The 142,448-nt window shown below is 44.6% G+C and overlaps 7 protein-coding genes and 4 long non-coding RNA genes across 11 annotated transcripts in view; 10 read left to right on the top strand and 1 right to left on the bottom strand.

The window, feature by feature from the left end:
- Positions 1 to 9,628: 9,628 nt before the first annotated feature.
- Positions 9,629 to 10,948, bottom strand: LOC117051646 (interferon-inducible GTPase 5-like). Its single transcript, XM_033158220.1, has one exon. It carries the CDS (start codon positions 10,930 to 10,932, stop codon positions 9,700 to 9,702), a length of 1,233 nt encoding a protein of 410 aa, XP_033014111.1. The 5' UTR covers positions 10,933 to 10,948; the 3' UTR covers positions 9,629 to 9,699.
- A 4,914-nt stretch (positions 10,949 to 15,862) lies between these two features.
- LOC117052019 (uncharacterized protein K02A2.6-like) lies at positions 15,863 to 20,284 on the top strand. The gene is made up of 3 exons (XM_033158746.1): positions 15,863 to 16,606; positions 17,047 to 17,690; positions 18,277 to 20,284. The coding sequence occupies exons 1-3, from the start codon at positions 15,863 to 15,865 to the stop codon at positions 20,282 to 20,284; spliced, it is 3,396 nt and encodes a 1,131-aa protein (XP_033014637.1).
- A 13,028-nt stretch (positions 20,285 to 33,312) lies between these two features.
- Positions 33,313 to 34,892, top strand: LOC117051665. Its single transcript, XR_004427203.1, has 2 exons — positions 33,313 to 33,423; positions 34,778 to 34,892. It is a non-coding gene; the product is annotated as an uncharacterized LOC117051665 (long non-coding RNA).
- A 3,496-nt stretch (positions 34,893 to 38,388) lies between these two features.
- On the top strand, positions 38,389 to 39,696 carry LOC117051664. The gene is made up of 2 exons (XR_004427202.1): positions 38,389 to 38,539; positions 39,364 to 39,696. It is a non-coding gene; the product is annotated as an uncharacterized LOC117051664 (long non-coding RNA).
- A 4,529-nt stretch (positions 39,697 to 44,225) lies between these two features.
- On the top strand, positions 44,226 to 48,474 carry LOC117051663. The gene is made up of 3 exons (XR_004427201.1): positions 44,226 to 44,271; positions 47,006 to 47,106; positions 48,352 to 48,474. It is a non-coding gene; the product is annotated as an uncharacterized LOC117051663 (long non-coding RNA).
- An 8,454-nt stretch (positions 48,475 to 56,928) lies between these two features.
- Positions 56,929 to 60,306, top strand: LOC117051652 (interferon-inducible GTPase 5-like). The gene is given in 5 exon segments (XM_033158228.1): positions 56,929 to 57,087; positions 59,209 to 59,453; positions 59,456 to 59,562; positions 59,564 to 59,734; positions 59,736 to 60,306. Coding segments are annotated over 4 exon segments (681 nt in total). The 5' UTR covers positions 56,929 to 57,087; positions 59,209 to 59,225; the 3' UTR covers positions 59,911 to 60,306.
- LOC117052021 lies at positions 59,998 to 87,757 on the top strand. The gene is made up of 10 exons (XM_033158747.1): positions 59,998 to 60,132; positions 65,357 to 65,546; positions 66,663 to 66,779; positions 67,660 to 67,815; positions 68,851 to 68,988; positions 69,875 to 70,081; positions 82,980 to 83,096; positions 84,837 to 85,061; positions 86,117 to 86,254; positions 87,405 to 87,757. The coding sequence occupies exons 1-10, from the start codon at positions 59,998 to 60,000 to the stop codon at positions 87,611 to 87,613; spliced, it is 1,632 nt and encodes a 543-aa protein (XP_033014638.1). The 3' UTR covers positions 87,614 to 87,757.
- A 1,595-nt stretch (positions 87,758 to 89,352) lies between these two features.
- On the top strand, positions 89,353 to 102,062 carry LOC117051662. Its single transcript, XR_004427200.1, has 3 exons — positions 89,353 to 89,407; positions 92,368 to 92,483; positions 101,914 to 102,062. It is a non-coding gene; the product is annotated as an uncharacterized LOC117051662 (long non-coding RNA).
- A 1,297-nt stretch (positions 102,063 to 103,359) lies between these two features.
- On the top strand, positions 103,360 to 106,809 carry LOC117052022 (protein RoBo-1-like). Its single transcript, XM_033158748.1, is given in 4 exon segments — positions 103,360 to 103,471; positions 105,738 to 105,755; positions 105,758 to 106,000; positions 106,520 to 106,809. Coding segments are annotated over 4 exon segments (576 nt in total). The 3' UTR covers positions 106,723 to 106,809.
- Positions 106,810 to 107,834: 1,025 nt separating this feature from the next.
- Positions 107,835 to 114,008, top strand: LOC117052023 (phospholipase A2 inhibitor and Ly6/PLAUR domain-containing protein-like). Its single transcript, XM_033158749.1, has 5 exons — positions 107,835 to 108,009; positions 109,385 to 109,501; positions 110,295 to 110,447; positions 112,825 to 112,962; positions 113,980 to 114,008. The coding sequence occupies exons 1-5, from the start codon at positions 107,961 to 107,963 to the stop codon at positions 114,006 to 114,008; spliced, it is 486 nt and encodes a 161-aa protein (XP_033014640.1). The 5' UTR covers positions 107,835 to 107,960.
- A 7,452-nt stretch (positions 114,009 to 121,460) lies between these two features.
- The window catches only part of LOC117052024 (phospholipase A2 inhibitor subunit gamma B-like), a 22,657-nt gene continuing 1,669 nt past the window's right edge, over positions 121,461 to 142,448 (top strand). The window contains exons 1-6 of the mRNA XM_033158751.1: positions 121,461 to 121,568; positions 122,977 to 123,093; positions 125,651 to 125,803; positions 127,647 to 127,772; positions 129,340 to 129,529; positions 141,939 to 142,126. Of these exons, the coding sequence (XP_033014642.1) occupies positions 121,472 to 121,568; positions 122,977 to 123,093; positions 125,651 to 125,803; positions 127,647 to 127,772; positions 129,340 to 129,529; positions 141,939 to 142,126 (871 nt within the window). The 5' untranslated portion in view covers positions 121,461 to 121,471. The remainder of the gene's footprint in view (positions 121,569 to 122,976; positions 123,094 to 125,650; positions 125,804 to 127,646; positions 127,773 to 129,339; positions 129,530 to 141,938; positions 142,127 to 142,448) is intronic.

Consider the following 142,448-nt stretch of genomic DNA (forward strand, 5'->3'; position numbering starts at 1 on the left):
AAGGAAATAAACAACTATCTGACTTTTAGAAGATATCTGAATGCAGCCCTGTTTAGGGAAGTTTTTAATGTTTGATGTTTTATTGTATTTTTAATATTTTATTGGAAGCTGCCCAGATGGGTGGGGTATAAATAATAAATTATTATTACTACTACATCTGATGTACTGCAGATGCAGGTCTGGTTGTGCAAGCATGGGCATCACATGCCCTGGATCAGCTGAATTTTCCTCATAGCACTGCTCTGCACCCCCAGCCTGCCATTTACATCCCAGCCTATGGATTTTATCCAACATACTCATGCTCAGAACACACCAGTTGAAATGAATGCAGCTGATTAATTGGAAGGTTAAAAAAAATGGAGGTTTCTACGGTACTTTGCAAATATTCTACACTGCAGTAGTAGGAAGTGCAGACAACTCAGGTGCTGCTGAGACTGACACAGAGGCAACAATAGCAGAGGTGAAGGATTTCCCACATGGGGTGCTTCCACAGGTGATCTTTTGGGACTTCCCAGAAATGGCAGCATCCCTGCTGGCAAACGGCCAGGAATGCGGCTTCCGCTATTTGTTGTGATCTTCTCTCATCCTCACTGGTTACCTTCACTCTCTTTTTTACTGTTAGTAGTGTGGCGATCATTTTTTTGACATTTTTTTTTTTGCAATTTCAAAAATGATAGAATGATCTCGATACGAATCCAAGGCAGACCTTTTAACATCTCAGTAATCCAAGTTTATGCACCAACTACCAGTGCTGAAGAAACTGAAATTGATCAATTCTATGAAGACTTACAACACCTTATAGAAATGACACCAAAGAAGGATGTTCTTCTCATTATAGGGGATTGGAATGCTAAAGTAGGGAGTCAAGAGATAAAAGGAACAACTGGCAAGTTTGGCCTTGGAGTTCAAAATGAAGCAGGGCAAAGCCTAATAGAGTTCTGTCAAGAGAACAAGCTGGTCATCACAAACACTCTTTTCCAACAACACAAGAGACGACTCTACACATGGACATCACCAGATGGGCAACATCGAAATCAGATTGATTATATTATCTGCAGCCAAAGATGGAGAAGCTCTATACACTCAGCAAAAACAAGACCTGGAGCTGACTGTGGCTCAGATCACCAGCTTCTTATAGCAAAATTCCAGCTTAAACTGAAGAAAGTAGGAAAAACCACTGGGCCAGTAAGATACAATCTAAATAAAATTCCTTATGAATACACAGTTGAAGTGAAGAACAGGTTTAAGGATTTAGATTTGGTGGATAGAGTGCCTGAAGAACTATGGATGGAGGCTCGAAACATTATACAGGAGACAGCAACGAAAACCATCCCAATGAAAAAGAAATGCAAGAAAGCATAGTGGCTGTCCAATGAGGCCTTACAAATAGCGGGGGAGAGAAGGCAAGCAAAATGCGAGGGAGATCGTGAAAGATACAGGAAATTGAATCCAGATTTCCAAAGAATAGCAAGGAGAGACAAGACGGCCTTTCTAAACGAGCAATGCAAAGAAATAGAGGAAAATAACAGAATGGGAAAAACTAGAGACTTGTTCAAGAAAATTGGAGATATGAAAGGAACATTTCGTACAAAGATTACCACAATTAAGGACAAAAGTGGAAAGGACCTAACAGAAGCAGAAGAGGTGGCAAGAATACACAGAGGAATTATACCAGAAAGATATGGAGGTCTCATACACCCCAGGTAATGTGGTTGCTGACCTTGAGCCAGACATCCTGGAGAGTGAAGTCAAATGGGCCTTAGAAAGCCTCGCTAACAACAAGGCCAGTGGAAGTGATGATATTCCAGCTGAACTATTTAAAATTTTAAAAGATGATGCTGTTAAGGTGCTACACTCAATATGCCCGCAAGTTTGGAAAACTCAGCAGTGGCCAGAGGATTGGAGAAGATCAGTCTACATCCCAATCCCAAAGAAGGGCAATGCCAAAGAATGCTCCAACTACCGCACAATTGCACTTATTTCACACGCTAGCAAGGTTATGCTTAAAATTCTACAAGGCAGGCTTAAGCAGTATGTGGACCGAGAACTCCCAGAAGTGCAAGCTGGATTTCGAAGGGGCAGAGGAACCAGAGACCAAATTGCAAACATGCACTGGATTATGGAGAAAGCTAGAGAGTTCCAGAAAAAACATCTACTTCTGCTTCATTGACTACGCAAAAGCATTTGACTGTGTCGACCACAGCAAACTATGGCAAGTTCTTAAAGAAATGGGAGTGCCGGATCACCTCATTTGTCTCCTGAGAAATCTCTATGTGGGATAAGAAGATACAGTTAGAACTGGATATGGAACAACTAATTGGTTCAAAATTGGGAAAGGAGTACGACAAGGCTGTATATTGTCCCCCTGCTTATTTAACTTATATGCAGAATTCATCATGCGAAAGGCTGGACTGGATGAATCCCAAACCGGAATTAAGATTGCCGGAAAAAATATCAACAACCTCAGATATGCTGATGATACAACCTTGATGGCAGAAAGTGAGGAGGAATTAAAGAACCTTTTAATGAAGGTGAAAGAGGAGAGCGCAAAATATGGTCTGAAGCTCAACATCAAAAAAACTAAGATCATGGCCACTGGTCCCATCACTTCCTGGCAAATAGAAGGGGAAGAAATGGAGGCAGTGAGAGATTTCACTTTCTTGGGTTCCATGATCACTGCAGATGGTGACAGCAGTCACGAAATTAGAAGACGCCTGCTTCTTGGGAGAAAAGCAATGACAAACCTAGACAGCATCTTAAAAAGCAGAGACATCACTTTGCCGACAAAGGTCCGTATAGTTAAAGCTATGGTTTCCCCAGTAGTAATGTACGGAAGTGAGAGCTGGACCATAAAGAAGGCTGATCGCCGAAGAATTGATGCTTTTGAATTATGGTGCTGGAGGAGACTCTTGAGAGTCCCATGGACTGCAAGAAGATCAAACCTATCCATTCTCAAAGAAATCAGCCCTGAGTGCTCACTAGAAGGACAGATCCTGAAGTTGAGGCTCCAGTACTTTGGCCACCTCATGAGAAGAGAAGACTCCCTAGAAAAGACCCTGATGTTGGGAAAGATGGAGGGCACAAGGAGAAGGGGACGACAGAGGATGAGATGGTTGGACAGTGTTCTCGAAGCTACTAACATGAGTTTGGCCAAACTGCGGGAGGCAGTGAAGGATAGGCGTGCCTGGCGTGCTCTGGTCCACGGGGTCACGAAGAGTCGGACACGACTGAACGACTGAACAACAACACCAAGTGTGGCGATCGGGAAGGGAGAGGGTATAAAACGAAGATACAGTGGTACCTCTGCTTGCGAACAGGATCTAGGTGTCTTAGTAGACCACAATATGAGTCAACAATGTGATGCTGCAGCAAAAGAAGCAAATGCTATTCTAGGCTGCATCAACAGAAGTCTAGTCTCTAGATCAAGTACCACTCTACTCTGCCTTGGTCAGACCACACTTGGAATACTGTGTCCAGTTCTGGGCACCACAAGGAGAACATTGACATGCTGGAACTTGTGCAGAGGAGGGCAACCAAGATCAAAGGTCTGGAAAGCAAGCCTTATGAGGAGCATTTGAAGGAGCTGGGTATGTTTAGCCTGGAAAAGAGGAGACTATGAGGAGATATAACAGACATCTTCAAATATTTGAACAGTTTTCACATGGAAGATGGAACAAGCTTGTTTTCTCCTGCTCTGGAGGATAGGACACAAAACAATGGCTTCAAGTTACATGAAAGGAGATTCTGATGAAATATCAGGAATAACTTTTCTCACAGCAAGAGCCCTTCAACAGTGCAACAGACTCCCTTGGGAGGTTTTGCACTCTCCTTCCTTGGAAGTTTGTAATCAGAGGTTGGATGGCCATCTGTCATGGATGCTTTAGTTGAGATTCCTGCATTTAGTTGAGATTCCTCCTAGATGACCCCTGAGGTCCCTTCCATTTTTACAATTATAAGATTTTATGAAAGGTCCTTACAACATAATGCAATTTAGTCCCATATAATTAAACAATTATAAATAAATGAGTCCCCCCCACCCTGAGAATAATGCACTCAGATAAACTGGTTTGTGCAGATATTTTTGGGTAAGATACTTTGGTCATAACAACAGGCTAAAAAGGTAAAGGTAAAGGTAAAGGGACCCCTGACCATTAGGTCCAGTTGTGTCCGACTCTGGGGTTGTGGCGCTCATCTCGCCTTACTGGCCGAGGGAACCGGTGTACAGCCAGGGCTGGCGCGTCCATTAAGGCAAACTAGGCAATTGCCTAGGGCGCCAAAATGGAGGGGGCGCTGGCCAGCCTGCGCTTGCTTTAAAAGAGGAGCCCACAGAAGGCAGGCGCGCAAGCCCTGCAGCCTCTCCGGGGGCTGAGCCGGGCTCGCGCCTGCTTTGCCTACCTGCCTTCCGCAGTGGCGGAGGAAGCCGGGGGCATTGAGAGCAGCTGCCCCCTTTACCATCCCCTTCCATTCTGGAGGTGGGGTGACACACTTGGTGCCCCCCTGCGACTCCCCAGACTGAGCCCCGCGCCACCCGTTGCAAAAAGCCTCATTGGCGCGGCAGCGGCTGGCTTGCTCGCTCGCTCTGCTGGCGATTTGCTTATTCCTGCCTTCTGGAAAGAAGAAGCGCACTAGTGGGCAAGCCAGCCGCCATTGCACCAAGGCGAGGCTGGCCTTGTGAGGCTTTTTACTGGCTGGGAGGCTGGAGGTGAGAAGCCAGCGTCCCCTCCTGCGGGGAGGGGAGCGAGGCTCTTTCTAGACAGGGCGGGCGCAGCAGCAGCAGCAGGAGAAGAAGGAGGGAGGAGTTGGCAGAGAAAGAGCCCGCGAAGCATGCGCCGGGGTCTGCAAAAGAGAGGGACAGAGAGAGGGGGGGGAAGGTGAATGCAGATGGCTGCTCCACCAGTCCTCTCCTCCACAGCCTCGGCCACTCTCCCTCTGCTCGCTGTCCCCCATCGCTCCCGTCCCACCAACCATCCGCACGCTGACACTCCGTTCTGGCCACCGTCCCTTCCATTGTCCGCTCCCCGAGGCCCCTGCCATCCTCACTCCTTCTTCCTCACCATCCATGTACGCTTCTCCACTCTCCTCTCCTTCCTTCCCCCCATCCTCTCATAATGACCGGCATTGCCACTGCATCCCTCTGCCATTATCACTCTCTTTCTGTCACTCTCACTCCATCCCTTCCATCCTTACACACAGCCTTCCTTCCCTCCTTCTACCCCCATCTCTCTTCCCCCGCTCTCCTGCCCTCTGCATCCCCTTCTCTTTTTCAGTTCCCTCCATAGCCTTCTGCCACCATCGTTTTTCGACCCCTGTGGACCACCACTGCAGTCCTTCACTGCAGGCTTCATGCCATCACCCCGGCGCTCCATTATCATCTCCAAGTGCCTGTTCATGCAGATCTGCCATCATTATCTCCAAGTCCCAGGATACCCATTCATCTCTGGCCTCCCTCACCTCTTTTCTGCCCTCCATTCATTCTCATCCTTCATTCATTTCTTCTCTGTCACAGCCTCACATCCTTCCCTCCTTCTACCCATTTCCATTCTTCTGCTGACTTTGTCTTCCTCATCAACCCTCTTCCTCTTCTCCTTTCTTCCTTCTTCATGGTCTCCTCTCCTTCCCCACTTCTATGTGATGCCACAACTCCCTTCTCTACCCTCTTATCGCTATCCTTCTTTCCCTGGGAACTTCTGCCTTCCCCCCCTTCATCCTCTGCTTAGCCTAGGGTGACTTCACACACACTTTTTTCCTTCTCCCTCATTGCACAGAAAGCAGGCAGTGCCTAGTTTGCCCCTTTACCACATTAAGTTTGGAAGCAGTTCTGCAATCTCCACACTCAAAGTGTAATGGTGGCAAAATAGATGCTCGCCAGAGCTTCACGTGTAGAAAAATGTCACTTCTTCTCATTCAGGGGCCTCTTCTGTCCCTTCTCCCCCTTTCACCACGAAAACTACCCACCCAACCTTAGCATCCTGCTCACTTTTATATCGACTCGTTCCACCCCTCTACCACCCTTCCTTCCTTCCCTCTCTTTCTTCTCTCACTTGCCTCCTGCCCCATCTTCCCAGGACTCCCCTCTTTTTGCTTCTCCTTCACTTTGCCCCCTTTCTTCAATGTTCCCTTCCTCTCAAACGGAGATTCAATCCACTGCTTCTGCACTGTCCTTCCATTGCCATTGACCGCTTCCCAATTCATCTCTCCCTCTCTTGGCCGCCAGCCAGTTTTCCTTTTCCACTGACCCCTCCTTCCTTGCCATCTCCTCCAGGTCCCACTTCCCCCACTTCCCACTCCCAGCCCTCTCCCCATACTGCTGGGCTCCGAGTCTTCCCACCCTTGCGTTTACACTAACCATGAACCAATTCCTTTTTCTCTTCCAGGTAGCAACCTCTCTGCCCCATGGCTCCCCACTCTTGCCCCACCTGACTCTGGTTCTCTCTCAGCCCCTCCTCCTATCTTCCGCCAGATCCTTCCTCCCGGCTTCCCTTGCTGACTTCACTACAGACTCTAATGGTGATCTTTCTGAAGCTGAGGGGCTGGGTAGCCTCTGTGCTCTCCTCCACCTTTAGGATCCCTTCATTCCAGAGACTTCAACATGGAATGTAAGTCCTTTGCAGTTCGCTCTCAGCTGTCCAGATAGCCAAAGTCAAAACATTGCCAACAGAGCACTAAAGAGCCGAGGATTAAAAATGCCAATGGAGGATTACATTTTTAAGAGAGACCTTTATTCCAGGTAAGGTAGCCCCCCATTTTTTAGATTCTTGTGTTGCTCTGCAGGCAGTGCTCCCGACTGCCTCTCATTTTCAGGTTTATCAGTGGTCTGTAAGGCCTAGCACCAGAAAGGCCAGGATAAAGCTGGAAAGTTCTTTTTAAAAATGTATAAGCAAAAATTCACAAAACTCCCACCCACGAGAATATCAAATAAGTATTGATTATGGAGGAAAGTTAACCCACTTAACTTCCTCTGCAAAGAGCCCCTGGATTTAAGTAGGCTTAATCCAATTTGGAGGATCTCCTATGCCTGCAAAATTATCCACTTTGGCCAAAGGGGGATTATTTGATTCCTCATTATAATGAATGGGGAACACAGAGCTTCATTTGATTGGAGTTGTTTGGAACCCAAAACACAGATATAAGCAGAGAGAGTACAGAGTAACTCAGAAATATATTGGATTAATGCAAACCATGTGAGTCTGAATGTGTCTATTTGTCAATAAAAACTATATTACTTTGTATGTTTATTTGTGTTGGCAGCCAGTGGGGGGACATTTCAGCCTCCAAGGGCATTGCTGTAAGACTTTATAGAAAAGTTGCATTTTGAGGATGGCTAAACAGGAAGGAAGAGAAGTGTTACTTACTCATTCCACAAATAAAAGCTGGTGTTGCTGACCCCAACTTGATGCATAGCTATCTCTTAGCGTAGCTGCTAGTAGTTGTCAGAGTAACCACCTCCAACAACTCGAAAAACTTGGATTTTTATCTCAGCAGCTGGTAAAATCATGTATGGACTATAGCAATCTCAAAAACAATTGGCTAGTGCTTGGAATGAAGAAGTTTAATGTTCACTGAATTAATTTGAAAAATATCTGAACTACATGTGAAAGTAGTTCCCATAATTGCTGGCTAAACTGAACATGATTAAGTTGATGTTGGGGCAGAACTTTGAATGAGTTCTGGCTCGCCTGCAAGTTCATTGTCACTTTTTTAATGCTATAGAGTAGACTCTTTAGGCCTTTCATCTTAAAGATCATAAATGTTGGAGGAGAGAAAGTTGACTGTGTGTGTGCTTTTATGTTTTTGTACTCTTCTTAAGTGTACATTTATGCAAAAAAAATTGCCAAGGATAATTTGGATGAACTTAAAGTGAACTGAATATAAAGAGAACTAGTTTGTTTCACAAAGGTATGAACATGAATGGGAATTAGTTTTTTTAATGATATGGACAGAGACCTGATTTGAAGTCTTCTTTGCTCTGATGTTGTCGTCTCTGGTTTCTTCATTTTCTCAAAAACCAAGAAACAAAAAAAAGGAAAATAAAAAGCACAAATCCTTCCAAAACAAATCAAAGAAAGAATAAGAAGCACAAAGAGAGAAAAGCTGGAGTTGTTTGTGGCAGGAGGACACCCTAAACTCCCTCTACTCCAACTATGTTGAAGATGAACCAGTCCTTCTCTGTTTCATAGCATCCTAAGATTCAAGGTGATTTGTGGGTATGTGTATGCTTATTTCCAGAGGGAAAAAACCTGCCCCAAAGGCTCAGGCTTCCCCTACCCACCCACCCAGCATGTGAAGTGAATAAAAGATTAATAATCACAACAAGGAGGCTGAGAGAAAATAGGCTTGTGGTTCAGGTTAGGACCCCTAAATTTAGACTGTTGCCTATAGGTTTCCCATGCCTGTATTAATTGATTTTTTAAAAACAAAAATTAGAACAGTTGGGGAAATAATTGCAGCAGTGAGAATTAAAAAAACAACCCAATTTCTTAAAATGTTAATATTTATTATTTTATTGAGGTTATTAATGTAAATACATAAGGGAAAAGGAAAGAATAGCAATCAAAGGAGGAAGAGAATACATAAAAACATTTTTTAAAGGCAGCAATAACAGAATAACCATAAAAAATACTAAAGGTTACAAAATTGTACAGTATATTTTTGAATGGATAAGCATGTTTTGCAGGATCCCACCCTAGAATATATCTGTGTTACATCTTGTTTAATTTGAAATGCTTCAGATTTTGATATCTCCTCAGTAAGATCAGTAACTTTTTGATCCAGGGCTGTAATTTTAAGATTCACCTTTGTTAAATTATCCTTCAGACATTAATTCTGAGTCACAATTTACTTAAGTGTATCAGCAATAGAACTCTCTGAAGCCATGTGTCTCTCTTCTTTTCTCCATTCTTTATGTTTTGCTGCGGCAAATTTGCTGCATGTCGGAGGGGGAGACACCCATCGCTTTAACACTGACAGGTAGGAGATAAGAAACTTCTTAACTGGACAAATATCACCCAGACAGGCTATTGATTTTTTTTAAAAAAATGATATTTATTAAAATTTTCCAAAAACCACAACAAATACATACAAAAAAGAAAAAAGAACAAAACTACAAAACAAAACATTCTACAAAAAATAAAAACAAAAACAAGCTATTATTAAAGATCTCAACTTTCTTCACATCTTTAAGTGGACTTCCTCCTGTTTCCCCTTATTGCGTCCCTTACAAAATATTTTACGTAACTTCCCAATTTAAATCAATCACATATTTTAAAAAATAACCATAAACAAAAAACATTTTCTAAAGCTATTTCTAGATTCTATACTCTCCTAAAATTCACATTATTTAATTCAACTTATATAAATGACAGCCTATCCTTTTTCTTCAAATAAAAATCTAATTTTAAATCTTACAATACTTTTAAAAATACAATTTAAATTTCAGACAGGCTACTGATTAAGCGTTGTTAAAATAGGGCTGCCATATGTCTGGGATTCATCTGTTGGGAGTAGCATCCAGGCAGAATTTTTGGAAATTTTTGAAAATTCAGCTGAGCTGAAGAGTGATAAAGGGAGCACGCTAGGATGCCATGTTGCAAGACCAGAAGTTGAACTTGTGAACAAAGCATTCGGTTGATGCTGTTGGAGAAAGTTGAGATAATGCATGTTGTACCTGGATGTCTCTTCCCAGGTAGATGTATTGGCTGTTTACTTGCGTCTCTTAGGCTCAGCAGCCTTTGCCTGAACTTTCTCTGCATCTTTCACAGCGTTTTCCAGGAAATTCTTCAGCATGTAGAATGTGGTAGCAAAAGAACTGCCCCCACCATAGAGAGCCCCCAGCAGGGGTATGAAATCCAGAACCAGCTCTACTGCTGTGATTGTTCCCCACACTGGTGACCTCTTCAAGAAATCCATGATGAATTCTGTCGTGATCTTACCAGTGCTTGGGGTATGTTCAATAACAGATTTCAACTCCTCAACATCTTTCCCCACTCGGTTTGCTAGTATATTGAGGGAATTTTCATCCAAACAAAAAACTTTGCAGATATCCCTCATTGTCGAAACCACAATGCCAACGTCAAAACCAAGCGAAAGGAATGGGACAGGAATCAACCCAACACTACAACTCACCATTGCTTTTTTCCATATCAGGCTCTCCATAGCAGCCTTTTTCTTTTTAAGGCTATCTTTTGTTAAAATTGGAAGACACAAAATTAAAACATCTCTCTTGATTTCATCCTGTTCCTTTTCAAAGGTCTCTTGAAGCAGGGGGAAATCATACTTGCTCAAATCCCACCTCGATATCAGAAAGACCCTTGGAGAAGACACACCTAACGCCTTCAAATTATTATAGCTATCTTTCCGTATAGTTTCAAGAGTTTCCTTCTCAGACTGCATCATCTCATGGGTGTCCCCCACATCAATGCCTTTTGACCGCCTGTCATTATCTATATCGATATCCACTTTGCTGCGCACATAGTAGAATTTCTTATTATTTTCCTGGATCTCAAGAGCCAATTTGGTGTCATCTTCAGTGAAGCGTCCCGAGGAGACGATGATGAAAAAATCATAATTGCTGAAATTGACCTTCGTTAGGTATTCCTTTGCACTAAATTTAGTTGTTCCAATTCCTGGTAGATCCCAAATTTTGAAATTGGGGAATGTGGGGTGTGAATATTCTTGTGGTACCATTGTTGTTTCTGTCACCCCCGTCAGAGCTGCACCCTCCCCACGATCTTTCATTCCTCGCAGGGCATTGACAAAAGATGATTTCCCAGCACCTGATCTTCCTGTGATGGCAATTGCCAAGGTGATGTTATTTAATAAATTTGACTGCTGTTGAGCTTCAGCTGAAACAGCTTCGAAATTTTTTTGATCCAAAGCAGATTTCACTTCAGCAAGGTCTTTTCTTAAGGTTTCTATTGTTACGGCAGGATCCATGACAGTGATTTCTCGTGGCTCACTTTATCTGAGAAAGAAAAGGAAACTGTAATAGTTAAATGATAGCTTTCCACACACTTTTATGGACATCTTTACAATCTGTGGTTTATATGGGAAAAACAATTTACATAGGGCATGTCTCTACTAGTGGGTTGTTTGAGCAGCAGTTGGTAGTATTTTAATAAAGTGAAGAATTGTGCCTGTTGTCAATCTCTCAAAAATCTATACTGTATGTGCATATAATAAATATATAAATATATTCACACATAACCCTTAAAACATGTTTATGTGAGATGTCAATCTTTTTTGAACTCAGATTGTTCATTCTTCTGTAGATGTGTCTAAAGGAAGCATTTACACCGCACTAAAGATTCCATTTTTTGGCTAAAACTTTGGATAAAACACTTCATAAATAAATATGCCAATGCACTGTGCATATCCCTAGTATATTCTGCCCAAGTCTTGCCCTGCCACTTTTACAAAAGTCAGAAATAAAATGAAGAATAATTTTAGAAATGTCACCAAGGGGGAGGTGAAAAAGGGACTCAGAGGGTCGAAATAAGTGACGCAGAAATATTCTTAAAGGGCAGTACTGCGGAAAATATCCACATTGGGATCTTGTCAACTAACTTTTACTCAGTGATGACTCAATGAAATTTATAACCATACCTAAGATCCATTAATTTTAATAGGTCTACTCTGAGTAAATGTTAGTTGAAGACAACCCATTATCAGCAACATTATCTTGTTCCGAAAGCTATATAAATATAATGAGTAAATAAATAAATGAAATACAGCTAAAGGGGAAAAAGAGCACAAAACCCTTTTTAGACTTAAAGACATTCTGAGGACCTAACTGCATGTTACATTAAGTGTGGGGTGTTATCAGTGGAGTTTTGTTTGTTTATTTGTTTTAATTGATACAGGGAGGTGATTTGAAGCAGGACTAAAGTGCATGGAGAAGGGATGTTTCATATTTGGTACCACAGTCATGGAAGGACATGGAAAGCCCTGAAAGGGCAACTTGGGAAAGTCACAGAATCATAGAACTGTAGAGTTGGAAGGGACCCTGAGGATCATCTAGTCCAGGCATGTCTAAAGTCCACTGCGGGGGCCTGCCGGTTGATTTAATCTGGCACCTGTGGCTGTATATGTCCTGGGTTAAAATCCTAAAAAAAGCTCAGCAATTTCAATCCTAAAAGCTTCAATTGCAAAAAGTTCAACAACTTTGGGGTAAGATTGTAAAAAAGCTCAACAACTTAAGACCTAAAGAAAAGAAAAGAAAAGAAAAGCTCAAAACTCACGCATGTTCACTTCATCAAATCTGGACCACTTTGAAAAAAGTTTGAGCACACCTGATTTAGTCCAATGCAGGAATATGCAGCTGGTCCATACAGGGATTGAACTTGCAACCTTGGCGTTATCAGCACCAGGGGTGTTCTTAGCCCCTTGGCTGCCGGGGGCAGGAAGCCAAGAGACACCCCTGGGGGGCGGGGCGTGCGTGCGTCATGACGTCATGACGCATGCGACGCCCCGCCCCCGGGGGTGCCGGGCGAGGGCACTGCAAAAAACTCCTGAAGAAGCCTCCGCCTGGCGGCAGCACCCCTTCTTCCCGCGGCTGCTCATGCCTGCGGGAGCAGCCGCTGCAAGAAGGGGTGCCGGGCGGCGGATTCAGGAGTCTTTGCGCGCTGCAAAGACTCCTGAAGAAGCCTCCGCCCGGCGGCAGCTCCCCTTCTTGCCGTGGCTGCTCGTGCCTGCGGGAGCAGCCGCTGCAAGAAGGGGTGCTGGGCGGCGGATTCAGGAGTCTTTGCGGGCCGCAAAGACTCCTAAATCTGCCGCCCGGGCTCCCTTGGCGCAGCGCAAGTCGGGGCAGGGAGAGGGACGGGCCACCTCGCTGGCCCGCCCCTTGCTTCCATGCCGAGCTGCGCCGCTGCAAGGGGGGGCTATTTTTGGCGCTGCTGGGGCAGAGCCACAGGGGCGGCCAGCGAGGGGGGGTGACACCCCCTCCTCGCTGGCCGCCCCTGCGGCTCCCCCCGGCAGTGCCGAAAACAACCTTAAAATTTTTTTTTTTTTAAAAATAAATAAATAAGCCCAGTGGGCGGGGCTGGCCCCCCGATGTGTCACCCCAACAGGGGCGCTGCCCGGGGCCCCCCGCCCCCTCCGCCCCCCCTGGGGGGGGTTTGTGGGGGTCTCTTATAGTAGCACGAGCTCTGCTTGCTCCCTGGTGATGGCATGTTATTTATTCCCTTTGCCGCGGGAAAGAAGGGCAGCCTTCTCCAACATCATTGCTAATAATGATATTATTGTTTATGATATGATATATCATATCATATCATATCATATCATATCACATCACATCACAATAGCTATAATGTAACGGTTAATATAATAACAATAAAAGGTTAAAAGGTAACAGGTAAAAAAAGAACAACAAAAAGGTAAAAGGTAAACAATTGTTTCTGCCACCCCCACCAAGCAAGGAGCTCAGAGTCTCCTTTAACGCAAACAAGCTAAAAAAGAAACGGAAATCCTTCTAGACCGAGGAGAAAAGTTCAACTCCTTACCTGCTGGCAGACCGATAATTTGCAGCCAAGCTCAGTCCTCTCCTCGGGGGTTTTGCTTCAAGGTTTCTCGCGCTTTTCTCCGTCCTGCTCTCTCTCTCTGTTTCTCCCTTTTATACCCTCTCCCTCCTAATTGTCATACTACTAAAAGCAAAAAAAGAAAGCGAAGGTAACCAGCGCGAGGATGAGATAAGATCGCAACATGCCACCCACGTCCCATGTGCAGAGATACTTTGTTCTAAAGGGAGCCCTTTCAACACTAACTTGTCTACTGAGGGCCTCCTGCACATCAATTGTCATGTGACCCATTTGCATTGCAGAAAAGTCTGAGAATGGAAAAGCATCATACCGGTAAGTCATATTATATAGGTTCACATGGAGTGCTGCTCAGACCTGTCAGGTTTCACTGTCAATGTCTATAAACTGGAAATGTGCATAAATTCACAGATAAGAAGAAGAAGAAGAAGAAGAAGAAGAAGAAGAAGAAGAAGAAGAAGAAGAAGAAGAGTTTGGATTTGATATCCCGTTTTCCACTACCCGAAGGAGTCTCAAAGCGGCTAACATTCTCCTTTCCCTTCCTCCCCCACAACAAACACTCTGTGAGGTGAGTGGGGCTGAGAGACTTCAGAGAAGTGTGACTAGCCCAAGGTCACCCAGCAGATGCATGTGGAGGAGTGCAGACACAAACCCGGTTCCCCCAGATTACGAGTCTGCCGCTCTTAACCACTACACCACAGATAGGCTGTGCCTTGTAGCTGTGCACTGAAGATCAGCTGTGATGACCGTGTATCACTGGTTTTGATCTTGGGATGACATACATACTTCTGATGTTATTGTTCAGTCGTTCAGTCGTGTCCGACTCTTCGTGACCCCATGGACCAGAGCACGCCAGGCACGCCAGGCATACTTCTGATGGGAGACCCCAAACAGATTGAAAACTCCTATGCAGTTTAAAATCACCAAGGTACTTTTGAGCTTATCTCCAACAAAAGCCTAATAAACTGGTTGTTGTTGTTGTTCAGTCGTTCAGTCGTGTCCGACTCTTCGTGACCCCATGGACCAGAGTACGCCAGGCACGCCTATCCTTCACTGCCTCTCGCAGTTTGGCCAAACTCATGTTAGTAGCTTCAAGAACACTGTCCAACCATCTCATCCTCTGTCGTCCCCTTCTCCTTGTGCCCTCCATCTTTCCCAACATCAGGGTCTTTTCTAGGGATTCTTCTCTTCTCATGAGGTGGCCAAACTGGTACAGCCACGTATTTCTTACTATATGCTCTGCTGCTGATTATTTGCAACCTTTTATCCTGCAAAACCTTGAAAGGGGAAAGTAGTAGCTTTGGGTTTTTATTATACTGGAGCAGAAATTACATCCTGTTTAAAAGTTTTCCTCTCCCCCTCCCCTGCCCAGCACACAGCTCTGCTCAAACAGATGCTTTCTGAGAAAACGAAAGCTAAATGGGATCGCTGTACGTCCTCCTTCTTGTAAATCATTTATTGGACTGTGCTGGGTCATGACAGAGAGCCAACGCTAGCAGTGTGAGGTTCACAGGGCCGTCTTAAGCATAACTGGCACCATGGTGCAAAGATCCCTCCGGCGTCCCCTCCCTTTCCCAGAATTTAGAACTCAGGGCCCAAATCGCAGACCACTTCTGTTATGTATGGGAACCAATAGGAGCTGTTCAACCACCTTACAGGGTCCGCCTCCTTGTGTGACCTAGCCAATTACAGAAGAGCTAGGAGGGCGAACACTCCTATTAGAAACAAGCTAACTAAGGACTCTTTTCTCTGAACACAGTTTTAGGCAGGAGCGAGTCAGTCTGGCTCGGGCAGGCTCACACGCAGCATGGGTTGTTCTTGAGTTCTAGTTCTGTTGTTAATAATAAAGGACATTTGGAACCAACGCTGACTCTGACTCTTATCCTAGCTCAGTACCTAACACTGGCGACGAAGGTGGGATGCTGGCCCACCCGGTTTTGAGGCCTGAGTTGTAGGCCTGGATTTGAGGCCTAAGTTGGTACTGCAGCACTGGCCTGCCGCACACAGTGAGCCTGAGTTGGAGGCCTGGATTTGAGGCCTGAGTTGGCACTGCAGCACCGGCCTGCCACTCATAGTGAGTGCGACATCCAGTCACGCTGGACTCTGTGGAGAACTCCGGTGGTGAATAAGGGGCAGCCGTGCCTTCGCAATCAACCGCCACCACACAAGCGATAGCTCAAGGTACGAAAATGGCTGCTGGGCAGACTAGGCCACCACCAGACTTTGACTTGAGCCACCCCGAGCAATGGCCACAATGGCTCCGCCGAATAAAGAGCTATGTTCGGCTTCAAGGGTTTACTAGGGTAATTGATAAAGTAGATGTACTTCTCACCATGCTGGGAAGTTCCGCCATCACCTTACTGGAAGGTTTGATGGCACCTAAGGATATTGAGGACTGCTCCTTTGATGAGCTAATGAAGGCAATGACAGGGCACCTTGCACCCCAGCCGACAAAGAACCATCGCCGTTATGATTTTGCCCACAGAGAGCAACAAGCACAAGAGTCAGTGAGTGAGTATATTGCTGCTCTCCGGGAAATTGCGATGTATTGCCAATTCACTAACCTGGAGGAACGTCTGTTGGAAAGGTTCATCATTGGTGTGCGAGACAGCCATCTCCGCCGCAAGCTGCTGGCGAAAGATGACATCATGATGGCCACAGCCATGAACATGGCAACGGCTTTTGAGAAGGATAATGCCCACGAAAAGGCCCCAATTTCCCGAACAGAAGGGGGCATCCATCATGTCCGGCAAGACCGGTCATCTTCTGGCGATTCCCCCCATGAGGATGTCCACCGAACCCTAGGCCAACCTGACCGCAACCACCGCAACCGCCGCTCCCAAGCTGTGTGCACGTCATCAAACCAGCATCAGTCCAACCCACGCAGCACCTGTGCCAGTTGTGGAGAGAACAATGATCGTAAGACATGCAGATTCCGTGACGTCACGTGTCGAGGCTGTGGTAAAGCCGGACACATCATACGTGTCTGCTGTTCCAAGAACACAGGAATACGACCCAGACAGCGTGTTCACGAGGCCCTTGAAGAAGAGGAGTTGCAGTCAATCTCTTCAGCCAGGGTATATCAATTTTCATCCCCGGGATCTAATAAGCTTAAGCCATATTGCACGGAAATCCGTGCAATATGGAGCTGGATACTGGCTCATCGTATTCCATAATATCGGATAAGACATTTAGAGAGCTTTTTCCAAATGGGCCCCCCCCTCTCCGACCGGCCACCGTGGTGTTACGAGACTTCCAGAGAAAGATAATTCAGCTAAGGGGCATGGGCACTTTCAAGGTCCATTTTAAGAATCACATTAAGAAATTGGACCTCATCATAACTAAGGGTCCTTTTTCCAGCCTTTTGGGTTTGGCGTGGTTTGGCCCGTTAGGCTTAAGCGTGTCAGGACTAAATCAAATTTCACCTGGGACAGGATTTGAGTCAATCTGCCAGGAGTTTCCATTAGTTTTTGATGGAACCGTAGGCCTTTACAAGGGACCCCCGATTTTCCTACAGATCAATCCCACGGTGCAACCCATCAGGGTCAAGGCTCGTAGAGTTCTGTTTGCGCTCAAACCCAAAATTGAGGAGGAATTGGATCGTTTAGTGGCACAAGGGGTTTTAGAGCCGGTTACATCAGGCTCATGGGAAACCCCAATTGTCACCCCGGTTAAACCTGATGGCTCTGTCCGCATTTGTGGTGATTACAAATGCACCCTGAACTGGGCCCTGCAGGACCATGCATACCCGGTTCCAGTAGTGAGCCATGTATTGGCAAATCTGGCTGGGGCCAAGGTCTTCGGAAAGCTGGACTTGGCACAAGCGTACCAGCAGCTCCCCGTGGATGAGGCCACAGCTGACGCCCAAACAATAGTTACCCATAAGGGCGCCTTCAGGGTTAAACGCCTGCAGTTTGGGATTAGTGTGGCTCCAGGATTATTCCAGAGTCTCATGGACCATCTTCTTAAAGGCATCCCTGGAGTCACGCCATTATTCGACGATGTGCTGATTGCTGCGTCGTCGAGGGAGGACTTCGCCGCCAGCTTAAGGACAGTGCTAAGAACTGGGCTACGGACATTTCGCCTCTTTGAAAACATTGGAACCCCCCCTCCACTTCTAGAGAAATGCAAGACGGACAGATGCAAATTTAGATTCACAAAGTACAGTGAGGCAGAAATCCCCAAGCCAACCCAGCTGGACACTGCCAAAACCTGTACTCAGGGAAATCAATACCTGAAAATTCAAATATCTCCAGAAAAGGCAGAAAATGACACCACATTTAAAAACGGGCAGTGCCTGATGGCCAACTTAGAGTTAATTCAGAAATCTCAAGACGCATTAATTGATAAACTCTCGGCTATAAGGAAATGCATATTACTTGCATTTCCACCTGCCCCTATGGAATACAATTATGCCAACTGTAAAATAAAACCTCTAACCAACGAAGAATGGATTGCATGCCAATATTTGACACCAGAAGAAATGGGCCCGCCAGCACCCCCGTTAACACCTAAACTGATAACGCATAAAGCTGAAATTGCACTTCCAATGTCTGGAAATGGCGCAATTTTTGTAGACAAATTCGGCACCCTAGAGGCTATCCAAGAGGAAGTCTGATGGACGGACTCAATGGGTGGAGGTTGTGATGGACAAAGTAGGCACCTCAATCCAGTCCTTCCTTCAGGTGATGTTTCTTCTCCTTACCATACTTCACCCACTCCACCTGAACTCACCACGTTGGAGAAGGACAGTGCTACAACGCTTCCAGGCGGCAGGACTTCAGGTCAAACAGAAAAAGTGCCTATTGGGAGTGAACAGCGTGGACTTCTTGGGGTTCCGAGTGGATGCAGACGGCCTCCATCCAACCGAGGACAAGGTGCATGCCATTTGCGATGCCCCAGCCCCTAAGAACAAGGCAGAATTGCAAGCCTTTTTGGGACTCCTCAATTTCTACCATGCGTTCCTGCCACACAAGGCGGCAGTGGCCGAGCCCTTGCACCAGCTTTTGGACAAAAAAGCACCTTGGGTCTGGGGTCCACGGCAGGCAAAATCTTTCCAAAGGGTCAAAGAATTGCTTATCTCTAATTCGGTGCTGATGCACTTTGATGAAAATCTCCCAGTTGTGTTGGCATGTGACGCTTCCCCGTACGGGGTGGGTGCGGTTCTGGGCCACCAACTATCAGATGGGAGAGAAGTCCCAGTGGCGTACTTCTCCCAAACCCTCACACCAGCAGAACACAATTATTCCCAGATTGACAAGGAGGGTCTGGCAGTGGTTAAAGGAGTAAAAAATTTTCATGATTTCCTTTATGGCCGGCCCTTCACTACCGTGACTGACCATAAGCCTCTCTTGGGACTCCTCGCCCCTGATCGCCAGACGCCTCAGATGCTCTCCCCTCGGGTTCTGCGTTGGTCCATTTTCTTGGCCGGCTACCAATATTCCTTACAGCACCGACCCGGAAAAGCCATGGGGCACGCAGATGCTCTCAGCCGCTTACCACTGCCTGAGAACGGCCCAGATCCTGCTCCAGCTCACCAGATATTGCAACTGGAGGAATTACCTGACCAACCCCTACATGTGAAAGACGTGGCTGCTGCAACAGCGAAAGACAGGTTGTTGGCCCGTGTTGCAGAGTGGGTGGGAAGGGGTTGGCCTGGAAAGCCTGGACCGGAATTCTCAAGCTTCACAGCTCGCAAAGATGAGTTGTCGACACACAGGGGGTGTATATTGTGGGGTAGCCAAGTCATAGTTCCCCCCTCATTTAGGAGAAAGGTCCTAGAAGGTTTGCACGTGTCCCATCCGGGAATAGTCCGGATGAAGGCACTGGCCCGAAGCTACGTCTGGTGGCCGGGCATAGACACCGAGATTGAAGGGTGGGTTAAACATTGTGAACCCTGCCAAGTGTTGCGGCCGGATCCCCCCAAGGCACCAGTTCAGTCCTGGGAATCCACACAGTTCCCATGGTCCAGGGTGCACATAGATTTTGCTGGGCCCTTCCAGGGCCAACTGTTCCTCATCGTGGTGGATTCCCATTCCAAGTGGCTTGAGGTGACACCAACCTCAACCACGTCCAGTAGGGCGGCTATAAACTCACTCAGGAAGTTATTTGCCACACATGGCTTGCCTGACACACTGGTGAGTGACAATGGAACAGCTTTCACTTCGGCAGAATTCCAAGAGTTTGTGTCTAAGAACAGAATCCGCCATGTCAGGTCAGCTCCCTTTCATCCAGCCACTAATGGCCAAGCAGAACGCATGGTTCGCACAACTAAAGATGCGCTCAGGCGTATAATACAGGGAGACTGGACCCTCCGTTTATCAGAGTTTTTGCTGGCTCAACACATCACCCCAAGTGCAACAACTGGCCGTAGCCCAGCTGAGTTGCTTATGGGAAGGAGGCTCACTACTCTCCTGGATCGCATACATCCTGACAGGGCCTTAGAGCAGCGACCATCCACCGTGGAGTGGAAGGCACCTAGGGGGTTTGCCCCAGGGGATCCTGTATATGTCCGGAACTATGGGCTAGGACAAGGTTGGGTACCAGGCACCATTGATCGTTGTACAGGCCCGGTTTCCTATGAGGTGGGGCGGAACCACAGGGTAGTGCAACAGACACAGCTGGCGACTTGGCAACTGGAACAAGTGGGGAAACGGAGGGTGCGCCGCCAACCGAGATACCTCAACAGAGTGATCTTGGGCCGGTGTCCACAGCAGCCCCGCAACCGGCAACACCTGCAGAGCCGCCTCCGTTGATCGCACCAATTAGCAAACAGGGACTTGGAAATGTTCCCCAGACGCAGGTGCAGACCCAGGAACCGCGACGGTCCCAACGAGAACGTAAATCACCAACACACCTTAAAGATTTTATTTGTTCATAATGTTTGGAATTTGGGGGGAGGGGTGTTATGTATGGGAACCAATAGGAGCTGTTCAACCACCATACAGGGTCCGCCTCCTTGTGTGACCTAGCCAATTACAGAAGAGCTAGGAGGGCGAACACTCCTATTAGAAACAAGCTAACTAAGGACTCTTTTCTCTGAACACAGTTTTAGGCGGGAGCGAGTCAGTCTGGCTCGGGCAGGCTCACACGCAGCATGGGTTGTTCTTGAGTTCTAGTTCTGTTGTTAATAATAAAGGACATTTGGAACCAACGCTGACTCTGCCTCTTATCCTAGCTCAGTACTTAACAACTTCATAGCCCCGGGAGCTGCCGCCCACAAAAGATGCCGCTGATGTGGTGGACGTAGCATGGCTGGCCAGACCGCTGGGACCCCGTGCTCGCTTGCAAGGCTTCGGGGCGCCTCCTCCTCCTCCACTGCCTGACAATGACATCCCACTGCCAGCTCTCTCACTGCTGCCCAGTGGCCCGAGGAGCAGGAGGCAGTTGCCACGCACCGCGGGGAGCGGAACTTATTGCACCCAAGCCTCGCGTTTCACCCGGGAGTGACATTGCGCTTCAGGCACCTGCAGGCCCTGCACTGCCCGAGAAGGCACCATGGCACTTGTGTCTGCCCACTGCCTCTCCCTCAGGCTGCTGCCCTACAGCTGAGCGGGAGGTGGCGGGCAGACTCCCTGCAGGTTCCGCACCACTTGAAAAAGCAACGCGGGCCTGCAGGTTGATGGAGTGGAACACGGCTCAGGCACCGAGATTCTGGTGCGCCCTGGCCTGTTCTGCCCTGAGGGCACCGTGCCCCAGCCCCCATGTGCATGGAGCCCAAGTGGCTAGCTACACCTCTGGGGGCGGTGGCAGGAGCGGAGGAAGGGGGTCGATGGGAGCGCCCCGCCCCGGTCAGCGTGATCCCGGTGGGTTCCATCGTGGCTGCCCCCCCGCTCCGCACTGGGCACCCTGCCTCCGCAGGCTGCACACCCCTCCTCACAGTCGAGAAGCGGCTCCCTGTCCGCTGAAGCCTGCACCGCCTCTGCAGAGTGCTTGTGGGAGCAGCACAATCAGCAGCGCCAATGCACCTGCCTGCAGAGGGAGGCAGGCTGAGGAGGGTAGGAAGGAAAGGCAGGGCGCGGCTGGCGGCTTGCTGGAGCGCCCCTGAGAGCAACGAGCCACTAAAGCCTTAGGGAAAGACAGCTTTGGAGGCTCACACTGCATCAAAACTCAGGAGAAATATGATGATATGATACAAAGACTTTAAACAAATTGCATAATTTATAAATAAAAGCACCACTGACTCAACAGATTTATTTCATCGCTTCCATTCCTGTGCATCTAGAATTGACCTCTTCTGCATTCATCCAGCCTCGTCCTGCCTACCTGGTCTGCAAGGGATGCAGAAGAATCATAGAATCAGAGTTGGAAGAGACCACAAGGTCCATCCAGTCCAACCCCCTGCCAAGCAGGAAACACCATCAAAGCATTCCTGACAGATGGCTTTATTCTATAAAGAGTCGTGTTTTCTTGTGCACCCCCCCCCCAAATATTATTTACTACAGCTCAAAAGCACCAATCAATCTTAATCTGCTTGATTATTGGATGTTTTAGATCCCTTCAGTTTTGGGCCTTAGATTTCACCTGATAGTGAATCACAACCTAACTGACAGGGGCTTCTGTTTTGACCAGAGCAGCAGCACTGCACGAAGGTTCTTTTGCCCGCCCCCTACACTGTTTTCCTGATCTAAGCTGCATCCTCACCAAGCACTATTAGCACCACTGGGGGGCGGGGTGGTATGTAATGCCTACTGTTTTTTCTCAGTGATGCTTACAGGAACATCTAGCAGTAATTATGGTTGGTTGGCTGGCTGGTATGGCTTAAAATTCAGGTAACCTTGTCATTTTTGTGCAATATTATGGGTTGGCCCCATCCATGCATTATCTTTGCTTTTGGGAATTATTGGCTCTGGCTCCACCTACTGATGACCTCCTTGCCTTCCACCCTACCAATGGGCACCAGCCACCATTGATACCCCTGCAGAGTCCACTCCACTTGGAAAACAGAGTCAGAGATCAGGGTTCTCACCTAGCCATTTTCCTTTACATGCTCCTTTGCTGTGTGCTGGTAACTCTCCACTCACCCTAAAATGTTGGGAGAATTCGATCTCTTAAGCCCTATCTGGATTCTGCAGGGCCCAGGCCTGTGGCCCTCCAGATGTTAATAGAATGGACTCCAACTCCCTCCCACCCCAGCCAGCATGGTCAGTAGTCAATGGGAGTTGTAGTCCAGCAACTTCTGAGAAGACCACAGGTTTCCCACTCCTGGTTTACCACTAGAGAGAGAAGTAGGTCTTGGATTTCACCGAAGCACAATATTCCCTAAAGAGCTTGAAATCCTTCCAGTCATCGAGGGTCTGGCTGGCAAACTGCAGAGCGTGGCTACCCACACTGGCCCGCTGGTCTCTCTCCCGCACGTCCGGATAGCTGCTACTCCAAGATGCCTGGAGAAGTTTCCAGGGCTGGGGAAGCGTCGGGACACGGGACCGGTCTGTTCCGCTTTTCCGACAGGCAGCTCACAAAGCCCATCGCCCTGCCCCCCTTCCCATCAATTTCCTAATTAGCGACGCCTTTCTGTGTAGCAAGCCCAGGGCCGTCTCAGGCACATCTGCCGCCGTGGCGCGGCGATCCTTCCGGCGACATGTGTCCGGGGCGTCCGGGGGAGAGCGTGGGCAGCACAAGCACCCAGCCGCCCGTGGGGGCAGGGGGAGGCCACCCGTGGGGCCGCGCGGCTCCCCCCCACTCGCTGCGCTGGAAGATGGGGCTGGGTGGCCGGCTCGTAGCCCGCTGGGAAGCAGCATAGGCGGCAGCGGCTGTGCCGCCGGTGCGCGAGTGCTTGCCTGCCCACCCGCCTGTGGGGACGGATTGGGAGGGGGGCGCCCAGTATGCTGGTCCCCCTGGGGGTGCCGGCGCCCTGGCGCACCGCGCCACCAGCCCCAATGGACGAGACGGCCCTGAGCAAGCCGTTTCATATTAATGTAGCCAGGGGCGTAGCAAGGGAGGGGCGGAGGGGGTGGGGGGCCCGTGCAGCACCCCTGCTGGGGGTGACACATCGGGGGGCAGCCCTGCCTCCTGGGCTTTTTTTTTACTGTAAATTTTTTTTAAATTCTTTTTAGGCTATTTTTGGCACTGCCGAGGTGGAGCCTGAGACACTGAGATCCAGCGTTGAGGGCCTTCTGGCGGTTCCCTCACTGCGAGAAGCAAAGCTACAGGGAACCAGGCAGAGGGCGTTCTCGGTAGTGGCGCCCGCCCTGTGGAACTCCCTCCCTTCAGATGTCAAAGAGATAGACAACTACCAGACATTTAGAGGACATCTGAAGGCAGCCCCGTTTAGGGATGCTTCTAATGTGTGATATTTTAATGTATTTGATTTTTGTTGGAAGCCGCCCAGAGTGGCTGGGGAAATCCAGCCAGATGGGCAGGGTACAAATAATAATAATAATAATAATAATAATAATAATAATAATAATAATAATAATAATTGAAAGAAATTTTCCTTGTTTTGAGAATTGCTTCTTCATCTTTCCAGCCAAACCTGAAACTAAGGGTCCTCCAGATGTTGTTAGATTACAACTCCTATCAGCCTCAGACATCATGGCCAGAGATCTGGGAGTGAGGAAGCAAGCAGCCATGAATTATCAACAATGGAACATTTAGTCTTAAATACATTGCTGTGCCAATCTATTGTTTGTTAATCATAATACTCAGCCTGTTAACAACTGAAGCTGGGCTCAAATACACCATCCATGTTTAAAATGCAGGTTCCATCAAGTATCTTTGCAAGCATTGAATGAAGAACATCCCAGGTTCTGTTCCTTCCATTCCAGTTGCAGTGATGCTTTTAAAAAAGGCAACACAGTGCATAATTAATGTTTAAATCACCAAACAAGTCAGTGCACTAATGCATGGGTCAAATTGTGGATGCATTGCTAATTGACACAGAAACCCTGCTTAGTGAGGATAGATAAATGAAAGTTTATGCCATTCTTTCACCAATATTTCTTATAATCTACACTTTCATAAAGAATATATATTAGGGTGGTATACATCATATAAGAATAAAATCTGCAAAAAGCATCTATAGATCCAGTTACAGGTGGGTAGCTGTGTTGGTCTGCCATAGTCAAAACAAAATCGAAAATTCTTTCCAGTAGCACCTTAGAGACCAACTGAGTTTGTTCCTGGTATGAGCTTTCGTGTGCATGCACACTTCGATTCGTATCTGAAGAAGTGTGCATGCACACGAAAGCTCATACCAGGAACAAACTCAGTTGGTCTCTAAGGTGCTACTGGAAAGAAGCATCTATAGAAACATCCATAAAACACCAATAAATACTAATCAGTGAAGAAGAGAAGATGCATATGGCAAATGCCTATCTAAACAGTATAGTTTTCAAAATATGCCTGAAAGAACGACTGTCCTGCAGAGAAGGAAGAGGTGGTGTGTTGTGCTGGACCAGAGACTTACTGCATCGATATGGTCATGTCTTCGATTGAAGTTTTTATTACCTTACATGACCACCACATGAGATAAAATGTACCTTCTTTTTCTTTACATTTCCAGCAGGTATTTGTACTTGTTCTATACATTTTTGCTAACTGAAGGGGGAAAAGAAATTACAGTCACTCTTTACCCGAGTCTACTGATCTGCTGCTCAAATAATTATTTGACTCAATCCAACATTTGGGAGTCCTAAACTGCTTGCGGGAAAGATGGCCTAAGAATGTGGTCCTGTGATAAGTGCAATTTATATAGCGCTTGGCAGGGATGCTTCCAAAAACTGTGATGGGAAAAATTCTAAACCCATTTGGAGTCTGTGTGTGTCTACCACTGATAAGTATAAAAATCCATGTAGACAGGAGCCTCAGTTAAATGGCTACATGAATAAAATGAGGCTTGCTTCTGCTGCCCTCATGGTAAATTCACGATTACTTGGAAATAAGCACAATTTTCTTTTTGAACACAATAATATATTTAAAAGTAACAATAAGAAAATGAGCAGCTGTAACCATGTGACTGGCCAGTACATCCCTGAATATAAAACATTTAAAAAAGAAAACAACAAGAAGAGAATACTATGGTGATCCATCACCAGCCCCTCTGCCACCCTCTCTATTGTCACTGGTGGAGACGGGGGCTTGGCCGTGGAGTCCTGAATGTCACCTGGAAGTGCTTTTAAAAAAGCAAAAGCAAACTGATATGGAATCATAGAGGACTTAAAAATGGAAAAACGAGAAACAGAAAAAAATCCGAAACCAACAGATTCACCCATCCCTATTCTAGGGCATTTTTTCTGATGGGGGGGGGGGGGAAATCCCGTGGTGGTTGCTACAAAAACAGAGAAATCCGATATGCTTCTGAAGAATGAAAGCGCTATGAGACATCCTGGTGCAATCTACACACATATTAAAAAGACACTGTGAAAATGCTTTAAAAAACACACACATTGATTTTGCCATTGCTCACTGTCGTCATCTAGTGTCATATTTGTATGTTGCACTTTGCAACACACTTAAAACATTTTTGTTTGCAGCTGTATAGCTGAGTCGTTCCCTGATGCAAGCCTGGGCACAGACATAGCCAACAAAATCTTGCTCCTAATTTTTTAAGTGTGTGTGTGTGGGGGGGGTGTTGTTGCATTCATATAAGAGGAAATGAAGCATGTACTGTTTTCTTAAGAAAGCTTCATCCACCAACCCCCTCCCTTCCTTCATGTATGTTAGACTAGTAGTCCGGTCAATATACAAAATGACCTGGGCAAAATTGCAACATAAACGCTATTAATGGCATTTTAATGAGAATTGGGTGTAGAATAACATATTAAAAATTAGACAAAATTAAATGACAGGAACACTGTGAAATCGTGATTTCAAAATGGCCGACCTGCTGTATCAATTGTATTGTATTTCGATTAGTTTTCTAAACTTGATTGTGTATATCCTATGTTTTTTAACTGTTGTTACCAAACGTCAGGGAAAATAATACAAAGTTGTCATTGATCTAGTTATTAGGCTACATAATTTCTGTATTTAAATGTTTGCTAAAAACAACAAAGTGAAAGCAATGGTACATTGAAACAAGGTCACAATAAGGCGCTTGAACCAGAACTTTTATTATGTATTACAAATAACGAAAGCAGACATCAGTCATCCATATCATCTTCTGTATCAGAACAATGTTCAATCAACAACACATTTTCACAACCAATGGTCTGCCACTGACCACAAGCTGTTGAACATGGAAAACTATTTTTTTTTGCATGTGCAACGGAATGTACAACAACCAGTGGTGCAGTTACAGTGGATAACTTTCAAAAGACTTTCAGGTGCAGGGGCCATGTCTGACACCACAGGGTGAAGCTGGTTGTCCTCCTTTATCATCCAACCCCAGTCATTAGGTCGTAAACCCTCTTTGTGGCATGACCATTCCATTATCTGGTAATATGATCGAAAACTATGGAATTTTGTTGCAGATTTAGTTGGTGGTAGACGTTCTGGTGCAATGAAAGAGTTTGCTGATGTTACTTTGTCCACTAGTATGCGATGTCATAATGTTCCACTGGAAGGACAGATCCTGAAGCTGAGGCTCTAGTACTTTGGCCACCTCATGAGAAGAGAAGACTCCCTGGAAAAGACTCTGACGTTGGAAAAGATGGAGGGCACAAGGAGAAGGGGATGACAGAGGATGAGATGGTTGGACAGTGTTCTCAAAGCTACCAACATGAGTCTGACCAAACTGCGGGAGGCAGTGGAGGATAGGGGTGCCTGGCGTGCTCTGGTCCATGGGGTTACGAAGAGTCGGACATGACTGAACGACTGAACAACAACAAATGTCATCCTACGTTTCATGCTTCTTCCATTTAAGGCAATGCAGCAGCGGACCACCATCTAACACGAATTAGTCATATAGAGGAGGGTGAAAGGTTGTTTTCTGCTGCTCCAGAGAAGCGGACACGGGGCAATGGATTCAAACTACAAGAAAGAAGATTCCACCTAAACATTAGGAAGAACTTCCTGACAGTAAGAGCTGTTCGACAGTGGAATTTGCTGCCAAGGAGTGTGGTGGAGTCTCCTTCTTTGGAGGTCTTTAAGCAGAGGCTTGACAGCCATCTGTCAAGAATGCTTTGATGGTGTTTCCTGCTTGGCAGGGGGTTGGACTGGATGGCCCTTGTGGTCTCTTCCAACTCTATGATTCTATGATTCTATGAATTGATCACTTCTTGGAACGTATTCGGTACTACAACTATTCTGTTTCTGCATCACATATTTTTTGATAACATGTACTATCTGTGGCTTGTCAGCCTTCCTGGGTATAGAGCATGATTTGAACAATCAAGTTGGGTATGAGCACAATTCATACTGCAGCACTTCTTCAAAATTTAGTTCACCTGTGTTAACAATGTCCAATAGCCTTTGAAACAGCAATGCTGGGTCAATAGTTCTTTCTGTTGTAATTTGTCCAGGGAAACGGGAACAACGAGCATGCTCCCTGCTGGCCCAAACACGCCCGGCCGAACTGCCGGTCAAACTTCAAAGCCCTGGAACAGCAGCAGAAACCAGAGACCTTGCTTCAGAAAGCCAGGCACTCTTTCTGTCCATTTAGCAGCAGAAGATGCACCACAGAGGCTGGCATGAGCATTATAGTTAAGCATTTATTAGGCGAACATGAGGACAAAAGAAAGCACACGTGCAGTCACCTCCATGTTCGGAAAAACGAAAGAGAAAGTACAGACTGAGCAACGGAAGTTCCCAGCAGCACACTGGAACACTATACAGACATGTGACAAGCTCCCATCCTCAGTCTGTTATTAAGGTGGAATGGGAATTACAACACTTTCATCATCTCCAGGAATTTTCAGTGCAGCAGAGAACGCTAATGTTTTAACTTTGTCAGAACGCTTACATTTATATGCAAAAACTTCTTGGTCAATAAGTTTAGCTACAATGACCATACCAACTTCTTGCAATTCATGCACATTAACATTTGCCAAATCTGCAGTTACACCTGTTACAATATTACTCAGACTTGACTCGGGTGTTAATGGCGAGAATGCTTGCAACTTGCTCAATACCAGTTGTGAATCACTTTTGTCTCTAATCAGCCTTGCACTAGATAGTTCCTTGTGTTGTTCACTTGATGAATATGACACATTGGTAAACTTCTGCATAGCTAGATTATACCCTGACGATACAGGCAATGATAAAGACCAAACTGCTCTCTGAATGCCAGTCAATCCACTTCCTCTGGTCAAACCCCCTGTAGTTTTAAGAGAGCGCATCAGACATTGTTCAGTTACTAAGTCAGAACCCAATCCTGCCCAGTACCGTTCACTTCTGCGTATCACATGAAATCCTTTTTCAAACGTTGCAGAAACAGTGGCATTTGTTGTTGGCAACAGAATTATATTCTGCAAATATAGGTATGCTGATTTCAAGTAATTATGGTGACCCGCAGCTGCGAAAATGGGTAGACACTGATGTATGGCATCAATATGCATTTTCCATGAACCAGTTCTATCTGTTGTGATGAGTTTTCTAGCAAGATCAACCATATTTTGATACTTAAGCCATAGTTTACTTGTTGCTGAGTTTGCTTTCAGTTTGCTCTTCTTTGCATCCAATGCACAGCTTATGTGTATCATAGTCTGTGAAGAATCCACTTCTTCTATAGTTTTATTACAGGACACTAGTGAATCATACAGTGCAAAGCTTCTTTTAAGACCTGGGGGAATTCTGAATGATCTTCAATTATCTGCGACATTATTTCAGCACTTAAGCATGAATCGAGAATCAAATGTCCACGAAAAGCTCTTGATACTGATTTCCCATTTAACATATGCACTACTGTCTTTTCCCCATAAATCTCTTCGAGGATTTCTTTAAGGCCCGATCCTGCCATGAGTGTACCAATGGCCCCAAGAAGATTCATGAGAGTATGAAAGGAACCAAGCAATAGAATGATGTCCTTGAGAGCACTACCATCACATGATGAATGAACTATTTGTGATGCTTTCCAAAAGAGTGGCTGATCAAATGTTATGATAGTTGGTATATTGTGCTTAAGAGCTAAATCTTGTAGGTATGTTAAGGTAGAAAGGATGCAAGTCATTTCAGTGGGCTTCATATCAATGATAGGTAGGAAAAGTACTGATGATTTCTCAACTTTCTGGTTGTTTTGGTTATTATGTATTAAGTGCATCATTCCAGACCAGCCAGGCATTGGTTGTTCAAAGTTCCTTGACAGTTTCCACAGCAGATCTACTTTGACATTTGTGGGATAGATATCAGGCAATATTTTAAACTTAATGCCTCTGAGAGTACTGGATGCAAATCGATATTCATGAATGTTGATAGATGCAGCAGCTTTTAAGTCACAGCTCAATATATTCTTTCTTGGAATACAACGAGAAAAGGTTTTTGCTGGGGTTATTGCTGCTATCATCCCCATACCATGGAATGTGTTCTCACCAACAGTGTAAGAATATTGTGATCAATATTGTCGGCAGCTAGAAGAACGTGACTGTTTTCAACATTTTCTAATATATCAACAATTAAAAAACATAGGATACACACAATTAAGTTTAGAAAACTAATCGAAATACAATACAATTGATACAGCAGGTCGGCCATTTTGAAATCACGATTTCACAGTGTTCCTGACATTTAATTTTGTCTAATTTTTAATATGTTATTCTACACCCAATTCTCATAAAAATGCCACTAAAAGCGTTAATGTTGCAATTTTGCCCAGGTTCCAGCTTTTTTTTCTGTAGATTGACCGGACTATAGGAGCAACCTTGCCGAAGGTCTGTGTTAAAAGCCCTACTATGTCTTACATTACAGAGGACAGTTCTCTATTCTGAAGCACATTAGAGGACAGTCCTGTGTTTCAAAGCTTCCTCTATTATTTCAGAGCTGTTCATCTGCCCTTGGCCAACTCTTGTTTAAAGATAAGAAACCATGAAAAAGAAAGAAAGAAAGAAAGAAAGAAAGAAAGAAAGAAAGAAAGAAAGAAAGAGAGGAGCTTTGGATTTGCCCGACCATTAGCAGCACCTTCTCAGCAGGAATTGAGAAGGAACTGAACTCCCCCAGAGCCTTCCCTGCTATAGCAAGGCAGCTCTTTCCAAAACTTGCCAACAGGACGTTGCAAATCGCCATGGGCAAATTTCGGGCAGGTGGGTTCCCTCTATTTAATTAGGGGTCAATGCATAACCATCTGCCCCAGAAGCTAATACAGAGAATTGGAAGTTGGTTATGGCGACTTGTGAAAACACTGCTGAATGCAAAAGCGAGAGGCAAAAAGTGGGCCGCTCAATTCCTTCCTCATTTGTGAGGAAAAGAGGGGTGGGGTGGGGGTGGGGCTGCAGGCTCGTAAGTACAGGCCCTAAGGTGAGCCTGGAGGTCACTAGGTTGCTGCCCCATTTCTGGGTATAAGCGGATGAAGCCTGGAAGTCAGGCCTTCTTCTGCTCCGCCTGCTTGATGTATCTCCTGCCCCTCTCCAGCCCACACAGCAATGAGGCCCTGCTTAAAGGCTTCTTAGGCCCCAGGCGCATTTACATGGGAGTAAAAGGAGGAGGAAGCTGGCAGCCAGGGCAACGGCCCCAGCAAGGAGGGTCCGAGACGTGTAAGCTGGGAAAGGTAGATGTATTCAGTAGCAGGGCAGGATCACGCCTCCTTCACCTGAACTGGGTCTGAGAAAGCCCTTTGAAAAGTCAGGCCCACCCCTGCTCCACGAGTGGCGCATGCCGGCGGCCGAATCCTTTTGCTAACCGGCCAGAGGTTGCAGAGGGGTTTTGTGCAGGGTACATGTATTAGAGAAGGGAATGGAAAGCCAGTTTTGAAGGAGGCATCACTGCTCCCTCTTGCAACTCCCGGCAGGGCACGTAATAAAAAAAGACATAAATAAAATAAAATAAACGGCGGTTCTTCCTCAGAAGGCCCTACAACAGTAGTCGGTCAAGGGAAGAACCATCACCTCTTGGACCACGAAGGTGGCGGCCACCCAACGGTCATCTGCCTAACTGCAAATTTTGGAATGGCCACCTATTCATAATCCATGTTATGGTCGTTCTCATCAGTTCAAGCTAGCTTTGTGTTTTTGTTGCAATTTATTTTATAACCCTGGAAAAGGGAGGGCGGTGTTGACCAAAGCATGACTATCTTGGGTTCCGCTACTGACCAGATTGTCAATACTGTATGGCTTTTCTTCCATAGATTAGACCACTTTTAACTGAAACTCCTCTTTGCAGGTTATCACAGTGAATTTCCTGTGGGATTGTTTACCTTTGCTCTTTTGGTGTTTGTTTGTTTACGCCACTGCTTTGAGTGCCACTGCCACACTTCAAGCCACAAAATTTGCTTCCTTTCTCCTAGGCTTCACACCGTGTGCTTCCCATCAACATGAAGTTCCTCTTGGGACTTTTCCTTTTCTCTATACTTCTAACTACAGGTAAGCTCACTATGGGATGGGTGCCATTGAGTAGCTCAGGACAACTGAAATTCTGCACATGCCCTGGAACCAGTAGGGGCCAGCAGGGCAGGGTGGGGCTGCATTGCACTCCTGGCTTTCCAATGCCACAATTTGCTGCTGGTTACCGAGAGGGAGAGAGGCAAAGCAGTGGGGAGGTTGCCATGGCACAAGTGCAATATTGGGAATATCAGATTGGCTTTGCTGCTGTTCCGGCAGCGTGCTGACTCCCTGCCACCCAGGAACTAGCAACAACATTGGGAACAACGGCATTGGGAACAAGGAAGAACAACACAGCCCCTGTCTCCACGACCAACTGCTGTTGCCTTGAACTGTATGTTTGTTTTGGCTTTGCGGAAAAGGAGTATTATTACATTTGGACCAATGCAGCCATTCAGATCCAAGTAGGGAGAACTGCTTTCACATTGTTCATAAAATGAGAACATGCATGATCAAAGAACAATGACAAGAGAATACTCTTTGCATAAAAATTGTGTATGTTAATTTATATGTGTAGTTAATTTATATGTATTAATAATTTTTGATCTGGCAATATATCGCAAATCATAGAATCGCAGAGCTCGAAGGTACCCAAGGGTCATCTAGTCCAACCCCCTGCAATGCAGGAATCTCAGCTCAAGCATCCATGACAGATGGCCATCCATCTGTCATGATGTGTATGTGTGTGCTATGCAAAAATTACATTGTGGGGAAAACCGTGAGGCCAACCAATGCTACTCTCGATTCCTGCTAGTTCAGCTCTCCCGTGTCTCCTGCAGTGGGCAATGAATCACAAGAGCGGGTACCAGCAAAAATCACGGTAAAACTGTGAAGCTAGCCAGTGCCTCTACATAGCTCCATCCTTATTTTAGACATCATGAAATATGTTTAGCTAGATCACAATGTTAAAAACCGGATATAGCCCAGCCCTAATATAGTTTACTAGCACTTGTGTATCAGAGATACACTTGGACATATTTGGGCAATATCTGTTGAAATCTGAAGACCATAATGGTATTTCCAATGGGGGGGAGTGACATTAAAGGGCTCTGAAGAGTTCATTACCTTGCAAAGACCTCATAAAAAAATAAATGACTGAAAACTAAAAGAAGGCATGTTCATTTGTTTAACTCATACTTTACACTGGTCAGAGATTGGGTTGCTTGAATATACAAGGTTCCCCCCCCCCAAGTATGGGGTACATGTGGCCCTGTTGGCAGCCACAAAATCCTGTTCGTTAAAACACAGGTGGTTTTCTGTTAGAGCACTGCATTAGCAATTCATTTGGAATTGACACCCTCTTCCGGAGTTGATAACTTTGAACTCTGCGCATGCCATACACCACATGAAAGCCCTTCTGTTCCCTCCCTCAGGTGCCTCTATAGAGTGTGAGATTTGCAAGGGAGTCAGCAACTGCACAGGCGTGAGGGAGATTTGTCCTGAAGAATTCGAAGCCTGTTCCAGCTCTCTGCTTGAAAGCAGTAAAGGTGGATGAGAGGGATCATAAGTCAACCAGGCCATACAGTGAATGGGCCACATTTTGTGCAAAATATGTGAATGTGTGGTGCCACCTAATAATGAGTGAGATCAATTCTCCATTTTGCCCAGTACCGTCCACTCTGAATTTATCCCAGGTCTCCAGCAGAGACCTGTTCTTTTTGCCAGCTGGGGGAATTACATCTTTTAACCAGAGAACACATCCGAGGCCCTCTGTGCAGAACTTGGTCTCTGCTACTACCAATAGCCCCATGGAGAGAGCTGGTAGGTTCCTGGGAATCAAAGCTATAATTTGTGTGTGTGTGTAGGTGGGTGGGTGGGGGTCGATTATACTTAAGGCCTAGATTAAACCTCCAGTGTGTCTTAATATTGGACTGCTACAAAGCTGTCTATGTGAGGCGGCCCTTGAAGATGATTCAGAAACTTCAACGGATTCAAAATACAATGGCTATGTTACTGGATGGGGTTCTATTTAGAGCTCTTATCACCTTTGTTTAAATAACAACTGCACTGGTTATCATCTTGCTTCTAGGCCCAAGTCAAGATGTTCAAAATATTGGTGTATAAACAATTTAGACCCATGATATCTGAAAGTCTGCCTCTATTCCTGCAGTTCCTTATGGGTGTTAAAATTAGCAGAGGTGCCTCCCTTGGCAGTTCCACGACCCACAGAAGTGCAGGAAAAGGGAGCCTGGGACCGGGCTTTCTCTGTGGCAGTCCCTAAAACAGAGCTTTCCAGACTTTTTATGTTGGTGACACACTTTTTAGACATGCATCATTTCGCGACACAGTAATTCAGTTTTACTAGCAAACCAGAGGTTAAACTAACCCCTTTCCAGCCCCGGGAGGAGAGCAGGGACCGTTCGCGACACACATACACACAGCAGCTGACACACCAGTTTGGGAAGCTCTGCCCTAAAATGTGGAACTCTCCCTCCCCACAGAGGTGCACTTGAAACTTTCTTTCTACAGTTTTGTTTTGTGGGACCCATTTCTTCCATTTAATTTAGACGAGGCACCCCCAAACTCAGCCCTCCAGCTGTTTTGGGACTACAGCTCCCATCATCCCTAGCTAACAGGACCAGTGGTCAGGGATGATGGGAATTGTAGTCCAAAACAGCTGGAGGGCCGAGTTTGGGGGTGCCTGATTTAGACTGATCCTTTTTGCTTGAGGCCAGCTTACTTTAAAACAAATAATAATTCTGTCATCGTATTGTTGTAATTAAATAGTTGTGACATGGTCCCTTCCCTCCATGCATGCCCGAGTACATAGCACACTATGATAGAGCAGGTAACACCTCTCACCTTCTAAATGTACCCTCTCTTTTCTTCTTTTTTGTGTAGTTAAGGATGTATTCATGGCAAAGGGATGTGCAAACCCTGAAATCTGCCTTTTTGGTGTGATCACTATGACTGATGGCAACAGGAGCCACATAAGGCAGGTTGCCACCTGTTGCGAGGAGTATGCCTGCAATCCAGCCCCTCCAATACGTAGGTCTCTGTTTTTGTTTAACTTGTCTCCTTTTTCTATCTGTCTGCATGAGGTGGCCATGCCGTGCGGTCTCGGTTTCTAACAGATGAATGGCTAACAATTAATCAATGTAATCTTGACCCATAGATTATACTTTAAGCTCTTATTAATTGGCTGTATTTGTCAGGATTAGGGTCCTGACACCCCCAGGTCTTTCCTGGTATGCATGCCTAGTCCCTCAGACTTCAGGGCATATAAAGAGCTCAGCAGAGTAACTCAGCAGTGTGTTGGCAGCAAATGAATCACATGAACAGCTCACTCCATGAGCAAATATGCTTTACCAAAGCATTTCAATAAGCATAGCGGTTACAAGCCCTCAGCCAGATGGCTGGCTGCATGCATAGCTTAAAAAAACAGTTACAGAGAGAAGGCAGTGAACTTGCATAGCTTGAAAACGAAAGAAAGACTGACTGGCTCTCACACCTGCATACAGCTATACAAGGAGGGCTCAGACAGCCTGGAACATTCCGGCAAATAATAAATACTAATGAGAAAGGACTGCTGAGTCACTACAGTACATGGGCAACAAACAACATCTCTGGAAATTTGACAGGATCTGTGTTACAAACACAGATTATTTTCCAGGGTTGGGACGATATTTTCAGTGACCCACCGAGAGGTAGATGATTCGGCGGGCAGTTCTGAGCAGCGTGATGTACCCGCATCCTGTAGGGCAGCCTTCTCCAAAAGTTGTGGCTTCGAGAAGCTTTGGATTGCAACTCCTATCGACTCCAGCCAGCATGGTCAGTGGTGAGAAATGATGGGAGTTGTGTTCCAGTGTGGTGTAGTGGTTAAGAGCGGTAGACTCGTTATCTGGGGAACCGGGTTCGCGTCTCCACTCCTCCACATGCAGCTGCTGGGTGACCTTGGGCTAGTCACACTTCTCTGAAGTCTCTCAGCCCCACTCACCTCACAGAGTGTTTGTTGTGGGGGAGGAAGGGAAAGGAGAATGTTAGCCGCTTTGAGACTCCTTCGGGTAGTGAAAAGCGGGATATCAAATCCAAACTCTTCTTCCAAAACTTCTGGAGGGCACAAGCTGCAGTAGGGTTTGACCTTCTGTGCCTAGGAGGCAAGAGCCCTTGGGGCTACATTGGCTCCCAGTATGTTTCCGAGCACAATTCAAAGTGTGGGTGCTGACCTTTAAAGCCCTAAACGGCCTGGCTCCCAGTATGTTTCCGAGCACAATTCAAAGTGTGGGTGCTGACCTTTAAAGCCCTAAACGGCCTTGGCCCAGTATACCTGAAGGCCCAGTCTCCACCCCCATCGTCCATCCCGGACACTGAGGTCCAGCTCCAAGAGTCTTCTGGTGGTTCCCTCACTGCAAGAATTGTGGTTACAGGGAACCAGGCAGAGGGCCTTCTTGGTAGTGGCGCCTGCCCTGTGGAACGCCCTCCCATCAGATGTCAAGGAAATAAACAACTATCTGACTTTTAGAAACAAAATAAAAATAAATTCCTTCCAGTACCACCTCAGAGACAAACTAAGTTTGTTATTGGTATGAGCTTTCGTGTGCATGCACACTTCTTCAGATGCACACAAAAGCTCATACCAATAACAAACTTAGTTGGTCTCTAAGGTGCTACTGGAAGGAAAAAATAATAATTTGTTTTGACTACGTCAGACCAACACAACTACCTACCTATGACTTTTAGAAGACACCGGAAGGCAGTGTTTAATATTTTAATATCTGATGTTTTATTCTGTTTTTAATCTGTTGGGAGCCGCCCGGAGTGGCTAGGGAAATTCAGCGGAATGGGCGGGGTAATAATAATAATAATAATAATCTCAAGTCTTTCTTGCGGTGTGTGGTAGGAGCTGCAGTTGCTCCACGTGGGATAAATTGTGACTTGCCACCAGGTGTCCTTTTGTTGCGTTGGGCAAAAGGCCCTTCTTCTGAGCTACGCCCAGAAAACTCAGAGACTAGAGGAGCTAGGAGTCCATTTTGTTTTCTTTATTGCAAAGCAATAAGGGTTACAGTCGAATCATTTCGCAAGCCTGCAACCGCGCCCAAAGGTCTGGGCAGGGGTATTTATAACATTTCAAACAAAGGATTTCAAATTAACCAATCATATTTCATTACATCATTTCAGTTTAGTACGCATGTACATTACCTAATCTAATACGCATGCGCGATAAGCATTGTTAACTAAACCTTGATTCTCAGAGATTGTTACATTTTCGTTAAGTTTGCGTGCATGGGAATCTGTGTTAGGCCTTTGTTCTATGTATCAGCTTATGTTCTAGCTTATGAATGTGATTGACGTATTTGCTGTCCTTCTTTCTCTGTAGGGAAGGTCTCATGCCAAATCATCTGTTTCCTTAAAGCAACAGGTTACCATAACATTTCGATTATAGCATATTCAATGATTTATTGGGGTTCACATTATCATATTCATTTTGGCCCTTTGGGCCACTGCTACACTTTGATTGGAATTAAAACTCTCCAGTTGTTGTTCTGCTGATGCTCGCTCCAGCTCCAGACACTGCCGAGATCTTTAATTTGTATCTGTTTTTATTTCTTGAAATTTATACAATGCTTGATCATGGAAAACCCCCCACAATTTACAAAAAAGACACCTCAATAAAATTATCAATAAGAAAAATTAACAACAATAATTTAAGGCTTTCAAAAAGTTAAGGTAACAATAGAATGTGTTAAGGAAAATGTGCCTTTAAATGTGTATTTAAATACCTCAAGAATGCAATTTGTTTTGTAGGTTTTTGTTTTTCAAAAAATAAGTGTCAATCACATTATAAGGTGCCCGCAGCTTAGGATCTGTTTACTTACTCTACCACAACCTTACGCAAACTGGGAGTGGTGGCAGGGGGAGGGGAATAAATATATGAAGAGCAGGGGAACCCACTATTCCCTGTTCTTCATTTATTTATTCCTACCACCATCACCTGCACACCCAGTGGGTTTTCCTTGCTTAGCAAGTTCTGAGAAGGTCACAGGAGAGCCCTGGAAAGCTCCCAGAGCCCTTGCACATCCTTCAGCCCTCCGCCTCGTAGAGGCAATGGGGCGGTTCCAGGGGTTCCTAACTTTGCTGAATTTTGTATTGGTCTAGGGCAGTGGTTCCCAACCCTTTTTTGGCCATGCCCCACCTAAGCATCTCTAAAATCCCGATGTCCCCCCACCCCCATGGCATATAATTCTTATTATTCAAAAAGTGAACTCCTGTTCACTTGAAGGAAGCTAAAAGGCCATTAACTTGGTCTAACTCATTATCGAATTGCCCCTCTTGAAAATCAAATTGCTCCCCTGTGGGGCGTGTGCCCCACGTTGGGAACCACGGATCCAGGGGGTGCAAATTAGTCTACTTTGCTTAAAAATGTGGCGCAAACAAAACTCTGCTTCATCCGTAGTGGAGGGGGGTCTTTTTTAAGGAGAACTGCGCTTACACAAGCTCCCTTTAACCTCTCAAACTCCTTTTGCTTTTCAGTTCCAGAACGGAATACCAGAGCCAATGGGAAGATTTGCCCAGGCTGCTCGTCTGACAAAGGCGACTGTTCTGCAGCGGTCACAGAATGTATTGGATCTGAAACTTACTGTGTTAGTTATGTCACACTTACAGGTATTTCTGATTCTGTTGCTACGGCCCTTTTGAGCTTTTGCTACTCCTGCTGTGAAATGCCTTTTAGCAGCACTGTTGGATAGTAGCTTGGGCCAAGTTGGATTTGATGTGAACAGCATGAACAGCTTTCTTGATGCATACATAGCAATCACAGAAATGCTTAGCACCTATGATTAAGGCAGGAAGGATCCCTGGGAGGTTAGCATGGTCTGCTATCCTCCCATCCTAGTAGTGATTTCAGCCAGGAAGGATGAGCCCACTTGTTAGTGACATTAGCCAATAAGAATTGCAGTGAAGGGTCTTTGCTGGGCAGCTAACTTCTCCTTCAATGATTTTGGCACAGCAGCGGTGTGTGTGTGTGTGTGTGTGTGTGTGTGTGAGAGAGAGAGAGAGAGAGAGAGAGCAGACAGAAGGAGAGGTGTGGTGTTTGGCAAGGTGTTCTTGGAGGAAGAAGGGGAACAAAGGGGAGAACTTGGGAGCCATGGCGAACTGCTGCTTTGAACCCAAGCTCATTGAAGTTACAAGAGGGTCAATGAGGGACACTCCTGGGGCCTCATGTTCTGCACTCCCTTAATAGAAGGCTTTAGGTGTAAATATGTGTAAAATAAACCATATTTTTAAAAAGACACTAGTCCCCACTACTGTGCCTTGATTCTCAACAGAAACATGACCCTGGGAAAGCGCCTGGAACCCCTAGAGTCTCACGCAGACGCTTGGTGGATATTGGAGTGGCATGTAACACTATATATCATGGTTAGATGCATTTTTCGGTGTGATCAGTTACTGGATCTTCTGACCACTCATCTTTTTGTTTTTCTGCACAGAGAAGAATGTCGTAATCAGCTCCAGGAAGGGCTGCACTCGTGAAGGCATCTGCACCCAGTTAAAAACATTTGACGGAGGGATTTTTCATGATGTTAATCGTGTTAAAAATGTTCAGTGTTCCCCAGCCATGGCAGCCTCCACTTCTTCTTCTCCTCCTCCTCCTCTCTTCCTTCCCCTCCCATTCGGGTTCCTTCTCCTGGCTCTCCTGCTGACGAAGCTTCTCTTGAAATGAGCTTCTTGCACCATTTCACTGCTGAAGAAAGATGCCTCTTGTTTTTGAGTTTCAGAGGGATTTGCCTTCCTCTATGCTTTATTGAGTGAAATAAATAAAAGTTTTTTGGGGGATGAGTCAGCACCATTTTCCTGTTCTATTGACCCACTGATCAGATTGCCCAGGGATCAGAGGTGAAATAACTATTTGCCTGCTTTCAACATCTGGAGGCATTGGGCGCAGCCCTGACCTTCTTGAGGGAAGGGTGGGCTCAGAAAGTGCTGACTGAATAGATTCAATGTTTTGCTGAGAGAGAAGATGAATGAACGCTGGAATAGAAACAATGTTTAGTTTTTGTCTGTTTCTGTTGATCAAATTCTTCAGAGGTCAAATTCTTCATGCCGTACCCAACTGCACCCCACACAGTCGGGAGACCTGCTTTCCTGTGCAACCCCAGCTTAGGTAAAGAATTTTCCATCCCTTGTGGCTATCTGTAGTTTGTCAGCAGTTGCTGAAGTATCCATGCACTAGACTAGGGGAATCTAGCAGAAAGGGGGTTGACCCTCTGCCTAGCTACAGCTTTTAATGTTGTGAACAGCTATGTGATCTTTGGATGAAAGGCGGTATATAAATTTAATAAGTAATAGTTAAGTAATAGATGATGTCACCACCTAGGAACAACTTTGTTTGGAGTTAAGTTAGTGGTAATAAAGCACGTGAACAAGTCAGACCTGTCTCAGCTCTCTTAATAATATGGCTCCCATGATAGCTTGAGCTAACAGCTGTGCTAGTAAATGAAGAGGGGCATTTTACTGCATTCTGGCAAGTTTGGGGAGGCTGGAAGGTGTAAAAGAGAAACCTTCACTTCTCTGCCTCTCAGTGTTTAGGTAAGAGAAATAATAATAGGTAATCTCTGCCAACCCATCCGAAACTTGGACCGTGTACACCTTACCCACTTTGATAATCTTCTCGAGCAGTAATCTTGTTTGATGTGCTTCTATCTGATTAGAAAATGAATGCTTGAGATGGAATTTTATTCCAAGTAGGCTTGCTAAGATGTATAAGACTGAATTAGATAAGTGCTGGGGATGCAAAGAGATTGATGGAACCTTCTTTCATATGTGGTGGACTTGTAAAAGGGTAAAAGAATATTGGGAAATGACCCATAATGAATTGAAAAAAATGTTCAGAAGTACCTTCTAAAAAAGCCCAGAGTTCATTCTGTTGGAGATAATTCAGACTGAAATTCCCAGGTGTCAAAAAAGGTTATTTATGTATGTCACTGCTGCAGCCCGTGTTATGTTAGCCAAAAAATGGAAAACGAGCGAGGTCCCAACCAAAGAAACATGGCAACTTAAGTTGACAGAATATGCACAGCTTGCAGACTTAACATATACAGGTAGAATAAGAGAACAAGAAGAACATACATTTAGAGAAGACTGGAAAATGTTTATTGAATATATGGGAAATAACTGTACAGCTGAAAACGATGGCAGCATTAAGATAAATTCAACAGTGTAAATAAGTTTTGATGGATGTAATAATGGAATACTGAATGGTATAGTTTTTGTAAAATATGCAGGGATTTATGATATGCAAAATGAACCATAGAAAGAGAAGAAAGGAAGTAATTGATATCTTAAGGATGTAAAAATGAGAAAAAAGAAAATGAATGCTTGGAGGGTCAGGTAAATTAATAAATGGAAATGATATTTGTACACCGTAGGGATGTTTCTGAAAATGTCCTTACCATGGCCAATTTTGCACTCACCGAGGGTGTACCACTAATAGGTGGTACACAAATCAATTTTCACAAATTTGTGGAGGATAAGGCATTCAATGGGGGTGGGGGAGGTTGGGCAATGGGGAGGGGACCATCTGTTCAAACCACCTGGGGAACTGTAGCTCTGTCAGGGGAGTTTGCGGCCACCCCTAACAACTCCTAGCACCCTTAAACTATAGTTTGTTGTTGTTCAGTCGTTCAGTCGTGTCCGACTCTTCGTGACCCCATGGACCAGAGCACGCCAGGCACGCCTATCCTTCACTGCCTCTCGCAGTTTGGCCAAACTCATGTTAGTAGCTTCGAGAACACTGTCCAACCATCTCATCCTCTGTCGTCCCCTTCTCCTTGTGCTCTCCATCTTTCCCAACATCAGGGTCTTTTCTAGGGATTCTTCTCTTCTCATGAGGTGGCCAAAGTACTGGAGCCTCAACTTCAGGATCTGTCCTTCTAGTGAGTACTCGGGGCTGATTTCTTTGAGAATGGATAGGTTTGATATTCTTGCAGTCCATGGGACTCTCAAGAGTCTCCTCCAGCACCATAATTCAAAAGCATCAATTCTACGGCGATCAGCCTTCTTTATGGTCCAGCTCTCACTTCCGTACATTACTACTGGGAAAACCATAGCTTTAACTATACGGACCTTTGTCGGCAAGGTGATGTCTTTGCTTTTTAAGATGCTGTCTAGGTTTGTCATTGCTTTTCTCCCAAGAAGCAGGCGTCTTCTAATTTCGTGACTGCTGTCACCATCTGCAGTGATCATGGAACCCAAGAAAGTGAAATCCCTCACTGCCTCCATTTCTTCACCTTCTATTTGCCAGGAGGTGATGGTACCAGTGGCCATGATCTTAGTTTTTTTGATGTTGAGCTTCAGACCATATTTTGCGCTCTCTTCTTTCACCCTCATTAAAAGGTTCTTTAATTCTTCCTCACTTTCTGCCATCAAGGTAGTATCATCAGCATATCTGAGGTTGTTGATATTTTTTCCGGCAATCTTAATTCCGGTTGGGGATTCATCCAGTCCAGCCTTTCGCATGATGAATTCTGCATATAAGTTAAATAAGCAGGGAGACAATATACAGCCTTGTCGTACTCCTTTCCCAATTTTGAACCAATCAGTTGTTCCATATCCAGTTCTAACTGTAGCTTCTTGCCCACATAGAGATTTCTCAGGAGACAAATGAGGTGATCCGGCACTCCCATTTCTTTAAGAAAACTATAGTTACCAGGATATGAAAATGATATATTGATGGTATCTAACACCGAGTAAATTGGCAAAAAAAATGTATACAGTGGTATATCGCAAGACGAATGCCTCGCGCAACGAAAAACTCACTAGATGAAAGGGTTTTGTGATTTTTTAGGTGACTCGCAAGATGAATTTTTCTATGGTCGTGCTTCACAAGACGAAAATTTCAATGCATTCCTATGGGAAACCGTGCTTCGCAAGATGAAAATTTCACAATACGAAATGACTCACGGAACGAATTAATTTCGTCTTGCAAGGCACCACTGTAAATTAAATCAAATAAGTGTTGGAAATGTAAAGAGAAATAAGTGGTCTTGTAGTAAGGTTAAAGCTTACTGGAAAATGATATATAATGAATCGAAAGCGATGTTTAAAATAACGTTTGTAAAACAGCCAGAAGATTTTCTTTTGGGGGTTACAGGGACAGAACTACCTAAGCTGTATAGAAACGTATTCATGTATGCTACTACAGCGATGAGAATGTTACTCGCCCCAAAATGGAGAGAAGCAGAAGTCCCAGCAAAGGAAGAATGGGTCCAAAAACGTATGCAGAATATGCAGAAATGGCAAAACTTACCGGAAGAAGTAAGAAATCAAGATAACAAACATTTTATAAAAGAATGGGAATGGCTTATTGAATGTTTACAGATAAATTATAAACAGGTAAGAACATTGGCAGGATTGTTGCAATAACCTACAGTTTCATAGAAGTATATATTCAAAGTGGTTGAATAAATGAGCAAATTACGTTAACTTGGATATGCAGAAGATATTAAAAATAAATTTAAGGTGCCACAGAAAGTGGGGGAAGGAAGTTCCAGCGGGGCCAGATTTAGGTTTGATGAGGCCCTAAGCTACTGAAGGTAATGGGGCCCTTTATATGACCAGCTTTCCTTTGCCAACAACAAATTATCACTGTTTTTTGTGCTGAATATATGCTATATGGTAATTTATGGACCTAATATTTATATAAAGCCATTTGCACATAACAAAATATGTATTTTATCAAAGTAATTTATATAGAAATGAGCAAACCAGTGATATTTTAGAGAGCAGGCTAGCAGGCGGGGCCCATGATCAGGGATGGCCAACTCCCAAGAGACTGCGATCTACTCACAGAGTTAAAAACTGGAAGTGATCTACCCCCTTTTTGGGGGTCAGGTCAAAGGAAGGATAAAGGCCCATTCTTGGGGGGTTTGGGTCAAAGTTGTTGAGTTTTTTCAGGGAGGAGGTAAAATTTCTTTAGGGGAGCCACAGTTCAGTTTCTTTGGGGGGAGCCAATGATCTACCAGTGATCTACCACAGACGTCCAGTGATCTACTGGTAGATCACAACCTACATGTTGGACATGCTTGACTTACATCATGAGCCCACACAACACAAAACACTGTTGCTGTATGTAGGTTTTATTTTATTTGTTTTTTTAGTCTTCTATTTTGGAAATGTACATCCAGTTTTTTTCCTCCTTTAATCCCCCCCCCCCCCGAGTGTGGGGCCTTAAGCTATAACTTGTTTAGCTTATACAGAAATCCAGCACTGGTTCCCAGGATCCTTTGGCCGGGGTGGGTAGGGAGCCATGACAGTTCCATAGCGGTTCTGTAGCGCTTTGCATTTATTACAGTGGGTCCAAAAACAGGCGCTCGGCGGCTGGGAGTCTGTTTGGAGAGGTTTGTTAACCCAGAGGCCAAAAAGAAGAGGCCCCACCCCCAATTTTGTAGGGGGAAGAAGAAGCTGGGGTGGGGAGAGGGCTGGGCGGCGGCGACAAAGGCTCTTAGCCTGGATAGGACTAGGCCTCAGCCTGCATTCCTGCTCTGATCCACTTTGAAGGTTTTTATTTTCCCCCAAGTGGTAGGTATACACCTTACAAAACAAAACAATGAATGAATTCAAGGCCTGCCAGTTTAACAACAACAACAACAACAATACTGTAAATGACTTATTCCCCCACCCACCCAAACGGGGTTGCCCCAGTCCCTAAGCCCCACGTTGAGGGACATGGATAGAGATATCATCAGACTCCAGCAGGGCAAAGGCCTGCCGTAGGATTGCCTAACAATTGGGAATTTAATAGGCTGCGGGTTAGCTTGCGTGGGGCTGTAGCTTTACAAGGAAGGACCTAGCCATATTCTCCTCCCTCCTGCCCTCTGTGTTATGTATCTTGGTGTTTGCCTATTATGGCCACCAGCTTGGCAGTTTTAAAAGAAGATAAATATTAATTGGCAGAGGCGAAGGTATTGTTGGCAACTCTTTGGTGCAATATTAGCTGCCGGTTTCTAATTGCCACAGTATCAGTGGTCACTAGGAACGATGGTTCAGAGGTTCTCTGGGTGGAAGTTGTTGGGGAACAGAAGTGAAACAGAAAATGGCTCTTATGGATGTTTCTGTCTGTCTGTCTGTCTGTCTATCTATCTATCTATCTATCTATCTATCTATCTATCTATCTATCTATCTCCTGATTGTGTAAAGGCATCTGTTTGGGCCACAGTGGGAAGTTGGATGATGATGATTATTATCAGTGCTTATCAGTCAAAATGGGGGACTCCCATTTTGACTCAAGAAAATCATGATTTTATAGTTCAAATTGGGGGGAAATAAATACAGTAAATGGACAAAAGCACAAAGATTTACAAAATGTTTAGGGGTATGCATCGTCCCCCAAGGAAAAAGCACTGATGATGATGATGATTATTAACCATCCATAGATCTCGGTGATTTGCAACAGAAAAAAATACAATACCCCCCCCCCCCCAAATGCAGAATAAAAGTAAGAACCAAAACAAACCAATAACCCCCGCTCCCTCCTTTTTGGCTTACTTACTTACTTTATTTATTTATTTGGAGCATTCATACCTTGCCCTTCAGCCACGTGCAATCAATTAAAAACAGGACAGACTTTTACAGTCTTAAAAAAATGTGTTACATGAGGGAAAAGAGGTAGAGAGGGAAGGGTGTCTGTGTGGAATCGAACGCATGCAGCAGTTCTTAAACAGTTGCTCTCGTAATAACCAGATGACATAATTGGTTGGGTTAGGTTTGGTCTAATTTTGCCAGTCTCTTGTGGGAAATTTGCAGCTCAGTGGCAAAGCATCTGCTTTGCGTGCAGAGGGTCCCAGGTTCAAATCCAAATTTATTTGCTCCTTGAGTGGGGTAGACAGAGGCCAGTGCCTGATACTCCTCTGGAACAGGTGACTGTGAGGGGTGGGGTGAGTGTCTCCTGCCAAGGAGAGTCAAAAGTCTGACTGGCTTGCAGTGCCAGCTCCAGATTTTTGTAGGCTCTACCAATCCTCCAGCATGGCTGGGGAGTTTCCTGTAATGTGTTTCAGATATTTTGGGAGCATGAGATGAGCATTTGAGAAGCCTCTTAGGATTCTTTGCACAGCAGAAAGAGGTAAGTCTCTTGTTTAGGAGTACAGTGGTACATTGGTTCTCAAACTTAATCCATTCCAAAACCAAAGCGTTCCCAAACCAAAGTACGCTTTCCCATAGAAAGTAATGCAAAACGGATTAATCCGTTCCAGACTTTTAAAAACAACCCCTAAAAGTGTGCATGCACACAAAAGCTCATACCAAGAACAAACTTGGTCTCTAAGGTGCTACAGGAAGGATTTTTTATTTTTTATTTTGTTTTGACTATGGCAGACCAACACGGTAACTGTCCCTAAAACAGCAATTTAACATGAATTTTACTATCTAACGAGACCATTGATCCATAAAATGAAAGCAACCGTGTACTGTACTATAAAATAAATAAGACAGTAATGTAGATGATAAAAATTAAAATTAAATGATAGTCATTGTTTGGAAGGGGGGACTTTTATCCATTTCCACAGTCACACAATCAATCAATCAATCAATCAATCAATCAGTAGCTGAACTGGGTTCCACACAGTCACTAAAACAAATTAATCGAAAAAGCCTCAAAAACAAAACGGAAAAAATAGAAAAAAAGTGTGTGTGGGGGGGAGAGCGCCAAACGTAATCCATTCTGGAAGTTGGTTTGACTTCTGAAATGTTCAAAAACCAAGGCCCAGCTTCTGATTGGTGAAGGTGCCCCAGAAACAATAGCCAACAGCTGCATCGGACGTTCGGCTTCTGAAAAGCGTTTGAAAACTGGAACACTTACTTCCGGGTTTTTGGCATTTGAGTACCAAGGCATTTGAGAATCGAGGTACCACTGTACAGCTGGACTGTGTCTTCAGGAAGACAGAGAGCTTGCAAAAACCAGACCTCAACTGCTCGCTCAACTGTCAACATGACTCTTCGGGCAAAGGATAGGGCACTTCTACCTGGAACTCAGGTTTTTAGCTTGTGCTAATGAATTTCCTGCTTGGCAACAAGTCTTAACTTTTGCTTAAATCTTGCTTAAATTTTGCTTAAATCTTGCTGCCCTGAATGTTTTAGCAGATACTTTGAGTCACAACATTTGCTTCATTGAAGGAGCTTTTGAACCATCGCCATGCAGGCTCTTCTGGGAATTTTCTTCTTCTCTCTGCTAACTACAGGTAAGGGGCAGCTGGAAGCTCCTCATGGTATCAGGGTGGGAGATTTATTTCATTATGAAATCTGTGTTCTTCAACCTAGAGGCCCTGGACTGCAACAATCATAATCCCGGGCCATCGACTGTAAAACACTGAATTACATCCAAGCTGGTATGACTTGGTGTCTATTCATTTATATGACTATCCAGTTGGGATGGCTGAATTTCTCTCTCAGCTCATCATTTTTCCAATTTAAATTTTGTTCTCCATATTTCTGCATGAGTTTCAGATTATTGTTTTTTAAATCCTCGGGAAAATTAATCAGCATCTTCAAAAAAAGCCTCAAAAACGCAAAATAAATAGCAAAAAAGCACCAAACTAAAAATTAAAAAAAAATCAGCTCCTCCTCCTCCTTTACTGCCACCGCTGGAGCCAATCACCCCATTGCCACTTTTGGAGAGAGATGCAGACAGAAGCTACAGATCCATTCTAGCCTTTTTATTCTGCCTCTGTCTGCTTCCCTTGGTCGCTGGTTTTTTAAAACATTAGGGGGTGCTTGGGTACACCTGGCAGACACCCAACACATGCTTATGGTAAGATGCAATGTCATGGGCAAGGCTAAAAGTACGGTCCCAATCCTATCTGCTGTCTACAAACCTAACTGCTGTATACAAGAGCAATGCATGAACAGGGTCTGTGTCTGTCCTCTGATCCCAAAGAAATGCAGGAGGGCAAAAATGTATTTAATGTAAATATGCCCCTTTATTTGGCATACGGGTTCGTTTTTTAAAATAAGTAAGGAGTATATGAAGTGCACAGAGCCCTGTTTATAGTTACAAGGTTTTGGAGACCCTGTTTTGTTGTGGGTATATTCTGCAACAATGTCATTAACACAATAGCAGTGTATTACTGGTAGATATGCTCTGCTTTAGTTTGTTCTGGAGAGCTTCGCCAATGCTATTGCATTATTGTTGTAGAGCAGTTTTTTTTTGGGGGGGGGGTATACCCTGATTGGAAATGATGCAATGTGACCGCCCAAAAACGTTTGCAGGCTTAAACAGCACTGAAATGTGTATGACTGCCTTAGTATCACCATTGAGTACAAGTCATCTAAAATATGCAGTAAAAAGGATGCCGGGAAGAGTTCTGAGTTAAATACAAAAACAAAAATAGAGGGGCAGCCATATCAACCCTCTACTTTGGCTGACAGCTTTGAATTCTACCCACCCTGTATCATTCATGCAATTGTCTTCTCTTCCCTTTCTCCAGGTGCCTCTTTGGACTGCGAAATTTGCCGTGGACAAACATTCTGCACTGGCAATAAGGAAACTTGCCCTTCTGATGATGATGTGTGTTACATGACTTTGGCAGAACGCCCAAAAGGTGGACCATAGGAATGAATAGACAGCAGTTTTGCGCAAAACTCATGAATCCACTGGCAGCGTTGGTCCTTCCTAACCTGGAGGACTGCTCACATCCTCAAATGAGAGAGAGAATCTCTTGCCTTCTGTGTGCAGGACATTAGCCCTGCTACTGAGCAACTGTCTCATCCTTCTGTGTGAAGTGTGGAGAAAGCAAGTAGGGTCATGGCCTTCAAAGCCATATGTTGGGTTTTACCCTCGTTCTCAGAAAGCCAGCCCAATCCTTAGCTCAGGGAGTATTGGCTGAGCCTCTACTGCCAAAAAGGAATAGTGTCTCTTCTCATTATATAACTCATTGTGCCTCCATTTTCTTGTCTATAAATGAGTGTTGGGGTGGGGACTCAATATTTCAAGCCTTATTGAATAGCATACTGCATACTAAGTGTCAGGGTACACCAGGATGTTGCTCATGAGTAACTACAGAGTCCTCTTACACTAAAGACTACTTTATTGTGCATAACTATGTACAGTGCAGAGCTAACTAAAACATGACCGCTCAGTCACTTGCAGAATCCGGAAGTGCCCCTCTCCTGTTTCCCGCCCAGCACCAAAGCCTCGGCACCCTAAAATGATGTCTTCTGGGTCTCCTGACCCCCCGATGCTGTGCTGGTGCCGGAAGCTGCAACTCCCCCTCCGATCGCCTCTGGCTGGTGGTGCTGGGTCTCTGCCCAGCATCCCTGACCCTCTGCTCCTCCTCCTCTGGAGAGAGCTCTGGCGATGGGCTTTGAGAGGAGTCAGAAGACAGAAGTGACTGGGGCTCCCTGTACCTGAGCAAGACCTCCTCATGAGGAGGTCCCCTACCCCGATCCTCCTCACTAGGAGGATCTCCTTCCCCGCTCTCCCCGTGAAGAGTACTCCCGCCTGGGCTCTCCTCACAAGAAGGACCTCCCCCCGGGCTCCTCGTGAGGAGAAGGCAAATCCCTGACACTAAGGAAGGGTGAGATTCTCACACTTAATCTCCTTTGGGGCTCTGGGATTTACCCCGCCCAATTTTGTTCTTTACCTCAGTCTGGTTTTCACTTTCTGCCCAGTTCTGTCATGCCACCCTTGAAGTGAAAAAGGTTAGCTTGTGTATGCTTTGTGCATCTTCATCGCCTGTCGTGCATGCCCATTTGACCCATAACCCATGATTCTGCAGGCGTCCCCTTACACCTTCTGAATATACCTTCCTTTCTTCTTTTCTGCAGATAACGCCACAGTTACAAAAGTAGTGAAGGGCTGCCTTTCTCCTGACCTCTGCAAAAATTCGTACGAGATCCATCTTGGACAGAATAAACACATCAGGGAAAGCACTGTCTGCTGCTCGAAGGTGGATTGTTCGCCAGATTCCCCTGAATGTAGGTATTATTTTACAGGCAACTCCCAATTTACACAGGGGTTACGTTCCGAGGCTCCACGCATTTATGCAAAGTCGAGTATATTTGAAACACCATTGGAAAAGCCTCCAAATACCCTCAAAACCTCTGGAAACCCTTTAAAACAAGCAGCACTTACCAATGCCAAACTCTACAACATTCACTCCCTCCAAACCTCCAACTCTCCACAGGCCTCAATGGTCAGTCAAGGGCTCCTGGGATTGCACTTTCAAAGGCTTGTTGGGTTGCTAGGCTCTGTTTTTGTGCCTTTGTGGTGTAGTGGTTAAGAGCAGTAGACTCCTAATCTGGTGAACCGGGTTCGCATCTCCGCTCCTCCACATGCAGCTGCTGTGTGACCTTGGGCTAGTCACACTTCTTTGAAGTCTCTCAGCCCCACTCACCTCACAGAGTGTTTGTTGTGGGGGAAGAAAGGAAATGAGAATGTTAGCCGCTTTGAGAGTCCTTTGGGTAGTGATAAAGCGGGATATCAAGTCCAAACTCTTCTTCTTCTTCTTTTGCCCTTTCTGGGCTCTTTTAAGGAGGTTTTTGCCATTTTTAAAGTATGGGTTTGGCACCATGCATGTTTGTGCAGTTGTGTGCCAATTGGGCACATGCCAATTGGTCATTTGCCTGTGCTCGGTAGCGGGTGACAGAGCAGGGTGGGGCAGTGCTGCATACACTAGAGGGGTGGGCTGAGCCCACTCCTGGTGGCCTGCCCCCATGCACCCTCGCAATTTGCAGTTGAGCGAGTGGGCAGGATCAGTTTCCCAGGCAGCAAGCTCAGCCTGGAAGCTTCCTTGGCTGCCAGGAAAACCATCCCTGGGGCTTCCCTGTTGAATCTCAGTGGACTAGTAGCGTATGCAACCTGCTGTTTTCTGCCCTGAGAGAACTTTGCTGCAAATGGATCCTAGGTATGTTTGTTCCTAAAGCAAACCTTTCCATAGAGCTCAGGTCATTTTCCTGGCATTTTGCCCAGACCAGAAGTCTGACAAGGAGTGTGACTGGCAAAAGATGGATGTGTGGAGAACAATGGACGTGTCCTTCAGGCACATGAAGGAATTCAGCAAGGCAGGTGTGGAGGCCTCCTTGGTCCTGAATGAGCAAGTGTGACCCTGAAGGAGTCACTTTGGACTCACAGCTGTCCATGGAGGTGCAGGTGAATTCTGTGTCCAGGGCAGCTGTCTCCCAGCTCCATCTGGTACGCCGGCTGAGACCCTACCTGCCCGCAGACTTTCTGGCCAGAGTGGTGCATGCTCTAGTTACGGTATGTCCTGCTTGGACTACTGCAATGCGCTCTACGTGGGGCTACCTTTGAAGGTGACCTGGAAACTACAATTAATCCAGAATGCGGCAGCTAGACTGGTGACTGGGAGTGGCCGCCAAGACCATATAACACCATTTCTGAAAGACCTACATTGGCTCCCAGAACATTTCCAAGCACAATTCAAAGTGTTGGTGCTGATCTTTAAAGCTCTAAACAGCCTCGGCCCAGTATACCTGAAGGAGCGTCTCCACCCCCATCATTCATCCCGGCCAGCTCCAAGGGCCTTCTGGCGGTTCCCTCACTGTGAGAAGTGAAGCTACAGGGAACTAGGCAGAGGGCCTTCTTGGTAATGACACCTACCCTGTGGAACACCCTCCCATCAGATGTCAAGGAAACAAACAACTATCTGACTTTTAGAAGACATCTGAAGGCAGCCCTGTTTAGGGAAGTTTTTAATGTTTGATGTTTTATCGTATTTTTAATATTCTGTTGGGAGCTGCCTGGAGTGGCTGGGGAAACCCAGCCAGATGGGCAGGGTATGAATTATTATTATTATTATTAGGCGTCATTTTAGCCCAACACCATGAGGAAAGAAGTAATCACTTTCTACTGTCTAGGCAGTCACAGCATGCATCAAAACGGGTTAGGAAGCTTCAGCTTCTGCTTCTGAACTGCTGGGGGCAGGGGATCACAGGTGGGTATGGATTAGGAATACTTTGTGTAAATTAATCTGCACCACACTGTATCTCCTTAATCCACTTGATTCCTTTTATGTTTCAGTGCCAAGAATGCCCCCCAATGTCAATGGAAAGGTTTGCCCGTCCTGCTATTCTAAAACAGAGGAATGCCCTGAGGAATATGTCTATTGTACTGAAGGGAATACTTTCTGCATAGGTTTTATCACGGTTTCAGGTATTGCTAATTCTGATTTTCGATGCTGCAGTCCATTTCAGTTTTTCTTCTTCCTATGGGATATGGATTGATTTTCAGTATCATTGGGGAAGAATTGTAGCTCTGGGCTATGCTAAACATGGCCGCACCAACACTAGCTTTTCCTGAGATGCAAACAGCATCTTCAGAGAGGTGACCTTTGTGGGGACTGAGGCAGGGAGAGAAAGAGTTAAATTTTCCCCAACCCTGCCCCCTTCATCCCCTTGTCCGCTCAGGCTTTCTTGTGGCTGCTATTTACCCAAGAAAAATGTGCACCTTAAATACATGGATGTAGTTAATGTTGCTTCTAGCATGCTTTCCTTGCAAAACCCCCCAAGCAGAATCACTGGCACTTGCAGTTAAAGGCCATAGATGGAAAAGATCTTCCCTGAGACTCTGGAGAGCCACTGCCAGTCAGAGTAGTGGAACATAATGAGCTAGAGAATGATTTGTCCAGTTGTCTTTTTATTGTGTATTCATGATGATTTGTACTCATTATGCTATCAGGGTGGTGACACACAATTCTCCCTTTCAAGACTGCTGCTGCAAAGGTTCTGGGACAGTCACACTGCTTCATTTTGAATCAGTGCATATCTTGCTGAAATCCCATAACTTTTCCTACCACAAATGTTTATTTTTGTCCTGCTTTCTTTGGGGGGTTAAATCCCCTCCAGACAGGAATAATGTGGTAGCACTGGAAACTCACCACTTACTTCCTATTAGTGTGCCAACAGCATGTTGCCACATACGCCCACAATAAACACCAGCCTGGAGGCACCCGCAGCAGGTGCATAATTGAGCCCCACCCTTCTGCCCATCAACTGATGTCACGAGTGATGTCTTGGCAGGTGGGTATGGTTTGAGGGAAATACCCTCATGTGCCTGGGAGGCCAAAATTGGCCAGCAGGGCAGAGATCCCCCTGCGCTCTCTGGTCTAGTAGCTCAAGGCAGGTAACTTTCGATTCCAGTCACAGCAACCATTTTGGTTAGAAAGCAGAACAGTTGGTTGGGCTCTTTCTTTCTTGCTCTGTATTGTCAGGGGAACCTGTTCCGATTCAGACTTTACCATGGTAACCATGGCAAGAGCTTAGATGGTCTGACAAACTGGGTATTTCCTTGAAACCTCCTCTTTCCTATCCTTAGGCTATTTGCAGTTGACCTTTTCATCTGATGTGATTTCCCGCCTTTATTCCCACTTTTGTATTTTTGTTTGCCAAATAATATTTATTAGTTTTCCAAAATTTTAACAAATTAATGCCAAATTACACAAAATTTAATACAATTTCCCCCCAAAAGTTGACTTTTCACTCTTTGTCCTCAATGTGTCCCTGCTTTCCCCCATTGCTGCTTGATATTAAGTATTTTATATCTAATTCACATTTCATTCCTTATATTCAATTTATTATTATTATTATTAATTATAATAATATTTTTCCATATCCCATTATCCATCAGCTTTTATCAATTCCTGCTCATACATTTACATAATAATATCATAATACCTTAAAAAAACAAAAGAGGTTATACATCCCTCTGTATAACCTCTTTTGCTCCTTTGTTCTAATTTGGTATATCAGCTTAAGGTCAGCCATGATGGATAAAATATATGTGTCCTACCGTGGATAGGTATTTTTTAAATTGAGCAATGGGTTTTGTGTGTGTGTGTGTGTGTGCTATTTCCTGACTCCCCTGACCACTTGCCTTTGATTTCCCTTGCAGATATGAACACCGTAAATAGCACCATGAAGGGCTGCATTTCTGAATCTGGCTGCCAGACACTACAATCAATTAACAGATCGCTTGCTGCCTTTCCTAATATGAAAAATGTGAGCTGTTCCCAGGCCAAGGTCTCTCAAGCCAGCAGGATCTCTCCCTTGTTAGGATACCCCCTCCTGGTTCTCCTGCTGATGAAACTTCTCTTATAATGTCTTTTTTGCAGCATCTCAGCAATGAAGAAATACTCCTCTCTTCCCCCTTTGCCTCTTGCTTTCAGTTTGGCCTTTCAGGGGAATTTGCCTTCTTCTCTGTTGTATTGAGTGAAAGTTAATAAAAGTTGAAAAAAACTGAGATCCTATCTTTGTCTGCCTAAGAACACAGGACTCTGCCTTCTACTGAGTCAAACAATCTAATTCAGTACTGCTTTATGGGCAATGTCTCTCCAGGGTTTCAGAAAGAGTTCTCTGCCAGCCCTATATGGGGATGCTGGGAAAGAGCCCGGTTTGTTCTGCATGGAACTCTACTGCTGAGCCACAGTCCTTCCCTGCTGTTTCTACAGACCTGCCAATCAAAATGCTCAGAGGTCCAAACTCAAAATTGGACCAAAGTCAAGTTACCAACATTTTAAGAAGTGTCAAACTGCATGCAGCAAGAATGGGCTAATGCATGCCCAGGCACTGAGCCAGCCACCCCACAATGTGTATCAGACCACTCATGACATTATTTTTGGTTCAAATTAGGCCACAACTTCATTGATTACAGATGTAAGGAGCTTTGACTTAGGCATTGTGTATAATGTGTATCAACCAGGCCGCCTGCTGGTTGATTCACCTAGAGGTTGATGTGGTGGAGAGTCCCATGACATATATCAAATAGGTACTACCCCACCCAGATTGCCTTGGAAGGAGTGCTATGGCCCTAGTCCTCGTCTGGGCATCTGTACAGGAGCACCTCCTTCAGGATTATTATGATTTATTAATTTTATATAAAGCCCTTCATTTGAAGATCTCGGGGCAGTTCACAAGATTCTCTATGCTTAAAGAAGAGTGCTGCTGTTGTTACTTATCAATTTGATTTTTAACCTGCCTTTCCCCCGAAGGAGCACAGGCAGGCTATACTACTATACAAGATGGCAAACAGCACAATGCAATTAAAAACATCGCAATTTTTTAAAGCAACTAAAAACACTATTCAGTATATATAGAACATTTTTAAGCTGCTGAGCTGGGACTCAGACGGCTGAGCATATGACCCTGGATCAGGGGTCAGCAACCTTTTTCAGCTGTGGGCCGGTCCACCGTCCCTCAGACCATGTGGTGGGCTGGACTATATTTTTTTTGGGGGGGGGGGAATGAACGAATCCCTATGCCCCACAAATAACCCAGAGATGCATTTTAAATTAAAACCACACATTCTACTCATGTAAAAACATGCTACTTCCCAGACCATCCGTGGGCCGGATTGAGAAGGCGATTGGGCCGTATCCGGCTCCGGGCCTTAGGATACCTACCCCTTCCCTGGATGCTCAAGCAGAGTTATCCATACTGACCATGCCCTTAATTCATTCTTTGGTGTGGTGGTGGGGAGGCATCTGGTTGGAGGAGGAATCTGCTCCCAGACAGGTTGAGGCTCACATCATTTAAATGCTTGCCAAAGTATATTTTTCCTGGTGGCTTTCTCTCATTTTCAGTTGATTCTTCCAATCTCTACAAAGCCTGAGATCCAGCAAGTGGAGCTTGAGGCGAAAGGCATAACCTTAAAATTAATTATTTCTTAGCCCATAAACTTGTTCAGAGTACCAGAACTGAACTGAACTATTTCTTACACCTGTGCCAAGGAGTGTGGTGGAGTCTCCTTCTTCAGAGGTCTTTGCTTGACAGCCATCTGTCAGGAATGCTTTGATGGTGTTTCCTGCTTGGCAGGGGGTTGGACTGGATGGTCTCTTCCAACTCTATGATTCTATGATTCTATGCCACAGACACACACTTCTGGTCAACCTCACTATTTTTATTTAGCAGTGTGCAACATGCTGCTTTGTTGCTGCCGTTGTAAAAACAATCTGGAGCAGGACATTCAAACCAACCAGAGATCTACTAGTAGATCCTAGTCTCAGAATCTACAGAATCTACCCACTGGAATCGGCTACCCAAGTAGACTAGCTAGGCGCAAAGAAAGTATAAAGGAAAGGGAAAGGCACAGTTTTCATGCACCTTTTAATGGTTGTGCAGAAGAGGAAATCATGGCAGACAAGCTGAAATTCCCTCTCGTGTGCCCCTATTCAAGGTGCAGGAGCCCCGCATTGTCTTGCACAGTTGCAGGAACCAGTACAGCAATGCCTGCCCACCAGAGCCAGCAACTGAGGAGCAGACAATGAGTTCTCCTCTGTCAGGAAATTCTGTCAGGAAGGCAGGCATATATGCATTCACAGCAAACATTTAAAGCTGGGATAGCTCAGTCGGCAGAGCATGAGACTCTTCATCTTAGGGTGGTGGGTTTGAGTTTGAGTCCCATGTTGCGCAAAAGATTCCTGCCCTGCAGGAGGGGTTGGACCAGATGACCCTTGGGGTCGCTTCCAGCTCTACAATTCTATAATTCTACACAGTATGTAGTGTGTGTGTGTGTGACAGAGAGAACTACACTAGTGGCCAAAATTGTGGAAACCTTTTGGAAAAAGTGCATTTCTGAGGTTTGATGGCTCATAACACCACTTTCTGTTGAAGTAGTAACATAAAGTTACATATCAATGGAAAGATAATTAAATGAAGAATATAATGCAACAATGTTTGTTCAGTTATCTGTATTGTATCAAAATATACAGCCAAATAACCAGGAAAATGAGTGTTTAGAGAGCCAATCAGGTGTCATCAGGTGTCATCTGGTTTTGGCAACGATGGCTCATAACATCACTTTTTTCTTTTTTTGTAATACCATAAAATTATATATCAATGGAAAGATAATTTAATGAAGAATGTAATGCAATACCTTTTATGCGGATTATTTATTACAACAGCAGTCATAAAGAAGAAACGTAAAACACATAGAAAAAATGAGCTATACAAAAATTCTCACCATGTCAGTTAATACAGTACTGTACTGTCCTTAATTGGGTAATCTTTAGCCTTCCCATGGTGTACGTAAAAATCAGGGCCACAAGGTGGCACCAGGCACAGAGTCTTGAGTTTGGTTGCGGGCAGATTGAAGGTTTGTTTCACTTTTACTTCCAAGGGGTCCCGGAGAATTGCAGGCAGGCGTCAGGTACCGCACCAAAGCGTAGGCCTACTCTCGGGGAAGACTCCAGCCGCTTTGCAGGGAACAGAAGGTGAGCTCAAAACACTTTCCAAGCCCTTTAAGTCATGGCAACAGCCACCCACCGCCCTCCTTGAGTTTGTAGCGGGGCAGAGGAGGGGAAAATAGTGCAGGAAACCTGTGGGTGCTGGGAGAGAGAGTGCGTGCAAAAGTCTGCGTGGTCCCCACTGTAGATGTCTTGCTAGAAGCCCACAAAAACACGCGCGCGCACCTGCAGCTGGCTTTAGCCTCCCTCCTTGCTAAAAGCAGTCCTTCTCCTTCCGCTGCTTTCGTGATTCTGGTTTCTTCTTCCTTTCCCATAATTCTGCTTCTTCCAACCACCTGCAAATGGAGAGAAAGGCTGCAGCTCAGCGGCGAAGCACACGCATTGCACGCAAACCGTATCAGATTTAATGTCCGGCATCTTGGGAATGTCTTCTTTTCTGAAAAGCTGGAGGGCCGCTGCCAGTCAGTGCTGACAATACTGAGCTAGATGGAGCAATGGTTAGATGCTTGGTGTGATGCAGTTTCCAGAGTGATTAAGCCGGCATTACTGGCGAGATTTCCAGAGTCTCACTTCTGTGCCCTGAGGACCAACATCCAGGCAACCTGAAAAAGTTTGTGGGCTGTTAAAGAGGCCTTGATGCTGGCAGTTCCAAACCTTGCACAAACTGGTATCTTTAAAAAAAAAGAAAAAAAAAAGACTGTCTTGAAACTGTGCTAAGTTTTCCTGTCCTGCAAAGAAAATGCTACACTGTTTATTTCAAAGACATATCAATATCTGATGCCAGTATTGTATTTTTGGCCTCTGTCTGTCTTGGAAGGTGATGGAGAGCACCTTTGTGGGTGAGGTCAAACTGTTGGAAGGTTGCAGCTGGTTTCTCTTAATGTTTTTGCACGGGTGTGAATTCCTGTTTTAGTGTGGTTGACACCAGGCAGGCATCTCCACTGCACTGTTTTGGCACCTGCTTAGCTTTAAGCATTTTTGTTTGTTTGTTTGTTTGTTTGTTTAGGAAAGTCTATCCAGACACATAGGCGTTGGCATGCTTTAATCTCTTCTAATTTGTAGTTATCTACAAATACTGTAGTTTGATTGTAGTAAAACCTTTGAGAGGTTTGAAAGAAATATTACAATGCTCAATAAAATGCATGTTTTTAACTGCAATGCAATTGGTCAGTTAGGTAAGTATTTTTATTTATTTACTTTATTTAGGGGAGGCAGCTACCCCCCACCCCCTTGGTCAGGTATGGGGACCTGAGGCCCGGGAGCTACAGTAAATGTGGCCCTTCGTGTGTCTCTTTCTGGACCTCAACACATTCCAAAGGTGTCAAACCAATGAAGGGCAAGGCCATGTTTTCTTCCCCCGCTCCAAATTAACAAGATTGTAAAGGGAATCTTGTAAAGCTCAGTTAGTAGTAGTAGTAGTAGTAGTAGTAACAACAACAGCAACAACAACAACAGGATAGCTGCTTATTTCCTTGACATCTGATGGGAGGGAGTTCCACAGGGCGGGCGCCACTACTGAGAAGGCCCTCTGCCTGGTTCCCTGTAACCTCACTTCTTGCAATGAGGGAACTGCCAGAAGGCCCTCAGCACTGGATCTCAGTGTCTGGGCTGAATGATGGGGGTGGAGACGCTCCTTCAGGTATACAGGACTGAGGCCATTTAGGGCTTTAAAGGTCAGCACCAACACTTTGAATTGTGCTCAGAAACGTACTGGGAGCCAATGTAGGTCTTTCAGGACTGGTGTTACGGTATATGGTCTCGGCAGCCACTCCCAGTCACTAGTCTAACTGCCACATTCTGGATTACAGTGGTTGTAGTCACCTTCAAAGATAGCTTCACATAGAGCGCATTACAGTAGTCCAAGCAGGAGATAACCAGAGCATGCACCACTCTGGCGAGACAGTCTGTGGACAGGTAGGGTCTCATTCTGTGTACCAGATGGAGCTGGTAGACAGCTACCCTGGACACAGAATTAACCTGCGCCTCCATGGACAGCTGTGTTAGGGTTAGGGTTAGGGTTGGGCAAAAGATTCCTGCATTGCAGGGGGTTGGACTAGATGACCCCCGGGGTCCTTTCCAACTCCCAGTTCAATGATTCTACCCTCTGATTTTATGAAACTGAAATGCCTCTCTGTTGTGTTCTTTCAGGTGAGACCTCCACAACCATGGCTGAGTTGCTGGAAAACAGCAGAATGGCAGATGTCCTTAGCATTTTGCTGGAAACACCAGATAAGATCAAGCTTGACATTGACATTTCAGGAGTAACGGGTGCTGTGAAATCTGCCCTGGTCAATGCCCTTCGAGGTCTTGGCGATCAGGAAGAAGGTGCTGCAGAAATTGGAGTATGTGAGACCACTATGAAGGTAGTCCCTTACCAGCACCCTAAACTTCCCAGTGTAACAATACAGTATGGGATCTCCCAGGAATTGGCACATCTCAATTCACAGCTGATACGTACCTCCAGCGGGTAAACTTTGACCGCTATGACTTCTTCATTATTGTCAGCAAAAGCAATTGAGCAGCTGGGAAAAAAGTTTTACTTTGTGCGCACCAAGGTTGACTGGGATTTGGAAAGTGCCAGGAGACAACAGACCCCCTACTATGATGAGGAGGGTGTCCTGAGTAAAATCCATAACGACTGTATGCGGAGACTCAGAGAAGCAAAGTTCACCTCTCGGGGTTTTCCTCCTTTCCAGATATGACCTCAACAAGTACGATTTCCACCGTTTGGAGGAAACGCTAGAGAAGGACCTCCCTGTCCACAAACAACGGGCTTTTATTTTGGCCCTTCCAAGCATCTCCACGCATATCCTACAGAAGAAGAAAGCGGTTCTGAAGAAACATGCATAGGAAGTAGCCACGGTGTTGTGTGGCGTCACTGCAACCCCAACGGCAGGCATCCCTTTTGCTTGTGACACGTCCCTCCTCTTGCCGTCCATGTTAAACTACTATCAGGAGTTTGGTGTGAATGATGAGTCTCTTGCCAAACTTGCTAGGCTGGTTAAGCAACCTGAGGAGGAACTTAGAGCCGAGATGAAGAAGTCCCCTCTGTCTTCAGCATTGCATTTGCATGTAGACGCGGAGTTTGGGTTTTTCCGTATTATGTTCTCACCTCTATTGCTGCTCCGTGGCTCCCCAGCAGCAGGGAGAATTGCTTTTATGTCAACGCTGAGAATGCTGGAAAGTTTTGTGGATGATTTGGAGGAAGATGCTGAAAGGGTTCTTAACAAGGCAGTTGGGAGGAAAAACACATAGGCATGGAGGGTTTTCTTTTTTCAATATTCTCCCCCCTCATTATATTTTATTAAGTTTCAACATTTTAGCACATAGAATCAAAACACAATTTTGTCTCTTCTCTTGTTTTTGGCCACTTCCCACTCTGTTTTTCATGGAGTTGTTTCTCCCCTTCTGCTGCATCCTATCTTCTATCTATTAAATCATAATCATTATATTATAATCTAATTACTTCCATTGCTCGTAGCTCAGATCCTGTTCACAAGTTCATCATACTGTAATACTTATCTAAGTAATCGGAAAAAGGCTGCCATTCTTCCACAAAACGCTCATTATTAGGTTCTTTTAATCTTGCTGTTAATTTTGCCAGTTCTGCATAGTACATTTACATTATCTTACTTATCCATTCTTTGGTGGGAGCTTCATACTTCCATTTTTCATGCATAAAGAATCTTAACTGCTGTTGTTACATACATAGAAAACTTTAATATTTTCTTTGGGATTTCTACTCATATAATCCCTAACAAACGCTTCAGACTTTTTTTTTTGGTATGCTCATTTTGAACATCTTTTTTTTACCTCGTAATGTATTATTTCCCAAAATACCCTTGCTTTCTTGCAAGTTTACCACATGTGAAAAAAAGATCTACCAATTCCAGCAATTGTTAGCAACCTTCTTACACATTTTAGATAATTTGTTAGGTTTTGGGTACCATTTATACATCATTTTCATATAATTATCTTTTAAGGTGTAACAAGCAGTAAATTTCCTATCTTCTTTCCACAGCTTTCCCCATCCACTCATTTCTATATTATGTCCCAGTCTGTAGCCCATTGTATCAATGGTGATTTAACCATTTCGTCTTTCGTCTCCCCTTTTTTCAATATTATTTATTGTTGTTTTCCAACACCTCGGAACCTGATGTCTCATCCAGTACAGCTTTAACAAATTATTAACAACTAATCAACTCTCATTGCTTTGTTCCAGGAAACTCCCCTGTGTGATACTAGCAAATTACAACAAGAAGCAAGATGCAAATATTTGTCTGTTACGCTATCTACAAAACGGTGCAAATCTTTGGAGCTGGTCTTTCATTTTCCGGTGTCTTTGTAAATGTAATAAAGTTCCACCATTCTCCAGCAAATCTGTCCTTGTGTTTTGTTCCTCTTGCTAGCTCTGGGTTTTGTGTTAATTTCTCCGTGGGGGCTGTTTACCACACACTCTCGTATCAGGATAATAAGGTTCCCTTGGTGTCTTGGAGATAACCATACTTGCTGCTGCCAACAAAAAATCCAGTTAAGGGTTTATCCACCATGTCTTTGTTGTTATTCATATACAGATTCCGTAAGGCTAGCTCTGGAGTGCTGGTGATATGCTGATGGGTCATTTTATCTATATCACCATCACCTGGTCTCAAAACATTGTCCCCTTGGGATATATCCACTAGATGTGCCCGTAATGACCCCTGTCTCTGCAGCCAAGCCAGCACAATGTTAGTGTAAATGTTACACTCTGTTGTAAATGTTAGTGAGGTAAGATGCCATTTTTGCATCATTTCCAGTTTCATATCTTTAATGCAGTATTTCATATATTTAATGCCGTTCCATATCTTTAATAATGGTATTCATGTTCAATTTCAGTTCCTTAATCTGTTTCCCACATATGTTTCAACCCCCCAGATTTGCCCATAGCCATCCATTTATAAATCTGGGAGAAAATCTCTCCCCCCCCCCATTTCCTTTATCAGGGCTTCAAACCTGGTTATCGGATGTTTCTTTCCAACAAGTGTACAAACTGCACGCTCTCTTTTAGGGAATTTGGTGTTTAAAAAAGCTGGCAGATTTTTCACTTGATCTTTCCACTTTTAATGCACAAGAGCTTAATGTTTCATCTAGCACGTGGAGGCAACTGCTGATTTCTTTCTTTATGCATTGTATTAAGGGTGAATTTGGTCCGGGCAGTAACGTGGAACTAAGTAGATGCTAATCAAATTTAGTTTTCCAAGTGATTCCTGGGGTGTGCCAGGGTAAAGAGAAAGCTGTGATTCTTCAAAGGTTGCCCCTCCAGAGCATTATAATAACTTTGCATCACTTTTTATTTTAACGTAAGATGGTAATGGGCCAACCACTGCCTCTTAGGCTAACCTACCTTGCAGGGTTGTTGTGGGGTTTAAATGAGGAGGGGGAGAACCACATATGCCACCTTGAGCTCCTTGGAGAAAAAAAGGTGGTCTATAAATGAAATAAATAGATGGATGGATAGAGCATATAGTGCAGATTAGGTAACACACATGGTAATGGGTCATGATGGGGCCTGTTGTGATAATATTGGTACTGTCACTTGAATGTGAAAAGAACCTTAGAGCAGTGTTTTTCAACCTTTTTTGGGCAAAGGCACACTTGTTTCATGAAAAAAATCACGAGGCACACCACCATTAGAAAATGTTTAAAAAATTAACTCTGTACCTATATTGACTATATATAAAGTAATTTTATATATATTGACTATATATAAAGTAATTTTTCAATTTTACCCACGGCACACCAGGCAACATCTCGCGGCACACTAGTGTGCCGCGGAACAGTGTTTGAAAAACACTGCCTTAGAGGCTCTTTTCCGCTCATGCACTTCTTGCACCTCCGTGTATTTTTAGTATTATTATTTATTAATTTTATATGCCACCCTTCGAAGATTCCAGGGCAGTTCGCAACAGACGCCCAGTGGAATCACCCCAGGCCCATTCCCCTCCCTCCATACAGTATTGGCCCCGGGTGGTGGGGCTTCAAGGATGCCTTTTATGGGCCTGTACCAGGGCCGGCCCACCCATGAGGCAACGTGCGGCAACTGCCTCGGGCACCAGGATCCACGGGGCAGAAGATCCCGAGGCAGATCTTGCTCCCCTCTTGTTCCTGATTTTCACTAGCTCCTCTGGCAGAGCGGAGGGTGGCATTTTTATAGTTCACCTCAGGCGCCAAAATGCCTTGGGCCAGCCCTGGTCAGGACAGTACCTATGAAGTTCAGGCCCATCTCCCAGAATCCTTTGGGGGAAGAAGCCATAACTGTTTAAACTGGTATTCTAGATCTCTAAATGTGGGGCGTCGGCGTGGCCTCGGGCTGCCTGCCACAGAGAATTCATTCGTTCTTACTAATTTAATAAAGCCATACACCGCTCTATTGTAGAAGATCTCAAAGCGGTTTATGAAAAGAAGGCCCTCTCCAGTGCGGCCACCACCGGCACCACTGAGCTTTTGAGGGTGGTGGGACAAGCAGTAGGGCTTGTTTCCCCTTGCTAAGGGGGTCTATAGGGAAGGAGGAGGCCTTTCAGGTATTTGGCGCCTGAGCTGATTAGGACTTTAAGCGCATGAGCACCTTGAAATGGGCCCAGAAACAGACTGGCAAGCAGTGTAGGTGTTTTAAAATGAGCCTCGCAAAGTCTAATGGGGAGACTTCATTAGACCCATAGACCTTGCTGTAGGAGAACGCTTTAACTCATTCCTATTCTTGGGGCAAAGATAGATAAATTCCTATCTCCAGTCCATCTTGTCTTGCACATTTCTGTATTTCCCCCCTAAGCTTGCATTTCTGCCTGCAATTAAAACAACTAGCCCAACCTAGATGTGCTTGAAAATATAGTACCTAACATACATTTGATATGAGGGTAGTCCAAGGACTGTCTTGAAATGTCCATACACTCCAAGTGTCCCTATTTTCCAGGGACGTCTCAGATTTAGAGAAGCCATCCCTGTTTCTGATTTAAACCTGGAATGTCCCGCTTTTCTTTAGGATGTCCTTATTTTCACTGGTGAAATGTTGGAGGGTATGGAGTTATGCCCCACCCCAGCTGTCTGATGGAAAACCTGTATAGGAAAGGTTTTTTTTAAATGTTTAATGTTTTATAATGCTTTTATATATGTTGGAAGCTGCCCAGAGTGGCTGGGGCAACCCAGTAAGATGTGTGGGGTATAAATAGTAAAATTATCATCATGGAAGGGGGTGTCCCTATTTCATTGGAGAAGTGTTGGAGGGTATGGAAACGTCCCTGTTTTGTTTTTTAAGAAACTAGTGATGGTGGAGAACTTTGCTTTTTTAAAAGCAAACAAACTTAATTCACACCTTTCTCACTAATACCTCAGTCAGAATGTATACTTCAGATTTTGCAGTTCTTATGAGTTTTGTGATAGTTTTCAGCTTGAAAAATGCACCAAAATGCATATTTCCAGATAGATAGGTTCAGATTGCAAATATTGAGATAAAATACACATTTCATTGCAAATTTTCATATATATATTTTTAAAACCCAACAGCAACTCCTATATTAATGGGGTTGAAAATGGACTTCTGAATGCACACTTGATATGGGTCACATTGAAAATGACCCTAAAATCAGTTAGAAAAGCCAGCTCTTGATTCTATAGCTGTTGCTGCTCATGTTCAAGTGCCCCTGAGTGTAGCAGGCTGTGATGATCTGCCATCTCAGGAATTTCATATGGAAATATAAAAGACATGTCTTCCCCATGAACATTTGTGCTGTCGTCCTCTGTCAAATGTTCTAGTTCATTAATAATATAATATAATATAATATAATATAATATAATATAATATAATATAATATAATATAATAAACATCATTATCATTGCATATTAGTATTTATTACCACACTACACAAAAACATCTCTGGATAGGTTATAACATGTAGGAAGGGAGTCTGAGTTTTCTGTTTGTGGCTTCTTTGTTTGACTTTTTTGCATTGCTTCTTGTTGATTGGAATACCAATATAGAATTCTATACGTGGAATGTTTAGTAGATTGTGTGCGCCGTTTCTGTGCTGCTGATTGTATACTGATCTTATTATTCAGCTGGCTTATAGGAAGGGAAGTGCTCATTCAGATATTTGGGGTTCAGGTTATTGAATGGGATACGGGTTAGGAGTTTCCACATTCTTACACACACACACACACACACACACACACACACAAAATGTAAACATTCTGTCAAGTGAGAAGCAGAGAACCTCTGCTTCTGAAGATTACTAGCAAGTCACCAATTATTGCCTTATCAAGTGTTTACATGCACACTGCGGGAAGTTGCCATTTGACACGCAGACATTTTCCTCTGCATACTCTTGCAGGCTCTTGGTGCCAGAGAATTTGCTTCATCATAGAGAGTTTCTCCATTGCTTGTCCCCTGTGGCTGTCTCACCAGGATGCAGACTGTCCTGGATCTTTCCTCTCTTTGTACTTCTGACAAAGGGTAAGAAGTAGCTGGGAGCAAGTTGGAGGTGGGCATGCAAGACTGATAATATGCTGAGTGTTTGTTGTCGCAAAGTTGGAAGGAAAGAATTTAAGTCTCCTGAGTATAGAGGCTCTTTAGAGCCCGTGTTTCCCAAAAATCTTGAAAGAGGGTCACGGCTTGGTGGCAGAGCACCTACTTTGCATTCAGAATGTCTCAGAGTCAGTCCCTGGCATCCCCAAGTAGAGCTGGGAGGCAACCCATCCCGGGAGGGCTGCTGTCAGTCAGTGTAAACAATACTGAGCTAGAGAGGCAAAGGTCTGGCTTCAGTGGACTGGCCTGACCCCCCTTCTAATTCCTGGCTCCAGCACAGATTCCATTCTTGGAATCATCGAGCTAGGCTTCCTAGTGAGGGCCCTCTAAATATGGTCATTAAGGTACAAGAGCAGCTCTGTTCCAGATAAAAAAAAAAGGGTGGCTCTATTAAGTATTGGTGGACAGGCTCCCTCTCCCTCAACTCACTGGAAGTTAGAAAGACAAAGCTAGACTTGAGAGTTGAGTTATGTGAGCTAGCAGCTGGAAGCAAAGCTGAAGGTCGGGAAGCCAGCAAGACTGCTTGAATTCAAGGCTGCAACTATGGGAGAAGCAAGATCCTTTTGGGGTGCTAATGCTGCAAACCCCTCCATTGCAGGCTCTGGTTGTATACATGTGTAAATAAACCATATATGGTGGTACCTTGGTTGTCGAACTTAATCTGTTCCAGGAGTCCGTTCGACTTCTGGAACTGTTTGAAAACCAAGGTGTGGCTTCTGATTGGCTGCAGGAGCCATGTTGGACGCTCGGCTTCCAGAAACGTTTGCAAACAGGAACACTTACTTCCAGGTTTGCGGCATTCGGAGATGATTTGTTTGGAGCCAAGCCGGTGGACAACCAAGGTACCACTGCATCATAAACAGGCACCACAATCTCCGCTGTCCCTCATCCCAAAGGGATGAACCTGGGAAACTCCAGGAACCTCTGGAATCTCACAACATTTGGAGACTGGATGGCAAGCAACCATGGCATGCTAAAAGGAGTCAAGAGGGGTTGCGCTATTTTATACCCCTACAAAAGGATCACTTTTCTTCCTTCTTCCAGGTAATTCTTTGGAGTGTGAAACTTGTGCTGATGTTGGCACCATCTGCATGGGCAGTATGAAGACCTGCGCTGAGGGCCAAGATACTTGCATTGTTGTGTTTCTTGAAAGTATTATAGGTAAGTGTAAAGGCGCTGTGCGCGCGCACACACACACACAAAATTAAACCCACCAAACCAGGAAAGGACCACAGACACAAAGAGAGGAAAACACTGCCGGGGTGGAACGATAGAAAAAGGTTTCTTTCAAGCTTAAGCAAGAAAGAGGCACAGAGAGTTAACACTCCAAGATTCTGCGCACCATGCAAATGCAAGAAGCTCATTTTTATCTACAAAGTTTCACATGAACACTACATGTTATGAATATGCTTGTTACTTGAGGGATCATCTGCACACATGTACATTTTCATTGATTGCAGAAACATGCTCCTGTCTTTATGAAACAATGCCACAGCAGCGGGGAACTTTTTATCAAAGTTGCATTCTCATACCCTCCAACTTTTCTCAGATGAAAATAGGGACGTCCTAAGGAAATGCAGGACATTCCAGGATCAAATCAGAAATCAGGACGGCTTCTGTAAATCCGGGACTGTCCCTGGAAAATAGGGACACTTGGAGGGTCTGCATTCTTTAGCTAATTCTACTATCCCATATAAATGTTGCATTCTCTACTGCTCGCCTTATCAAGCTGTCTTGAATCACTTGAGTCCCCATTCCTCTGCTTTGTCCCAAGGCCTGTAGCTCTGCCAAAAGATAGAGAAGCCTTGCGGCTTCCAGGGGGCCAAGAGGGGAGGTTAGGCTTGCAAAGAAGAGAAAAATATAATTTATTCACAAGGGGGAGAGCAGGGAGAAGAGAAAAACCTCAGTTTTTAAAAACAGACGAGAGAAGGCCGTTTGTACCTTGCCCCTATTCACATCAACCACTCTTAATATTGTGTGAAATAAGGTGGATGGTTTCATTGTGATTGAAAGAACCTCTTTCTCTTCCCTTCTTCTGCAGATGGCAAGGTGCTTCAGACTATAGTGAAAGGCTGCACATCCTCTGACAAGTGCAATTATCCCCCAAAGCACATGACTATAGGGAAAGGGAAAAGCATAAGGACCAGTCTGAGCTGTTGCACTGGCAATGCCTGTGCATTGATAACCCCTCCACACTGTAAGTGCATATATTTTGTCTTCCCTCTGTCCTGCCACCACTATTTCCTTTACGTAGAATCATAGAATCTTAGAATTGGAAGGGATCCAAGGGTCATCTAGTCCAACCCCCCTGCAATTCAGGAATCTCAGCTAAAGCATCCATGACAGATGGCCATAACCTGCAGGCTGGTGCATTCTGCAACGCTGCATTCTGAAGGTCGCATCACATTGAGAGCCAGTGTGGTGCAGTGGTTAGAGTGCTGGGCCAGGACCTCAGTCAGCAGAGCACAAGACTTTTAATCTCAGGGTTGTGGGCTCAAGCCCCATGTTGGGCAAATGATTCCTGCGTTGCAGGGGGTTGGACTAGATGAGCCATTGTGGTGAGCCAGTGTGGTGTAGTGGTTAAGAGTGGTAGACTCATAATCTGGTGAACCGGGTTCACATCTCCGCTCCTCCACATGCAGCTGCTGGGTGACCTTGGGCTAGTCACACTTCTCTGAAGTCCCTCAGCCCCACTCGCCTCACAGAGTGTTTGTTGTGGGGGGAGGAAGGGAAAGGAGAATGTTAGCCGCTTTGAGACTCCTTCGGGTAGTGATAAAGCGGGATATAAAGTCCAGACTCTTTTCTTCTTCATCATCCTTGCGGTCCCTTGTAACTCGATGAGTCTATGACCTTGGAGACCAAGGTTCAAATCCCTGCTCAGACTTGAAGCTCACTGGGTGCTCTTAGGCCAGTCACCATCTCCCAGCCTAGCCTACTTTACAGGGTTGTTGTGAGGGTTAAATGGAGAGTGGGTGAATCACGCCACCTTGTGCTCGGGGGAAATGTGGTATAGAAATGTAAGTATTATTTATTTATTTCATTGCACTTGTTGCTGGGTTCATAAATTGATGACCATCATAAACCTGAGTAGGATTTATTCTCAGTGACTTGAGTTCTGGGGTGAGGTGTGTGTGCAAATTGGTTGTTTCTGCTTTAGCATCTCTGTTGCTTTCTTCTCCAATCCTTCGGACTGAGAATCTTCTCCACTACCCCACCCCGTCCCTGCTTACAGCGCAACTAATAAATCTGAAAGCCAATGGAAAGCAGTGTCCTTCCTGTTACTCTTGGTCTGGCACATGCAATGCAGATATGGTGAACTGTACTGGACCGGAGAAGTTCTGCTTTGATGTGCTCTCACGCTCAAAAGCTGGTAAGATGCAGTGCTCCTTTTCAGCCCCATGCATTTTGTAGCTGTACTGGTTTTGGATTGACACGGTGCATGGAACAAATGGGTGTTGCTGCCTTTCAGAAAATATATGGAGATGCTTCTACCAGAAAAGGGAGGTGGTCACCCCTCACTTGGGGAAAGGGTCATGGCTCAGTGCATGAACATTTACTTTGCATGGCGAAGAACCTGGGTCCAATCCAAAGAATCACAGGCTAGTTTGGAGGGGCTGTTACTGGCAACTATAATTCCTTTCTAATCTGTGGGATATGATCCATGAGAGGTAGTCAAGTACAACATTCCTTGTAATGCTAGAGAAGACATGCGAGGAAATGTTTGGTCCAGCTAGTCGAAATGTCTTCGTTCCTTCTGGCTGGAGCATCCTTCCTTTTGCATGTGACTAGAGGTGGGTGTGACCTAGCCTGTCCAGGTAACAAAAGGATGAGTCATTCAGCACACTTCCCTCTTTTTGACTTCCTGCTTCATTTGACCAGCTTCTAGCTAGGACCGCTCTGCTAGCTCTCAGCTAGCAGAGGTACTGGGATTATTCCCCATATGGAGTAGATCCACATGTACATATTTGTAACATAGTCTGCCTTCAGGAATCCAGCTGTGAACTTTTAAGAGGTATTCAAGGGAACTTACCAGGAATGTACAATTCAATCTGAGACAGATTGAATTGTATAATAGTGAGAGGCTCACAGAAGCCTGCAACCAGCTATCTGCTGTGCATATAAAAAGGGGGAATGTAACTCTGCTACATAAAGGAACTTGCTAGCGCATGTTAGGAAGGATATTAATAAACAATATATCCTCTCCTGCCACCCTGAACATTCCCACATAATCAGCCCATCTCATCTTCCGTTTACAGATGGAGAATTCAGAGACATAATTATGAAGGGCTGCACTACCAAGTCTACCTGTGCCTCAATGAACAAAGGCGTACCTCCCATTTTGGAAGAAAAAGATACTGTTGTCGTAAATGCCAGGTGTACCCCAGATCCTTCTAGGGGATCTCGATCCTCTGGGCTCTACCTGCCAATCTTCTCTGGGCTCCTGTTCCTGAAGATCCCCTGGTAAAAGGCGCCTGTTAGAAACTTGCACCATCTCTGCATTCATTCCCTGCTCTGCTTACCACTTTTTCTTAATGAAGCTTAGCCTTACACATAGAGGGCCTCTCCACACATCTGTTTGCCCTGCCACTTCCTCCCGGAAACCCAATATTCAACACTGAATCAGAAGAAATTGGGTTTTCCCATGATTGTTGCTTGTTCTGATTTAGCACCAAAGAGCGGGTTTTCCACAGGAAAGCGGCAGTGCAAAGGTGAAGCTGCTCAGACCCATGCCTAGAAAGTGTGGGGCAAGCAGAAAACCACTACTTCCCATGCTTTCCAGGCAAGTGTGGATGAGCCCAGTTTCCTTGTATTCCTCAATGAAAATAGCAACCAGGAATAAAGCAAATAAACATGAATTCATGCTTCATTTTTGTTTTGGTTTTTTAACTGACTCTAAATTGGCATCTCTGCATTCATTTATGCCTCCTTTTGTTCATTAACCACTTTCTCTGAATGCAGTTTGGCTCTCTAGATGGATAAACACAGTGTTTTTTGGATAAATACCCACCCACACCAATTTATATATGAATTGAGTTGCCAGTATTCATATCTTGATAAAAATGCCAGCATACAGTGAATACTATCAGAAATAAATCCAAATGAAGTGTGTATGTGTGTGTGTTTTATGACCCCCTCATGTGTTATAAAACCATTGCACTTGTTACTGGATTATTTGGACTGCTCTCACACCAGTGTTTAAAACTTTAAACAAATCCACAACACCACAATTCTGAAGGATCGTCTCTTTCTCCATAGACCCTCTCTGGTGTTAAGATGACAGGGAATACCCTCTTGGTTGTTCCACTGCCCTCACAGGCTCAGGAGTTGTGGCCAGGGAGAAGGGCCTCCCCACAGAGGTGTGCCCAGCACCTTCATTATACAGCTTTGGGTGACTGCTGAAGACGCACCTAGAATCATAGAATAATAGAATCATAGAGTTGGAAGAAACCACAAGGGCCATCCAGTCCAACCCCCTGCCAAGCAGGAAACACCATCAAAGCATTCCTGACAGATGGCTGTCAAGCCTCCGCTTAAAGACCTCCAAAGAAGGAGACTCCACCACACTCCTTGGCAGCAAATTCCACTGTTGAACAGCTCTTACTGTCAGGAAGTTCTTCCTAATGTTTAGGTGGAATCTTCTTTCTTGTAGTTTGAATCCATTGCCCTGTGTCCACTACTCTGGAGCAGCAGAAAACAACCTTTCTCTCCTCTCTATATGACATCCTTTTATATATTTGAACATGGCTATCATATCACCCCTTAACCTTCTCTTCTCCAGGCTAAACATACCCAGCTCCCAAAGCCGTTCCTCATAAGGCAATGTTTCCAGGCCTTTGACCATTTTGGTTGCCCTCCTCTGGACACGTTCCAGCTTGTCAGTATCCTTCTTGAACTGTGGTGCCCAGAACTGGACACAGTATTCCAGGTGAGGTCTGACCAGAGCGGAATACAGTGGTACTATTACTTACCCTTGATCTAGATGCTATACTCCTATTGATGCAGCCCAGAATTGCATTGGTTTTTTAGCTGCTGCATCACATTGTTGACTCATGTCAAGTTTATGGTCTACCAAGACTCCTAGATCCTTTTCACATGTACTGCTCTCAAGCCAGGTGTCACCCATCCTGTATTTGTGCCTTTCATTTTTTATTTTTATTTTTTTGCCCAAGTGTAGTACTTTACATTTCTCCCTGTTAAAATTCATCTTGTTTGCTTTGGCCCAGTTCTCTAATCTGTTAAGGTCATTTTGATGTGTGATCCTGTCCTCTGGGGTATTAGCCACCCCTCCCAATTTGGTGTCATCTGCAAACTTGATCAGGATGCCCTCAATTCCATCATCCAAGTCATTGATAAAGATGTTGAATAAGACTGGGCCCAAGACAGAACCCTGTGGCACCCCACTAGTCACTTCTCTCCAGGATGAAGATGAGCCATTAATGAGTACCCTTTGGGTTCGGTCAGCCAGCCAATTACAAATCCACTGAATGGTAGCATTGTCTAGCCCACATTTTACCAGCTGCTTTACCAGAATAGCATGGGGCACCTTGTCAAAGGCCTTGCTGAAATCAAGATTGGCTACATCCACAGAGTTCCCTTCATCTACCAGGCTTGTAATTCTGTCAAAAAATGAGATCAGATTGGTCTGACATGACTTATTTTTCAGAAACCCATGCTGACTTTTAGTTATCACAGTGTTCCTTTCTAGGTGCTCACAGACCGTTTGCTTAATGATCTGCTCTAGAATCTTTCCTGGTATTGATGTCAGGCTGACTGGGCGGTAATTGTTTGGGTCTTCTCTTTCCCCCTTTTTGAGAATAGGGACAACATTTGCCCTCCTCCAGTCTGCTGGCACTTCGCCTGTTCTCCAGGAATTCTCAAAGATTACTGCCAGTGGTTCTGAAATCACCTCTGCCAGTTCTTTTAGTACTCTTGGATGTAGTTCATCTGGCCCTGGAGACTTGAATACATCTAACTAGCCAAGTATTCTTGTATTACCTCCTTACTTATTCTGGGCTGTGTTTCCCCTGCTGAATCATCTGTTCCATATTCTTCAGGTTGGGCATTGTTTTCTTTTTTGGAGAAGACTGAGGCAAAGAAGGCATTGAGGAGTTCTGCCTTTCTCTGTCTCCTGTTCGCATTTCACCATCTTCTCCTCTAAGTGACCCCTGTTTCATTTGCTACGGACATACCCATAAAAGCCCTTTTTATTGCTTTTAACCTCTAGCAAGCCTGAGTTCATTCTGTGCTTTAGCTTTTCTGACTTTGTCTCTAGATGTGCTGGCTATTTGTTTGAATTCCTCTCCAGTGATTTCGCCCTTTCCCCATTTTTTGTACATATCCCTTTTAAATCTTAAATCAGTTAAAAGTTCTTTAGATAGCCACCCTGGCTTCTTAGGCACTGTCAGGGATCAAAGCATTGCTCAGGAAGAGAGGGGGGAGTACAGCTGAAAAGGCAGAGAGAGAAGCTTGGGATTCAGCCAGTCAGGGGGAGGAGAGTAAATATCGAGAGCAATTACCGATAATAAGTACAGATACTTCCAGCCCCAGTCCTCCTGTGCAGACGTCTCCGGAAGAGGAAGAAAGACCTCACACTGTCAGTAGCAGACAGGGGGAGGAACAAAAGGGGAGACGTAAGCGCAGACATCATTTTAGGGCAACTAGAGGCTTTCTTTGCTGGAAAAGGCGTGAAGACTCTAGTCCGGAAATCTGTTAGATAGGGAGTAGTCATGTTTTATCACTCTGTAATTATCAATGTCTAATAAACAGCTTTTAAACTCAACGCTTGAGCCTGCCGTTACTCACAGCAACATCAAAGGCAAGAGCTGCCGATGACAGGCACCTTCCATGTTTTCGTCTCATTGGTACTGCTTGAAGTTGTGCTTTTAATATCTCCCTTTTAACAAACTCCCATCCATCATTAACTCCCTTCCTTTTAGTATTACTGACCATGGGATCACACTCAGCATTTCCCTAAATTTTCTGAAGTCAGCTTTCCTAAAGTCTAGAATTTGAGTCTTAGTATGCTTGGTTGCTCCTTTCCGCTGTATAATAAACTCCAGAAGAGCATGATCACTCCCACCTAATGATCCTGCCACTTCTACCCCACTTACCAAGTCGTCACTATTGGTTAAGACCAGATCTAAAATGGCTGATCCTCTTGTTGCTTCTCCCACTTTCTGGACAATGAAATTGTCTGCAAGGCCAGTGAGGAATCTGTTCGACCTTGTGCTCTTGGCTGAGTTTGACAGCCAACAAATATCAGGATAGTTGAAATCCCCCATTACTACTATCTCACTTCCTTTTGAATGCTTGGTCATCTGTTCCAGGAAGGCATCATCTGTGTCCTCAGTTTGGCCTGAGGATCTGTAGTAAATTCCCACAATGAGATCACTGTTATTTTTCTCTCCCTTAATTTTTTTTAATAAGATTTTTATTTTCTGTATTAAACAACAAACATATCAAACAAATAAAACATAAACAATTGACAAATAATACAAAATAAAAACACATCAAACACATTAAAACAACATAAAAACAACAAAGAAAACTTATACATACCTAGACTGGAACATTGAAAAATCATTGTTTAACTCTAGTTTCTATCTTCTTTGGGGGACTTCCCCCGTTCCCTCAACTGCGTTCAATATTAATATACTTTGGTAACTTTGTAACTATTTCTTAACATTCACCACTATTCTTAATAATCTTTAAAATACTAACTAACCATATATAATTCATTACTTAAACAACATATCCTTAAGCATTTCTAAATATTTTAAACCATTCATAACATTACTTCTTGTATACTATTTTCATCTAACATCAACTAGCTAAAGCCAATTAAACAAGCCAGTTCTGCTTCAAATATCTAACTTTTCATGATTTTTCAAATAGTCCTTAAATTTCTTCCAGTCCTGTTGCACCTTCTCCTCCTCTGGTCTCGGAGTCTCGCGGTCAGTTCGGCGAGTTCCATAAAGTCCATTAGCTTCATCTGCCATTCTTCCACTGTCGGGATCTCTTCACCTTTTCTTCTCCCTTAATTTTGACCCAGATACTCTCAGTTTGGCTTTGAAGTTTTAAATCCTGGATCTCTTCACAGGTAAACACATCCCTGACATATAACGCCACTCCTCCTCCTTTCCTGTTTGGTCTATTTCTCTGAAATAGATTGTATCCCTCTATTACTACATTCCAATCATGAGACTCATCCCACCAGGTTTCAGTGATGCCTATTATGTCGTATTTAGTTTGGTGTACCAAGAGTTCAAGTTCATCTTGTTTATTTCCCATGCTCTGTGCATTAGTATACAGACATTGAAGACCATTGATCATTCCCCCTAGTCTCTTATTTAAGGATTTTTTCTTCCCACCACTATTTCTGCGTGCTGTTTGCTCCATTTGGTCTTTGGCATTTGGATGATCATCTTCAGCACTTGATAGACTCCTACCTTCAGGACCACTGTCTCCCTCCCCCACATAAGTCAGTTTAAAGCCCTCCTGATGAGGTTTTTGAGATTTTTGGCGAAAACATTCCTCCCAACCTTTGTGAAGTGCAGCCCATCACTTGCCAGAAGTCCATCTTCAAGAAACTTCAGACCGTGATCTAAGAATCCAAACCGTTCCTGCTGGCACCATTTGCGAAGCCAGGTGTTCACTTCCCCTATTTTTCCCTCTCTTCCTGGGCCACGGCGTTCAACTGGGAGGACAGATAAGATGACAATTTGTGCATTTAATTGCTTCAACTTCCTGCCCAGAGCCTCATAATCACTTTTGATCTTCTGGAGGCTATGGCTTGCAGTGTCATTGGTTCCCACATGGACCAAAAGGAAGGGGTATTTGTCAGTGGGTTTTATGATTCCTTGCAGTCGCTCTGTTACATCTTGGATCTTGGCCCCGGGGAGACAGCACACCTCTCGAGACGTCTTGTCAGGCCCACAGATCACTGCTTCTGTACCCCTCAGTAGGGAATCCCCTATCACCACTACACGCCTCCTCTTAGGCTTGGTTGGGATTCTTCCATGTGCTGTCCCTTCCAAGGTCACTTGTACATTCACGGAGGACTGACTGTGCTGCTCGTCTTCATATTCCTCATCAACTGTGATGAGGGAGAGATCTTCAAATGGAGTTTGTTCTTCATCTTCCATGTTAAGGGAGAGCACTGCAAATCGATTGTGTAGTTCTAAACACTCAGAGCGATCCCTGGGCTTTCTACTTCTATGAGTCACGTTCCTCCATACATCTGGCTCCTGTGTTGGGGAACTGTCCTCCTCCTCAGGAATGTGCCCTGACTCCCCCTTGGTGCAGACAGTGTGCTCTGCTGCATCCATGAAGCGTAGATATACGGGCCTCAAGTTGCTGGACCTTGTCTTCTAGTAGGGCATCCAACTTGCAATTGCAGCAGGTGTAGCTGCCTACATCCTTTGGCAAGAAGACAAACATTGCGCAGGAATAGCAGGTGACTACAGTTGTCCCCTCACCCTCCATCCTGAAAAGCTTGAAGTCAGGACGAAAAGGAAGCCTAGGTCTCCCCCAATAAACGTTTGAGACCAGTTCCCCTTTATCTAAAAGATGGGTCAAACTGTGTGCACCTATAGGCGCGCGCCGCTGCCCTCCAGGCACTGACTAGCTCTGCCCACAGCTAGTCACCTGACTCAACAGAAGCCCTGCCCCTTCAGGGAGTGCACACAGCTAGAAAGAAACACACACACAAGCCTGGATAGTCCCACAATTCCAAGAGGCAGAAGCCCTAGAAAACAAGCACAGCCCTTGTGCTCCCTCCTCAGCCGCTGCCCTCCAGGCACTGACTAGCTCAGCCCACAGCTAGTCACCTGACTCAACAGAAGCCCTGCCCCTTCAGGGAGTGCACACAGCCAGAAACAAACACACACACAAGCCTGGATAGTCCCACAATTCCAAGAGGCAGAAGCCCTAGAAAACAAGCACAGCCAGAGTGTCCCCGAAACTCAGCTCACCTCTTTACCTTGGCTTAGACACTTGAAATGTATGTTTTTAGTCGGACTTCCGGCGAGGACGCCATTGCGGGCGGTCGTGGGTCGTTTCGGCAGCGAGACGACCCAGGCCAGCCCGGGGGTAGGAGCCCCGCTACCGCACAGCGGGGCTCCGTTAAAACCGCGGATCGAGCGTTCCGCGGCTTGGGCACTCCAACGAGCCCACTATGGCACCGAACCCTTCTCTCGTGCCCCTTGTAAAAGGGGCGCAGGAGTGAAGGGACAACGGTGCCGGGCTGAGGAGACATGCCCCAACCGGGCTGACGAAGCGGCGGCTGCCGCCGGCACTGAGCGCGTCGTTCTACCTGATCAGGAAAAAAAGGAGAAACACGGAGGCCGTGAGTACGGGATTAATTGGACTTAAATTTGACAATTGGCACTCCGGGAGGGACGTTAAAAAGGAATCCCGTTCCTCCCCTTTGTTAAACGGAGAAAATAACATTGTTTCCGATGGTGACTGCTGCTGCAGTAGTGGATACAAAGTATCGATGGAGTTTTTTGACAAGTGAGACTGATTGAATCCCCTTTAGGGGAACTAAATTGTTGGAAATATTTCTTCTTGAATGCTGGAATGTAATCTTTTCACCCTGACTCTGGGGAAAATGGCGGCGGAAAATTATGGTTAAAGATGGAAAAATACTGAAACTTGATACCCTATGCCTACTTCCACTATGATTGGTTTCATTTTTAAACTGGCTCTAGATTCAGAATTGACTCATGAACAAAGGATTATTTTTTTGAAGTTAGAATTGCTAAATCAGAAATTAATTTTGCTGAACCAGGATGTTGAGGAGAAGTTATATCCCACAGGAAAGACTTATGAGAATTTGGTTAATTTGGAAGGAAACCTTGGCAGGGAACTTGAGGGAATTTTTGAGAAACAAAGTACAATGACTATGCAACTCCGAGACGAAGGAAAATCCTGTTGGGGTGAGAGACCCAGGATTAGAAAACAACTTATATCCAATTTCTGGGGTGAGAGCCCAGGAATGATGGGGAGAAGATTTGTGAATCTACAACTAGAAGATGACTGGAATTATGAAATGGAGATGCTGGAAGGTGATGATCCGTGTACCCTGAAGTACCCTGCAAGGACTTTTTGGACTGTGTCTGGACCTGTGGATTTATGGAAAGACAAAGAGAGGACATTCTGGACATTGTTGTTGGAGAGAGATGGAGAAATGTCTGGGGGGAGACCCCGAGATGGCGGAGGAAAATGGCTAGAAAAGGGATAGGGTGAGAATATTTTAAATACAACTGGGATGGCCCACCATGGTACCCTGAAGTCAGTGTTAAGATTTTAAGAATTTGAACTAGTGAAGAGATATGTGAATGTTTAATTAGCAGCAGTTTAAGTGAAATAAGATATAAGATTTGAGTTAAGAAGTAATAAGATGTATTTTGAAGTAAAAGTAAATATTAAGAAGTTTGTTTAGATTTTTTGGATTGATTTGAATTTTAGAAGTTATTAAAATAAATCAGAATTGGAACCAAAGGAGAGAAAACGGGGGAAGTCACCCCACCTAGATTCAAACAAGAATTTTTTTTTTTTGTCTCATAAGCAAGAAAAAGAATATTGGTGTTCTTAGTGGTGGTTTGTATTTGTTTTTTTTATTATGTTTTGAATGTTGTGCATGTGTTGTTTTATGTGTTTTGTTGTTCTTTGTTTTGAAAAAACCAATAAAATCTTTATTAAAAAAAAAGAAATGTATGTTTTTAGGACCCATTATTTCTTTCTTCCAACAAATCCTTATATTTACCCCAAGTTCCTTCCATATTTACCTTCTTCACAGTAATGATTTCGATAGGTGATAGCCATTTAGGTGTTTTTGGTTCTAATTTTGTTTTTTGTTTTTCCCAAACTCTCAAAAGTAATATTTTAATAATACGGGTATTAAAACCTTTCTGCATTTTCAATTTATCTTTCCCCAGTATGCATGCTCCCTCCAGATCCAATAATTCTTGATTTTCTAGCATGATCCAGTCTTTCAAGCATAAAAGGCAGACAGCGTCATAATATAAATTTAGATCTGGCAGGGCTAATCCTCCCCTATTTTTGATGTCAATTAGTAATTTACCGTATATTCTAATCCTAGCTGGTTTATTATTCCAAATAAATTTTATTAAATCTTTTCTCCATTGTTTAAAATGCTCTGACCCTGTTGCCATAATTGGTAACATCTGAAATAAATATAACATTCTAGGCAATATGTTCATTTTAATGGCCGCAATTTTCCCTAATAATGACAGATTTAATCTTCTCCAAATATCCAAATCTCTTTTTATTTCTTTCCATGTATTTGTATAATTATCTCTAAATAAATTATTTGTATTATTAGTGATCCAAATACCAAGATATTTTACCGTATTTACTACTTTCAACCCCACCTCTTTCTGCAGCTGTTCATTTTCTCCCCCTGCTAAATTTTTAGTTAACATATTAGTTTTATTCCTGTTCAAATCAAATCCTGCTAATTTTCCAAATTCTATAATTCTTTTCAGAGTTTGAGGTATATTCTCTAGTGGCTCCTCCACCGTAATTATAACATCATCTGAAAATGCCTTAGTTTTGTATATATTTCCCCAATTTTAATTCCTTTAATATTTTCATCATTCCATATTTTCCAACAAAAATTCAAGAACCAAAATAAATAAAAGTCCACCACATATGATAGAAGGTACCCTCAGCCTCATTGCACCCCTTGATTCCATGCCAAGGGAGACACCCTCCTGCCTCCAAGTGTTGTGATGACTTAGGTACTATTGCTTTAAGGGAAACAGAATCTTAGCGGCTTAGACGACAGTTACTGAAGGTAGACTGAACATCGGCTTTAACATGGAGTGCATTGTGTTCAGCAGGATTAAGCTATGATCAATCCATCCTTCCAGCTGTTCGGTTATTCCTGCTGATGGCGTGTACCTGAACGCAACATCCACTCATCAACAGGTACGTACCTAGAAGTTGACCAGGTTGGCCCCTGCCAAGGATTCAGGCAGGGTTGTCTTAAGCCCAGCTGGCGCCCTGGTGCAAAGATCCCTCCGGCGCCCCTCACGCTCCGCTGGGCAGGGTTAGGCGCGGTGGGCAGCCCGAGGGCACAGTGCAGCAGGCGGGGACGCCGGGCAGGGCCAGGCTGCGGACGCGGAGATGCCGTCAGCAAGCCTTCCATTGGCGTGGCAGCCAGGGCGTGTGCGCATGAGTGTGCAAGTGAAGCCCGCGCACAGTGCAGCACCCTGGAGCAGCGCCGCTGCCACCGCTGCTATCGGCTGGGTCCGGATTGGCTGAGCTGCCCGGAGAATGGCGGGTCCGGGGCTGAGAAACGGGAATTTCTGCTCCAGGGTGACTGGGTGGGGAAGGAGTGTCGGGGCGGGGAAGGAGGAGGCAGCAGCAGCGGGTGCAAAATGAGAAGCCGGAGGTGGAGGCACAGCAGGGGCGCATTCAGGCAGGGCGAAGGCAGCAGCGGGGCGGAGCTCAGAGGAGCTGAGGCGGAGGCGGGGGAGGGAGCTTGCCTCTGCCCTTGCGCACTCCTCCGAAAGAAAGAGGGGCTCTTCTGGACTTAGAAGGAGAGAGGAGGGCTCCCTCTTTCTCATACCAGAGCGCCCCTGAAGTACTGGTAGTCCAAGGGAAGAGAGGACAGGTTTTCCAAGCTCCTTTTCTCTCCCCACAAGGGTGGCGCTGCCGGCGGGGCTGGGGGGCGGAGGCTGCTGGCGGGGGTGGAGGGCGGAGGCACCCTCCAGGCCCTGGCGCCCTGGTGCGTTGCGCCACTAGCCTCAATGGCTAAGACGGCCATGGATTCAGGCCCCAGGGGTGTGTGTGCAAAAATCACACCTCTCGACTCTGCTTCAGAGTGGCTAGGAGCCTGCCTGCCTGTGCACTCTCTGGGCCATTCCTGTGCTCCTCTGGGCAGCCAGGCAATCTCCTCTGGGTGCCTTGGTGGAGGAATCCTCACCCCAGCTGCCCAATCCACCAGGGGGCACAACACTTGCCCTGCCCCAGGTGCCAGCAACCCATTATACTCTGCTAAGGTGTTGGCTGACTTTTTCTTTTTCTTGCTGTCCTTACAGGCCCTTAGAGCCAGAGTATTTGATTCACCTTGGTGACAGCTTCTCTTGATTTCCCATCACCATGCAGGATCTCCTGGAATTCTTCTTCTTTTTCGCCCTCCTTACAACAGGTAAGGAAGGGCAGCTCACTCACTGGAAATTTATTCCACTGCGGTAGCTGGGGTCAGATGCAAGCTGGTTTCATGAAACTGGTAGAGGCATAAGATGGAAGGCGCTCACAAGTACTTTTGAAATACTTTTAAATTTGAATTTAAAAAAGAAATGGTGTGGAAAGCAATTTTTGCGAGCAATTTTTAAACTAAAGAAACCAAGAAGCATGATCCTATTCAAAAAAGAGATGCAAATTGCACATTTTTCAACAGCTTCAATCTATTAGGTCCCATTTTCACTTGCCTGTACATAGCATGTTAAAATAAATAAAAAAGAGTCCAGTAGCACCGTAGAGATCAAGTAAGTTTGTTCTGGGTATAAACTTTTGTGTGCATCCACACTTCTTCAGATATCGTGCATGCACATGAAAGCTTATACCCCAAACAAACTTAGTTGGTCTCTAAGGTGCTACTGGACACTTTTTAAATTATTTCGACTGTGTCAGACCAACATGGCTACCTACCTGAATATAGCATGTTAATTTATACATTATTGCTGTGCATTATTTTCTGAAAAATGTGTGCAGAGGTGCACCTGCATTGTACAAATTTTTCATATGCTGTAGCAGACCCTCCAAGTGTCCCTATTTTCCAGGGACAGTCCCAGATTTAGAGAAGCTGTCCTGGTTTCTGATTTGATCCCAGAATGTCCTCCTTTTCTTTAGGATGTCCCTATTTTCATTGGAGAAATGTTGGAGAGTCTGGAGTTATCCAAAGCTCGAGCAGTCTGAAGGCAATCCTGTATAGGGAAGATTTTTTTTTTTAAAAAAGTTTAATGTTTGATTATGTTTTTATATACGTTGGAAGCTGCCCAGCGTGCTGGGGCAACCCAGTAAGATGTTTGGGGTATAAATAGTAAAAATATCATTATGAAATGGGACATCCCTATTTTCAAAGGAGAAATGTTCAAAGGAGGGTGTTACTGTGTCCACCCACGACTTAACAGAGGGTATGCTGTAGAAACGGGACGTGGATAGCGCTGTGGTCTAAACCACACATCCTAGGGCTTGCCAATCAGAAGGTCGGTGTTGTTCAGTCCCTGCTCCTGCCAACCTAGCAGTTCGAAAGCACGTCAAAGTGCAAGTAGATAAATAGGTACTGCTCCGGCGGGAAGGTAAACAGCGAAGAGGCTTAGACATGCTGGCCACATGACCCAGAAGCTGTACGCTGGCTCCCTCGGCCTATAGAGTGAGATGAGCGCCGCAACCCTAGAGTCATCCGCAACTGGACCTAACGGTCAGGGTTCCCTTTGGCTGTAGACTCAGCATTTTACCCTGTCTTTTGATTGTAAATTGAGGGATACTTTTGGGAGAAGAAAAGGTTAAGGAGTAAACCCTACAACAAATTCCAAGTGGAGTTCCTAAGACAGTTGGAAGGCATTTTGTACGCCTCCTTTTGGCAACTCCTACAGCAAAGTTGGTGCCATGTGTATTCTCTGATTTCCTTTGGACCACATCAGTGAGGCCAAGAGGAGGATCTCCATACACACTGCCCAGGCTTCAGCCATGTAGGTCACTTCAGTGCTGCTAATGCAGCAAAAACAACGCAAGAGGCAGCACTTACGAGTTACCAGTTTCTGCAGCCCCAGCAGGTGCTGTGATTCTCCACTGGTTTGACTTCACCCCTGAAAGTACACTCCATTGCCTCTCAAGACAGGTCAATGCCCAACAACAACAAGAAATGGTTTTAACCGATTTGCATATATAGTTTCATTTTTAAATTGTATTTTATCTACAACATGGATCAGAGAATACAATTTGCACAATGAAAAATAGCAGTATAATGAACACAGTTCCCTAAGATGAATAGTCAAGGAGTTTCAGAAGATGGGAACAAAATTATTATTATTATTTGGTTTACTTCCTCCCCTTCACACCAAGGTTTACAGGGCAGGTTACAACGATTTAAAACACAACATGAATCGTAGTATCATAGAACTGTAGAGTTGGGAGGGACCCCAAGGGTCATCCAGTCCAACCCCCTGTGATTCAGGGATCCCAACCAAAGCACCCATGACAGATGACCAGCCAACCTCTGCTAAAAAACCTCCAATGAAGGAGGTTTGAAATAAAGAATAATCAACTGAATAGGGTGAGTCATTAAAAAATGGCCTCTCAGCCCCCTGCTTTTCCTTCTTCCAGGTGCTTCTTTAGAGTGTGAGATTTGTTCGAGCGCTGGCACCCACTGTACCGGACCTAAGAAGACCTGCCCTCTGGAGAAAAATACCTGCATGGTCGCATACACTGAAAATACTGTAGGTGAGTGGGAGAGAGATTATTGAAGCAGAAGAGGAGTCAGATCATCGGTGCATTTGGCTCAGCACTGTCTATGCTGGCTGGTCCCATGACCTCAGACAGGGAATCCCTCTCCCAGTCTTTCCTGGAGATGGCAGGGATTGAACCTGGGATGTTCTGCATCCACAGCAGGTGTTCTAACATTAAGCTATGGCCTTTGCCATGATGGCAGAGGGCAAAGGACAGGATCAGTCAAAGTCACTTACTACTAGTATTATATGGGCCCTCCGCCTTGTTAATTAACTCTAGCAAACCACCCCAGTGAACAAACTACAGTGGTACCTCAAGTTACAAATGCCTCAGGTTACAAACGCTTCAGGTTACAAATTCCGCTAATCTGGAAGAGTTACCTCGAGTTGAGACCTTTGCCCCAGGATGAGAATGGAAATCGTGTGCTGGCGGTGCAGCGGCAGCAAGAGGCCCCATTTAAGAACAGTTTCAGGTTAAGAACGGACCTCCGGAACGAAGGTACCACTGTAATTGAATCATGCCTTCAATCTGACACAAAGATGATTTAAGGGTCAATTAAGTGTAGCTGCTCTGCTTTAATAGTGGGTTTCAGTGGGTTTGATGCTACACTATAGGGTGCCACAAGAACCCATTGCTACCAGATTCCAAGCAACAAATAGAGCAGCCGGCCTCTTAGAAAATGAAGAATAGAAGGTGCCTTACAGCACCCAGATTGGATCAGACATTTGTTCGAGGAAGATTAGGCTTCAGCACCAAGATGTATAATAAATAGCCAGTTCCTCAAATCCAGTCACATCCTGAAGTGACTAACAGACAAAATCCAAAACAGCATAGGACTATGCTGGAGGAAAAGACAATACTATCAAAAGAATTTTAAGAAGGATCAATAATGTTGCATGTTTCTTAGCTTTACCAAACCCAGCCTACAGCCTTGCAGGCAGCCATGAAGGCTGTATAGGTCTTTGCAATATGACTTTCTTTTTTAATCAACCAGTATTTATTGATATTTTTGATGATGTTTTTATGGATGCTTTTGCCAATTTGCTTTTAATGTTGTCTATCATTTATCACCTTTGTATATTATAATGAAAGTGTGGATTACAAATAAATGAACAAACAAACCAATATTTTGGACAACAGCTCCCATCAGCACCAGCCACAATGGCCTATGGGCAGAGATGGTGGGGAACTGTGGTCCACAATATCTCAAGGTGACTGTGCTCGTCTGCCCCTGTTTCAAGGAATGAACTAACTCTGGGAATCATTTGTAGGAGTTTTTAAATCATTTCCCTTCTCTCCCCACTCAGATTAAGAAATCTTAAGAACTAAAGGAAATAAATACAGAAAAATCAATTGTGCATTTTATTATGAATTGGCCAGAACAATTTTCACTCCTTTGGGAAAATATAACACAACATGCTACATTTGGAAGATACTATATCCTTCTCTGTTGTAGAAATGTGGAGAAATGAATAAGATTCGGAAAAGGGAGAGAAGCCAAAATTGACATATTCGCACCATTCCTAATCTTTCCATCATCCTTCTAAACACAACCCTGCTCGTCATCTTGATGGCTGAATAAAATGGAACACAGTCTGGCATGCTGGTTTAAGGTGTTGGATTATGGCTGGGGAGACCGATGAAGCTCATTGGGTGACCTTGGCCCAGTCTCACAGACTAACCAATCCTGAGGATGGAATGGGGTGAACCATGTCAGCTGACATGCATTCCTAGGAGGAAAGGTGGGAAGCAAAGGTGGTAAAATTAAATTAACCATCTCCCTTCCCCCTCCATCTTCCATTGCAGATGGAAAAAACGAACATACTATAGACAAAGACTGTGTAACTGCTGACATCTGTACCAGTACCCCCATTGAGTTGTACTTTGGACCTGGAAGAGTCATGAGGATAATTGTGTACTGTTGCATCGAAAGTTTGTGCCCAGAAATTGAATCCAAATGTAGGTATATAATGCGGTTGGGGGCTGGCTCCTCTCCCCAATCTTCTTCCCTCGCCATGTCCTTCCTTCCACCTGTTCCTTAAAGCCAGGCATACACATGTGACGTGAGCACGTCGTGTGGCATGCACACATGACATGAGCATGTCCCACAGCCCTGGCCCCATCAATTGCAGGGGCAAGCCAGTGCCCCATAGTCTCTGATTCTTGCCGTATGGTCTGTAAATGTGGAAGTGGCCTTTAACCTTCAAAGTTACTAGCTGCCTTCCCCATGAATATATCTCACCCCTTTCAAAACCCACCTTGAAGGTAGATATAATTAGCCGTGCTTTGGCCCAGTAGTGGCCTGTGCCACTTGGGACCTGCAGGGAGTGGAAAGCAGAGAGTTATGGTCCTGTTCCTTCTCACTGCTGAGTTCTACAAGCGGCAACGCTGAGAATAAGGAGGAGGAAGCTGCCACAGCCAGTTCCACCTACTGGTGTAAGCGGGAAGGTTGGCAAATGGTAGATGGCTGAAGGCTGAAAGAGTTTGGTCAGGCAGCATGCACTCTCTCTACAACCAGGGCCGGGCTGTCTATGAAGAAACGTAAAGCTACCACCTGGGTCGGCGGGATCCACAGGGGCAGCAAAACCCAATGTAGATTTTCCTTTCCCCCTTGTTCCCGATCTAGATACTGTACAGTGGCCCCCCGCTAGACGAAAACAATTCGTTCTACGAGTGTCTTCATAGAGCGAATTTTTCGTCTAGCGAAGCGGCAATGCAGAGCGGAGGTTTTCACGATGAAAAAAAATTTCTTTTCCCGTCTTGCGAGGCAGCCCCATTGACATTTTCGTCTTGCGGGGCAGCCTTCCGCTAGCGAATGCCGTTCGTCTAGCGAGTTTTTCGTCTAGCGAGGCATTCGTCTAGCGGGGCACCACTGTATTCCCTGGTGGAGATGGGTGCACCATTTTGTGGCTCCCTGTAAGGTGCCGAAACGTCTTGGGCCGGTCCTGTCCACAGTTGTAAACAACCGAGCTGCCTCCTCCAAATCCTTAAGCATTTCCACACCTTGCTTTCAGTTCCACCGATTGAAACCAGAATGAACGGAAAGCAGTGCCCTGCCTGCCACATGTGGTCGGACACGTGCAAAGAAGAGATGGTGAACTGTACAGGACACAACGTGTACTGCTTTGACGTGTCTTCGCATTCACATGCCCGTAAGCGCTGCCCCAGACATTGCATCCCTTGAAGCCCACATCCTCCCCACCAATTTTCTAGGTTATGTATCATCATCATCTTCTTCTTTGGCGATCACTCATAACCAAGTAAGATTGTCTTCCATAAACACGGTTTTAACAATGAGTCTGTAAGTGACTGTGGAGGCCAATTCTGGATCCACACGTCTTTCCATAGTGGGAACATTGGTTTCCGGGCGGGAGTTGGTCACAGTGTGGATTTACCAAGTGTGCCTTCCTCTTAGCACGTTTCTCCCTTGTGTCCTGAGTTCGAGTGTCTTCAAAGCCCATGACACCTTTGCTAAAGGCTGTTCTCCAATCGGGGTGCTCGCAGGCTGGTGTTTCCCAGTTGTCGGTTTTATACTACATTTTTATAGATTTGCCTTGAGACAGTCTTTAAACCTCTTTTTTAGACCACCAGCATTATACTTTCCATTTTTAAGTTTGGAATAGAGAGTAGTTGCTTTGGAAGATGATATCATCACATAATCACCACATATAATCTGAGCCATGCTGAGTTCGGAGGAACAAGCAGACTGCCACTATTCACTTCCATAAGATGTGGGTTTTTTAAAAATAAAAAATACCCACCTCTTATCTTCTGAGTTAAATCGCACAGGCTTCTTCTTTCAGCTGTTTCTCACGTAAAAGCTTTGGTTGCATATTGTTAGAAAGCTGCCTGCCAAAATTTGCATCGTGCTAATTTTTGCTATGCTGTTCCCCAACCCAGGAATGTCTACGAAAATGCATTTATTGGGGGTAAACCATGCAAGAAGAAATATGCATATTAGTAAAAATCACATACAAAATGCATTCTATTAGGTAAATCTTCAAAATACAGAAAGGTGTATATTTGGCAAAAATCGCCTACAACCCAGTGTATATTGGAGGAAAGACTGAAATGGTGATGAGTTTTCATGGGGAATATTTCATGGGGAAAATAGCAATCTGATGTGCAAATGTGGAGAACTGAATTTAAGACTGGAAAAATGAGGAACTGAGATGGACTGATTTGCTCATCCTTACACTGGACCATCATCGAGCTCCGCTATCCAGAAAAAACATGCGATTTGGAGAATAGCTGAAAGCCGTTATGATTCCCATAATCCCCTCTCTTCTCTTCCATTTCCAGAAGCAAACAGTGTGGACCGAACCATGAAAGGCTGTACTACTAGGTCTGTGTGTTCCTCAATAAGAAGTGGCCGCAGTCCCATTGTGGGAAATTCTGATCTGATTAGGAGGGCGACATGCATTCCAGAGGTTTCTCAGGGATCTCGATGCTCTGGCCTTCTCCTACCAACCTTCTCTGGGCTCCTCCTGCTCTTGAAGATCCTCGTGTAAAGGGACCTGCATGGGATTGTATCAGCTCTGCCTTCAATCAAGCCTTCTATCTATCTATAGGCGACTTTTCCCCACTTCAATTGCGCCTTCCAGATGGATTTTCTCTGATTCACTGAGTGAAAATAAACCTCAGGTTGAAATCAATTGCGATTGGAATTGGGGTTTTTTCTTCTCCTTTATATGTAAAAAATGTATCCTTCAGGTATACTGGGCCGAGGCCGTTTAGAACTTTAAAGGTCAGCACCAACACTTTGAATTGTGCTTGGAAACGTACTGGGAGCCAATGTAGGTCTTTCAGGACCGGTGTTATATGGTCTCGGTGGTCACTCCCAGTCACCAGTCTAGCTGCCGCATTCTGGATTAATTGTATGCCACCATTGCAGTCCATGACAGTGCCATCTAGTGAATACGCATAGAATGATTTCAATGGAAGAACGATCTCACTGATAAGAAGCACTAACAACAATTCACTTTACTGGAGCAGTTATACCATATCAAGCAAATTATTAGCTTAGGGCTCAGGGTTCAAAGAGCCCTGTTTTAGTTTTGGCTGCTGCTGCTTTTTAAATTTTTAAACCTCACCTCAAGCAAAATTAAAGGTTGTAATTCAACTTTGTCAATTGCTACAACACTATAAAATGATCACAAAAAGCATTAATTATACCAGTTCTTTTTTTCTAAAAAAGAAGAATGTTTAGGGGTACTCTCATTTTGACTCAAGGAAAACACCATTTTATAGGCCACCATCAGGGGCAGCAACAGAACTGACGATTCACCATGCTAGAGAAGAAACTTAATTTTTTCTTCTTCTCCTGTTAGATTCACAAAAGGGGTATGTGTACCCCTGTGTCCCCGTCAGAAAAAAGTGCTGAATTATACATTACTGCCATGTTGGCTCATTTAGAGTTCCCAGTCGATATCTAACTCTACTTCCTCAGATGTTTTCAAGCAGAGGTTGGATGGCCATCTGTCATGGATGCTTTTGCTGAGATTCCTGCATTGCAGGGGGTTGGACTAGATGACCCTTGGTGTACCTTCCAACTCTACAATCCTATGATTCTAACTGCCACAGTGGCTCATTAAAAGTCTTCAGTCAATATACCCTGTCCATAAGCATTATCTCAATGTTGATGGCATTCAGTGGCGAAGCTGCATGCTCCGACACCAGGGGCGGACAGCAGACGGGGGCATGGCTGATGTGCGTCCTGTGGGCGTGGCACGTCGCCCGTGGGGGCATAGTGTGTGTCCCAGGGGCATGGCATGCCACCCGCAGGGGCGTGGCATGCGTCCTGGGAGCGTAGCGGGCTGCCTGCAGGGTGTGGTGCCCGCCGCATGTCCAGGGTATGTGTGGCCGCGATGGTACCCCCCTCCCTGATGGTGCCGAGGGGAGTGCGCTCCCCCGCTCCCCGTTCCTCCGCCAGTGATGGCATTAAAATGTTTTTTATTAATAAAAGGAAAAGAAGGAGACAAAATAGTGCCAAAAGTATCTTTTTGGGGAATGCCTTTGACTACTCGATGTGTGAGGTGTTCTGACAGAGCTACCGATATGTTCCAGATACTGTTAACCTAAGCCTCAACTGGTCTATTAAGCTTCCTTCCATTGCTGGGCAATAACCAGCTTGGCTGCTGTGAACAAGGTGGAAATAAATTCTTTAGATTTGAGAGTAGAATTTGGAATCACCTCTGGCTTCTATGGAATCTTAGGGGTGTTTGCTAATAAAAGTCAGGATGATAATGCTTTTGTCACCTTAGGAGGCATGGAATCTTAAGGGCTTATACATCTGCTGTTGGGAGGTAGGCTATACTCGGGTTTAAATGCAGTTATTTTCTTTTCACAAGAACAGAAGGACCTGAGAAAAGCCCTCTTTTCCACCGTGGCTATTCTGTGTGCCCCTGGAAACTCAGAAGTTTCCCAATAGACTCAGCCCACAAGCAGGGCACAAGCACTTTATCCTTTTCCCATTCCCAGATGAGTACTCTTCAAAGGTGTGCTGCCCTGATACTGGAGGAAATATGTGACCATAATAGCTAGTGGCCATTGATAGCTTTACCCTCCCTGAATTTGTTTAACCCCTGTTCAAATCCATCTAAATTTATGGTTATACCCACATCTTTTGGCAGCAGATGCCATAGTCTGATGACACACTGTTTGAAAAAGGACTTCTCCTCTTGTCTTTTCCTGAATGTTTTCTTCCTCCAGGTACTAAAGATTAGGTGCGAGAGGAAGAAAAACCTCTCTCAGGATGCAAACATTTCTCAGTTTTCCTTCTTTTCTTTCTTTTTGTACTGCTTAGTTATTCCTGGGAATGACCACATACTTATAACCAGTGACGATGGCTGTAGCTCAATGTTAGAGCTAGAAATGGGAAGGCCTGGAAAAAACCCAGAAAAATGGGGGGGGGGGGACGATGACGACAGGTTTCCTGCCGTTTTTTTTCCAGAAAAATTGGAAAAAATAGTTTGCTGTAGTTTGAACACACTTTTTTCCCTTCAATTTTTCCTGAAACAAAACAAAACAAAACAAAACAAAACAAAACAAAACAAAACGGCTTTGGGAGGAAAATGGAAAAACCTGTCCCCCCCAAAAAAATTCCAGGATTTTTCCAGGCCTTTCCGCCTCTACTTGAGGACAGCCGTTGCATTAAGGCTCAAACTCTGTTTGAAAGAGTTTTTTAAATTGAATTTGTTATTATATATTATAAACAGCATAATGCTAAGAGAGCTTCTAAACTAAACAGTTTACAAAAATATACAACAGAACATTAAAATGATTGATAACACACAGTTAAAAGCAGTTATTTAAGAGTATTCAAAAGATGATTAAAGTCAGCAGTGGTTAAAAGGAAGTAAATCGCATGCAGCTTCTGCGTGTTCAGATGGGTTGGCCCTAACGAAAATGTTTTGAGCAGTTACCGGAAAGATTACAGTGAGAGCACCCGCCTGGTGTCAGCTGGCAGGGAGCTTCAAAGTATGGATGCTGGAAGGCCTGGGTTTTTTTTTTTTTTTTTGGAAAAATGGGGGGGGGCACAGGTTTTTTTCTGTCCCCCCCAATGTTTTTTCTTTTTTAAAAGCGCTACTCAAAGGGTAGACCTTCTATGGAGCTTAAACATTGAGGTGGATGTTAACTTTATTTGCTGTTGGTGCTAAGGGGCAAATCTGTTTTTTATGTTGATGGTTTCTTGCTTTTTTGTGCTTTTGTGGGAAAGGGGGGTGGTTACCTGTTCTATTGCAAGCAATCTACTTTTATATATACTGCGTTTCACGCAATTTGTAAAACTACTCCACACTGAACTTGTTTTCAATTTTTCCAAAATTTCATTTTTTTCTGAAAAAAAACAGGGGGGAAACATTTTTCCCCCTTCAAAATTTACAGAAATTTTACATCTCTAGTTAGAGCACACATTTGTCATGCAGGCAGACCCTAGAGTCAATCTCTGGCATCTTCATTATTTATACCCCACCCATCTGGCTGGGTTTCCCAGACAATACTGAACTGGATAGACCACTGGATGTGGTTCTGAATCAGCATCAGGCTTCCACCTATGGTTCATATGAACACAAATCCACCTTCCACAGTTATCCTGCCCGTCTCTGGCAAGAAACCATGCAAGCCGTTGTTCCCATCAAGGGACATTGTATTATGGGAAATTTGCTTTGCAAAAGGCGTACATTCAGAAAAACTGCAGAGAAACATGTTTATATTGGGAGAAATTCACACTAAAATGCTGGTGTGTTTCCATGAGGGCTTTTCCAAAAAACATACACTGATGTGTAAAAGGGGTTGATTGTGGTGGTGGTGGGTTTGGGGCTGATTTTGTTTTTATAATGTTTTGTGTTTTTATATTGCGATTTTATGTTGTCACTGCCCTGAGACTTGCGGGTACCGGGTGGCATACAAATTTAATAAATAATAATATTAAAATGTGGGGAACCAAATTCAGGATTGGAAAAAATGAGAGAGAGAAACTGAAATGGACAGATCTCCCCCATTGCTGTGTACAGTGGTACCTTGGTTTATGAACTTAATCCATTCCTGAAGTCTGTTTTTAAACCAAAACCTCTCTTAAACCAAGTTGCGCTTTCCCTAATGAGGCCTCCCGCCGCCGGTGCCCTTCCACCGTTTGGCTTCCATTCTTAGACCGAGGTAAAGTTCGCAAACCGGGACACTACGTCTGGTTTCGTGGAGTTTATAACCAAATAGTTGGGGCTACCTTTGAAGGTGACCTGGAAATTACAATTAATCCAGAATGCGGCAGCTAGACTGGTGCCTGGGAACGGCTGCTGAGACCATATAACACTGGTCCTGAAAGACCTACATTGGCTCCCAGTATGTTCCCAAGCGCAATTCAAAGTGTTGGTGCTGACCTTTAAAGCCGTAAACGGCCTCGGCCCAGTATACCTGAAGGAGCGTCTCCACCCCCATCATTCAGCCCAGACACTGAGGTCCAGCTCCGAGGGCCTTCTGGTGGTTCCCTCCCTGCGAGAAGTGAGGTTACAGGGAACCTGCCAGAGGACCTTCTTGGTAGTGGCACCTCCCTGTGGAACGCCCTTCCATCAGATGTCAAGTAAATAAACAACTATCTGACTTTTAGAAGGCATCTGAAGGCAGCCCTGTTTAGAGAAGTTTTTAATGTTTGATGTTTTATCGTGTTTTTAATATCCTGTTGGGAGCCGCCCAGAGGAACCTCTTCAAGATCCTATGGGCATTTTACCCAGGTAAGCTGACTGGGCTTCACCCTCCTCTGTTGTTTCAGGTCCTTTCAGCCAGGGTATTCGATTCACCTTGGACACAGTTTCTCTGGCTTTCCCCTCACCATCGCCATGCAGGAGCTCCTGAAACTCTCCATCTTCTTTGTCCTCCTTACAACAGGTACGCAGGGACGGCTCACTCGCAGGAGATTTATTCCTTTTTTTAAAAAGGAATTTATTGGTATTTAAGCAAAATACAAAAAGAAAGAATACATACAAAATACAAGCTACAAAACACAAAACACAAAACTAATACAATACATAAAAACACAACTAAAACGACAAAAAAACAAACCTTACATTCAAACACCTATTTACTATTTTAATCTTGTTTATAATCTTACTTGGGGGACTTCCTCACGCCCTCTCTTCTGCGTTCATTTAAAATATACAGTAGTAACTTTGTAACCCCTTTAACTCTTCTTTTACAACTAATCTTAATCCTTATCTATCATCTTATCCCCTTCATGGATCACTGCCTTGTCGTGGCGAAGGGGCTTGAATTACTCAGGGAAGCTATGAGCTATGCCGTGCAGGGCCACCCAAGATGGACAGGTCATAGTGGAGAGTTTGGACCAAACGTGATCCACCTGGAGGAGGAACTGGCAACCCACTCCAGTATCCCTGCCAAGAAAACTCCATGGACAAAGACAACAGGCATATAAAAGATATGACGCTGGAAGATGAGCCCCTCAGGTCGGAAGGCGTCCAACATGCTACTGGGGAAGAGCGGAGGACAAGTAAAGTAGATCCAAAGCTGATGATGAAGCGGCTGGGCCAAAGCCGAAAGGACACTCAGTTGCGGATATGCCTGGAAGCGAAAGGAAAGTCCAATGCTGTAAAGAAAAGTATTGCATAGGAACCTGGAATGTAAGAACCATGAACCTTGGTAAGCTGGATGTGGTCAAAATGAGATGGCAAGAATAAACATTGACATCCTAGGCATCAGTGAACTAAAATGGACGGGAATGGGCGAATTCAGTTCAGATGACTATCATATCTACTACTGCGGGCAGGAATCCCGTAAAAGAAATGGAGTGGCCCTCATAGTCAACAAAAGAGTGGCGAAAGCTGTACTGGGATGCAATTTCAAAAATGATAGATTGATCTCGATACGAATCCAAGGCAGTCCTTTTAACATCACAGTAATCCAAGTTTATGCACCAACTTCCAGTGCTGAAGAAGAAACTGAAATTGACCAATTCTATGAAGACTTACAACACCTTATAGAAATGACACCAAAGAAGGATGTTCTTCTCATTATAGGGGATTGGAATGCTAAAGTAGGGAGTCAAGAGATAAAAGGAACAACTGGCAAGTTTGGCCTTGGAGTTCAAATGAAGCAGGGCAAAGGCTAATAGAGTTCTGTCAGGAGAACAAGCTGGTCATCACAAACACTCTTTTCCAACAACACAAGAGACGACTCTACACATGGACATCACCAGATGGGCGACATCGAAATCAGATTGATTATATTCTCTGCAGCCAAAGATGGAGAAGCTCTATACACTCAGCAAAAACAAGACCTGGAGCTGACTGTGGCTCTGATCATCAGTCTTATGCAAAATTCCAGCTTAACTGAAGAAAGTAGGAAAAACCACTGGGCCAGTAAGATACAATCTAAATCAAATTCCTTATGAATACACAGTGAAGTGAAAAAACAGGTTTAAGGACTTAGATTTGGTGGATAGAGTGCTGAAGAAACTGTGGATGGAGGCTCGTAACATTATACAGAAGCAGCAACGAAAAACCATCCCAATGAAAAAGAAATGCAAGAAAGCAAAGTGGCTGTCCAATGAGGCCTTAAAAATAGCGGGCGAGAGAAGGCAAGCAAAATGCGAGGGAGATAGTGAAAGATACAGGAAATTGAATGCAGATTCCAAAGAAGAGCAAGGGAGACAAGAGGGCCTTTCTAAACGAGCAATGCAAAGAAATAGAGGAAAAAGGAAAAACAGAATAGGAAAAACCAGAGGATCTGTTCAAGAAAATTGGAGATATGAAAGGAACATTTCGTACAAAGATTACCACAATTAAGGACAAAAGTGGAAAGGACCTAACAGAAGCAGAGAGACATAGATAAGAGGTGGCAAGAATACACAGAGACGAACTATCAGAAAGATAGAGGTCTCATACACCCCAGGTAGTGTGGTTGCTGACCTTGAGCCAGACATCCTGGAGAGTGAAGTCAAATGGCCTTAGAAAGCCTTGCTAACAACAAGGCCAGTGGAAGTGATGATATTCCAGCTGAAACTATTTAAAATCCTAAAAGATGATGCTGTTAAGGTGCTACACCAATATGCCAACAAGTTTGGAAAACTCAGCAGTGGCCAGAGGATTGGAGAAGATCAGTTTACATCCCAATTCCAAGAAGGGCAGTGCCAAAGAATGCTCTAACTACCGCACAATTGCACTCATTTCACACGCTAGCAAGGTTATGCTTAAAATTCTACAAGGCAGGCTTAAGCGTACGTGGACGAGAACTCCCAGAAGTGCAAGCTGGATTTCGAAGGGGCAGAGGAACCAGAGACCAAATTGCAAACATGCGCTGGACTATGGAGAAAGCTAGAGAGTTCCAGAAAAACATCTACTTCTGCTTCATTGACTACGCAAAAGCATTTGACTGTGTCGACCACAGCAAACTATGGAAAGTTCTTAAAGAAATGGGAGTGCCGGATCACCTCATCTGTCTCCTGAGAAATCTCTATTTGGGACAAGAAGCTACAGTTAGAACTGGATATGGAATAACTGATTGGTTCAAAATGGGAAAGGAGTACGACAAGGCTGTATATTGTCTCCCTGCTTATTTAACTTATATGCAGAATTTATCATGCGAAAGGCTGGGCTGGATGAATCCCAAACCGGAATTAAGATTGCCGGAAAAAATATCAACAACCTCAGATATGCTGATGATACAACCTTGATGGCAGAAAGTGAGGAGGAATTGAAGAACCTTTTAATGAGGGTGAAAGAGGAAAGCGCAAAATATGGTCTGAAGCTCAACATCAAAAAAACTAAGATCATGGCCACTGGTCCCCACCTCCTGGCAAATAGAAGGGGAAGAAATGGAGGCAGTGAGAGATTTCACTTTCTTGGGTTCCATGATCACTGCAGATGGTGACAGCAGTCACGAAATTAGAAGACGCCTGCTTCTTGGGAGAAAAGCAATGACAAACCTAGACAGCATCTTAAAAAGCAAAGACATCACCTTGCCAACAAAGGTCCGTATAGTTAAAGCTATGGTTTTCCAGTAGTAATGTACGGAAGTGAGAGCTGGACCGTCAAGAAGGCTGATCGCCGAAGAATTGATGCTTTTGAATTATGGTGCTGGAGGAGACTTGAGAGTCCCATGGACTGCAAGAAGATCAAACCTATCCATTCTCAAGGAAATCGGCCCTGAGTGCTCACTGGAAGGACAGATCTGAGGCTGAGGCTCCAGTACTTTGGCCACCTCATGAGAAGAGAAGACTCCCTGGAAAAGACCCTGATGTTGGGAAAGATGGAGGGAACGAGGAGAAGGGGACGACAGAGGATGAGATGGTTGGACAGTGTTCTCGAAGCTACTAACATGAGTTTGGCCAAACTGCGGGAGGCAGTGAATGATAGCGTGCCTGGCGTGCTCTGGTCCATGGGGTCACGAAGAGTCGGACACGACTGAACGACTGAACAACAACATCATCTTATATCTATCACCTTATTCTTAACAGAAATAGAAAAAATAGAAAAAAATCCCAATTCTATCTTCTTATATTCTAATTTAAACTAACATTTTAATGCTATCGTCATATCCATTGATTTCAATTTCAAATATCTAACTTTTCGCGTCATTTCAAATATTCTTTAAATTTCTTCCATATTCTTGCACCTTCTCCTCCCTCTGGTCTCGGAGTTTCGCAGTCAGTTCTGCGAGTTCCATATACTCAATTAACTTCATCTGCCAGTCTTCCACTGTGGTAGTTCTTCAGTTTTCCAGTTTTTAGCAATTAAAATCTAGCAGCTGTTGTGGCATACATAAAAAATATTCTATCTTTGTTGGGGATCTCATGATTGGTCATGCCCAGCAGAAAGGCCTCTGGTTTCTTAGTGATGTGTTTTTCAACACTTTTTAAAGTTCATTATAAATTTTCTCCAGAAGTCCTTTACCTTTGGGCACGTCCACCACATGTGATAGAAGGTACCTTCTACTTGTTACACTTCCAACATTCATTACTCATACCATGATACATCTTAGCTAATTTCACTGGTGTTAAATACCACCTGTATATCATTTTCATAATATTTTCTCTTAATACATTACATGCAATAAACTTGATACCTTCCCCCACAACCTCTCCAATCCTCCAACATTTATTATGCCCACATCTCTTGCCCAATCAATCATTACTGATTTAACCATTTCATCTTTTGTATGCCACTCTAGCAACAAGTTATACATCCTGGAAAGATTCTTAGTATTCGGTTCTATAATTCTGTTTCCAACTTGGATTTCTCTGATTGAAAGCCTTGTTTCCTATCTAACTTAAAAACTTCATTTATCTGATAATACTGCAACCAGTCAGATACCTCCTCTTTCAATTGTTCATAACTTTTCAATTTAAAGTCTGACCTTCTTGTTCCAGTATATCAGCATACTTCAGCCATTTTGCAGGCATATTAGGTCTCTTATAGGCCTTAGCCTCCATGGTGACAACCATCTAGGGGTCTTTCTCTCCAATAAATCTTTGTTCCGAGTCCAAACTGATACAAGGCATTCCTAATAATATGGTTTTTAAAAGCTTGTGGGCTTTAACTTTGTCATACCAAAGATAGGCATGCCAGCCAAACACATTATCATTCCTTCCAAGTCCAGCACATCCGTATTTTCTAACTTAAACCATTCTTTTAACCAGCAAAAGGCTGCAGCTTCAAAATAGATTCTTAGATTTGGCAGTGAGAATCCACCTCTTTCTTTAGAATCTGTCAAAATCTTGTATTTTATTCTGGGTTTCTTCCCCTGCCAGATAAATTTAGATAAATCCTTTTGCCATTCTGAAACAGTCCAACTTATCTATAATCGGAAGTACTTGGAATAGAAACAACATCTTGGCAATACGTTCATTTTTATAGCTGCTATTCTGCCCATCAAAGACAACTTTAATCTGTAATTTCTGTACCTGCATAGGTACCATATTTTTTTGTCAACACTTTAGTTTTGGCTTTATTCAACTTAAATCCTGCTACTGTCAAATGAGTTGATTATCTCTAATGCCTTAGGCACACAGATTTCAGGATCTTGGGGATAAAACCAATCATCGGCAAAGGCTCTCAATTTATATTCTTTCTCTCCCACCTTATTCCTTTTATCTGCTTGTCCATTCTAATCATGTTCAAAAGGACCTCCAGGACCGTTATAAAAAGTAGAGGGGAGATAGGGCACCCTTGTCTCGTTCCTTTTTCAATTCTAATTTCTTCTGATATTATTATTATAATTTTTGCTTTTTGTTCTTTATAAATGGCATTTATGCCATTCATAAATCTTTGGCCGACCTCCATTTTCTAAATTTCTCTTCATAAAACTCCAAGAAATATTGTCAAAGGCCTTCTCTGCATCAATAAACATCAGTGCTGCTTCAGTGCTTATCTTCTTTTCCAACCTTTCCAATATATCCACAATATCCTTGTTACTATTCATGTCTTCCAGGTAAAAAACCTGCTTGGTCTTTGTGGATATTCCTTCAACACTCTTTTTAACCTTGTGGCCATGACATTTGCAAAAAAATTATAGTCCACATTCAATAATGATATTGGTCAGTAATTCTTCATTAATGTTTTTTCTGAATCTGGTTTCAAAATTAAAGTGATATACGCTTCTTTCATGAGTCTGGTGCCCTCCCCCCTCCAACAGTCCATTACATCATCCTTCAACGGCTGGATAACCAATCTTTCCAGGACTTGTAATACTTGCAGTCAGTCCATCTGGTCCTGGGGCCTTTCCTATCTGCCTTTTATTAATTGCATCCTCCATCTCTTGGTTTGTAATCGGGTGGTTGAGAATGTTGCTTTCTCTTCTGGGACTTTATGCAATCCATTCTTTTCCAAGAATTGTCAAAACTTTCCTTCTACTTTCTATTCTTGTACAATTGTTTATAAAATTTCTGAAAACATTTTCTAATCTCCTCTGGATTCTCCACATTCTTGTCTTTAACCTTTAAATTGGTGATGGTATTCAGTTTCTGTCTCTTCTTTAACTGCCAAGCCAACATTTTCCCACATTTGTTAGCCGAATCAAAGGTTTTCTGTTTCATCAGCCTAATTTTCCATTCAATTTCTTGGTTTAATATTTTTGCATATTGGGACTGCAACATCTTTATTTTTTTATGAATTTGTTGATTTTTCAGGTAACCTCTTAACTTCTTCTCTTTCTCTTTTATTTGGTCCAACAATCTTTCTTTTTCCAGATTTTGTTCCTTCTTCTTTTAGCTTTTTCCCTTATAAGGAACCCAAACAATTCTTTTCTCTACTTGTGTATTCAAATTTAACTGAAAATACTCTCTCATTTTTTGCAGCTTCTTCCATTACCTTGGGATCTCTCAGCAACGCATCAACCATTCTCCATCTGAAAGAATCCTTGGAGAAAGTTTTTAAGTCCAGTTGTACAGCATTATGATCTGAACAGGTCTTGGGGCAGATTTCTGCCTTCTGTATTTTAGGTGCCAATGCTCTAGAAATCCAAATATAATGTAGCCTTGACCATGACTTCTATGGTTCTGAAAAATACGTTGCCTCAGTTTCTGTTGGATTCTTCAAACTCCATGCATCTATCAAGTCCAAATTATCCACCATATCAAAAAAGGTTTTGGGCAGTTTCCCTTCATTTGTAATTTTAGTCCTTTGCAACCTGTCCATCAAAGTAGAAACTGTCCCATTGAAATCTCCGAGGCAAACAATATTATAATCCAAATAGTCCAAAAGAATGTCATGGATCTTTTTATAGAAAATTGACTTTCCATCATTTGGTGCATAAAGTCCCAGAATCAATATTTGTCGCCTTGTACCTTAATTTCAATCGTAATATATCTCCCTTCTTCATCCTTGAACAACTGTCTTGGATTATATTTCTTTTGCATAAATCACAACTCCTCTCTTCTTAACTTTGTCTGATGATATAAATTCTTGGCCTAATTTTTTATTCTGTAAAATCCTTCTGTGGTGCCGGATTACATGGGTCTCCTGTAAACAAATTAAGTCCAAATTCTTCCTTTCTAATGCGTGGTATACTCTGTGTCTCTTTGGCCTCTGGTTCAAACCGTGAACATTCCATGTCAACACTTTCAAGGTCATTTTACTTCTCCTGGGCCTGATCCCCCTGGTCCAGCTGGGTACAATCTTGCAGGGTCCAATGAAGATCCTTTGATATCTGCTGCGTGTTTGTCCAAGAATTTCTTCTTGTCTTCAAATGATCTAATTCTCACTCTCCTTTCTTTGTACTTAAAAGTTAGGCCTTCTGGAAATTCCCAGCTGAAGGGGATCCTTCTTGCACGCAGTTCGGTTGAAATCGTTGTAATTAAATCTCAAATTCAGAAAGTAACGTGGGACGTCCTTATAAATGATGACCGATTTCTGTTGGACCACTAGGTTCTTCTTATAATGAAAATCAAGGATCTGGTCTCTCTGTTGTCTATTCTGGAACACAACCATACAATCATTCACTATCTTTGGGTTCTTCTTTCCTTTGGCTCCAAATCTGTAGGCCTTCACAATGAATGCTGCCAAATCATTTTCTTCCAGCTCCCAGAATGCAGAAATTCTTTGATTATGTAGTCCTTCAAACTATCTTGCTCCAACTTGGGAAGATGTCTCAATCTTAGGTTCATCTCTCTCTCCTTCAGTTGCAGAAAAACAACAGATTCTTGCATGTCTCTTTGTTGAGATTCAAGCCTCTGAATTTTTTCTGGGTCAACACTTTCAAGTTTATATTCCACAGTCTTAATTTTTTCTTTAAATTCCTCTGATTCTTTTTAAAGGATTTTAATCTCTTTCCCATCCTATCAATTGCCGCAGTGTTCTCCTTCACCATCTTATCAACGGCTCGAATCGAATTGTCCAATCTATCTGATGATTCTTTAATATCACTTTGTAATATCTCTGCAACAGCTTGCAGATTGGCGTTGACTTTTTCAATAGCAGCAAGCATTTGCTCTTCAATACTTTTTGAAAGAGAGGCTTTTCTTTTCAACTCTTCCTTTTGCTCCTATTTTTTTGCTCTTGCCCTTGTAGTCGGAGTTATCTCTTGCATTTCCAAAACACTCTGCGGCTGGGAACTCAAGGTCACCTCAGTCACAATGAGTCACAGTGAGCCAGATCCAAAACAATCCTAAAAGTAAACACCAGGTGGCCACAAGACAGAATCAGAGAACAAAGAGCAGAGCAGACCCAGCGGCTTCCTTTAAAACAAAAGTCCCCTTGCAATTCCAGCTCCACAGTCTTGCAACAGTCTTAGGCACTTAAAGTTCTGTAAAGTCTGAAAAGTTTAAAAAGTCTTCCAAAGTCAAGAAAAGTATCCAAACCAAAGCAATCCAAGTCAGTTGTTACTTAAAATCCAAATTGCAGTGCAACTTAAGCAGTTCCAAGTTAAACAGTAGCAGGAAACCGAAAGTATCCAGTTGTAAACACAAATCGGAAGCAATATAATACAATGTATCGCCGCCGCCCGCTAACTGACCCGGACTCCTTAATCCAGAGGATGAGCGGTGTCTTCTTATAAAATTGTAAATCCACAGAAAGAAAGCAATAAAATGTCTCAGTCTTACCCCAAACCAGGGTTTCAGCAATCTCTAAAATCAGCGCTAAACTTTAAAGCAAGTCTTAAGCGGCTCCAGCTCCTTTGACGTTACTTTGATCGTGCCGCTGTCAGAGAGAGACGGACTTCCTCATTTTAAATCTCTCTCCGCAAGCCAAATTTCCACACTTTAAGTTCAAATTAAGCTCCGTACTTACAGAGTCCTTGTTTTAGATCCAGATTGAAGAAAAGCGGAGGGCTCAAAATCCAGCAGTACCCGCTGTTTCGTGTCTTCGGATAGCAATGGCTCTTCAGCACCGTACCAGAGCCCCGCTCGCTCAAGCCTCCCTTTACAAGGGTTGCTTGAGAGCAAGGTTGGCACGTCTGGCGCCGGCTAGAACCCAAGCCCTTGGGACACTCCCGAGGTTTAACGGAGCACGCAGCGCGGTTGCGGTCGCTCCAATCCCTGAAAACACCGGAGCTGTCTCGGAACCGAAACAGCTCCTGACTACACAGAATGGCGCTCCACCGGAAGTCCCCGCAGGAGATTTATTCCATTGGGGTAGCTGTGGTCAGATGCGAGTTGGCATCATGTGACTGGCAGCCGTATAAGACAGAAGGCATACCCAAGGTCTTTTTAATCTTTAATTATTTTTTAAATTTGATTTATTTTTAAAAGAAACAGCTTGGAAGCAATTTAGAATACAGCATTAATAACCATTTCCAATAAAGCATAAGCACACAAATAGGGTTAGTCATTTTTTTAGAAAGGTCTTCCACCTTCCTCTTTCTCCAGGAGCTTCTCTAACATGTGAAGTTTGTTCGGGCGAAGGATACATCTGCAACGGCACATGGACGACCTGCCCTCCCGGGAAAGATACCTGCATGGTTGCATACTCCGAAAATACTCTACGTGAGTGGGATTGAGGTTATTGAAACATAGGTAGAGTCAGAATGTTGGTCCACCTGGCTCAGTATGGTCTATGCTGACCTGTCCAGGATCTCAGACAGGAAGTCTTTCTCCAAGTCTTACCTGGAGATGCTGGGGAGGGAACCTGGGATCTTCTGCATCCGCAGCAGGTGGTCTACCACTGAGCTATGACCCTTCCCCTTAGGACAAGTGGGCACAGGATAAGATCAGCCAAGGTCACTGACTGTTAGGTTAGGGATTGTGTGTTGGACAGGTCCTCACCCCATGTGATCTTCAGTAATCACCTCCATGAACAAGCTGGTTGAGTCATGCCTTAAATCTTGGCATCTACTGCGCTAACTGCACATTAGTTTTCAGGCCCAATTCAAAGCACTGGTTTGGACCTATCAAGCCTTAAATGGCTCAGGACTGCAATACCTCAAGGACCACCTCTCTCCATATATATTGACACTGTGGTCATCATCTGAGGCCCTTCTTCATGAGCCTCCTTTGAGAGAGGTCTGGAGGACAGCAACATGAGTACAGGCCTTTTCTGTGGTGGCTCCCCACTTGCAGAAGTCTGCTCACTCTTTTTGTTTAAATGTTTCTTTGGTTGTCCTTGAATCTTCACGACACACTTGCTACACTGGTTTAGAGTGTTGAAAGGGACACGGGTGGCACTGTGGTCTAAACCACTGAGCCTCTTGGGCTTGCTGATCGGAAGCTCAGCAGTTCGAATCCCCATGATGGGGTGATCTCCCTTTGCTTTGTCCCAGCTCCTGCCAACCTAACAGTTTGAAAGCACGCCAGTGCAAGTAGATAAATAGGTACTGCTGAGGCAGGAAGCTAAACAGCATTTCCGTGCGCTCTGGCTTCTGTCACGGTGTCCTGTTGCACCAGAAGCAGTTTAGTCATGCTGGCCACATGACCTGGAAAGCTGCCTGTGGACAAACACCGGCTCCCTCGGCCTGAAAACGAGGTGAGCGCCACAACCCCATAGTTGCCTTTGACTGGACTTAACCGTCCAGGGGTCCTTTACCTTTTTACTAGAGTGTTGGACTAAGGCTGGGGAGACCAAAGAAGCTTATTGGGTGATCTTGGCCCGATCTCTCAGTCTAATCTTCCTTACATGGATGTCATGAGCTTTGAGTGAAGCGAACCACAGTGGCTGACTTGAGTTCCTTGGAGGAACAGGTGGGATATAAATGTAGGAAAGAAAGAAAGGAAAAAAAAAAGAAAGAAAGAAAATGCAGTGAAATCAAATTGACCCACTCCCTCTCATACATTGTAGGTGAAGAAGTTGAACGCAGTGTAGACAAAGACTGTGTCACTATGGATGACTGTGCCAATGCTGCCATGGAATTGTACTTTGGACCTGGGAAAGCCTTAAGGACAATTGCCTTCTGCTGCAATGAGAAGTCCTGTGGCAGAGTTAAACCTAACTGTAGGTCTATCATTTGTTGGTGTTTGTGTAATTTGATCCTCCCATGCTTCTTCCCCCATCATGGCATCTCAGATTCAAACCCCAACATTTTCAGATAGGGAGCAAAATATCTTAGAAATACCAATTTCTTTCTATCTGGAGCTGAAAGCAAAGCACTGCCTTTCCAAACCACTTGCATTGCAGCCTGAGGCTGTGTTCTTGGGGAGAGAATGGCTTAAACACCCTTTCTCTTCAGTGCTTGAGAACCAAGAGCTAACTCACACGCCCAAAATGGAGATGACCTGTAACACAATCCTTTCTTATGTGATCTAAGTTAAACACCTTGTGACAGAGCTAGCAGAGCTGCATTCTTAGTTAATCATTTCCTGTTAGGCTCGGCAACTCTTTTGCTTAGCTTCAGTGGACAAACGTTTCCATATTGTGCTGTCAGCGGCACACAGACAGACATATACAGAGTTATTTTCTATTTCAATTGTACAATTAAACAATTATACCTAACAGTAGAATGCTGGAGGCAGGGACCCTGTGCAAAAATAGTAAGAGTCCTCAACCCTCTGCAACCACAGACCACTAACCTCTGACCCTATCCCATGAAAACACCTCTGATGTGCACTGTCAATGAGTCCCTCTGGAGGTCGTTTGCAGGAGTGGTATGGATTCGAACTCCAGAGAGCTTGCCAGTTTGCAGAGGAAGAAATGTCCATTTGCAGGCACAGTTTGAATCCAATCGAAACATCATCATCATCATCATCATCATCATCATCATTCATACACCACCCATTTGGATGGGTTTCCCCAGCAGCTCTGGGTGGCTTCCAGCAGAATATAAAAACAATATGACATCAAGTGTTAAAAACTTCCTGAGACAGGGCTACCTTCGACAATCTTACTCGGCTACAAGTGATCGCCAAAGATCTTCTAAAAGTTGTGTAGTTCTTTATCTGCTTGACATCTGATGAGAGGTCAACCACCAAGAAGGCCCCTCTGCCTGGTTCCTTGTAACTTCAGTTCTTGCAGTGAGGGGACAGAACAGACCTTCTTCATCCAGCTGATCAGTGTTTACTGCAAGACCTTCTGAAAGCACATTGCCAGTGCCAATCACCTGCTTGGTGAGCCTCTTTGATGGACAGGTGATGACAGGACTGTGGCCCAGCTCCCCCCCCCCCAGTAAAGTTGGCTCATGGTGGTCAGGGGAGGTCCCGTCCGCCACTCTTACCAAACAGCCTCTAAACATGGAGGTTAATCTGGGAGGTTACTAGCTACTGGCGGATGCCTCCTCCACGAGAGTGAACCTCATCCCTTTCAAAATTTATTTAGCATTGCTTTTGCCCACTGGGGTGGTGCCATTTTGGACTGGGCATTGGCAGTGGAGTGTCAGGTTTGTGGCCCCCCAGCGCGCAGCAAAAGGGTCAGCCTTGGAAATTGAGCAAGGAGCTGACTCTTCAGCTGAGAGCTATCTGTCTGAGTTAGAGAGATAGGCCAGCTCCCCCTCCTTCCCAGGCAAGACACTGTTATCTCTCAGGGTGAAGGAGAGTTGGAAGGTAGTCAGAGTGAAGTTGGCCTGCCAGCAGATATGCAAGAGGCAGAGGAAGGTGTCCAATGAGATGGGGAGGGGGAGGCCAGCTTTTCAGTCCCTGTACCAGGAGGTTGGAGAGGCTCAGAGAGTTGCAGAAGGGGAGGAAGAGAAAGGCACGGTTCTGGCATCCTTCCTGTTGGGGGAAGGATTATGGGTCAGACTGAGCAACTCCTTTGCTGAGAGAGGGGCGCGAAGTTTTTGCTGTGGATATGCCCCCCCCCTTGTAAATAAACCGTCCATAAAGCTGACGGACAGGGCTGTCTTTAGCAAATGCACCGCCGGGGTGCAAAGATCCACCCAGCGCCCCCAAATTAGTTTAGCCACCCTAAAATTTTTTTAGTGGGGGTGAGCTCAAAGTTGTTGATATTTGACCGCTACAGAGTAAGTAACAGAGCAATGGAGGAGGGGGGCGGGGACTTTTGCTCCATAGTTTTTCACTGGCGCTGATCGAGAGGGACCGATATACAGTAGGTACAGTATATATTTGGTGCCCTGCACTCCTTGGACCCCCTGGGTAAAGACGGCCCTGCTTACAGAGACTCATTACTGCTTAGTGGACTGGTTGCATGCCAGAGATCATTAGGCAGAAGTCAGAATGGAGCTGCATGGGCAGCACACCATCTGCCTCCAAAGCTGTAAACTCTGAGCTGCCTCTTCCGGTTCTTGAGTGTTTCTACACCCTGTTTTCAGTGCCACCATTAGAAGTGAATTGAATGGAAAGCAGTGCCCTGCCTGCCACGAATGGTCAAGCACATGCAAAGAGGTGGTGGTGAATTGCACGGGAGCCAACATATACTGCTTTGATGTATCTGCACACGTGCATTCTGGTAAGTGCAACCCCAGATGCAGCATGACTTGGACCCCAATTCCCCCTTTCCACCTATTTTCACATAGGAGCATGTGTAAGCCGAGCCATGCTGATTTAAGGCATGCCACTCTTCATTTCCAAAGACGTGGGTTTTATAAAAACAAAATACCCACCTCTAATTCTCATATTTAAATTGTTTCCATTGTGTTGCTTCTTACGTGAATGCTTTGATCTCATTTTGCAACACAAATTTTGTCCTTCAGAATTGGTACTTTGCTGAATTTCACTATGCAGTTCTCCAACCAAGGCGTGTGTACAAAAACGCATTCTGTTAGGGTTAGTATTATTATTATTGCAAAAATTGCATGCAAACGTGTGGTATTGGGAGAAACATACTAAATTTGTGATGTGTTTTCATGGGGGGTGTTAAAAAAATGCAAAAGTGATATGAAAATGTGGAGAACTGGATTTAAGATTGGAGAAAAGAGAAACTGAAATTGACATACTTGCTCATCCCCATGGGATTGATAGCCATTTTTTTAGCTCATTCCTTAAGTACCAGATTTGTTTAGACAAAGGCAGGGTAAATTTCAGCTAGATGGGACGTACTGGTTTGGAGAATAGCTGAAAGAAATTAACGTCTTTTCCTGTCTTCCATTTCCAGAAAAAACTGTGGACAGGACCCTTAAAGGCTGCACTAGTAGGTCCTTCTGTACCTTATTAAAAACTGGCCCGCACTTCATGTTGGGGGCTTCTGATGAGCTTAGGAAGGCAGAATGTTCACCAGATGTTTCCCGGGGAGCTCAGTGCTCTGATCTCCTCCTTCCAACCTTCTCTGGGCTCCTGCTCCTGAAGATCCTCTCATAAAAAGGCACTTGCATGGGATCGCATCAGCTCTGTATTCAATCAAGCCTTCCTTCTATCTATAGGCAACTTTTTTCCAACTGCAGTTTGGCCTTCCAGAGGGATTTTCTCTGATTTACTGAGTGAAAATAAACCTCAGGTTGAAATCAATTGCAATTTGTAATTTGTAATTCTTTTTTTACTACTGTAAATTGTGTCAAGACCCCCATTGTTCAGCCTGGACAGTGAGATCCAGCTCCGAGGGCTTTCTGGCGGTTTCCTAACTGCGAGAAGTGAAGTGTCAAGCATGGCAACATTGAAGTTGTGTAAGGAGCTTGATCGTTACAGTTGTGTCAGCACATCATCATGGGAGGGGGGTGGGTCTGGGAAGCTCTGGAAGTCTCCTTTCTGAGGCTGATTGAACTTAATGAGTAGAATCACTTTCAGGGTTGGTGTTAGACTCTGGATTCATCGGCTGATCACCAAGGGCTGAGTCCTGGGTTTTTGTTGTGTTATTGACAGAATTTGGTGGTCTGCCCCCATGTGGCTATAGGGCTGTATTCTCACTTGATGGTTCTCAAGTCATCCAAGCTTGGTACTTGAGGGAGCAGCTAGGCCTGACCAATGGCAGAGTGAATTGTCAGCTCCCTTTCATAGCCTCCCACAGCTGTCTGGTTGATTCCATGCCAAGGAAGGCACCTGTCTGTTGTCGTGACTTACGGCTCTGTCACTTTAAGAGATGTGGAATCTTAAAGGCCTATGCGTCAGTTACTGGAGGTAGGTTGAACAGGAATTTAAATGTAGTTCTTTCCTTTTCATAACAACAGAAGAACCTGAGAAGAACCCCACTGAGTCAGGGGAGAGCAGACTTCTGCGAGAGGTGGTGGACTCTCCTTGCTCGGAGGGTTTTAAGCAGAGGTTGGATGGCCACCTGCTATGGATGATTTAGTGAGATTCCTGCATTGCAAAGGGGTTGGACTGGATGGCCTCGGGGTCCCTTCCAACTGTACAGTTCTACAGGTCTATGATAGACCAAAAGCATACCTAGCCTAGCATCATCTTTTGCACGGTGGCCAACCTGGTGCCAGGGATGATTGGAGTAGTAGCTCAAGAAAAAGTGACAGGCTACCGGTCTCCCATCCTTGGTGTGAATGCACATTGGTGAAAGCTGCCACTTGTCAAACATGCTTCCTCTGGATGTCATTACAGGCTCTTTGAGCCAAAGAAGTTGATTCGTCACATGTATTCTCATCATCATTACCATGCAAGATCTCCAGAGCCTCTTCCCCTTCTTTGTTATTCTAACTACAGGTAAGGAGACGCTGCTGGCCTACTGGAGATTTTCTTTTCTTTTCTTTTACAGTGGGGTAAATAGTTGTTGTTGTTTAGTCGTTTAGTCATGTCCGACTCTTTGTGACCCCATGGGCCAGAGCATGCAAGGGGTAATAGGGTCAGGGCCAAATTGAGGTCACTCAGGGTTGGCATCAGTAGTTGGCATTGTTAGGCAACTGTTGAGGCTCATGCCTGTTTGGGAACCCACTGCTGATTCCCAGAGCATCCTGGTTCTGCTCTTTCTCCTTACTGCCTCCCCCACGGTTCCCCTGCCCTCTCTGAGCATTCCAGCAATGGCCAGAGGAAGGACATGAGGCAGCAGCCTCCACCTGCTTTGTGCTCTCTCTTGCATGGATTAGGGCCAGAGGGCATTTGAATGGGAAGAGGAAGGAGGAGGCAGGGATGGGGCAAAAACTGGGCTGTGCTTGCATTTATAGGCAGACCTTTCTAATTCACAAAGCTCGAGACACCACCATAATTTGAAATTCACCCTTCTCTGAATTTTGCAGTGCAACCCACCCCCAGCCAAGTAATGTGTGGGAAAATGCATATAATACAAGAAAATGCACTCAGGAATGCATATGTTGGTGACTGGAATATTAAGAAAATTTGTTACATTGGGGAAAACTGATCTGCTTAATGAATTGAATGAATGAATGGATGAATGGATGGATGTAAGGAGAAAACCACAATAAACGCTGCTCAATTTTCATGAGGATGTGTGCGTGTGTGTGTGTGTGTGAGAGAGAGAGAGAGAGAGAGAGTGAGAGAGAGAGAGAGAGAGAACTGAACTTAAGAGAGGTAAAATGAGAAATTGAAATTGACAGATTTGCCCATCACTAGAAGGAGGTGCACTCACTCAGAGAGGGAGGTGGCGGAGATGGGTTTTTTTTTTTTGAAGGCATCTCACCCAACTACACAGCAATAGAGCATCTTTTTTCCCATGCAGAAGATCCCAAGTTCAGTTCCCAGCAACTATAGGTAGAGCTGGGAATGTCTCCTGCTTGAAACCATGGAGAGCCACTGCCGCATCAACGGATCCGGCTCATTCCAAGGCAGCTTCCTTTGTTCGAGGTTAGCTATCACATGATTGGCATGGCTACATGATGGAGGATATGCCCCAACCTTCCCTTCTCTCACCCCCTTTCTCTCTTTATGCCATTCCTGTCTTCCTTTCTCTTCTTCATCTCACCCTCTGTGTTTTCACTTCTTTGCCACCTACATGGAAATCAGCTTGAAGGTTCCTCCAGCCATAAGTTGTTGGAAGTCAATGTATTTATATATAGATATATACTGATAGAAAAGCATATAAATGGATTCCCTCTCTGCACCTCCCTTTTCTTTCCTCTATCAGGTGCTTCTCTGGAGTGCGAAGTTTGTTACGGCCTTGGGACCAGATGCAGCGGCAGGATGACGACCTGTTCTCCTAAGAAAGACACTTGTGTCATTGCATTTACTGAAAATACTCTGGGTGGGTGGTGTTCAAGTTGTTGCCGGTGGAATCCCTGACCCAAACTTTGTGCAGAGTACAAATGGATTTGCTCTCCGCCACAATAATGACTTTCTTCTTCTTCTTCTTCTTCTTCTTCTTCTTCTTCTTCTTCTTCTTTCTTCTTCTTCTTCTTTTAAATAAAATAAATTTTATTGAGATAATTCAACATTTATACATACATATTGCAAACAAACATACATTAATACAATCCTTATTCATACATACCCACACTCAATTTCACACATACTTCCTTTTCCCACCATCATCCCTCACCTCTCACCCCACCCTGTGCTGTGCTAGACTTCCAATAATGACTTTCAAAGCTTTGCTGCAGAACAGTCTTAAAATGGTCACAAATAAATGTTGCACAATACAAAATGCACAGTCGATCTCTACCACTGAGCTATTGCCCTTCAATTTTCCCATGAGACTTCTGGTTATTGAGTCCAGTTCCTTGGACCTGTTACTGAGTTCATAATCTATGGTATATGAAGCTGGTAGGATATGTTCTCAATCATTGGGGTCTCTGGGAGCAGAAGTCAGATTAGACTGTGCCCTTTTTAACCAAGATGTGTCCTTCAATCCAAGAGGAGATTGCGGGGATACTCCCCCGCCCCTCTGCTGGCTCCTAAATACTTTCCATCAGTGGTAGAAATCTCAGGAATCTGAGAAATGTGCATCTTCCAGCCAGAAACACAATGCTTGATGTAATGATGTTTTGCTTATCACTGAACAAACCTATCTCTTTTTCTCACTCTTGTTTCTACCATAGAAGGACGTAAAATTCACACCGTAGAGAAAACCTGTGATTCTTCCAAGGTCTGCTCCACTCCCCCAACGTACTTTTATCTTGGGTTGGGGAGAACCTTCAGGATGTACTTGGTCTGTTGCACAGGGGACAACTGCAAAAAAGCCAGGCCTAAATGTAATTATTATTATTATTATTATTATTATTATTACATTGATATCCCACCATTCCTTCAAAGAGCTCAGTGTTGTGTACTCACTTTTCAATTTCTTCATTTTATCACCGCAACAATTCTGAAAGGAGGCTTAGGCTGAGAGACAGTGACTAGCCCAAAGGCCCCCATGGCTGAAAAGGAACTGAAACGTGGTCTCTCAGGTTCAAGTCCAGAACTCTAACCATTACTCCATGCTGCTTCACCTAAATGTATTTATTTTAAACACTTTTTTTTACCTCACTCGTTATTCATAAAAGATTCCCAGAGCACATTGAATGAGATCAGCATCCTCAGAAATAAGGCTCCATATATTGAGGCCTACTGTAGTCACGTCCATTTCTTTTAGTGGGTCAACTCTGAGTAAGACTAGCATTGGATACACCCTGCCCCAATCTCCTTGTTGTGCTTCCACCCTCCACCATTTGTGAACATAGGAAGCAGCCTTATATGGAGCCAGACCATTGGTCCATCTGACTCAGTATTGTCTACACTGATTGGCAGTGCCTGTCCAGTGTTTTGGGAAGGGGATGTTCTCCTTTCTGCCTGGAGATGCTGTGGATTGAACCCGGGATTTTCTGCTTGCAGAGCAGATGCCCCACCACTGAGCGATGACCCTTCCTTTCCTCTACTCCATCACATGTAGTCTAGGGTGGGCCACCAAAATTGTCAATCTGTAATCAATTCAGTTCATTTGCCATCAACATCTGTCTCTAGCACAGGCTCTACTCAACCTGAAGACCTCCAGATGTTTGGGCCTACAGCTTTCCTCACCCCAGATATATTGGCCTTGCTGGCTGGGGCTCATGACAGACCCTCTGAGTGTCCTTATTTTCCAGGGACAGGCCCTGATTTAGAGAAGCCGTCCTGGTTTCTGATTTGATCCTGGAATGTCCCACGTTTCCTTAGGATGTCCCTGTTTCCATTGGAGAAATGTTGGAGGGTATGTGTGATGGCCTGGGAGTCAGACTCAGATGCTGAAACCTGAGGGATCCCAGCCTGCACAGGATTCCCCGCCTCCAGAACCAGCTGAGCCGGGGCCAGGGCTTGAGCCTGAAGGATCCCCACCTGTGCTGGATCCCCAGGTGCAGGCATCAGCAGAGTCTGCTCTGGTTCCTGATGGGAGGGAGGACCCATTGCCTGCAGGTGCTCCACTCCCAGCCTCTTCAGAGGAAGCTGAGGCAGCCCCTGGGTCCAGTAACCCACCAGCCTTTCCTGAGCTGCAGAGGCTCAGGACACAGAGGCGAAGAGAGCTAGTGCCTACAGGAGAAGTGCTCGCCTCCAGGCCCGGAGGAGAGGCGACTCTCCAGAGGATCGGGGCTGCCCTAAGCATAGGGCCAGATAAAAGCCAGACAGACCCAGCCCAAGTTGCGTGAGCAACTTAGTTGCAAGCGTATGCTCAACCTGCAACCTCGTGCCTGCACCTGCCTTGGACCTTGACCTGTTCCCTGCCTCGCTCCCTGCTGGACTGACCTCCTTTGGACCCCTAGACCCAGGACTGGACTTGGACCTCACTTCACGGACAAACCCCTGGGGCCAGCACAGTATGGACTTATCTGACCCCTGAGCTGTCTGAAGACAATCCTGTATAGGGAAGTTTTTTTAATGTTTATTTTTTAATGTTTAATGTTTATTATGTTTTTATATATGTTGGAAGCTGCCCTGAGTGCTGGGCAACCCAGTTAGATGTGTGGAGTATAAATAGTAAAATTATCATTATAGAATGGGTCATCCCTGTTTTCATCGGAGAAATATTGGATGGCATGTTATGAACATGGAACTCAAACAACACCCAGCGGGCACTATGTGCGGGAAGGCTGCTCTAGGCTACAGCCACCTATAAATTAAATGTATTTAGCCTTTAGTGCTTTATTAACCAAGATAGCAACAAACCTGGATGCTTTAAAAGAGGACTGAGCAAGTTCATAGGTGACTATCTCCACTCCATCTACTTAGCAATGGGCCTAGGCTAGAAATTGCCATTTCAGAGGCAGCCCAATACATAAAAGATGGAACTCACTCCCAAAGCAGGCAGTGGTAGCCCCCAACTTGGATGGCTTTAAAAAAGAGGACTGGACAAATTCATGGAGGACAAGGCTACCAATGGCTACTAGTCATGATGGCTATGCTCTTCCACCATGGTCAGGGACAGAATACCAGTTGCTGGAAGTTGAGGGTGGGAGGGGGCTCATGTCATCAATCTAGCTGGCTAATGTGAGAGCAAAATCCTGGGCTAGATAAGCCATTGGCCTGATTCAGCTGATTCTTCTTATCTTCTTAGCCTCTGTCTCCTACTTAGTGCATTCCTGAAGCTGATTATGAATCCTATTCTTCGGCTTGCAGTACCCCAAGTAGAAAAGAAGGTCAATGGAAAGCAGTGCCCTACATGTTACTCCTCGTCAGACGTGTGCCATGCGAAGGTGGTGAATTGCACCGGCTTGGAGAGCTACTGCTTTGATGTGGCCACAATCACCTATCTTAGTAAGTCTTGTTTCATGTACAACGTACCTTTGAGTTCAGTTGGTAGAGCATGGGACTCTTAATCTCGGGGTCATGGGTTCGAGCCCCATGTTGGAGGAGGCTCATGGTCCCTCCCAACTCAACCATTCTGTGATTTGTAGGTGAGCTGATTCTCAGTGCAATGGCATCTTACCCTTGCGTAGCCGGTGACACAGAGCAAACTGGTTCTGCTGCCTTGTGTCAGGCACAATATGGGGGCATTTCTTTGAGACACGGCCATGCAGCGACCCCAAATGCTTGGTGGGTAGAAGGGGACAAAATCACCCTACCAATGGATCCATTTTAGCCAGCTTGCAAATTTTAATTAATGGATATTTTTAATGTTTTGATGGAATTTTATTGTAGATTTTCATGATGTGAGGAGCTCAGTCTTGTGTGTTCAAGCCCCGTGTTGGGCAAATGATTCCTGAACTACAGGGGGTTGGACTAGATGAACCTCGTGATCCCTTCCAACTGTACGATTCTATGATTCCATAATTCTATGTGTGGATTTCATACTTGATTTCATAATTGATGGAAACTGCTTAGAACTAATTTATGTCATGGAAGCAGTATATAAATTAGCATAAAGTAATAGTAAAAATATGCAAGTAACTTACAGATAATAATGAAGTACAGTGTACAAATGAGCAACAAGTGATATTAATGAAGCCCTGAACACCAGCACATCCAACCAGGATAAAAGCCCAGGGATGCAGTTAGGACTTCACTATTGGGTTGACCAAAACGCTTACTTGGAGGTGACAATTTGACTGGTGACAATGATTTTGCAGGCTACCCAATCTTATCTTCCTTGTTCAGATGGACAACGGCAGCGCAGTATCATGAAGGGGTGCACCACTAAGTCCATCTGTGCTTCAATAAACAGAGGCCAGGCCTACCTCTTAACAGGTGCGGACATTGTTGAAAAGGCCACCTGTACTCCAAAGATTTCAAGGGGATCTCGGTCCTCTGCGCTCCTTCTGCCAACCTTTCCAGTGCTTCTGCTGCAGAAGATCCTTTCGTAAAAGGCTCCCATGGGGGACTGCATCAGCTCTGCATCCGTCTGTGCTTGCCTTGTATCCACTTAGCACTTTCTCTTAATGATGTTGGGCCTTCCAGATAGATTTCCCTTGCTTTCCTCAATGACAGTAAAAAAAACACCAGGATTCAAACAAAACCTGTCTGAGTGATTTCATTTGCCTGCCTTTACGAAACAAGTACCGACAATCACAAATTGGTAGCAAATCTAAATTCTCGAGGAGAAATACCAAGGAAGCAGGGTCAAAACATAGCACTAATATAGAACACTAAAAATTATCAGTGCAAACCGAGATCGACAACAGCATCAAAATACTATTGTGGATGGTCCTCCTTGCACTGCATCGCAGATATCTTTTAGGATTTTTTGAGTTGCTCCTGTGAAGATGGCAACCTTGTTCGCAGTGGCATCTTTGTGGTCTGCCAACAGATCACAATATCAGTCAGGGTCCAGCCTGCTTTGACTGTTGAAAGGTGTCTCAGGGAACAAGCTCTGAGATCTGTATACGAGGGACTATTGCAGCCCCCTCCCCAAGTGTCCATATTTTCCAGGAATGTTCCTGATTTAGAGAAGCTGTCCTGGTTTCTGATTTGATCCTAGAATGTCCCACTTTTACTTAGGATGTCCCTATTTCCATTGGAGAAATGTTGGAGAGTATGGAGTTATCTGACCCCTGAGGTGCCTAATGCAATCCTGTATAGGGAAGTGTTTGGTTTTTTAAAAAATGTTTAACGTTTTATTATGTTTTTATATATGTTGGAAGCTGCCCAGAGTGGCTGGGGCAACCCAGTAAGATGTGTGGTGTGGGGATAGCCAGCAGATGGGACGACCAGTAATCCGGGAGTTCCTGCTCCCACTGCATCGTGAAAGGGTCCGCTGGCTATGATCTGAAGGTAGTTGTCGTTAGTTCTGAAGGTTACTGAAGGTTTCCGAAGGTTTTCTGCAGGTATCTGAAGGTTCCGGAGATTCCGGAGGTCTCCGGATAGAAAGATAGGCTAAGCTAGGTAGCGGCCAAAACTTAGAAGGCCAAATAAAAGCTTTTGAAATAAAAGAAATAAATACTAAGAGACTGCAGTCAATGGTGAAGAAGCTCTCAACTGCTCTGTGCAGCTGGTTTTGCTTTCGGTTTCTCTCTGGCTTGTCACGCACTGATGTTCTCTCTGGCTTGTCTCGCGCGTTCTCCACACACGCTACAGAGAGCGGAGGCTATTTATTAAGAAATCAAACATCGTCACAACATTTACAAGAATGAATCACAACCTTGTCTCTAAGCTTGTTTCTGGGCGGGAAACTATCAACTGACCGTTACATTGGCTAAATTGGCGTGCTTTGCCCAAACGCGGAGGGATCTATGCAGCAAACTCTCTGCTGGATCCTTTGCCCTTCCTTCCTAGTGCGGAAGGTTACCTTAAAATAAACATAAACAGGTGCAGGAGCACCTTAAAAACGTATTCCCACAGTGTGGGGTATAAATAGTAAAATCATCATTATGGAATGGGACCTCCCTATTTTCACCGGAGAATTATAGGAGGGTATGCTATCGTCTTTCACATCCCCACAAAAGCATACCTGCTGTGCTCTACAGTTCATGAAAACATTTCACCTTACCTGAAATTGCCTATAGTGGGGGTTCCCAAACAGTGGTCTAGAAACCACCAGTGGTCTGCAAGCTTCATTCAGCGGTCCATGTTGTTTGTGTGAAGAATGGTGGGGGCAGCAGACTTAGTGACTGATTCATTGCTCTTATAATCCAGTGGTCCACTTGGATGGTGAACAGGGTGAATCTTTTCTCCCTTTCCCCCCTTTATATCACTTTATTTCTTTATAGCTGAAAACTTTTCAATAAAATATTAATATCAAAAAAGAGCGAAATGACCGGAGAGCAGCTGGTTGGGGGGGTAAGGAAGCACTTGGAAGGAGTGGAGAGGATTAGCAGTGAAGTTAATGGGAGTCTAGGATGAAATTTTTTAATGCTGAATCTGCCTTAAGACTCAAGCTGACGAATATTACAGTGAAGAACTTTGCTTAACACAACAGGTCCACCCATTGCATTAACTATTCATGCTGATTTTTATACAATTCAATTCGCAGTGCAATAAAATGCAATACAGTAAGGCTGCAATTTACATGGGGGCTACATTCCAGGGATCATGGCTAAAGACTAAATTATGGATAGTCAAAACCAGCATTTGAAATTTGTCAGGTGCCAGGCGAATTTTGCAGCTTGGATTTCAGATTTTGCCTGTTTCACACACTAACAACACATCCTATAGCATTCTATCTCTGATATTTTATCTGCACAATCAGAACAAATTTAAGGAACCACAGGCTAAGGTAATCAGCGTGCATCATTTATCAAATTGTCTTAAGCTGTTATGTTAATACTCACCCATTGTACCTGTTTTGTTTTGCTTTTTAAAAACTTGTCTTTTCAAAAAAGGTTTCATACAGAATTACTTTAAAAAACAAACAAACCAACAACCCACGTCTTTTCAAGTTTTCCAAGTAAGAGCGGCTTTTCAAATGTTAAAAAGGGGTGGGTGGGTGGTTTCGCAAGTTTGCTTTTAAAAAATGTGGGTAGGGTTACTCTCTCCCTCTTCCCTCTTTGTGAATAACTAAAAAGCAACCTGCTCATCCAGATAAATGGCTGCAGGGATGGCCAGCCCTGTTGTGATGCAGTGAGAGACCTGCCCCAGGCAGCTGTCCTTGGGTGTCATGAAAGGCTTGCAAATTCATTTGTTATTTTATCTATTCTTACTGTAGTTATGAGCAAGAGAAGCCATTGGGGAATCTTCTGCCCCAGGGGCTAAACTCACTTGGGCTAGCTTTGGGACCTATGCACCTGGACTTGGGGGCAACCACCATTTACTGCTTTGTGTTAGACAGAAAAGTGCCATAGGAAGATAAGAAGATCCTGCTGGATCAGGCCAATGGCCCATCCTGTTCTCACAGTTGGTGATCAGATGCCCATGGGAAGCCCGCAAGCAGGATTTGAGTACAAGAGCCCTCTTCCCCATCCTGCAGCTTCCAGCACCTGATACTCAGAAGGGTTGCTGCCTCTTGACTGTGGAAGCAGAACACAGCTATCATGCCTAATAGTCATTGATTACCTTCACCATGAATTTGCCCAATCCCTTTTTAAAGCCACCCTGCCTCCTGTGGGAGTGAGTTCCAGAGTTTAACTATGCACTATGTTTTGGCTAGGGACATGGGTGGCACTGTGGGTTAAACCACAGAGCCTAGGGCTTGCCGATCAGAAGGTCGGTGGTTCAAATCCCCACAATGGGATGAGCTCCCATTGCTCAGTCCCTGCTCCAGCCAACCTAGCAGTTCGAAAGCATGAAGTGGAAGTAGATAAATAGGTACCGCTCCAGCGGGAAGGTAAACGGCATTTCCGTGCGCTGCTTTGGTTCACCAGAAGCTGCTTAGTCATGCTGGCCACATGGCCCGGAAGCTGTACGCTGGCTCCCTCGGCCAATAAAGCGAGACGAGTGCCACAACCCCAGAGTTGTCCGTGACTGGACCTAATGGTCAGGGGTTCCTTTATCTTTACCTATGTCTTGGGCTGGCTCTGAAATGGCCCATGCCATGGCCATGTTTAGCCAAGGCCTATTGCCAAGTAGATGGACATGGGGCCAGAGCCATCCATGTATTTTCCCTTCAATGCTTGGCAGCGCCCCAGACTTAGAATCATAGAACTGTAGAGTTGGAAGGGACCCCGAGGGTCATCTAGTCCAACCCCCTACATTGCAGGAATCTTTTGCCCAAGGTGGGGCTTGAACCCATGACCCGGAGATCAAGAGTCTCATGCTCTACCAACTGAGCTATCCCGTGATTTTGCTTGACTTACGTTTAAAGAGCATGGTGAGTTTGCAGCCAACAAACACAGAATACTGCCTTGTGCTAGTCAGACCATTGGTCCATCTAGGTTAGTATCACTGGCACTGGCTGGCAGCAGCCCTCTGGGATATCAAACACAGAATCTTTATCAGCCCCTCATGAAGATGCCATGGATTGAAGCTGGGACTTTCAGCAACTGAGATACAACGCTGGATTGCAGTTAAGTTTTGAGTGCAGTTTATAAGCTAAAGGGTCGGTGCACATCTGTTCAATACAAAAATCCAGTTTTTAAGTTCCTTAAAAAGAAGCATGCATGACACACGCAGAGGCTTTTACTGAGTCAGATCATTGTATTCTCAGAGGGGCTCAAACTGCCCCCCCTCTCTTTACTCCCTCCTTCCTTATTATCTCCTTCCCTGTTGATGGTGGTCATAATAAAAATCAGCATTTCTGGGAGGCTCAGCTGATCTAAATCCCGCTTTAAATTCCCACTTACTACTGGTGCAGTCAGTAGTCTAAACACACCCACCCACACCCATTTCTTAAAGAAGTCATCCTCATCTCATTGGCTGCAACAGAAGTGCAGGCAAACTAGCCAAGGGCATACAAGTAAGAATAGCAGTTTGCAAGAGAGCGGAAACATCTCAGTCCCAGTGGGAAAGCATCAAGGGAAACAGCTGGCCTGCCAGAGGAGAAGGTAAGGGCTCCAATTTATTCAATGTATTAGCCATCATTTGTAGCAGAAGCAAGGCGATTGCATTTCAGGAGCTCAGTCTTGGAGAAACGTGAAGATCAGGAGAAGGTCCTGTAGAACAGCCTTCCCCAAACTTGTGGTCTTCCTGTGGGTATCTCTTTGGCCACTATGAGAACAGTGTGTTGGACCTGATCCAGAACACCTCTTCTAATGTTTTTTATCAAGCCTTCCTTGGGTTTTTAACTACAACTCCCATCATTCCCACACACCACATTTTTGCTAGGTACAGCTGATAGCAGTTGTAGTCCAAAACATGGAAGACACTAGGTTGGGGAAGCAGAGGCTTGACAGCCATCTGTCAGGAATGCTTTGATGATGTTTCCTGCTTGGCAGGGGGTTGGACTGGATGGCCCTTGTGGTCTCTTCCAACTCTATGGTTCTATGATTCTATGATGGAGAAACCTCCAGCTTAGGAGCTGAATTATCTAGTTCTGTAGAAATATGTAGTTCTAGCAGGTAAGCCTTGCCTTGCTGCAGCAAAGGTGAAGCAGCAACCTTTCCTAAATGTGCAAAGGCAGCAGCTCATATATACCGGTAGTTCTCATCTGACAAAGCCCACAACAAAGAACTAGGCAGCAGAAGCTGATGCATGAAGAATAGGCTCAGCCTTCACTTTAAGCTTGATTTATGTCAAGCTTTATAGGCCAGAGATGGGGAACTTGTGGCTATCAACCAGAGACAGCATAGCATAGTGAGAGTCCAATGACACCACAAGGGTCAAAGGCTACCTACCCCTTTTATAAGCTAAATCACAGAACTGTGGTCCTCCCTTCAGTTTAAAAATCTGCCAAGAGAATCTAACAATTAATCACCAGAATTTAAATCTGTTACCAAAGAGCAAAGAGGGGAGGGGCTTTATTATTTCTCAAGCACATGACCACACACATGCATTTAAAACAATAGAAATTATCCCTCTATAATATTGTTTTAGACCTCATCAGAAGTTGTGCTCCCAACATGAGATGGCAGGTTGCAGGTCAATGCTAGCTGAGAAACAGGTTTGTCTTCTTGGTATATTTCTGCTTCCTTCTCTCCCCCACCCCCACCCCTGTTTTTAAAAAAGATTTTTGGATGTCTATTTAATATAACATCCCCTAATAAATCTGTCTTGATCCTTACCCCTTGCCCCTCCTTGCTTTTAAAACATTTATATTTGCTGGGGATTTGTAGTGCAGTCTTAAACATTGTTTACAGTGGTACCTTGGGTTAAGAATTTAATTCGTTCCAGAGGTCCGTTCTTAACCTAAAATGGTTCTTAACCTGAGGTGTGCTTTCGCTAATGGGGCTTCCTGCAGCCGCTGCGTTGCTGGCACATGATTTCAGTTCTTATCCTGGGGCAAAGTTCTTACCTGAACCACTGTAATCAGAAGTACATCCTTGTATCCTTAACAGTATCCCAGTATCCTTAACAGGTCTTAGTTCCTGGGAAAGGTTTCTAGGATTGCGGGTTGAATCTCTGATCCCTCTTCCCCGAGAATTCTGAGCATGGAATGTCTTTCAACACTTGCGAGTTTGGCAGTGTTCTTATTTTCAACCAGAAAAGGAATTTTAAGGTTTTGAAAAGGCGTGGGTTGATCCAGGCAGGTGCAATCTGTGGCCCCGTGTGATGAAATAACTGGGACAGGATGCAAGGTTGGGTAAAAATTCGACCAAATCTTTATCAACCACAGCATAAAGTGGGGTTGGCATGGCAGAAGGGCAATGGTCCCATTGCAACAGTCCTTGCTGGAAAGCACTCAGTTCCCCTCCATCAGAATGTTCCAGGGCTGAGCCCTGACATGGTGAAAGCCAAATGTCCATGGTCTCACTGGGTGCCAGGGGTGAGAGATTCCAGCCATGCAGGGGCCCTAACCTGATCTTAGGGTAGGGAGGGCCAATATTTTCCCCTAGACAAGTTATGGAGGCCCCCACTGCTATACTGATCCTGCCCAATTCCGTTTCTGCTGATATACAGACCTTGGTTGGTTGACATCCGTCTGTCTCAGGAGACAATGTAGAAGTGCACCTTTGGGGAGTGAAATCAAACCATTGGAGAGTTAATGGCTGCTGTGGTTGTACACCCAAATGGGAAATACATGTTTTGTTGCAGTTCTGGCCACCGCCTAACAAAAGTAAGCCTTAGGTCACTGAGGAATAGGTGAAAACCCCTCAAGGTTGGGAGAAAAAAATTCCTTTGACGGCCTGTCAACCAGCAACCCAAATAGCCCAGTGAAGCTCTGATGCAGAGGGTGGATGGAAAGTTCACTACAGGCAAAGTGCTCCCATAGCCTACATGAGTGAGACCTTTCAAGGCCTCACCCTTCTTCCCTCTTGCGAGATCCCATGGGATGACGCCACCATGTGAGATCTCTCTAGAAGGTGAAGGAGGTGCACTGCCAGGTAAAGTCACTCCATGTGCAGAGGCACCCAGAAACATACCTCTTTTGTTTTTGTTTTTGTTGTGTGTGCTGTTTGTACTGCGGGGCGCTCCGTCGGCCTTGGCTGCTTATTTTTATTGAGCATTTGTTGAGCTTTGCTTGTGGGAAGGCTCTACAATGCTGCATCATGAAAGTGTTAGCACCCATTTTCAAATGAATTTCTCTGGCACTTCACTTATGGAAAAGAAGCCTGGTTTTGTGTGCATGCAAGGGAGGGAGGTAGTTTGTTTCTCAGAAGTGCCACATCAACTGTCGGGGGCTGGTAGGAATTGAAGTCCAACAACATCTGGAAGGCCAGGGGTTCCCCATTTTTGCAATTTTGGATTTCCCCCAGATAGTTTGGTGTCAGCTGGCTTTTTACGTGTTTTTGCGTGCTTAACACCTGGTGTCGACACTTCCTCTGTATGTCGTTGCAGGTCCTTTGAACCAAGTATTTTGATGCATCGTGGAGAGAGCTTCTGTTCTTGTGCTCTCTTATTTCCCATCACCATGCAGGCTGTCCTGAAATGCTTCTTCTTTGCACTTCTAAAGACAGGTAAGGAGGGTCTGGGAGCCTCCTGGGAGTCTGTTCCATCTGGGATGAATAGATTTGGAGCCAAGCTTGTGTCACATGATTGGTATGGATAATGCAGCTTTCTGAAATGGTTGTAGCTCATTGGTATAAGCCAGACAACATGTATTTTCTGTCCCCCCCACCCCCATTGTGATTTTACATTGCAAAAGACCTGTGGGTATAGGATGGTATGCAAATTTTAAAAATAAAATAAATAATAAATAATAAACTGCTTTGCATGCAAGAGGTCAAAGGTTCAGTTCCTGGCATCTCCAGATAGGACTGAGAACATACCGTGTCTGAAATCCTGCTTTTGGGTTGTTGTTGTTGTTGTTTTTTTTAATCACCTCAAAGTAGCTTAAAAGTATTTTTAAAAAAACCAAAAACAAACCAGAAGCCATTCAGATATGGAAAGGCTTATCAGAAGTAGAGACATCCATGTTATCTCAAGATGTGCACCCAGAAACTTCAAAGAAAAGAAAACCTTTTTAAAAAATAAATAAATTCTGTGACAATTTGCCAGTAAGAAAGAAGGATCAGGTAATGCTGGGGAACACCTTTGAAGCTAAATGTGTGGATGCGCAGAGGAGGCTGTGGTCCACAATACTGATGATTTGCAGCTTATAATACGCTCCAGCCCATTCCGTTGGAAATGAAGGGACAAAAAGCAGCCAAAGATAATATGAAAATAAAGAAGCAGGAAACCCCCATTTAACTCCCACTCATTAATAATAATAATAATAATAATAATAATAATAATAATAATAATATCACCCGTTTTCACTTCTTAAAACCCCCTCAAAGCACTAAGAAACAACAGTTAGAAATCATTCATTTCCTTCATCTGCCTCTCCTTAAATCTGTGTGTAAATTCCTACTCTTTGGCTGATCCCCAAACCCTGCAATGGGCACAAACGTGGGTACCCCGAAAGTCGGAGAATAATAATAATAATAATTAATAATAATTTATTTGTACCCCGCCCATCTAGCTGAGTTTCCCCAGCCACTCTGGGTGGCTCCCAATCGAGTGTTAAAACAAAACAGCATTAAATATTAAAAACTTCCCTAAACAGGGTTGCCTTCAAGTGTCTTTTAAAAATAGTATAGCTGCTTATTTCTTTGACATCTGAAGGAAGGGTGTTCCACAGGGTGGGCGCCACTACCGAGAAGGCCCTCTGTCTGGTTCCCTGTAACCTCACTTCTCGCAATGAGGGAACCGCCAGAAGGCCCTCGGTGCTGGATCTCAGTGTCCGGGCTGAACAATGGGGATGGAGACGCTCCTTCAGGTATACAGGACCGAGGCCTTCAGGTATACAGGACCCATGTCTTATTCCTGCACAAAAGTATCTTCATTTGATCTCATTTTTAAAAAGTGTCCTTCCCTCTCCAGCTGCTTCTCTGGAGTGCGAAATCTGTACTGCCAAGGGGACCAATTGCACTGGCAGTGTGCGGAGCTGTCCTGGGAACAAAGAAACTTGCCTCATCACACTGACGGAAAGCACCGTAGGTGGGTAGGAGAGGTTGCAAGCCAGATCAGGGCAGTGGGTGGGTTTAGGCAAGACCACTGGCAGCTGCTGCCTGTATAGATGGCACAGTGGACTTTTCAGCTCAGTATGGGGCTATTTCTGGCCAGGGTGGTAGATTGCATTCTGTTTCACGATGCCTTTTGGGAGGCTGAGATTGAATCACTTACCTTTTGCTCAAAAAAAGTGGTGGTGGGGAGGACCCGTGGTCCTCTGGATGCTGCTGAACTACAGCTCCCATCAGCCCCAAGCAAGCATGAGCAGTGGTTAGGGATGGTGGGAGTTGTAATATATTTCAATATCAAAACCTTTGTTGGCATCACTTACAAACATTCAAAATAAATAGGCCAGTACGATCTTGTCACCATATCATCAGTACAGTTACTTGCCAAAGGGAAGAGGAAGCCAGCAATCTATTTCACCTCTGTGGGTCTCCAACAATGGCAGGGTGGGAGTTATAGTTCCACAACATCTGGAGAACAAAATGTTCCCCACATTTTGGATCTATATACCGGTAATCTGTATGTCACCCACCTTTTTGTCATGGAAGGTCAACAGGTACACAGATTGTACGCTAGTACAGTGGTGCCCCGCTAGACGAAAATAATTCGTTCTGCGAAAATTTTCGTCTAGCGGGTTTTTCGCCTTGCGGAGCGGCAATGGCAGCCGCGCTCCGCAAAACGAAAAAAAAAGACGAAAATTTTTCGTCTTGCGAGGCAGCCCCATAGACTTTTTCGTCTAGCGGGGCGGCCTTCCGCTAGACGAATGCCTTCGTCTAGCGAGTTTTTCGTCTAGCGAGGCATTCGTCTAGCGGGGCACCACTGTAGACCTGGGTGATATTTCAATTCATCTTCTGAAACCGCTATGAAGTTCAGATCATGATACTGGCTTCAGACTTTTTGAGCTGGTGATACATCGCAGCTCCCTGGCCACCGCCAGCAGAGTGCATCTCACTCCAGACCCTCCAAGTGTCCCTATTTTCCAGGGACACCCCCAATTTAGAGAAGCTGTCCCGGTTTCTGATTTGATCCTGGAATGTCCCACTTTTCCTTAGGATGTCTCTATTTTCATTGGAGAAATGTTGGAGGATATGGCATTATTCGGCCCCTGAGCCATCTGAAGGCAATCCTGTATAGGGAAATTAAAAAATGTTTAATGTTTTAATATGCTTTTATATATGTTGGAAGCTGCCCATAGTGGCTGGAGCAACCCAATAAGATGCGCAGGGTATAAATAGTAAAATTATCATTATGGAATGGGACGTCCCTATTTTCACTGGAGAAATGTTGGAGGGCATGTCACTCCCATCTGCTCGCCGGCCTGCTCTGCGCTGCCGGCAGCCGGGGAGCCATGATGTATTGCCAGCTCAAATTGCCTGCTCTCCCAACCAGGGGGGAAAAGGCAGCCTGCCCTGCTTGCTAAGGTGAAGGCAAACATGCAGGCAGGCAGATGGAGCACCTTCTCGGCCTTCCTCTGCCAAGGCTGGGCTGTGGAGGGAGGGAATGAGCAGGAGCTCCTTCATTTGAGCAAGCAGGCAGCCCCCTTCCCTTCCTCCTGGTTGCTCCTCCCACCCTCAACAGCCTAGCCACTTTTCCAGCCTTTTTTCGGTGTTATTTTAGACATTGTGATATATCACTGTATCACGATGGTAAGCTGGTGGTATATCATGATGCACAAGCTGAATGTAACTTGTGAATACTCCTTGTGTGACTCACACATAAGTGACAGAGAGCCTGTATGTTGGCTGGGGGAGAGCACCCCTGGGTCTTTGTAATATGCATCCTACAAATGATGGCCGTTCTGCTAGTCTACTATATATTGTGGAAAGTTTTTGGTTGGACTAAATGACCCTTAGGGTCCCTTCCAACCTTGTAATTCTATGATACCCATTCGGACACTTCTTAATATATTGATACCAATTTTTCCATGATGGTTCCCAAGATCAAGGAGTAGGTTTTGGTCTATACTGAGTACAGTTGGAAACCATTTTCAGTCAAGGTGCAGAAAGGAACCTTTCCAAATTGCACTGTTTTTTTGTTTGTTTTATAATTCCTAAACAACAAAAATGGACGGTTAGCCTTTATGGTTGCTAAGAGACCTATAATTTAAGCCTGGAAGGAGAAATGCCCTGTGTTTGCTCCACAATGGGCTGAGGATCTCATGGCCCTGCCTGCATTTGAACATATTTCCAATAGGCCTCAATTCTGCATCAATCTGCACATATGAAGGGCTTATATTAACTTAGATGTTAAACTTTAAGACACGTGTTGATGGTTGATGTACCTGCAACGAGAATGGATATTTTGTGTTTGTTCCTATTATTTTATTTTATTATTAAATTTATATATCACCCTTCATCTGATGATATTATTTCTTTCTTTTTTTCTTTTATGGTCTTTAATTCTTTTCCCCCTCCCCCTTCCTCTTCTTTGTTAAATTTGCAAATAAAAAAATTACTATTAATAATCAGAGTCACTCTGGAGATGAAGCTGCTAGTTGCTAAATAAACCTCTCTCTTCTCCTTTTATTTGGCCATTTAAGATGGAAAGGTGGTTCAGACCGTAGAGAGAAGCTGTGCTTCCACTTTTTGGTGCAATGCCCCACCACCTTACTTCGATATGGGAGGTGGGAGAACCTACAGGTCCAGTTGGGTCTGCTGCACCGGGAAGACCTGCAGACAAGTCACTCCTAAATGTACGTATATAAATTTCATGCTGGTCCCTCTCCCCAAAATTCCTTATCCTTTCCTTGCATTCACTCCCTGTAACCAGTGGTGCAGGGGTCATGGAAGGTTGAAGACCCACTGCTACTTCTGCAGAAGGTGTAATGCCCAATTAGGTTCTTTTAATCCGTTTAGGTGTTTAACATAGATGAGACCCAGTACACTCTAGGAAGGCACAAGTAAACTCCAGACAACCAATATTGGATTGTCTCTATAATAATTTTTATTGATTAACTCACATGTCAAGGCAAGGAATATGCACTCAACCATACATCCATTCATACATCTTTCATACTCACCACTCTTCACTGAATTGATCAGGTTCAGTAAGAGCCACGGGTGGCAGATGACAGCGCTGTCAAATGTCTGGCACACATCTTAGGCTGGAGGGCTTTGCCATATATACATACCTTGTTGTTCATCTGATTCTTGGCATTACACAACTCCTTACTCCTTGTTTTTGGCATCTCACATCCTTGTCCTTGGCATCATCTCACAACTCTTATCTTACCTCAAAGGTAATGTTGTGTAGCCCATCTTCATGCCTCTTCGTACAGTGGTACCTCTGGTTGCGAACGGGATCCGTTCCGGAGGCCTGTTCGCAACATGAAAAGAGCGCAACCTGAAGCACCAAATCTGCGCATGTGCGTGGCACGATTCAGTGCTTTTGTGCATGCGTGAAGCGCCAAACCCAGAAGTAACCCGTTCCGGTACTTCCGGGTTCGGCACGTTCATGTCCCATGATGAACACAACCCGCAGTGAATGCAACCATGTGCTGTTCTATACTGTTCCTAGCACACACCGTTTTTGCCAAAACATCATGATGTTTTCCACAATCCATTAGCGCTTATACAACATAGTTCACGATCAGTTCTCCGACAGTTCAAAGACATTGCATCCATTGTGGTGTTCTTCAGCCATCTTTAGGCCCATATAAACCATGCCATTTGTTACAAAGGGTCCCCATCTCCAGCAACCTAGGGTCACCCAATAGGCATGGGTGTCAGGGACTGGACAGAGGAGGAATGGTGGACACTGCCTCCCCCCCGAACCTTCCAGAGAAAAGGATGGCAGTATAGATTTACAACAGTTGTTTGAGGAAGGTTACGGCTCAGAGGCAGACGAGGGGCAAAGTTGGGAAATAATGGAAGAGGAGGAGGGGGAAGCAGAGCCGGAGCAGCTGGCTGACACGTTATCACTAGAAAGCATTCCAGACCCACCTTCTCCCAGAACCCGGGAAGCATTGAAAGTAGGAGAGCAAAAGGCTAGGAAGCAAATGGCCCTAAGCGGGCACCGTAAGGTGGGTAGTGCTGTTGACAATTGAGGAGAGAAGGGGGGGTGGAGATTACTTGGAGCAACACCATTACTCCAAGAGGCTACATTTCTAAGCCTCTTTCTGTGAATATTGAATAAAAGACCTTGATAAGAGCTTTCCTTACCTATCTATTCCTGGCAGCCTACCGTGGGGGGGGGGAATCAGATTCCCTGGTGCCTGACAATGGGAGGGGAAATTTTAAGCCACTGTGTGATCCAAGGCTCTGCATTCAGGAAGACTGAAAGCAGAAGGTGCTTCCATTTCAAGAGAGTTCCCTGGGAAGAGGGGTTGACTGTGAAACCGCTCTGGGAATTGTAGCTCTGGGGGTGGGGTGGGGGGCAGGAGATATGTGACAACTTGACTTAAGGAAATGGTGGAGGCTCAGGCTGTTTGCTCATAAGACCCTCAGGCTGAAAAAGGTCCCCGCCTCCCCCGCTCTGTATTGCTTTCTGGTCCAGTCCTTGAGCTGTCCTGGAGTAACCTTTGTTTCTGTTTTCAGTGCCACCGCTAAAGCCTAGAGCCAATCCAACGCTGAGCCCATCCACTTCCTCCTGCTCAGGCACTTACAGCACTGAGATGGCAAATTGTACCAAGGTGGAAACAAACAGCTTTGGCAGGGCCTCCAGTAAGTGATTTCCTCCACAGTACAGCTTCAATTCTTCCGCAATCTGTAGGTGGGTGGATTTTTATTGCAGATATTGATATAGCACAGTTTGGAGCAACTGGAAGCATAAGAACGGGCTCCTTTTGGAAATATGAAGCATTGTCCAGACCCATCAAAATATAATTTGAAGTTTTACTGGCAGAACTCTACAAAAAAGCATCACTTGAGCATCAAAGATACATCCCAAATATCCATGGCTCAGCATCTTAGAAATAAAAGATAACTTCATAAATCAAAACAGCTCTCTCTCTCTCTCTCTCTCTCTCTCTCTCTCTCTCTCTCTCTTCAGGAGTGCTGTCCAAGGACACTGAATCTGCCACTGTCCCTCTCCTAGTGTTTCCTCTTCTAGCTGCTCCTCACACAGTATTTCCCAGCTTTTCCCCTTTGGACTATGCCCTTCTGCAAACCACTATTCTAAATCAATACTATCCTCCAGCCCTTGGGAAGGTTCAGAAAAAGGGGGTCGCGGCTCCCACCATTCCTCCTCAGAACAGTCCCTGATAGGTGTTCTCCAACTACCGCTGTTCCACACTTTCTCCTCTCTAAATCCTGGGGTTCCCTACACTTTGAAAATCTAAATCATAGAGCTACATCAATTGTGTGGGGAATCTCCAGATTTAGGGAGCAGAAATCCACATTGTAGTATTTTGGTTTTGCCGTTTACTTGTTAAGATACTATTTTATTTTAATGTTACAGGTAGGTAGCCGTGTTGGTCTGTTATTTTGTTTTTATTTTAATGTCTTATTGTGTAAACTGCTCTTGGGTTTTTAATAAAGAGAGGTCTTTGCAAGTATAGTTGTTGTAGAGGTCTTTGCAGTTGTTGTTGTTGTTGTTGTTGTTACATGAAGGTTCTTCCTTGAGGCAAGGTGAGACAACTGCCGCACATACTGGATTTTGGTTCCAACAAAAATGGAATGGCAGGATAAATTACCAAACTATATGGAATCGGCTAGATTAACACAGGCAATTAGGGTACTCCCCAGACAAGAATTTCAAAAAGAATGGGGGAAATGTAAAGAATACTTCACAAAACAGTGCCCTAAAATACACACCTGGACTTGTTTCAATTAATGTCTGCAGGAGACTTTGTGGTTTTCTTTTTAAGTCATAATTTGAAAAAACCGTAATAATAACTCATAAACGAAATAGTTAATAAGAAGTAAATAACGAGGCCATGTACAGGATAAAGGAAGTCTTTTATTTTGTTGTTTGTTTTATGTTATGTTATGTTTCTTTTATGTTATGCTCATGTCTAATGGTGGTGATTCGTTTATTTGAGTAGTGGTGGATTTATGTTGTAAATAATAACAAAAAAACAAAAAAAAACAACAAACCAGAATGAATGGAGCTGGATCAAGGTTGTGGATCATTAGGATAGATAGCCATTGGATAGATGGGCTGAGCTCTATTGGTGAGCAGTAGATAGAGAAACACAGGGTTCATTTCAAACAGAGTAGATGGAGCAATTTGGAGAGCAATCGCAAGCAATAATGTCCCGGCAACCCATATCTTGTCTTCCATATCCAGAGGAAACCCCCACAGAGAGGCTTTTGAACAGCTGCACTACAAAGTTTGTGTGTGCTTCAGAAAATAGCGAACACTCTGAGTTTACGGTTGGCTATGATGTTGTTCATAAGATGGAGCCTTCCAAGGCGTCTCAACCCACTGCTGTCCTCCTGGCAAGCTTCTCTGGGTTCCTGCTGCGGAGAATCCTGTTGTAAAAGGTGCCTGCATGAGATCGCATCAACTCTCCCGTTGAATTCTGCCTCCTCTTTCACCCATGAACCACTTCCTCTGAATGCACTTTGGCCTTTTCTGCTTTCCTCAGTGAAAATTAAAACTGGGATTAAAATAAATAACATGTTAAATGCATGGTAGTTGTATTTATTTGTTAGGAAAAAATTAGACTCTTGTGGCAGAAAGACATTTTCTTTTAGTGCAGAGTTCCTCCAGCTCTTCACACTGACCCTGGCAACTGAAAGTAGTGAATTACAGAATTGCAGAGTTGGAAGGGACCCTGAGGATGTCCCTTACGGGGATCGAACCTGCAACCCTGGTGCTATCAGCACCACACTCTAACCAACTATCCAGGCAATTTAATCAGTCTTATTTCTCCCAATGGTTCGAAGGAATAAGCAGAGACCCAGTTGGTGAGGGGCTTAATGCCATCTGGTGACTAAAGCATGCAATTATTTCTCAAGCACCAACGAATTATTCTACTACAGCAGGCATAGGGAACCTTCGGCTCTCCAGATGTTTCAGACTACAATTCCCATCATCCCTGACCACTGGTCCTGTTAGCTAGGGATCATGGGAGTTGTAGGCCAAAACATCTGGAGAGCCGAAGGTTCCCTATGCCTGTACTACAGTGGTACCTCGCACAACGAAAAACTCGCTAGACGAAAGGGTTTTGTGATTTTTTAGGTGACTCGCAAGACGAAAATTTCAATGCATTCCTATGGGAATTAAATTTCAATGCATTCCTATGGGAAACCATGCTTCGCAAGACGAATTTTTCGCAATACGAAACGACTCGTGGAACGAATTAATTTTGTCTTGCGAGGCACCACTGTATATGTTTCGGAAAGTTGGTTGTTCTCTATGCATTTGGACACCAGTTCAGATATTGTAGCCAGATTTTGCATGAGCTAAAGTCAAGGATTAAGGTTTTGTCTATGTTTGAATATGGGTGGATGCCATTTTGAATCATGGTAGTGGACTGAACCTTTCAAAACTACACTGATTTTAACCACTGATTTCAAAACTGCACTGATATTATTATTATTATTATTATTATTATTATTATTATTATTATTTCTTAGAAGTCTCAAGGAATGCTGGGTATGAGGATCCTAGTTGATTCTAAGCACAGACAAGACCATTGTTGATGCATCAGCCTCAGCAATAGCTTTAGGTGCAGAAGACACAGTTGTTTGAAAACAGCTTTATGTTTTAGTCAGTAGATGGCAATATTGCCATCATGATTAGTGATAGATAGATAGTGCTGACATCTATCTATCTATCTATCTATCTATCTATCTATCTATCTATCTATCTATCTATCTTTCAAGGGTGGGGAACCTCTGGTCCACAAGCCTACTCAGTCCCACCAGGCATCTGTTGAGGCCATTTCAGTCAAGCCACATCCACCTGCCCCACACGCCAAATGTGAGGCAGGCAAAAACCTGGGTCAACCGAAAGGGGGTGTGTGTGTCTGCAGGCACTGTCAATCTTGGTTTCAAGAAGGAAAGTCATTCATAAAGAAAGGCAAAATGTCAGATCTTCAGAAGATCCTTTCAAAGCACTGTTGTACAATGTAGCATTTTGAACAGGGCTTCTGAAAACACCCTTGTGGGCATAAAATATCACCAGGTACCATTGTGATGTCAGGTGAGTGACCCCACCCACCTGTCAAGCTTGGCCTATGATGAACTGCCACCAAGTTCCTCACCCCTGCCTTACATCAACCAAAGCGGGAAAATAATAGTGTGCAGTAACAACAACAACAACAACAACAACAACAACAACAACAACAACAACAACAAATTTATTATTTATACCCCAGCCACTCTGGGCGGCTCCCAATCGAATATTAAAAACACAATAAGCATTTTAAATTTTAAACAAATGTAAACATCATACATTGGTATGGTAACACAATACAGCATTAAACACTAAAAACTTCCCTAAACAGGGCTGCCTTCAGATGTCTTTTAAAAGTAAAATAGTTGCTTATTTCCTTGACATCTGATGGGGCGGCATTCCACAGGGCAGGCACCACTACCAAGAAGGCCCTCTGCCTGGTTCCCAGTATGACTTTCCAACATTTAATATAACTCAATGTATTCAAGGCTGCCCCTGCTGAATTAAAACACACTTCACAAATGCATCGTGCCTTTGGTTTTAGGTCAAGTTTACTGAGGGGATGAATTGCTTCCTGCAGTTAAAAGTCTGAAAGTGATTTATAACCACCTCACAAAACCATGTAAACGTATTTTAAAATGCAGTCAGATTAAAAACAGCTGATAGTTTGACCTGCTCAAATGCCTGGGGAAATAAGAACATCTTTGTCTGGTGTCAAAACAGTGGTAAATGTGGCACCAGAAATGGATGTTCTTGCAGAAAAGGCCTGCTCTCTCATTACCATTCTCCAGCCATCCCTTGGAGGTGGCCCATGGAGAAAGGACTCATGACAATCCCAGGGTGCAGCTGGTTCATGTGGGGAGTGAAATATCTAATATTTTTTGGCGCTTTTGAGAAACAATACATTCCTTTGTGTCCATTGGTGTGATATGTCCTTGTGCCAGATGCTGAGATATTGTACGGGACTGGGCTGGTGGTGCTTGCAAATGATGGGTCACAGATGCTCCAAGCTTGGCTCCAGTGCCGGTTGGTACCCATTGGGACTCATGGCTTGGGAGGCAGGGACCAATGGTGGAGTCACCTTCTGACTGGTTGTAAGAAAGCAAGCGCAAGTGGGGACTAGCTGAAAGCAAGCTGACATTGGTGGACCATGCCCCGTTCACTCCAATGCACCAGCCTTTGTTCCCAAAGCCTGCAGAACCAGCTTGAGATGGACCAGCAGCAGAGTGGACTTCTCAGTACCCTGCCGTTCCCTTTTCCCTCATCATGAAAACAAAAAGGGGGCTCTCACTTTAAGGAATGTGGAATCTTAGGAGCCTTTGTGACAGTTGCTGCGGTTTGCTAGGCATGAGTTTCAAACACCAGGAGTTCCATTCCATCAAGATGAAGGCATCCATCTAGAGGTGAATTTAGATGGCTCTTGAGTGGGTTGGGGAGACTTCACGCTGCGTTGATCTAACTCTGTGGCCTGTATGACATGCCACCAAAGAGCAAGGGAGATTTTCCCTCACCTCTTTGCTTCCCTAGGCTTTTTTTTAAATTTCCCCTGAACCAAACCCACCTGCCAATCAGCTGATGGCATTCCAATGGGCAGGCAACAAGAGTTGATGAGTAGGGCATGCCAGGGTTCAATTCTGTGTTGGCTACCGGCACCCGTTCTCCACAGGGAATAGGCATGCACATAGCCAGAGCAGCAGGATTTGACCCACCCCCTCCTGGATGCTCCTTCACCTGTGGGTTCCTTTTGGAGAGTGCAGTGGTGAAGCAAAGTCCTGCATGGAGCAGGATGGAAGTCTCCTCTCCTCGGCAGATGAGCAGAGACTCCAATCCTGCTGGGTGCTCTTTCAAAAGGTAGCAAAAGGGCTGTTCAAAAGCCCTTCTGCACACAGTCCTGTATGCCTCTTTCAACCTTTGGTTTTGCGGAGGCTTAAAGAGCAGCTTGGGGCTGTTTGCCAAAGGCCTTCCAAATAGCCCAATGCTGCACTATATATAATTTTAGTAAAATTTCCAAACTTTTCCCCAATAACCTTGTTTCATAAGTGGACTTCCCATCCCTACCTACACAATGTTTTTACTCAAAAATTTTCTACTGCATTACTGTATATCTTTATCTATCACAACAAATTCTCTATTACAATTATTTTGCCATTTTTCTTCCGCTTTTATCTCAAACCCTCCCAGCAATTTCATTTGACTGTAACATTAAAAATAATAATCCATGAATGCCCTCCATTCTTCTATAAAAACTTCATCATTTTGATTTCTTAGTTTTGCTGTCTACTTTGCCATTTCTGAATAGTCTATTACTTTCAAAAGTCACTCCTTCATTAGAACCTTCTCTTCTTTCCATTTCTGTCCACATAATATAGCTACTGCTGCTGTTACATACATAAATAGTTTAGTCATCTTCTTTGGAACATCCATGTCTAGGACTTCTGGCGAGGACGCCATCACGGGCGGTCGTGGGTTGCCTCGGCAGCGAGGCGACCCAGTCCAGCCTGGGGGTTGGAGCCCCGCTACCGCTAAGTGGGGCTCCGGTGAGGCGCGGGAAGGGCGTCCCGCGCCTCGGGCTCCCCGGCAGGCCCGCTAGGCTCCGTACCCTTCCCTCGTTCCCCCTGTAAAGGGGGAGTGGGGGTGAAGGGAATGCGGAGCTGGGCCATTAGGGGACATGCCCCAACCGGGCGGAGAAGCGGCGGCCGCCGCCCGCGACAAGCGACGTCGTTCTCCCTATAAAAGATGAAAAGGAAAAGAAGCCCGGTGGCTGTGAGTACTTGACTGGATTAATTTGTGGAATTTAACGATCCGGGAGGCTCCAGGGAAAGGAAGCCTGCCTCCCTCCCTTCGGTGGCAAGAAAATAACGGTTCTTGATAGACTGCTGTTACAATGATGGTACAATGTTTTGATCTTTTGACAAGTGAGACTATGCAGATCTCCCTTTGGGGAGGAAGATAATGGAGAATATCTCTTTTTAAAGTTATGGTCTTTGCACCCTGGTTTCAGGGAAAATGGCTGCGAAAGTCTGAGTTGGAGTGGAAAACTACTGGCATTAAGATGGAAAAACACTGAAATAGAAACTGAAATTTGACACCTATGCCCGCTTCTACCATGTTGGGCTTTGTTTTTGAGCTTGTTTTGAACTCTGGATTAACTGATGAACAAAGGATTACCTTTTTGAGACTGGAACTGCTTAACCAGAAACTGATGGTCTTGAACTGGGACATGAAGAAAAATGTGCTTCCCACAGAGGAGACCTTTCAGGTTATTGATACAATGGAAGAGAGCCTTGGCAAAGAGCTGAAGGGGATGATTGAAGAACAGAGTGAAATGGCTTGGCGACTCCGGCAAAAAGAAACGTCCTTTGGGGGTGGCAGACCCGGGACGGTGAAGATTATTATATCCAACCCTCGAGGTGAGAGCTCGGGAGTGATGGGCAAAAAGTTAAGATGCTTACAAACAAAAGAAGAATGCAACATTGAACCGGAGAAGCTGGAAGAAGAAGATGAACTGTGTACCCTGATGCTCGATGCAAGGACTGTTGTGGACTTTGGCTGGATCTGTGGACTTATAAGAAAAGAGGACTATTTGAGGAGCGGTTCCGGAGTAAGGTGGAGAAGGACAATGGCTAGAGGGGGGATAGGGTGAATTGTATTAAGGGTATTAAGGGTAAAATATAAATGGTTTGTTATGGTACCCTGAAATCGGTGTGTCAAGTCTTTTTAAACAAGAAAAGGGATATTTCGATTTTTTTTGTTATTAGCAGCAGTTTAAGGGAAAGAAGAGGTTTGTTTTGACTTGATATAAGAATAATATGTTAAGAAATGAAGTTTTGTTATCAATTATTATGAAGTTACAATATGATTTGATTCTATCCAAGATAAAAGTGAGATATTATTGTAAACTAAAAAATAAGAATTTAGGAAGATTGCTTAGATTTGAATTTTTTAAATGAATTTAATTTTTAGAGAGGTGAAGTTATTAAAGTAGAATTTGGATTTGAAACCGAAGGAGAGAAGGCAGGGGAAGTCAACCATAAAGATTCGGAACAAGAAATTTTGTGTGTGTGTGTGTGTGTGTGTGTGTGTGTATTTAAATAAGAAAAAGAATCTTTGGTATGTTTGTATTTGTTTTGTCATAACTGTGGGTGGGTAATTGTCTGGGTTAATGTTGGTGTAGGTGTAGGATTATTCTTTGTTTTGAAAAAAACCAATAAATTCTTTATTTAAAAAAAAGGAACATCCATGTCTATTGTATCTGTCTTTGGGGAATAGCCCATTTAGTATATGTGCTGCCGAAGAGAGCACAGGAGTAGCCCATTTAAACATTTTCTTCATTTCATTATATATCATTTCCCCCAAAAAAGTTAGCTTTTTTTTTTACATGTCCACCACATAGGGACCCAATGCTGTACTTTCAAGTCTCCCTGACAATCAAGAAACATCATCATATAACATCATAGAGACATCACATTATAGACAGGTGGTGGCCTCAGCCATCAGTCAATTTTAGCCTGCCAGGAGTGGGAGGAAAAGGATCCAGCCTGCCGGACAGGAAAGGTTCCTTTTTGTACTCCCTTGAGAGTGTGGCCAATACCATCTAGAGAACAATTGGTTTCCCCATTCCTGTGGTAGTGCCTCAGGGTACCATATGATGCCAGTTTTTCTGATTGCTGGAATAAGGGTAAGAATGGCTCCTTGGCTAGCACCAAGTACCTCTTGTGAACTGTGGGCTATCACCATCAAAGGCAGCCTGAGATTCTTTCAAGCGATGGCATGTGGTAGTATGAGTGAAGCGTTACAATATAGAGGCCACCTTGGATTTTCAAGCAGCTGACTGTATGTTCCAGGAGCAGACCTATATGTGGCTTTCTCCACCATATCCCAACAGTTTCTTGGAGTGGAGCTCACTATTAGGATGGGCATTCCCAGAGCTTTCATTTTCTCCTAGGGGTGAGAGCAGGAGCAATAGCTGTTGGCAGTCTTGTTATCATTCCTTTGCAATACTGCAGACCTAGAATTCCAGGGCATGGTTGGTGGATAGGAAGGAGAAATGGCAGCCACAATAAATTAAGAAATGGTGGAAAATATTACTGGACAATAAATGAGGGTGGGGTTGAGAAAAAGTCCTGAGAAATTTCACTGAAGTTGAATGCTTGTATCAGAATCCTAGCAATTCTCATTGATTTCCTCCACCCATCTGCCCTAACCATTAACAAAGATTTTATAAGTGAGCTATGTGCAATTGCACTTTGAAAAAAGCTTCCCTCTGGATGCCATTGCAGGCCCGTTGAAACACTGCAGAAGGAGTGTCTGTACTTGCTATACCGACCACAACCACCATCATGCAGACTCTTCTGAAACTGAGCCTTTTTTTGGCACTGGTAACATCAGGTAAGGAGGCGCTGCAGGTAGATTAAAAAGGAAGAGGAGATGAGCATTTGCGGGGTGGGTGTTCCCAGTTCTCTCCACCATCCAAGGCAGTTGGGATCTCCTGACAATGTCTTTGTGTGTGTGGATGGGAGTGTGGGGGGATTCAGGCTGGGTTCCAGCCAGCGTGTGGTGGGTGGAGAATAGAGTTCCTAAAACAAAAAAACTTAGAACAGGGCTTTGACTCTGACTCTCAGTTAAAAGCAAATGAAGCAGAAGAGAAACATCTTCTGCAGCAGACGTGGTCTTCATACTATGACTTCTACTATTCACTGAGAAAGCATATAATGCAAAAGGAATTATGTTAAACACGATATTTTATTAGGCAGGTAACTGGGGGGGGGGGATAAGAGAGCAAGGAAGACACCAAGGGCCCATTTGCACTACATTTTAAAAGTACCATCTTATTGGATCAAATAGTGTGGCTTGTCACATTCCCCTCACAGAGCTACATTTTGTGGGGTAGTTTAACAACCAACCCCTCTTCCAAAAGAAAGTAAGTCAGCTAAAAATTGGCCACATCTTTAGTAGCTGCAATGGGGTGGCTAACACACAGCCTTATTGAACCCCCTGGCTTTTGCACCCCAAAATCTCCTCCAAATTTGTATTTTTAAAATAAAAAATAGCTTAAAAAACCCTTATTGATCATTATTGTGGTTCCACTGCTGTGATGGCAAAAGGTTTTTTATTCCCCCCTCCAATTTTCCCTTTGAAAACATTTTTTTAAGCAAACAATTATCCTGACTGCTCCTGTATGACCCTCACTGTGCTGTGATGCCAAAAGGTTCCCCCCCTCTCTGATTTGGGCTTCACTTAGAAGCAGCACCCATATGGAGTCCAGCAGTAGGAACTGGAGAGCTCAGGCTGCTCTGTTTTGGGGCAATGGCCTCAACACCACAGAGGCAACGTTTCACAGCTCCCTTGGACAGCTCCAAGCAGGGCTCAGGCTGGAGAGTATATTCAGGTGGCATCTTCAGACTGAGCATCAAATAAGAGCTGTAACTCTATCTTTACATTACTAGCTCTGCTTTCCATGAGAGGAGGCTCTGCATTTAACAGGACCTAGCCTGCTTTAGCAGTCATAGATTGACAGAGCACACATGACTGACAAGTGGACCAGATGGCATTGCTGCCTTCCTGGACTCTTGCTCTCCAACTCTTCTCCTGCACCCAGTGACAAGTACGATGATCTGTTTAGCAAGGATTAATGCCTAATGACTGGGTGAAACATGAATTCGTTTTGTTTTATTTCCCCCTCTTCCCCTCCTAGGTGCTTCTCTGGAGTGTGAAACCTGCTTTAGCAATGGAACCACTTGTACAGGTGCCAAGAAGACGTGTTCAGGTCGTGAACACACCTGCATCATCATCCTGACTGAAAGCACCGTAGGTGGGTGGGAGAGACCATAAGTTAGATCAGTGGCAAGCCCATGGATAACTATCCTATGGATGGATGACACACTGGGCATGGGAGCTCAGCACCAGCTGGGATGGGGTGGTGTTTTTGCCCTGCTTCATGTTACTTTCTGCAGTCACCCAAAGGAACAAGATATGATGCCCTCAATTTGATTTGAACCAAAGTGGATCCATGAGTCATGGGATCTTGGAAACATAGAATTGTAGAGTGGGAAGGTAGCCTCCCCCCCCCCCCGTCATCTTGTCCAACCCCCTGCAATACAAGAATCACAGCTAAAGAATAACTGACAATTGGCTATCCAACTATGTTTAAAGAAACCTAAATGAATGTGAATCCACCACTTTCCCAGGTAGTCCATTCCACTGCCGAACAGCTCTTACCATCAGAAAGTTTTCCCTAATGTTTGGTCCTGCCCTCTGGAACAGCGGGATACACGCTTGCCCCATCTTCCGTGTGATATTTGAAGATGGCTAACAAGTTTGATTAGTTCTTGCATTTTACTCTCCCCCATTTCCTCATTGTTTTTCAAATCTATTCATTTATAAGAATACAGCATGCTGCTAATTCATGACGGGGATATGGTTCACAACCACAGTACATAAAAACACACCATAGAAACCATATGTAAAAGTTAAAAAATAATAATCGGATGACTATTGTGGAATTATGTATTCTTAATTGCCTGCATAAGCCTGATGGAATAGAAAAGTTCCCAGCAGATTTTGAAACAAAAGGTGCCCTGCTGAATTTCTGTTGGCAGAACATTCCATAGGACTGGACCAGCCATGCTCCTGCCTTGCTCCCACCTAGGTCTTTGCAATATTCATCTTCAAGACAAGCACACCATATTTGTTTATTTGTTTTAAAAAAAACCTATACACAGCAAAGCTTTTAAACTAAAAGAATAAAACAATACAATTATCGGTAAAGACAAAACAACTGTTTAAGACATTCAAAAGAATTAAAACAACAATTAACTAAATAACAACAACAACAACAACAACAGCAATGTGCATATCTGGGTAGGCTTGCTTAAAAAAAAGCTTTTCAGCAGGTGTGGAAAAGAGTACAGTGAGTACAGGTGCTTGCCTGATATCAATAAGTGGGGAATTCCAAAGGGTGGGGGGTGCCAAACTAAAAGATCGGTTTCTTACAAATGCAGAACTGGCAGTATGTGGCATTTGTAACAGAGCTGATCAAAGGGTCAAGTGGGCACATGTGGAGCAAGGCAATCATAGAATCTTAGAGTTGGAAGGGATCCAAAGGGTCATCTAGTCCAACCCCCTGCAATGCAGGAATTTCAGCTAAAGCATCCATGACAGATGGCCACCCAACCTCTTTTTTAAAATCTCCAAGGAAGGAGAGTCCACCACCTCTTGTGGGAATCTGTTCCACTGCTGAACAGTTCTTACTGTCTGAAAGTTTTTCCAGCTGTTTAGTCGGAAACTCCTTTCTTGCAACTCAAGGCCATTGGCTCGAATCCTACCATCCCATCTAGAGCAGGAGAAAACAAGCATACTCCCTCTTCCATGCGACAGCACAGCCCTTAAGATATTTGAAGATGGCTATCGTATCTCTTCTCAATTTCCTCTTTTCCCAGCTCCTTCAAGCATTCATCATAAGGCTTAGTTTCCAGACCCTTGATCATCTTGGTCACCCTCCTCTGCACATGTTCCAGCTTGTCAACATCCTTCTTGAATTGTGGTGCCCAGAATTGGACACAGTATTCCAGGTGTGTTCTGACCAAGGCAGAACTGAGCGGTACTATTACTTCCCTTGATCTGGGCACTATACTTCTGTTGATGCAGGCAAACTGGTCTCAAGTTGCTAAGGCCTTTGTAGACTAATAGTAACACCTTGAACTTGGCCTGGTAGCAAATCAGCAACCGGCGCAGATCTCTGAGCACAGCTGTCATATGCAGACAATGGTGAACCTTTTTCCTGGTGACTAAGTAAACCTCTTTGTCTCTCCTTTCCCTGCCCTCCTGCTTAGATGGACCATCAGTGACAAAAATAGAGAAAAGGTGTTCAACCATGTTTCAGTGCGCCATGCCTCCGCTTTACTTCACTTTGGGGGCTGGAAGAAGAGTACGCGAAAGCTGGGTCTGCTGCACTGACGACTGTGATAAAGTTGTACCTGTCTGTAGGTATACAGTGGTATTCCCACTTCCTGTTTCCCTTCCTTCACCATTTCCTTCCATTCACCCTCCAGAGCCCACTTCCTTATTCCATAGCTTCATGCAATATACTACCTGCATATTGCCATCTGCAAACCGTAATCGGGCTCCTCCATGCTTACCTTTCACCCTGAGCATTCTAGGCACAACCCCACAGTTTAAAGCTCTGTGTCTGGGCCAGTACCCAGAAATGCAGCACAAAAGGAAGCCTGGATGAGTCCTGCAGTTCTAAAAGCCAGCTGCCCTGAACCCCTGTCCTACCCGACAGCAAGTCAGTATGTCAAGTCCAAAATCCAAAGTCTGAGGCTCAAGCCACACAACCAAAGTTCAAAGGTCAGGAAATGCAGTCCAGGGTCCATCCAAGTAGCTCTGAAGTCCAGCAGTCAGCATACAGTCAGGAAGGGTCAAACCCAAAGCACACTCGCATAGAGTGCCGAGGGGAATCCAAACCAAGGTCCATCGACATGGGCAGTTGAGCAGGCACAACACCTCAGCTCTGCTTCCCTTTTGGAATTTGTATACTGACTGCAGCATCTGGGCTTGACAAGACATGTGGCCCTCACCTGTTCCTACTCCAGCTGAGGAATCATATCCTCCAGAGCTAGCAAGCCCCATCTGGCCAGCTAGGGAGTTGGGCTGTGGGCCCTTGCCTGACTCAGCCTGCTAGAGCACCCCTCCTACTGCTCCCTATGCCTTGGAGCCTGCTGTGTTTGTGGGGATAGGTGCTCCTCAGGCTCTGGTGATGGGTCCTGCTGTTCTGGTTCCTGTGCATGCCCTCACCATCCTCTGTCACCCTATGAATGCTTCCTTCCCCATCCCCTGCTTGCCCTGGTTTGTCCCAGGCTATACCCCTTGCCGGGATCCTCTTCCTCCTCCCTGTGGTCCTGCCAGTTCATGATATCATCCTTCCCCAGCCTGGTGTCCTTCTGATATTGTATGACTACAAGTCCCCTCATTCTTGACCATTGGCCATGCTAGGCTGGTGTGTTTGTGTTTCTCTGTGTTAAATCCTGTTGCTTTGACTCTGAGTGGCTATTCCCCGCTGTGAACAGGCACTTGCAGCCAAGGCAGAATTGAGCCCTGCCCTTTCTCCCATCAGCTGGAAAATTATGCCAGCCGATTGAGAGGTGGGCATGGTTTGAAAGAACCAGCCAAATTGGAACCCCTGGCTGGCCAGTATTTCTAGTCGGCACTAGAAAACATTTTGGAACAAGACAGGACTGTGCAAAAGGCACAGGTGCCACTTAAGATAGGATGGGATTAAGACTTAAAAACATGGCAGAACACCTTGTACAAAGTGGTCAAGGGCACCAGCTCTAGGGGGCGGAAGGGACTTTGACCCCCTCAATATTTGTGGGCAGGGGTGCTGAACCCTCCACCCCAATACTGAGGGCTCCTCCAAACAGAATGGCCTCCCTCCTGCAAACATGCCCTCTGTGCTCCCTATCCCCCTCTGTTGATGGGCGAGCGATCGTGTGCCAGGCAGGAGCAGGGCGCGTGGAGGGTGATCTTTACTCTCCATGCTTTCCAGCTCCTGCCACCAACAGGGTGCAATGGGGATCTCTGTGGGGGCATCTGGTTTGCACCCCCCGGGTTGTGTGCCTGGGCAATGACCCCCCACCACATGCATGATGTGCATATGTTGCCAAGTGACACCGGGGCTCCTCAATGTGGGGGGCAAGTTGGCGCCCCTGAAAGTGGTTGTGAGCATAAAACCTTTGTCTGTTTATACCTCCTCCTCTGATGAGATGGCGGACAAATGCTTCTCCCCTCCCCCGCCCATGCCCTCTTCTTTCAGTGATACCAGTACAGACTCGATCCAACGGAGTAACATGTCCTGCCTGCCACGAATGGAAGGAGTCATGCAAGACAGAGATGACCAATTGCACTGGAATGGAAACGAGTTGCTTTAAGATAACCTCACATGTAGATACCAGTAAGTGGTTTCCTATGCAGTCATTCTGCTTCTCCTCTATCTGGTAGGTGGGATGATTTTCATGCCAGGGGCATTTTGCTGGGTAGAAAGAGCAAAGCCACCATGATCCCCTTGCCTGGATGGCTCCGGCTGGCTTTGAATGATTGCCTCTTCTATTACTACTACTACTACTACTACTACTACTACTACTACTACTGTTAGTATTACAGTCACAAGCAGTAACTATTTTGCTTAGCTATAAACCATAGCAAAGGGGGGAAAGACATCCAGTGTTGAGCCACACTGGTTTTACTGGTATGCTTTTTCATACTTATACCCCAGC

The sequence above is a fragment of the Lacerta agilis genome, chromosome 8 (assembly GCF_009819535.1).
Source record: "Lacerta agilis isolate rLacAgi1 chromosome 8, rLacAgi1.pri, whole genome shotgun sequence".
NCBI classification, from domain to species: domain Eukaryota; kingdom Metazoa; phylum Chordata; class Lepidosauria; order Squamata; family Lacertidae; genus Lacerta; species Lacerta agilis.

What these genes read in the sequence shown, in the direction of transcription:
- LOC117051646 (XM_033158220.1), bottom strand. Translation starts at nt 10,932, where the DNA reads ATGGATCCTGCCGTAACAATAGAAACCTTAAGAAAAGACCTTGCTGAA.
- LOC117052019 (XM_033158746.1), top strand. Translation starts at nt 15,863, where the DNA reads ATGCTGGGAAGTTCCGCCATCACCTTACTGGAAGGTTTGATGGCACCT. An exon ending in AGTCAATCTCTTCAGCCAGG is followed by an intron (nt 16,607 to 17,046) that starts GTATATCAATTT and finishes ATTTTCCTACAG; the next exon opens with ATCAATCCCACGGTGCAACC. An exon ending in TGCAAATTTAGATTCACAAA is followed by an intron (nt 17,691 to 18,276) that starts GTACAGTGAGGC and finishes ACGTTGGAGAAG; the next exon opens with GACAGTGCTACAACGCTTCC.
- LOC117052021 (XM_033158747.1), top strand. Translation starts at nt 59,998, where the DNA reads ATGTTAAACTACTATCAGGAGTTTGGTGTGAATGATGAGTCTCTTGCC. An exon ending in CTTTGTACTTCTGACAAAGG is followed by an intron (nt 65,547 to 66,662) that starts GTAAGAAGTAGC and finishes TCCTTCTTCCAG; the next exon opens with GTAATTCTTTGGAGTGTGAA. An exon ending in ATACACTGAAAATACTGTAG is followed by an intron (nt 83,097 to 84,836) that starts GTGAGTGGGAGA and finishes ATGCATTCCTAG; the next exon opens with GAGGAAAGGTGGGAAGCAAA.
- LOC117052023 (XM_033158749.1), top strand. Translation starts at nt 107,961, where the DNA reads ATGCAAGATCTCCAGAGCCTCTTCCCCTTCTTTGTTATTCTAACTACA. An exon ending in CTTTGTTATTCTAACTACAG is followed by an intron (nt 108,010 to 109,384) that starts GTAAGGAGACGC and finishes TTCCTCTATCAG; the next exon opens with GTGCTTCTCTGGAGTGCGAA. An exon ending in ATTTACTGAAAATACTCTGG is followed by an intron (nt 109,502 to 110,294) that starts GTGGGTGGTGTT and finishes TTTCTACCATAG; the next exon opens with AAGGACGTAAAATTCACACC.